This window comes from Corapipo altera, unplaced genomic scaffold (assembly GCF_003945725.1).
Source record: "Corapipo altera isolate COAL_440 unplaced genomic scaffold, ASM394572v1 2b, whole genome shotgun sequence".
NCBI lineage: Eukaryota > Metazoa > Chordata > Aves > Passeriformes > Pipridae > Corapipo > Corapipo altera.
This window is the reverse complement of record NW_020884874.1, coordinates 23,282,063-23,403,958: the sequence shown is the minus strand read 5'-3', so window position 1 is coordinate 23,403,958 and position 121,896 is coordinate 23,282,063. Positions and strand designations below refer to the sequence as shown.

Genomic DNA, 121,896 nt, shown 5'->3' with positions numbered 1-121,896 from the left:
CCAAGATGAGAAATGTTAATATCAAACCAGGAGGCTGCCTTTGGACTGGACAATGTTGCATTAGTAACAATGAAGACACCAGAGTTTACAAATGCATTTCTTTCTCTAAATTTTATACACCTATAATTCCAATTCTCGTAGACCACACATAGTTGAAGCTTACTCAACTTGTTCCAAGAACTCTAGGTCTATATGGAAGTTGCTCTCCAGAACAATTCTTCACCTGGGCAGACAGGTAATTTAAACTGAACAAGCATCTGCCTGGTATTTTGTAAACAGAGAGGTTTTAACAGTACGTATGAAGGAAATGCAAAGATTTTGCTTTTCTATGGACATTTTAGAATGGGATATGATGATTCTAAAGTTTTATTCTATACTGTATCATACTATCATACATGGAATAATTAACTCCACCTACTTGGGAATAAGAAGAGGCGGAAATATGAATCTTTAATTCTTGATTGGTGAAAACATTCCACACAGCCCCATACTGTGTTCCATCAGTAGAATTTACAATTTATCCTTTTCTTATACATGCAGTAAGTTTAATACAATCAGATCTTATGACATGTCACTGTATATTTCACTAGAGCTACTTCTCCCCAGTGAAGTCTCTAGTCATGAAAGAGAGAAACTGAAGGGCAATTAAAACTCTCACTTATTTGGTGCATTCGAAAATAACTGTTACACCTGTTATCATTCTCTTTATGTTTCTGTGCATCTGTCCAGAATTGGTGTGTTAAAGATGTAACTTTAATACTGATATTCGAGAGAGTTAAAGAGGTTTAATCCAAAATTCCTTATTTCACTTGGACAATACAATTGGTCCTATTACACTCACAAATTGTTTACATACAATTTGTTTTCATTGTGATAATTTCCATAGTGCATGATAGCACAAAGCCTTAATTTGTAACACTTTGTGCCATTATTATCAGTCTAGGAGTTGTGACTGCTGAGCCTAAAGCACAGCTAAAACTCAAAACACCAGCATAACTGCTGTGTGAAATTAGAAGTATGAACACTAATGAAAAGAAAGGATTGGGTTAGACTTTCTAGAATCACCATACTCATTTAATTTCAGGTATGGTTTATTTGGTTTCCAACACTGTAATTATTAAAAATGAGATTTATAAAGCAACCTTTTAATTGGACACAAATCTCATGCTATAGATATTGCTTGAATGACAGGGACATGGTTTATTGATGGACTTGGCAGTGCTGGATTAATGATTCTATGATCTACGTTCCTCTTTCTAGCATTTGTATAACTCAAATGCCATGTGGAACAAGTTGTGTATCTCCCGTGCAGTTCCATAGCGATGCTGAGTGCTTAGATGGTCTTCTGTAAGATTTAACCTGACAGGCTATGGGAAGCAGAATTTACCTAGATATTCTGTCCTAAAATTACTTGGAGAGTATTGTTTCCCATTTATTCCCATTTGTTTACCTTCTTCACCACTGACATAATTTGTGTCTAAATTATTGGGTCCTGCATTGATATAAAACACGCATTAGAACATGTATGTTTTTTCATGCTTGGCAGACCTACAGGAAAACAGCAGAAAAGCAGTGGAAGAGGGGATTAAAACAGAGGAGGCAGATTAGATTGTTCACAGCAGTAATCTGTCGCAGCACCAGATACCAGATTCAACCAGACAAGTAAAATAGATGTAGTCACTGTTCCATTAAAGCCAAAAGTCTGGTTAGAGGGAATGGCATGAGTAGTGTGAGTCAGTGTCTGCCCCAATTACTGCCTGTCTCATGCTTGCACCAGTGCAGCAAAGCATGCCAATAGGGATCCTAAGGAAACATAGTTTAGAAGAACAGAATTTGAGCTGAAAATACTCTTTGTAATTGCACATTCTCATTGCACATTTCAGAATGGTTGATTAAAAAAATTATGAATAGCTTTTACTGCCAGCTGTCTTTGCAGAAAAGCAGAGAGATCAGCTGGGGAAGTCAGAACCCCTCCAACATGTACGTTTCTTATGGATGATCGAGGAATAGCCACAGTGGTGCTCTCTCTTTTCTGAAGATGAATTAATGTAATCTTTTGTACACCAATGACATGTTTCTTTGGGAAGACAATAAAATATATTAGAACTTCATCATTAGTAAATTTTATGATTAATAAATTGTATCAGGCGAAGCAAGAAGCACTTTGTCGGACCTTTTATGATTTTGGTTACTCTTAACAGCAACTTTTCTTAAAATTTATCAGTTTTATTAAGCTTGTGCTATAGAAAGTAGAAAACATGCTTAATAGATGAAGGGTCACTACTTGAATGAGACTCACAAGAATTTACCAGTAAAATAAAATTAAAACTTTAGATGTTATAATATAAATCCAGCATAGAATCAAAGTAAAGGTTAGGGTTTTTTCTTTTTTTTTTTTTTTTGTTTTGATCCTAATTCCATATTAGGGATCATTCATAAAGCAAAGTTAAACAAAGAAATGCACAGCTCTCCCTTTAGAAGTTTAAATCCATTATGAAGGCAGCAAAGTAAAAGCTCTGCCTGATCCTCTTCTCTGCATGCCTCCTAGTTTTGCCAAGCAAGTGCACAGTAACTGCTGACTCCAAACAGGCAAAAGTAGGAAGTCCAAGAGACTACCTACCAAGTAGGTAGTCTCTGCAAAGAGATGGCCATTCCTTTGTATCTAACTGACACTGGATATACTTCATTCAACACATTAATACACTCCCATTTTTAAAAAAAGGGTACTTTGTAAAACTCTGGCATGCTTACATCCTGTTTCTTTCATAATGCATCATACTGTGGTCAGAAGTACTGCTATTAGATACCAACCAGAGCAGCTTCCAAGATAAAATACATACTTAAATCTTATTTTGTTTTCAAAATAGCACTCCGGTTTGAAAGCAATTAGTCTAAACTAAAGACAAACAAACAAACAAAATAAAAATCCCCAAAAAAGAAAAGCAGCACACCTGTTGAAGAGATAAATCCTCTCTATAGAAAACAGGCAGCAGTTACATAGGATAAGGACAGCTAGAATTATGCAAAGCTCAGGGATCCTGTTTGACACAATGGCCTGCTTTGAACTCTCCTGTGGTTCACATACCCTCAGGTTTGTCATCCCAGAGTCTTCCAAAAGACAAAGCAAAACCCAATCAAAATGGAGTCTGCATTGCAAAATACCGATCCGTGGCCTTTCCCCCTAAACTAGTGTTGGTTCACTGGATTGTCATTTTGACAAATCTAGTCAAGTTTCACATCCAAAACTGTAATTAGAGAAAATAAACAAAGATCCTGTTGAGAAATAATACATTTAAATTATAGTGGAAGGAACAACTGAAAAACCAGTACTGGCTGATGTGGAATAAGGCTATTTAAAGAAACCCAATCAACAAACAAACAAAAACCCCCCACATATGAAGTGATGCAATTTCCTCCTTGCAGTTTACAAATTGCCTGTTTTGTATGAGATGCTAAAGAAAAATACTGTAAAGAGAAAAAAAAAATCACCTTTGGTTAGTTTGTTGACTTTTAGGAGTTGGCAAGATATAGAAATAAGTGAATCCCTCCATCAAGAGCTAGGTTGCTTTGAGTAAGAATGCAGATCTGGAACCAAAAGTGAGAAGTTGGGGAAACCTGTATCCCAGGAAAAAGAAAAAAGGAAATTCTAGAGCATGCCAACAATATCATGGCACAGGTAGAACACTCCGCTCTCCAGAAGTGCCCAGATGGGGGTATGCCAGCTGGTAGTTACAACTTCCACTCCCAAGCAAATCTCAGAAGTAGCGAATACAGGTACAGGTACATGTGACAGGAAAAAACCCCTTCATTATATATATATATAGTTCTTTTTACACCATGTGCTCCACAGATACTAGACCCTGGTATTGTAAAGGAAATGGACAAAATCATAACAATAATTGATGACATTTAGTCTGTATAAACTTTGAACTTGGGTTAAAAATTTTTAGGAGCAGTTTAGTTGCTAAAATCTTCACAACAAATTAAGTCTTCAAGCTCTGAACTGATTTTTAAGAGTATTTTTTGTTTTAATCATCTTTGCTTCCACTTAAGGCAATCGGGATATAAGTTTATACCCACCCTCCATCCTTTTCCCCACTTCTCCTTTACATGCTCTGCAATCACAAGTCAGGAAAGAATATCTGTCCCTTCTCCATGAACCTACAGTTCCTGTAGCAATTACACAGGTTCATGAAAATCATGCTTGCAGCAATGCATAAAACAGCATATACCAGTGTGCTCTATCTCAAGAGAACAATGCAAGCCATTCCCCAGCAAGTCACACAACTTTTACAACTTAATGGTTTTAAAAAAACCCCTACTGACAAGCCTAAAGTACCTGCCATTACTGTTGCTACATGGGATTTGGTTTCTTTTAAATTGTTCACATGACTTGTTCATGAGGCATGGCAACCAAGAGGCTGGCTGGCTGCATGGAACAGTAATTGAAAGCAATCAGACAGTGGTAAACAGAATAAAAAGAATAATTTTTATTCCACATAAATAATTGTATAATCTCTGTGGAGAATTCCACATACTTACTGAAAGGTCCAATTATGTCCCCATGGAAGTGCTAATTTCATCATTTAAGTTAAAGATCTCCATGGCTCTAGATTCCTCCTCCCATAAGCAGAAAATCTGACATCTTGACACTAAATTAGCTATCACAGAATCAGACATTACTAAGTCAGAGATTGATATTCATATGCTGAATTTTATTATCTTTCTCTTCATGCAGAATTGCACCAGGTAATTTTCTTCTCTCCCTGCCTATTTTGATGACACTAATTTGAATTTGTGGTGCCAGGGAAAGGAATCACTGATGAAATATTTATTTGCATTCAATAGCTGAATGCCTGCAAAAAATTCCAGTGTGATCGTGTAGCATGCTGGCTTGTTTGTGAATGCCATAACACAGGTTATGAACTTGCATTCAGTGGAAAGTGTGGCATTTAAAAAAATATCAGATAAAAATGCATGTGTTATGTTTAAATGTTTATGAGGCAAAATACAAATTTGCAAACACTTCCCCAACTTTTTAATTTGCCTCTACCTGGCCTAAAATACAATACAAAGTACAAGAGTAGTTAGTTGAGTACTTTAACTTAGTAAAAACTCTGAATAAAAAAGGTCTTTGCAAATCTCTCATTCTGGACAATCAAATGAATCAATGTGTAATCCATTAAGAAAAATACTTGAAGGATGAGTGAATTTTGTTGGGGTAGTTTCCTCTCCCACTTCTAGCCTCTCTTACATTTTACTACTGTGAGACTTCAAATATATAAAATCTTGGTTTCAATTATATCTTGCCAGAAACAAATATTAGTTACATTAGAAACTGTAGTTTCTTTTATACTAACAAGAATGATGCCCACATAGAATAAAGACAGAACCTCACAGTATTGAAATAAGCACACTTCTCCCCAAACGCTCATAGGAATAAAGACGTAGGCAGTTAAATTTTGAACATTTGTTTTATTTTAGAATCTGGGTTCGTTTTTCCTTTCTTCCATCCACCTCTCTGTGGAAATTTTTGTGCAAAATGTGCTTTCCAAATAAAGTCCTTTTACTGGGCACTGCCCAGAGCATAGCTGGAAAAAAGGGTAATATGAATAGCCACCCTAAATTTTCTATTATTTTCTATTTTTCATGTACATAACTTCATAATTTACATTGCATTTTTCATGAACAATGTATGCTATGATCATTTTAATGATGTAAAGGTGTCTTAAAAAATTTATGAGAGATTAGTTACCTATAACTAATTCCCTCTACGATGTATTACTTATAGATACCACAGTGTTAACTAATGAATTCCTCCTTTCAACCATCTCCTCCACTCCTTTTCAGTGGTACATTTCCAGCAGCATCTGCCCCATTGTCATCCATGGTTCTATCTCTTCCCATACCACCTCATCACAGTCTACTGAGAGGACCTCTGCAATAAAACTGCCAATTGCTTATAGACAAAGCCAAGAAGACAACCGAGATGAACTTCTATGAACAGAAATTCTAACTCTATCAGAAAGTCTAACGAGGGAATGGGAGTCTCATAGGACGAGTTCTAGAAGAGAAAAAAAAGAGCAAGAGTTCAAATGTAGCAAAGAAAAACTATTTCATAATTTTAAGCATGTCTGAGGTTACCAGCTGTCAAACACTGAAGATAAATGGCATCTAAAATGGCATTAGGTCTAAGTTGTAACACACAGAGAATTAACAATTTTAATTGCATTCCGAAAAGAGTTCAGATTTACTATTTTTAGAGTGAAGGGCGGTCCCCTAGTGACACAAAGTATGAAGTAGTTATCCTTATCAAAATGACCAGCTCACTATACAGATGCTAAACATTTCTCCCTGCAGGATAAATTTTCTTCAGGAATCAAGACACACACAACAGATATTAATCCATGTGCTCCGGTATCCTCCCAGGAGGCCCAAGGACTCACATGACAACACTTTTGTGCCAAATCTCAGAAGAAATTATTTAGTGAGTCTTCAAATGTTATGAAGTGCTTGACAGTCCTACTATAAACAAAGCCACTCAGTTCTGGTTTCTTTACTGTTTTTAAAGCCTGCAGTACACATGGTCACTACTGCGTTTGGTCACATGAACAAAACAACCCTCTTCTGCAGTCTTTTCTACTTTTTGCCAAAGTTCCCAGATATTTGAGTATAATGGCAGGTATGTTGAACTTAGCCACTCAGTGAGTGCCAGTCAGCAAGACTTTTGTTTTGGAGTGATGATGGAGGAACCTACCAAGGTATAGACTGATTTAACGTACTATCTTTGCAAAGTACTTCTGCCAGTTGCTTGCCAAAATCTCAAGAAACTACTTTAAATCTAAGTCTTAACAGACAAAGAGTTTCAGAAAAATGGCTGAAAAAATATGCCAGTATAAAGATTCTGAGATTAGAACCTCCAGTCTGGAGAACTATTAGCATACCAAGACCTGGATCCATTAATGCCATTACCATTGTTCCAGTTGTATTTTACTCAACAAGCAAAGTTTTCTACCTGAACACAGCAAACACTTATGTATATGAGTACTCTTACTGTTGCAATAGGACCATTCACATGAGTGAAGTTACTCAGGCAAGTAAGTGTAAGATAAAGGCCAGATGTGTGTGGTTCCTATTATCAAATGGCTGCTGAGCTTAAGTGCAGTAGTTATGAGTACCTGCATGCCTGTTTTACAAATACAGATTTAGTATCTACACTGAATAAAGTGTTTTTCCCAAGACTGTGCTGATACACTTGATTAACTTCAGCACAGAAGAAATATTTCCTGGTTTTTTACAACAGCTTACAGAGATTTCAGTATGGGTTTGTTCCTGCAAAGCTGTATTCACACCAAGAGATACGGCCTCTATTTTGAGCAGTGCTGTATCTTGATGCTCTACATCTCAACCTCTTAGAAACTCTTCATATTGCAAATTTAAAAGGTGTCTGCATTGAGAAACATGCAGACTGTGGATATTCTTTCACAATCACAAGCAAACATACATTAGGTATTGAATTAATACAATCTAGAAATATCTCTTCATCCTGCCCCACACTATTATCCACAAAATACTTACAATGCTCCATAACAAACATTAGGTTTAATAACGATGAAATTATGTATCACTGGAAAACAGTGGGAGAAATAGGGTTATCACAATGTTTTAAGTGCTGCAAAACCTTTTCTAATAGTTACACTTCCAGGTATTTTGGGTGATGAACAATCACTCAAGGTTGAGCAGAAGCCAGAAAAACCTTCCCAAAGCTCATCAATTCGACAAACAGAAACTTTAACTCTAGAATCACTACAATCTTGCAATCAAATCCATAAATTCATCAAGTTCTCTTAAAATAAATTAATGCTTCATTCCTAATGCCTTAAGAAAGCCATTCTGTAACTACAGTTAATTTTTTTCAATAAATAAGATTTTCATCATCTCAGTAGCCCTTCTTTGCATCTAGTACTGGTAAATAACTTTCATCAACACTTATGAGAATCAAACCCAGGACTGTCAAGTAACAGTGTACTTACTCACTGTACTGACAGAATCTCATCCAATGCACCCTAAATTCTCATTATTTCACTGTACTAGGCAAAGCTTATCAGAATTGCTTCAGCTTCCAGTATCCTAATTTTTATTAAAAAAATACTCTCTTGTTAAAATGCAAGTGAATGACTTTGTGTTTTGTGTTTTCAGTTTCACTCCAGTCTAGTCCTTCAGTTGAAGTCACAGAATTTTCCCCAGTTCCCTGCAGGTCTTGCAATAATTCCCAACTTCATCTCATCCACAAATCACATGTGACTTAGACGGTGACCTCAACCTATGTCACTGAAACATGAAACAGGACGTGTCCTTAGGCTGATCTCTCTTCGTTTCCATCCTGAAAATAATTTAAAATTTACTGCAATCTCTTTTTCCACCAGCTTAAATCCATCTTTCAATTCTCATGTTAATCTATTTCAACCTAAGTATTTTTAGAGCCTTATGTCAAGCACTACTTCAATTTGAGTAAACTAAATTAATTACATTAATTTTCTAAAAAGTGACTGTTCCAAACCACCCAGGATGAGGGGCAGAACTAAAGGGCAAGAAAAAACATACTATATGCTATCATACCCATGTTTGAACTTCCAAGACTTCTGTTCACAATCTGAAGTAAGCTTTTTCTTGTGGTTAAACTAAGAAGTCTGAAGTTGATCACAACTTTCTTTTTTTTAAAAATACATTGCTTGTTATAACAATCAGCCCTTCTCTGGTTGTTACTTGTCAGAATTACAAAAATCCTGACTATATTAAGAAGTGTTAAATCTAAAGAAGCCCATTTTACAGATGGGTTAACTGAGACAAAGAAAAGTTGACAATTGCACCAACTGCTTAGCTGGAGGTCTCCAAATTCCCAGAGATTAGTTTGTTGGGCTCCGACTTGGAATATGGTCCTGAATAGTTAATTTCCATACACTCTTCTTAGGATATTGTAGTCATACTGCTGTCAAAGAGCCTCTGAAGCTCAAAAGGAAAGTACAATCACTTCCTTCTTCTTTATAGCACCTACCAGCTAAAACCCAGATCGGATAATCTTTGCAAATTACCTGAGAATGTCTAAACATGTGCACTATCACTCATACTTAGCATTGTATTCAAATAAAGCAACCTCCCCTCTAGCTATGGGAGCACCACAGATTAAACACAGACACTGAAAATGGGGAGGCAAATCACAACAGGAAGGAAAGCACAAAATCAGTAGACAGCATTTCAAGGCAAACATGGATGTCTGTAGTTCTCTGCAGATACCATGCAGTTACTTACGCAAACTCCCAAGTTTTCTAAAAGGGCCACATCAAGTCAATTTTAATTATTTGATAAATATGACGTATTTAACAAGCACAGATTCCAAGGATGAGAGGATCTGCTCCTCTCCAATTTCAGAATGCTGTCAACTTGTATTTTTTTTGCTTCCCTTTTAGAGCTAGACTTAGTCTCTGCTATAATTTCATCAACTAGGAAAACTTTCTTCTGTGCTACAACTCACATTTTTCCCAGTCTGCATCAAAAAAAAAAAAAAGTATATTTCTTTTCTTGTCATTCTAGTGCTCCTCTCCACCTCTCCTATCTTCCTGTAATCTTCAGGGTTTTTTTCACATCTCTTTCAAGGTTCTAAAGAAATCAGACAACAAGTCTAGCCTTATTCCAATCACTGTCCTGCTCCATTCCCATGTGGGATTTTAAATATTTCTTCTATTTTCTTCTGCAATCATTTCTGCACCCCTTCTCATTCTGTGGAGAATGTGATTTCTTTTTCTCTCCTCTCTTTAAAGTTTGGTTTCAATACTCTTATTTACAGGTTTTCTATTCTGAGATCATTTAGGGCATTACAACATTTATGATCAGAGTGCTCCAATACTCTTGTGTAAGCCAAAGAAAGCTCTGCTGGCAGCATTGATACTCTTTTCACTGACAGTGAAATATCTAATGCAAATTCATATTTTCTCTTCTCTTGTTACTGCAGCTGTGCACTGAAAGGTGGTGATGCAGTAGGAAAAAAGTATTGCTACTTTTCCCAACAAACTTGGTTAAAACTGCAACATTTAAAAAGAGGTACTCTGAGGTGATTGTGAACAGTTGCTGTCAGTATCAGGTTGCACTGGTGGTTTAGAAACTTGGCATCAAAAACCAGGTTTTCCTAATCCAGATACCCCGGCTCAGGCTCCAATTCCATAAACTGCACAACAAAGGACATTTTAAAAGAAAGCAAGAATTATACTTTATAAGCATAGGCACTTTCCAATCTCAATCCAAACATTACCACAAAGCCTTTACAATAACAGAAACCATATTTGTTCTTTAGTAAATCTAACTTCCTCTAAATTTGTGTTCTCATTCATTTTGTACCTAGCTCCTGTTTTACTGCTGACTTGAAAAAGGAGAAAATCAAACACGATTCATTTGGAATACCACACAATTAAATGCTAGCTTTTGGTCCAATGCTAGCACATTTAAAACTACATTTTACATTAAGAACAACATTTGTCAGCAGTATCTATATATTTGTACCTGATGTTTTCTGAATACTTGTAAACAAGGTAGTAATTAAGATTTTTGGAAGGCATTCCTATAGCTCACCATTGAATTTACATGCATTATATTATACATGCACAGACATATGTCTGCACACTCACCACCTCCACCTCCCAAATTCTATCTCAGTAAGTTTCTCTGTTGTTAATTTTTCACAGGTCAATATTATATAGTCTCAAAAACTACAATTACAATCACATACTGGAATATGATCATACTTAAGTCTGTGCTTCTGAAACTTACAAAGGACATCATTAAAAATTCCACCTAAAATTACTTCAACAATTTGAGAACACTGCCTCCAGTAACAGTAAATACAATTCATGCATATTTGAAAAAATCTCCACTATTTCATAAAGGATCACCTGCTCCACAAGACACTTTACAGACTTTTTCAGGAATCCTGAAGTGTAATATGGAACTTTTCCTGGAGAGAAGTACAAAGAACTGCAGAAACATAAAGTAATACAAAAGGCCTTTTAAGTAACAAACATTGAACAGATTTACAAAAATTCTAGCTTACATGAGCAGCAAAACTGAACATGGAATATCTGACAGATATTCCTCTTTCTCCTTTTTTAAGTAAGACTGAGAAGATTAAGAACTCATAATTCAAAAGAGAATGGCCAACAAGCATGTAGGTGGCAATCACATTGAACAAGGGAGCTGCTGACTGCAGTATGGAACAAAATCAGCACTCTCCTTTATTTAACACTGTACTTGTATGTTATGGGAATCAGTTGAGAGAAGCTATGGGTTGATACTTTATCACTCAGAGCAACTGTAAAATGAATCAGTCAACACTTAAAAGCTCACACTATATTTTACAATTTTAAATTCCAGTGCCTAGGACAAATTCCAATTTGGAATAACTACAGCCTAACATTTTCAAATGTGTACACTTTTCGAACAGTTCTACAACACTGGTTTGTACTTTTGGGCTATCTGCTGTATTTAACACTGTCCCAGAGGCTATACTTAATGGAATGGAAATGTTTTGCTATAATTTACTTTTGGCATCAGTTTGGATGATAAATATTCAGTCTGTTACATCAAACATTAGCAGCTTAAAGATGGAATTTCAAACATGGTTTCATGAACTTTTATAAAACTTCTCAACTGAAAAATAAATGATCAGAGCAAAAGTATTTTATGCAAAATAGAACTCAATATGTTAAGTCAAGTATTGTTGTCTGAAGGTTGGTATTCGAATATGTTAAAATTTTACATGATATTTTATACAGTATATCTTCTAAGCATTAATTTATTTTCAGAAAGAATGACCTGATAGTTTCTTTAAGAAATTCTAAAATTTTTGTACTAGCATTTTCATCTCCATTCCCCTCAGGAACACTTACTTTACTTCTTTCGAAGCCGAAGAACGTTGATAGATTTGTAAATTATCATTCAAGAAAACTGCTTATGACTTTTACATTGCTTATTGCTTTTTTACTGATGATTTCCTGATTTCCTAGAGGAATCAAGAGGTTCAGTATAATCATGACCAACAGACAATACTTTACACGCTTTAAGAAATACTTAAATTTTCATTTTCAATCTTCTTAGTTATGTACTTCCATTTCACATCACTGAATCACAAAAAAAAAATCGATTTTCATTTAAAAGCCTCAAATTAAATCATAGCTTTCTTATTTTTATATGTAATAAAAAAATCTTTGGGACTTTTGTATTATTTTATAAATAGAAACAGGAAAACTGAATTTCCTCCTACAAATGCTGGGGACTGATGCTGGTATTAGAAAATAGTAGTATGATCCTCAAGTGGAAGCAACTTCTGATTTTTTTTATAGCAATGTTGAATGGATTTCATAGCAATGTAATAGTGTAAAAGAATAATTATATACATAGAATAATTTGCAGTAATTCAGTTTACTACTGACATGAGGGATCTATCTTGCATGAAGCACTGTACAAAACACAGAGTTATTGCTCAGATCTGTAGAATTACTGTCAAAAAAGTTTCAGATGGTTTTATTCTAAGTTTCCCAAAACAATTAAAATCTAACTCAATGCGCTGTTCAGATTAGCATGCTATACCAGATCAGAAAGTAGCACAAAAAATACCATGTTTTATCTGTTAAATCTCAGTCAACTGAAGTGCTTAAGCATACATTTACAAGTTTCATATTACCCCTTTCAAATCTGCTGACAAAGATTCTACAAGGATACAACCAGCTAAACTTTAATGAGTACTTATGTTTGATTTTCTTTTCCTCTTCTTTTTGCTTTGAATTTAAGACATATTTTAGTCACTGCAAAGCAGTACAGCTATAAAAATGTAAATTTGATCCAGTAGCTTGGAAAGAAAGAGATAAAATGTCATTTAAATTATAACATAAATCAGACATGTTTTATGTTGTACTCAATTATTATGTCATGCCAGTTAAAAGACTACTTATTCTTTCTTTTAAACAGCATGGAGGGATTTTTAACAATCAAGAGCTCTATAATTGCAAGGGCAGATTTCATAAAGACTCAAAATCCAGTTTCCAAGATATTTTAATTAAATCCCAAGTCCAAAAAGTCTCCACAACAAAGCAGACAGGAAAAATATTAGTTGAAAATACGAAACTCTATGACACTAAGACCAGAGACAAACCTATACTGCTTTATTGGCTGAAGAACAAGCTTTTTTTTCAGCCTCTTAAAAAGATGGAACAGTTATGAAGTAAATCTCCCTAAAAGTTCATGTTTAGAATCTCTGCCTCCAGTTTCAGGATCACTGCTGATAAATATTAGTACTTTCCCTTAATTTCCCTTACATATACAAAATTGTAAAGTGTTCACACAGAAGGAGCAAGAACCAATAATGAAGAATACATGTTGCAATCCATGCAGCTATAGGGGATTAGGTTGGAACACCATCAAAATTACTCTTTCTGAAGTAACAAGAGATGTTTTTTCCAGTACATTTTAAAATGAGACGCAAAGGTCCTCAAGTCTCCCTCAACCTTGACTTATGTCTCAGGTAATACAAATACCGAAATAATTCATATACAGAATAAAGTTCTTCCTACTGTGGATCTGTCAGCCTTCTCACATTCTCTCATTTTAGGAGGAAAGCACTAATCTTAGTTACCATTTTAAAGCTATTATACTTATTAAATAATTGTTTGGAATAATAAAATAAGAGTAAGAATTTTAACAGAACATCCTAATTCTCAAGTCTTTTACAGTCAGCATTTTCCCATTCTGATAATCTAAATACTGCAAGTATTCTAACTTTTGCACGGTGTTCGTAGTACTTTCTTCAGTATTTTGCTTACAACAAGCCACTGCATTCATGTTTCTAGCTCCACTGTCTGTAAGATGAAAACAGAGATTCCTACTGTACCTTTAATTGCTAATCTGACAATGAAAAGGGGTTTCATTGTCCTGGGTGATGGAATTGAGAATTTCTGAGTAACTCCCCTACCCTAACAGGTACAGTAATAAGATGTTAGTTTTTTAGGCAAAAGACGAATCTGTTGAATAAAGGCTTCATTCTCTGCCTGTAATTAGTAACTTGAGGGCCTTCTGTAGATTCTGCACAGCAGTGCTCACATCTTCATATTGCAAAGCACTGCCAGCATATTTGCAATACTTTTGAGCTCTGGCAAAGTCCTCTGGAGTCAAGCGGACTTCTCCTGCAAAAACATAAGTATTACAAAGTTACTATAAAGGAAATCTGACTTAGGCTTCCTTTCTTATGATTTTTATGTTAGACTTATACTTGTGGTAATATTATGAAAACCAGGCTAATATTTGTGGTAGTACTACAAAGCCCAAGCTATGTAATTTCTTCTGTTCTCTTTTCTTTCCATTTATATAATGCTGAACTTCTTTACTTCTGGCATTTGAAAAATATGAGCACCTTTCTAACCACTGGTATTTGTATGACCTAGTGTCTTTCAAAAGTCAAGACCTTTGAGAAAGATGTGCTCTTCATCAAAGGCAGCAGAGGAGAGCTTTTAAACAACCTGTAAGAAACAAGGGCAGTGCTCTTTGTGTTTACAGTATAAATACTCTGCTCTCTTCTTCAGGAATAATACATTTGAGTTAGAAACTGTTCCTTCTTAACTGGATAACTTTTCAAAATGTAGAATTCCTCACCAGCATGTTTTCACACAGTTTATATTTCTGTTTTTCCAAATAATTCTTATGTTTCTAATTTTATGTAAGATGACTGGAAACAAGATTGATGTCATTAAATGTGCCCATTTTTGTAATACTGGAGAACACTAGCAAAAAATATTCTCATAATATAGTATAAACCATCTGTTACTTATTAACCAGAATATTTTCTTAACATAAGCTAAAATATTGGGAATTCTGGAACGCTCAAACACATGCGTTCAGTCTTCAAGAAAGCATAGTAAGGACTTATGCCCTAACTGGTAGAAGATTTTATATATGAATAGCATCACTGATGTGTGCATAAAATAAAGCACAGTTATGTTACTGTACCTCCTTCCACCCATAAATTCACTAGGAGTTTTAAGGCTAATCCCATGCCACTCCAATAACCAATGGACAAATTATAAAACCTTTACTAAGGTTCTTTCAGAACAATTTAACTTGTAAATGATGGGTTTTTTTGGACATGGATAACTAATTATATGAAACACTAAAGATTATGTCTATATTTAATAATTTTGAACACAGTATTTTATTAGCAGTGAACAGATTACACAGATTAAGAGAAAATGCATTTTTAAATGCACCATAGATTTTATATAAAAATCGATTAAACAAAGATTTAGCTCTCTGAGTACAACATTTTAAGCAATGACATGAATATAGTTAAACTCATTTTTATGGCACAACTTCAGTTAGCTGGATCCTTTCTTTCAGAAGAGGACTGTTGTTAGCAATACTGTGAGAATGTTTACTAAAGAATCTCAGTTCTTATCGAAAAGTGTCTATTGTATTTGCTTTTCCTTCCCCCAATCTTATTATTTAAGAACAGCTTTTGAACAAATAAAATGAAAAACCTGGGAATATTAAAAACTAGACTGGTCTGCTGGTTTTCAAAACAACCCTACTCCAATAAAAAGCAGAAAGGTAAGTGCTCTTAAACTTAATTTATCAATTTTTAAAACATACTCTAAAACTCTACTTATCTTCCCTTCAATAAATAAATATAAGCATTGAGGGACATAAAAACTTAGTAGGCTCATTATAACTGCAATGTGTATTAGTTTACTGCTGAATAAATGAAGCCACATTACATCTCTTAAAATACCTATACATGTGAGTAAATACACGTGAGGGAGTGCATAAACACACGCACACAGTTCAGTTATTTTGTAGCATGCATAAAGTTACAGAGTAGAAGCAGCTGGGGTCAATCTGTGACCACATTACTGAACATCTTTAAGGAATTATAAAAGACCAGTTCCCCTCAAAGTGGCTTTATGCTATGATGCCAAAAGAAACTACAAAATCATTCTTTAAAAACTGGCCAAGGCATCAGTCCAGTATTCAACTAATTTATTGGAAGTAAGCCTAAATTCACCCGTCTAATCTTATTTTTACAGTACGAGCTCTATTAATGTTTTGCTGGCATAAAGCCTTATTTATTATGAAATCTACTTCAGATGCTATTATGACATAACTTGAGGGAAAAAAGTTAACAGTTTTAAATTTATAAACCAAAGTTTACACAGTAAGAGTGTTGATCTTTTGATGTGCTTAGTAGCCTGAGCTCCTATTGAAATCAGCACCTCACAATGGACAAACAAAATAGAAATAAACCAGTTCTGTGTTCTTAAGTTTTCAAAATAATGTGAAACTTAATTGTAATGACTGCCTTACATCAAAGGTATAAACACAGAAGTGAGTTACCAACTTTAACTTACATATTCTAAGGATTAAGTAGTTTCGCAGGAAAGGACCTGGGGGTCCTGGTGGACACCAATTTGTCCAAGAGTCAACAGTCTGCCCTTGCAGTGAAGAGAGACAACAGCATCCTGCGCTGGATTACGAAGAGTGTTGCCAGCAGGTTGAGGGAGGTGATCCTGTCCCTTGCAGCCCTAGTGAGGCTGCATCTGGAGTGCTGTGTCCAGTTCTGGGCTCCTCAGTGCAACAAAGAGTGACTGACATCCTGGTGGTAAGTCCAGTGAAGGGCCACAAAGATGATTAAGGGAATGAAGCACCTCTCATATGGGAAGTGGCTGAGAGAGCTGGGACCATTCAGCCTAGAGAAGAGAGGGCTCAGGGGAATCTTATTAATGTATATAAATACCTGAAGGGGGACCATACAGAGGATAGAGCCAGGCTCTTTTCACTGGTGCCTAGTGACAAGACCAGAGGTGATGGGCATAAACTGAAACACAGGAGGGTTGTGTCTGAACATCAGGAAACAGTTTTTCTTGTGAGGGTAACCAAGCTCTGGGACAGGCTGCCCAGAGGGGTCGCAAAGTGTCTGTCCTTGGAGAAATGCAAAAGCTGCCTTTTGTATTAAGTGACATTTTTTCTCAAACTTCCTTCAGCGCAGCAAATCGTACTACAGAGAGAGTGCATGGGCAGGGGGAGACACAAAGGACATGGTCCTGAGTAACTGGTTTTACAGGACCCTTCCTTTAGCAGAGGGGTTGAACCACACCACCTCCTGAAGTCCCTTCCAACCTGAAGTATCCTATGATTCTGAGCTCTAAAACAACACCAAGATGGGAAAAGTTTAGTGTATTTATCCTGAAACAAACTTGCTTCTGTGTCTGCAATTACTAGCACAGTAGTTATATTACTGAAACATGAAAGGCATATGGAAGCCAAAGCATGATTCTTTTTATTTAAGAAGAACACAAAGTGAAAATGCTTTGACTAAAACTGCTGAAAATCGTGTTGGGAAAAAAGCAGTTTTAGAATGAAAGTGGTGTGTATTTTACATGATATATCTGCTTCTCCCTAGTGTCCTTTGCTGGACATCTGAAAAATCAGATGTTTTTCCTTTTTATGATGCCCAAATATAAGGCAGTTAATTTAAGAATATTTCAATCACACAAACTGGTGCATAAAAACAGTGATGGCAAAGGTAACAAATGGTTTTTGAAACAAGATGCTCTTTTTCTCCATTAAAGCATTTGAAATATTTGAAAGAATTTCTTTTTAAGATCATAAAAGCACGTTCAATGTCAAATTATTATTTCTACATTATTATACACACAACTAGAATGGACAAATGCTTTTTCTATACTATGACACTTGTGGAAGGGAGCATATGGCAGTGTAAGAAGATCTTATAAAAACTGTTTAGCACAACTATGAATGCATGTAGTGTTAGCATAATCTAGGGGTAATAAATTTTTTAAGAAAACTACACCAGACAAGTGCACACACACACATGCACAAAGCTGCTGTGTAGCTCTACACTCTGTAGTAAAATACATTAACCAGTAATTAACTGCAAAAGTTTTGACACTTCAGAAGTCATGTTAATCTCTGAAACCTGCTCCCACAGGACAGGACAACTATTCAAAGACTCATACTGACTCAAAATCAAAGAATACTGTTCCTTTAACTTAATTTTCTTTTGATAAAATATTCAACTCCTCTCCACCAAAAGTTTTTCTCCCATCATAGCATTAATCAAATTACTTCTCCCATGTTATGGGAAGGAAAGAAAATATATCATTTATTCTAAAGTTTTACATTTGATCTTACTACCAGAAGGAGTCTTGCAGGAATATGTGGAATATCCTGTTTGGCTATGTCTATACTGGCACATTCAACAGTGCCAAAGAACGTGTCTCAGCACTCAAACCTGACTGTCTACAGTGTCAACCTGCTGGAACAGGCTCCAGTATGGTTTTGGCCCAAGCTAACTAGCACTTTCCCAAACAATTCCTGGACATGACTTGTGGTCAGAGCAGGCTACAGACCGTTCAATACGAGCAGTCTTCACAAGCTACCTTGTTTAGAAAGTTTAAAAATTTAATAGTATGGATGTGAGTGGTTCTGTGCCAGCAGTTCTCCATGCCAAATATTTATAGACACGTATAATTTGTTAGTATAGACAGAGACACTGTGTCTAATCATGAAGCAGGCATACTTTGCACTGTGCTAGCTCTATGGATCTATTGGAGGGCAACGTTGACTTCTTCCCATGCAAAGGAAACTTCAGTTCCATGGGAATGGTACCTACCTTAATATGGAGCAAGGATCTAGCCCAAATATATATATTGCAACTAGGAGCTGGGGGGGACTCCTGAGTCCCAGAGTTTAGTACATTTCTTGAGATACAGGCATTTCTCAATCTACTTATGGGTCAGAGAACAAGGCTACTGTGTAACAGAGTACTGTTGGCATCAAGGGGACTCCTCAGCAGCATGAGAAGAATGGTATCTGCTGTTACTCTTACATGTATAGCTGAGGGGAGGATGCTTTGGGTAATGACCAGGCACGCACAATAGGACAGAGATAGCCACAGACAAACGCTTTCCATTGCTCTCAAGCTTTTTAATTCTACACATACAAACAAAACTGTCACTGCATCTCTGCTTACTGACACATGCCCTATGCCCTCCTGAACTCCTACATAACTGAAAACGTATTTTCTAAACTTTTAGAACTGAGGATCTGTATGACCCGTATCACCTCTTCCAGCGCACTTCTGCAAAACTCTCTCATAAGAATGTAACTTTGAGCTGTTCCAAGACCCAAACTTGTAGTGACACAACAGATGTGCACAGGAGGAATGCAGGCATACAAATACTCAGGTTAGGTCAAGTTAAAGATTTATCATGGTGCTTAGCAAGGGTCTTAATCTCTTAATTACACAATATTACTTACTACGCATTCTCACAAACACACTTAATTCCTTTTTATTTATGTATTTATAAAACCAGGTTATCACAGGTAAGCGGTTAGAGGTAGCAATGCACTGATAGCATTCAGATATTGAATAATATAAATATCTATTTCACGGATAGAAAAATTCTCAGAAACCAGTTAATTTGTCCAAATGTACATGAGTGTTCAAATTAGAATTATAGGATGACTCCAGCTTTATTGTCAGTCACTACTTTTTCACTGGTTTCCCTAAGGTTAGCATTTATGTGCACACTTCAAAGCATGGTATATGCAAGTAGACATAAAAATACACATGATATTGGTTATTAGTGATTTTAACATCAAAGGCAGATGGCATCTTAGAAGATAAAAGCCTTGATTAAATGGTACATCAAAATGACATAATTAGCAATACCTTATAAATTATTTCATTTCACATGGGTACTACTTGTAGTCAACAAGCACACATAACAATTATGCTGCACCAAAACCACCACTGGAATGTTGCAATTATTTAATGAAGTGAATATATAACTTACATATTGACCCTGTAGAATAAATTTTAAGTAAAGGGAATGTGTATTAATGACCAAAAATATAATTTAGCAAGGCCATTGGGAATATAGGCTGTGCTAAGTATATCAGAACCTCATCTGAGAAGTAAAAACATAAATAATAAAAAGCCTTACACAATGGTAGCTCATGGGTTCAAAACAGTCAGACAGCACTAACCATACATTGCAACAAAGCTTTCAGAAACTATTAAACTCTTAGCAAAAAAATGCCTAGGTGATGTCAATTCTTTTTAAAATTTTGGAATTAGTAGCATTCAGATAACAATGACAGTATTTCTCAAACTTCTTCCTGCAGTGCAGGGGAGACAAAAAGGACAAAGTATGCCCACGTACAAACAATACAAATGCCACCAGCTTACCTCCAGACTGAGCACTGTAAAGGGAAGGATCGACTAGAGGAATATTCTGAGGAGCAGGTTGAATGGTGTTACTTGTCACTCCTGCAAATCAATGCAAAAAAGATGGACTTGGGTTATTTTTACTCATAGGCTTTAAAGTAAACAAACAAAATGGAACAGGTACACTTAATGATTTTTAAATTCAGCAGTTGATAGCTTACTAATTCTGAAAATGTGTAACAAATAATTTTAAAGCCCTCACTTCATACTATGAAAGTTTTATAAAATTATACAGAAGAATATACAGGCTGTCATCCATTTTATCAGTATAGGATTTTACAGAAATTTAATTTCAAGCATCAAAAAGATAGGAAAACACTACTCCAAGAGACTCCCTAGAGCATTGAGGAAAACCTGCTAAAGAAAAGTGAGTTAACTTTGATGTTTGAAACTTAAATTCTACATTTTAATATCAGAGACAATCTCTATTATTTATTTTTAAAGCCTCATGCCTGTCATCTAACACTTGCAAACTATCTCCTTCCTAATTACTTCAAAAACAATTGATGAAAATAAAAAAGCTAGCTAGATTTAAAAGAGAAATGGTGATTCTAGAAGAAACAGCACTTCATGCTGTGAAACATTCTTGTATGTGTTCCCATTTTAGACACACTCATTTGCCTAGATCCAAAAGTGTGTTTTTGCAATATGTCCAGTTCACAGCAGACTAACATAAAGTTATTTCTACAACATCTGCTATGTAGGAAGATGGTATAATCAGTTTTCTAAATTATCTGTTACTGCATGGAATGATTGATGGGGTTAAAACTACGTAATGCAATGAAATTCATGTATTCCAACAAGGTACATACTCCATAATTTTCAGATATGGTAAAAACAATACACTCTCCCTCCCAGACCCAAAAAACCACCACCTATCTGAAGGATTTTTCTTTGATAAAACTGAAAAAAGAGCATCCTGAACTCCTCATAGGTTGAAGCATTTTTAAAATGAGAAAGTAAAAGGAGGGACTGTGTGACAAAAACATGTTCGATAATATAAAAATGTATCTAAACAATAAATGATCATCAGGATTGAAATCAAACTTTTAATCTTATTAATCAATCATTATATTTTATGGTTATTATAAAAAGGTCCCTTGAGGTAAAAAAGTTGTATTCACCAATCCTTTAAGACAATTTTTTTTTTAATACTGCAACTGGGAAGGAACGTTGGACTTTTACAAACTTGGTTTTGGTCCAAAAATGGCACATAATAATAAGGATGTAGGAGGCAGTATGTTTAGCAGTAGGGATAAAATTCCCATTAATAATATTGTCTCAGGTCAATCACAGTAAAGTACTTGCACAGGAAAAGGAGCACAAACCAAAAGGAAGAAAAGTATGAATGGTACATCAGGCAATTGTGTTGTTGTAGCAATTTCAACATTATGTTGGATTTGCTCCCGCATAAAGAACGACAACCCATCTGCACAGAGAAAGCCAAATATGAAATGAAATAACACAATTTCGTCTATCAAGTGAAAGATACAAACAGCGCTTTATAGTATAGATGTTGCGATGCAACATCATTTTACTGGTTCTAGAGAAGACAAAAAATTCTGTCTGCAGGGATAGTAATTTTTTTAGTCCATAAATCTCTTCTGGCAAAGCGCTCCAAAATATGAATTACACATTTTAAAAAACATAAAAAAGTATACCCTATGGCATTTTTACAATATTATCTTATGAAGATGCTTTTGACACACAATACCTGTGTTAATCTACTTTATAGGTAATGGAAAGTGGCCTAGAGTTCATCTCTCAATAAAGGCATGGATTTTTTACGTGTGATTTGGACATACCTGTGTTATGAGGTACTTCAGCTGGAGTGTTGGCTGGTGCATGGGCACCTGGTGGTATATGTATGCCAGTGTAATTACTAGTTGGTGTGTTGTTAGCTTCATATGTAGATGATGATGCTGGTTGAGTTGTTCCACTATGGACAGAAGATGACCCCGCTTCTTCCTTTTCAACATCTGCTAAGATGACACAAAACAGGAATTACTGCAGCTGTTCTGTACAAACACTTGAAAACTCTGGCTTTCTTTAAAACCTCCTTTTGAATTTTTATTAGTAAAAAAACTGCCACCACAGTGTGGCATAAAAAATCAACCCAAGCCACCTACAATTGATTTGACAAAATAAAAAAGTAACATACCATACAATAAAGATCTAGAAACTCACATACTTTCAAAGATCTCTTCTGTTCAAATTGAAGGATCATTTCATTACTGGTCTGAACATAAGAAATCTTTCTCATTAGAACAATCCCTTATACATTCATGTACTGCATCCACCGTAGTTAAACAAGATGTACAAACATGCAGCAATCTATATTTTAATATATACATGAATCAGAATATGGAAAACTGTATTTGCCCTACAAACTCTTTGTAAAAAACTAGATAATCCTTTTACCCCATATCAAACCACGGATAAATAGCAAAAAACCAGGAACTTCGGGAAAGTAATACCAAACAAGAAAACTAAATGCAGCTTAGCTAAGTCATAACTGTATCTAGAACAGTTACAGTACATAATGTTCTAGAAAAACAATATATCCCATAGAATGTACAAAGAACATACATATTATTTTTCAATCTCATCATGTTCTTAAGGTTCTGGTCTAGTTTATTCAATGTCACTTTAAAGGCTAGTGATCAATTTATTATGCTAATGATCCAGTTAATTTAGAACATGGTTGATTTCTGCTCCTTCATTTGAATTCAGTTCAATTTAAAACAGTTAATTTTCTTTTGCTGTATATGTATTCTCCTGTATCAATAATGTCAGATGGAACAAGTACAGTTTTGGGAATTGCTTATTTAGCAGCCAGTTCTTGAAAGTGAAAAAAAAATATATAGGAGTACAAAACGTATATATGTGTAGAGCTAGAAAAAGATGTTCTTTATGAAATCCATACTGATCTTCAACTACACAAGATTATTATTGTTATTATGTTATTGGAACACTTATACTGCTTAATAATTAAACCACCTACTGTTAAAAATATTACTATTACAAATATAAGAATTTTTTCCCCTGTAAGACCCTCTTCCTCCCAGAAAAAACTTCAGGTGCCACCTTCACTAAACACCTTTTAAGTCACAATACTATTTACTAAAATAAAAGGCTATAAAGCAGAGTAAAATCAACAGTATTGTTGTTAGAACATTATTACTAGACTTTAATAAATACACTGTAGTTTTATTAAACTGTTTCTGACATAGGCAAACAAACATTTGGCAGACCTCTGGAAGACAAAGGGTATCTTAAGGAGCCAGATTTTTCCTTTCCTGTATTTTTTGCTAGTAATTCATACTGCAATATATACGCATGGAAATAAAATTAATGCCTGACAACTGTCAAAAAAGGAGAAGAAAACTGTTTATTTTTGAGCTTCAAAAGTAAACAATGAATGTCTTTTAAATAATATCGCAATGATAAGAATAAGTTCGAATGCTGTATGTTTCAGTGGTTTTGGTGATAACTTTAAAAAATCAGTTTCAGAAAAAAATAAATTTAACAAAAACACAGAGGTTTACTACACATAAGATGAATGAAATAGTTATGTACAACACTCATCATGCTGTCTGAAGGTAAGGCTGCCCAATATTACTTGTAACACTGCTACCAATTATTTATAGCTTTGTCAAATTGTAGCTATAAAGTTGGTTTCTCCAAGCTGGGTGTCTGCATGAAGCTAGGATTTCGGGAAAGTTGTTATAAAAATTACTAAGCCACTTTTAAGAATGAGGCAGTAAGAGTAAACATGCTTCCACTGTACTCAGTATCTCAACTAGGAAAAATTACCTGTAAATTCATGCCCAGACTTAAACCGTTAATGCATTTATTCCTTTATTCCGCCCCCTGAAGCTTCCTGTTGCCCTTATCTGCTTTGCCAGTCCCATTCTGATTTCTCTTTCTGTGCACTAGGACTTCATATCCCTGCAACCTCTTGCCCCATACTTTTGTCTCTCTTGCAGTAATTCCATCTTCTCTCCAAGACATTCTCACTTTCAGCTTCAAGTTTCTCACTGCACAGTTCAGGGTCTCTTGTCACTCCTGTAACAGTGCAATGCTGTAGGCAGCACTGGCCATGGAAAACATGAACTCAAAAAAGTCTGCCAATGTTAAAAACATCCAAAACAAGTGTTACCAATGCTGACTATCCTTAATTACAGTGTCTGCAAAAGGTGAATTCAATAAAGGCAATCTGCTTTTTAATCAGGTATATGTACCAAAAGATTAAGCTCAACTGTTTGATTTGCTCATTATGCAACTGGCCAGTGTTAAACTGTATTAAACGTAAAAGTAGTTTTGTTTAAATTAACTCTTCTTAAGTGTTTAAAGTGCCCAGATATCATCAAAGCATTGTAAGTATTCTTCCTGCAAAGCAAATATTTAAAAACTCTTTATCAAAGATTAAAGTATTAGAAACATTTTAAGATACGCACTCGCAGTATTTGTGAATAGTTTTAACAGTAGTGCCAAATAAAAGGATTTCACACTGCTGAAAAAGAACATTTAAGTCAACAAATGGTTTTTAAATTCTTCAGTTAGAACATCCATAACGTTACTAAAAAAAAAATGTTTTCCAGGGAATGGGAATGAACACTAAAAAAAATTAGAGAATTATTTTCTCATAAAGTAGTAGTAACCTAGAACTCAAAGTTCCTTGCAATTTGCTTAAAGATGCTGAAATACTAGGCTGTGAAACAGCGACACAATTGTTTTACATGTCGTTTCAGCTCCAGATGAGTTTCTTGTCTTGGAACCTCATCAGCCTTTGTGCTTGAATCCCAGCATAATGAATCCATAAGCTCTTCATATTTTCTGCAAAGCAACAGTATACCCACACCATCTGTTTGCATTTTTAAAATTATTATTTATTTATGGAAGGCAAGACTTTGTGAAATAAGACTGATATCCCTGGCCCCATAACCAACTATCCAAAGATAGTTTTGTACAAACAGAGGATTCTCAAGGCTTAATGGGACTTCCTTGTCTACTGTAAGGAAGCACCAATCATGACTTAACTTCAACAGTTTAGTGCACTAAATTTACGACTAAAAAAATTTTTATTTTTAAGGAGTCCAGACTTCTCCAATTCTATGGACTCCTATTTTTAATTAATTCAGAGATTTAAAAGGTATCAACTTTAATTTTAAAACGTTTTCTTTTTCTCATTCTGCTGCATTGTTTCTCTTTTGCTTGAGATGTTGCTATAAGATTCATAATGTAAGATTCTATTGGAACACTGATTTTTTAAAAAAAATATATATACATCCAATTTTTTTCCACAACATTGAGAAATAAACTCCAAAGTGCATCAACTTTTCATACAATGTTCTTTCTACTAGCTGGAACTAATAACGTTTTCTCAAATTCTGTAATATAAATGTAGACTACATATTACATATTGCAGTGTAAGCAATTACATTTCATTTATTTACTATGGCTATACTATAACCATTTAGAACTTTTAAATATTTCCATGTTTTTTCCATTAGTACAAAATCTTGTGGGATGACCTAGGGCAAATGCTAAGTAACCTTTATATGTACTTCAGGACTCGTATTCCAACTGCATTAATAAATTAAGCATGTTATTTTAAGGTTTCCATCGTGGCATCCTTACAAAAGTATCCATGAATCCAACAGCAGAACTGCATAAAGCATGCCTATGTTGCTGTAAAAACATCTCCAAGAGTTACAGTATGGTTTTCAAAAATCACAAAAAAACCCCCAACACTATGGAAAAAAATGGTAATTTGTCAAGCTTCAGAGACCTAGCTTCACTCTGTTTAAACAGACTTTTTCCACTTGCTAGGGAAGGAAGAAAATGAGCAAGCAGAAAGGAATGGGGAAGGTTCAGTCATACATTCAAACAATGCTGCTTTTCTTCTTATGATGCACAAAGTAAGAACTGAAACTCTTTTTTACTGATTCTTCTCATAAAAATTAATTTGGATAAAGGTTTTGTCTTGGTTGTGTAGAACATTATGGACACCTACACTGTGGAGTTAACTGTCAAAATAAATGTCAGAAAAGGTATTTTTCATTTCATTTCTCAGAAAACAAAAGTGTGAGAAATTATCTTTCTACATGAAATACAGTTCAACAACAATACAAAAAGATATTGCCAAATTACAGATCTTGCAGGCTCCCTAACAGTAAGGATGTTAAAATTTTGGTTCACTCAGCATTTGTGTCCCTTTTAAGTTGCATGTAGATATAACTTGGTAATGAGAGCAAGAGTCTTCACCAATTCACCTGTACTGAACTGCAGTGAGTACTAAGGATTTGAGTAAGGCCCTGAATTCTACTTTCACTTCTACAACAGTTTCTTTTGTGGCCTTGAGCAAGTCAGTTATCTTTGCATTTCACATTAATAAAATGAAGAGAGAACCCATTTGTTGCTGCTGAGGAATAATTAGCTTCTACACAAGTTGCACACACAGATTTTTAGCAAAAGTTTTGTAATATTTACTTAGAAATTCTATTTTTGCAGTTGTTTACAATTCACAGTTTGTTTCAGATAATCAGGTGAGCTTTACCACACTATGAGCCAGACCCCTAAAGAGAACTCATTTAAAGCTAAAAATATTTAATTAAGCTATTCATTACATTCAATATACCACAAGACTCTTCTCTCATATGTTCCATTTTTCATTAAATCATCTAACTGGTGTAATTTGACAAAGATGGGATGAAGTTTGCAGTGGGAGTTGCAACTTGCACTTTTAGAGGTGGCTACATAAGTTTTATGAACTTATGTATTAATATAGGTGATTGATATATTTATACTTGTGCGTGCATACGTACAAAGTCTCATAGACTAGGTCAGAAGAAAACTTCAAATGTTTAATGTTTTTAGTTTTTTCATTAGGTATGTGAAGAATGATACATAGAGGTTATTGTCATTGTGCAGAATTAGTCTATTTTAATCTGCATAGTGAAAATATCCATTCCAAAGACATCGTATTTCATAAGAGATTAACCTCTAAAATTCATATTCAATCTGTGCTGACTGAGGAGAAAAACAAAGAGACCTCTTATTAATAAAACTGATCACTATCAAAAGCAATTGGTTAAATGCAAAAAGAACTAAACATCCATAAAGCATTAAGCATAGAAAAACTGCAATAAAAGGAAAAGTAAATGGGTGAAAATATTTTCAAAGTTAGTTTAATAAAATACATACAATTTCTATTTTTATATATTTTAGAAATGAATAATTTTTGCATATCTTTTGCTTTTATCAATCACTGAAAAACATGATCAGTTTTCACACATAATAGTAATACTTTTTTCTGGCTTAGTAGTTTAACCAAAAAAGTTTGCACATGATTTCATCTGACTGCACAAAAACACGCACATATCTGTGAACTTTGCAGATCTCTACTTTAGAAGTAGGGTAACATCTATAAAGATTAGAAATAGAAATATGGCAACTCTGATTTGATTGTTTAGTTACTCTTAGTAAATATACACATAATAAAAAAAGAGGACAGAGCTGTCTTTCTCAGAAGAGATTAGGATGTGATCCTGTAAGAGAGAGTCTGCTTAGTATGTGTTCTGTTACTTTATAGAGAGGCTAGTTCATGTCTGCTCCAAGTGGTGTGTGTCTTTAAAAAGCTCTAAATGAGAAAGTTTTGAGTGTCCCTAACATTTCATACTGAAGATCCAGGCCCTTCAAATTAGGAGCAATTTAGACAGGTCTGAGTGTATTAAATAGAAGACAGTAAAAGTTGTAACTTAGGAGGTTTAAAACAGCCTGTTGTAATAAACATTCATTTTGGTTAAGTGGATGTGCTTGGAAATCCCCACTTTATCTAACAGTTACAGAGGATTCAAGGAATCCTGTACAGGAAGCTCAGGTAGCCAGAGGACCACAGGGAAAAACTGAAGACATGAGGAAAAGGTGGATGAGTGAGAAAGAAGCAGGAAATCCAATAGAAAAACAGCAGACCTGTTTTGAAACCCACAATACTGTACAGGGAGAAAGGGGTTGTCTCACAACCAGGTGTTTGCTTTGAAGCTGAATTCACTTATGATCAGTTCATTTTCAAATCCTATGTAACTTCTGAGAGAGGATAAACTGGCAAAGGGATCATAACTTTACAGAACAGATTTAAAAGAAGGAGCGTGGGTATTAATAAAGAAATACACAGTTCTGGCCCAAAGCTGACAATGCCTTCTTAGAGAGTAGCTGTATTCAAAATAATAATCTCTACTACAAAGAAAAAAAATATTTTATTAAATAAGTCAATCAAACAGTAAAGTCCAATAAAATTAACAGTAGGAGAAGTGGAAAAGAAAAAGCAGAAGGTGGCCCACTGTGAATGGAATATCAAATGGGGAAGCTTTGCTTCCTGTGGGGTGCTCCCTGAAGAACTGTGCATACCATCCATTTTGGTCTTGGCACAGCCCTCTGCTCTTTTGAAAATAAAATAAACACATACCAAAACTCTCTCCTTCCATTCCAATGGGGCCAGGCTGAGGAGTCTCTCCATTCTTTAAGCAGTTATGGATGTATGCTGCCTTCCACCTGGCGTACTTCCTGTGCTGTGCATTCTGGGGAAGGGAAAAGGCCAGACACTTTACACAGACATTTACTTCTGTGAATTTATGCATTCAAAACAGAAATATAAACATGTTTTCCACCTTGAGAGAAGATTAGAAAACTTGACTGCTTTCTCTTCTGTCATTTGACACCCCTTTAAAGACAAACAACATGTGTGAAATTAACAGGTGAAAAAAAAAATAAGATAACAGCTCTAACAGGATCTCAGCATGAAAGGAAAATGTGGAGATCTTCGATTAATGCAGCATGTCAGGAAAAGGAAATAAATATACCAAGACCATCTATTCATACCAGTATGAAATGCAGAGCACTGTGTAGTAATTACCGATGTGACATGATGATGAAAGTTGCCTATCTCCATAAACTTAAAATGACTATTCACTTTAGATTTAAATACCTGAAACTTAAAATGCGACTGATGCTGACCAGTAATATAAAATCTTTTCTAATTACATTATTTTAAAATTTAAAAATTTATTTAAAAGCATAATTACAGAAAGGCTGATGTAGATGCAGATTAATGTGATTTGTTTGGGATATTCTATGACATATAATATTTTGATTTCATATCTTCACAACATAGCTAAAATTCAGATGAAGGACCTTTTCTGCAAATTTTAACAAACTGCTATTGACAACTTTAATAGTACAGTTAATAGAAAAAATAACATATCTTTAAAAATAATTATTATATTGACAGTCAATATATTTTTTTGCCAACTCTCCTTTTCTGAAATGGTGTCAGTATGAAGCAATAGCAGTGAGAAGCAAAGTGGCTGCCTGCCTTTCTGATTCCATTTCCATGGTAACAGTTTGAAATTGAAAAAAATCAACATGATTTTTCATTATTTTCAGTTTCTGGAAAAAAGAAATTGAGGAAAAGCATTTCACCTGGGTTTTCATAAATTCTTCTTTTCAGAAAACATGAGTGATTGAAATAAATGCCAGAACCTTAAAAAATTTAAGATTTTCCATTTAATTTTTTAAAATATACTTTACTGTTCCCGGGTACAACCTTCAACATGTCAAAACATGAACTGAAGATTAGCCACTTTGTATTTCAACAGTTTCAACAGTTTATTTAACCCAGGAATTCTCAATTGTTGCAATAAATCTTAAACTGATTATGTAAATTAACTACTTTGTCAAAAGTTATATGAGAAATGACCAGTTCTGACAGTTTTGATGTAATATATATCAAGGAACAAGGCTGAATATAAACAGAGATGAGAAATTTAGAAGGATGAGTGGAATAAATTGGCCAAATCAACAGTGCAGATTGTGATAGCATGCTTCACATCAACATCACCACCTGCAAGGTACTGGTGAACTCAAATTTCCACACTAACAATCATAGGTAAAGTGGTTTGGAAACTGAGGTAGACTGATGTCTCTTTAGAAGTCCTGGTTGAAATTAAATCCAAAGTTTTTGAGAATTAATAAACTGACATTCAATACTGTACTTCACAAAGCCTATTGCACTGTCATCTAGAACAGGGTAGAGAGACACAATACAAAAGGTATCTCCAGCAAGCTCCCTTGCTCATATTTAATACATTGTATCCACCAGGACCCTTATGAAGCCCAAGAGAACGATACAGTCTTCATTTTTGCAAGTAAGATTTTCTTCAGAAAAAAAGCCTAGCCTTAAGACAGGTTTATTAAAACACATTCACTATACCTCAGAAGCAAAAAGTGCAACCGGAAAATCTGACTTTCTGCTAAATACTTTCTTTTAATAATAATTTCTGGTCAGTCAGTGTTACAGATTAAATTCTTTTATTATTAACAAACACACTAGGAGCCACAAAATGCAGAAATACTCATCCAGAGTACAGTACTTTTAGAAAATATTACTATGCAATATTTAACAGTCTGTACATCTCCCCTCTGCTCCAATACAGCAATTATTTATTGATAAAATGTGAAGATGCTGTTGTATCAGGTGTCTGTGCCCAGGTGCTGGCAACATGGGATGGCAGCAGTGGTGTCTGTGAGGAGAAGCCAGGGCTGCCCCACGTTGGATATAACTAGCTCCAGCAGACCCATTGTGGGACACAGCTGAGACCTTCAGCCAGGCTGGTGGTGCCCCAAGGAGTGCATATTTAAGAACGGGTCAAGCACCCCCCACACCCAAAATGCTGGATGGAGGAAGGAGAAGGGAACAAAGTGTCATGTCTGTCATGCATCCCAACTGCAAAAGTTATCATTCCAGAACTGAGAAGCAAAATTCTGTTGTGTTCAGTTTGTTTGTAATATGCACTGCTGTCCCTTTCTGGAAGACTACCGTATTGAATGAATGTTACTACTAAGGTTAATGAAAAGAACACTACTACCACACAGCTTCCTACTGACCTGATGAAAGCTGTGTCTTGTAAAACACATTTTCCAGAAAATCCTTTTGCCTACTTCTAATACTGAGATACAGAACATTCACTCTTAATTTTTGACACAATCCATTCATACTACCCAATAATCAACAACCGCCAATTAAAAAAATACATATTAAGTACAATACCCATTTTCTGATTCTAGGTGTCAAATATCTGCTTTCTATGCCTTCTGTTGTTGATTTAAAAGCCTTTTAGTAGTTGATAATACATATATATGAAGGCAATTACATGTTGAAAAACAGATGATCTGAATATAGGTGTCATACTATAAAACCAGGTGTCAGGCTGAGCTTACTTCCGGCCAACAAAAGCTTCTGCAAAAGCCTAAGATGGTCACATCATATTTGTCCATCATTCCTTCATGTGAAACTGGATGAAGACACTGTTGAAATGTTATGATGCTATACAGAAGTTTCCTGTATTTCTGGTACACTCTTTCTTATTGTCTTCACTGATTAAATAAAATGAGAGAATTCTGCTTCTTTCCAATTTCAAAGCATATCTGTCCTTTCAGCATCAGCAAAAAAACCCCCTGACACAGAGTAGTAAACATACCACTACTAGCACTCCACATCAACATTAATAAAAATTTCTTCCATCTACAAAGGAGGATTGCTTCAGGACCTCTGAGGAGTCACCAAATCAGTGCACTGACCTGTGTACTGGATTCCTACAGCCTAAGATGATTGTATTTTCAATCCAACTCAATATGCATTCACTCTCTGGCTCTAGAAAATGTTATTTGATACAGTAAAGGACGTCAGGGTGCAGAGTAGCCAGTTTTAAGAGAACACATGAAAGAGCAAACTTACTTGTGCCTCTTGATAAATGAAAATTTTAGATTGGTATAGTCTCAGGCAATAGATGATGCAGAACCTTAAAAGAACTCTTGGCCAAGCATTTCTCTTTAATATTTACACTTACATCCCATAGTATACAAGAAGCGCACCACTATTAAGACCATTTTTTTACCCTCCTTCCAATATTTACAAATGAAAGGAGCCACAACAACTGCATTTTTAACTGATCAAGTACAACTTGCACATTAGGCACACTTATCAGACTGGGGATTTACATACAGGATGTTGAGTCTGTGAATTCCAAACTGGGCACGGAAAAAAGCGAAGGCGGAAAAAGCCACGAACCTTTCATCATTTTTCCCTATAAGCATTCCCACTCGTTCAATGTAATGCTATGTGTCCCACAGTAATAATTAAACTTTGAATTTCTAACTGATACTTCCCATAAAGCATCCTCCAACAGGTAACAGTTGTCTAGTATTTCACATATGATTTATTTGAAATACTTAGTACAATTCTTTTTGACTTACTAACAAGCATAAGACTATACAATCAGAACATATGTTCTTTGAAATTCATATTCACACATTATAAAGGCAACATCTGTGCTAGCAAAAGTAATCACATAATACACTTGTATGCCTAACACTTACCTCTTCAGAGAGCTCCCCAAATACTGTCAGAACATCTATCAGGAGACTTGCAGTATAAAAGGATTTTATCATGTTTCTGTAAAAGAGAAAATATTTCGCTAACTTGGTAATGTCAGTCTTCAGAATCATACTATTACAAGTTGTCATTTTTAGATCATACTGGCTTATTTCAAGCCAAATATCACTACTTTTTTTCTTTTAATCTGATGTTACAGAACCTGCTTCACAACATTTAAATCTAGCAATATATTGATTAGTATCCCAACTAGAGTGAAGAAAATGTTCAGTATGTTTCAAAACTGCTCATGTGTTCTGTACTTAGATTCTAGTTTGGAATGTTCCATGTAGGACATAGGAAGTCCTATATTAGTTTCAAAAAATACATCAACATGCCACAGTAATTGCTGTAAACCAAACCACATAATGGATCATCACAACTATTTCACTATCCCTCAGTAGAAACTATAACATGCTTGATGTAAATAAAGTGCACTATTAGCTTGTGGTTTTCGAAGGTTTGCCAGCAGGTTAACAGCCTCTTAAGGAACATAAGAAGGAGGATACCAGATAATGTGTGAAATTAGAGACATACAGGTAGCAACAAATCAAGTTTTCTAAAAGAGAAAAGAATGCATTAAAACCCAATTCTTGTTTCCATTCAAATTAAAGGGAGTTTGGATATTCACATTCCCTGACCAGTAGCTTAATTCAGATAAGAAAACCAAAGATTTTCACCTACTTATGAAATTGTCCAGCTCTGTCTTCATTGTCTGCGTATAAAAACATTTTCAAAGCATAATTCTCCACATGAGCAGAACCAACAATTTCCTGAGTAATTGCTTCATTATCACCAAATTGCTTTTTCATCTGAAAAGTGTTGGAAAAATACATCAATTACTTTATTAGACCCTAGCAATTCTGCAAACACAAAATGAACCTGCTGACTTAAACAAGGACAATACAATTCAAAAAGAAACAACATACACTTTGTTTTACAAATTTCCAGCTTCTAACATAACAAAATGCTAAAAGCAATGTGTGAAAGAGAAGGCACATTCTTTTGGAGAGAGAAACATTATGAAAAAGTAGCTCTGAATCTTCAAACACAAAATATTTATAGAAACCACAGAAAATCTCTGTCAAAGTTTAAAATAAACACAACTACTGTGAAGGAATAGCTACAGCTGTTTTTCCTTTTAGTATCCAAAAGACCAGGCACTCCGAAGCCTGTGTCAGGATTCAACACAATTCAATCAGTAAAGTAATCCATGCTTTATAAAGGTGCTGTAGATCAGAGTGATCATGTATAAAAAAAGCTCTTATAAAGCTTATTTAACTGCAGTTTATCATATGTGTGTGAGCCCTACCTTGACTGGTCTAGTGACCTATGGATTTACTGGAATTTTCAGTGTAAGCAGTGTATTTCAATTCAAGACCTCAGAGTACAAGAATCTTCAGGTTTCCTAATAAAAATCAGTAAAGCAAACAACCCTCTAACAGTTACAACAACAGGTGGATTTACAGCTTCTGAATAGGCTTACTGTTTGCACACAAGGAAATCTCAGGTTATCCTCAGAGAACAAAAACAGGAACACCGCATGATACTAACCTGCAGCCTTTATTTTGCCAAAAGATTTAAAAACAATCTCTGAATGGTAATTATTTTTCATTGTGCGTGTGAAGAAAATGTAATCATGCAGGCTGCATTTCCATATTTTTTAGACTGCTGCCAACTTTTTAAGACATAGAATGTTGCCAGAAGAGTTACTTGATTTCAATAGTGAAGTATAAGCTTTCCAAATAGAATTTTAAATTTAAAGACTTTTGTCAACAAGTACTCTAAGTGGTTTTTAAAAAGTATTTGTTAAACAAAGTGTAATTTTCTTGTGAGAATAGCATAATTTGTAAATTGAAAGACATGTAACTGAGACGAAACACAGAAGCTAACTCAGGAGAGAAGTTGTTTGCATACACATATATTTCCCAGTCTGTCTATATACCTCACACTCAGAAAATAACTATACTTGAATAACTATACTTGATCTGACGTTCAATGGAGATTATTTTAAACATACAAGTGACACTGTTACCTACAGTTCTAAAAATATTAAAGTTAAGTTATTTACTTTTGAAATTACCCATCACACAGTCCGTGATTCAATAAAGCAGTACTGGTGTTATAAATGCTGATTCAAAATTTGAACCTAAAACCCAAGCCACTTCAGTTTAACTTTACAAAAAAAAAAAAAAAAACACCACCTGAAATATTTAAATGAAACAGTCATGTACTGGGAAAGCAAAACAACACAATGTTATGCAAAAATACTTCTGACGGAAACATGCATTTTGGATACAAAATCACTGTGTTTAATTCACGTTTTTGGAATATTATGACATTTCTTGCAAAGAACAGATCTGGTAATTTCCATTCAACAGAGCTGGTAATTTCCAGCTATTTCTATGCTGTTTTATTCTTTGCTATTGTAAAGATCAGGATTATTTGCAAGCTTCTGTCTTAACCTCTAAAACACCCAACTGCAGTGCCAGTGAAAGCACAGACCTGTAGCGCTTCTCTGTGCCCCCTGGTGGTTAAGGGCACACTGAAAATGGCTGCTGTTACATTACTGCAGAGGTCCAACTTTTCCATAAACCCAAGCTTCCCAGCCCACAAAACTGCTGTACCAGATTTGCTTAGAGGTGCTCTCTCCGTCCTTCCACCACTTAGATACGTGGAAGAACCTTCAATGCCTGTGCATCAGTTGTCTCACAGACAATCTTACCAGCAACTGAAAGATGAAAGCATGGACATTTGCTGCTCTTCCAGTCTTTCCACCTCTGAAACAGAAGGGGTAACTGAATGCTCCAGACAGATTAACTGCTGCAGTACCACATGGGATCCAACAAATTTCAACAATCCTTAGGCAATGAAGAGCAAACTCTTCTGGAGTTTTAATCTCACCTCTCCTGCCACCTCTATCCCTTTTTGAACATGAAACCAGACCCATTGAAGGTGTCAAAATCTGATGAAATAACACACCAAGAAGTCGCTGTACGCTGAATTTTCCATTACTAAAGATCAGTGACAAAACATAGCAAGAAGCACAAGGTGTGAGAAAAAAACCCAAACAGTTCATGTTTCCTTTTTTTCCTGAAGAATCTTAGAATCATAAAATGGTTTGAGTTGGAAGGGACATAAAGGATCATCTAGTTCCAACTGTCCCTGCCATGGGTAGGGATGCCATTCACTAAATGAGGTTGCTCAGGCAGGACCCATACAACCTGGCCTTGAATACTTTCACAGATGAGGCATCCACCTTTCACAACTGAAGGCTGTTGTACTAGTTTTGCACAAACTCTTCAGGCACTGCTGTGGCTAGATTTCAGACAGAATTACTAATAGTAAACATACAAAGAACTGCTGCTTCATTTTTCAACATTATTTTCTGCTTCCAAATGAGCACTTAAACCTTAAAACCCACACACTTCTTCCTCTGAGAATACTGAAAACTACAAGGTATTAGTACAATAATATTGTTCTACAAGGTAGAACATAAACAGCTCCTAGAACTTAAACTGACCATTTGTACAATAACTTTACCTTTTTTAAATCTGTTCTATTTAAGGCTTTTTAATAGGATCAGATCCATTCAAAGAGCATGGCACGGCCATCTCTGACACAGATTAGACTGCGCTTACAAAAATTCATAGTATCAAATTTCCAACCTCTAACAGAGGATACGATCAGAAGTATCTTTATCTTTTACAGTTTAAAAAACTCCCTGGGTACAACGTTTTAGGTCAAAACTTTCAAAAGCATCCAAGGACTAGGCTAGTGAGTCCTAGTGAAAATAACGCTCACACACTTAAAGGAATCAAAGGCAAATACATTAAAAAGGTAATCTAGAACATCTGTATTTATTTCATAATGAATTATGATTTGTCATGAGAATATGTTCGGATAAAGTATTATAATTCATGTTGGCTACACAAAACCTTATGGTAAAATTTCAGTTATGTTTGTGCATGCATACATACACACATACTGCTCTACCTCTTCCTTTACCTTTTCAAATCCTTCTGCCAATTTATTACATACAACTTAAATTCATACAATGTGCCTGCATACAGAACAGTTGCATCAATGACTGATGTTGGAGAAGAGATCTTATTTGCAGAAGCTTAAATAAAAATTAAAGTAATATCATGAATCATTTTAAAGGAGAGCGATAAATTCTACTTACAGCTTCCAACTGATCCATAAGCTTGGATAAAAATTTTCGGCATTCTGGGGTTTTACTATCAATCTTCATCCCTGTTTGCATTGCATACAAACGGCCTTGAAATGATACAAAACACAAAAACAACAAAAGTGATTATCTAAGGCAAAACCCATTAGCAAACAAAGCAATGCCTCTCACACATCTGAAAGACAAACTCATGGTTTAACAGTGTAATGACATCAGTACTAGTGAGCAATGACAGTGAAATCCAGATATGCTTGGTCTTGCAGAGATACTAGGAGACATTTTTGTGAGACTTATGCTTTACTTCCCCCAATGACTACTCCCGCTGATTTCAAATTATCACTATTATGCAATATTAAGTGATTTTGTAAATTATCACTTCCCTTGCTTGCAATGCTCTCAAATAGGAATTTCAAGTCGATTTGAGAGTGTGTGTATATATCTCAAAAATGGAACTTCATGTAGTAGGAACCAGTTAGCTTTAAAACACCACTTTATTAAACGGAATTAAGCATCTATTATCTCCATGTACATAGCATCAAAAAACTCAAGACAAAAACCTGATCTTTAAAGCAGACAAGACAGGCTTTAATAAATTTTATCTGCAAGTAGATTTGTCAGTTTTTAATATGATCTTGAAAATGAACGATGACGAACACCTTCTGATTAAAAATTATCTTTTTACTACCAAAATCTGTGAATTTTAGATTTGCACATGGCAGAACTTTATAGGCTTCATGAAACTGTGGGCAAACCCAAACAACTGTTATTTAATAGGATTAACATGCACAGAGAAGGGAAAATAGACAGAAACATTCAGTAACCAAATACAGAACATCTTCCACAAAAAAGGCATTCCACTAACTCCCACTCTTGACCTCTAAGGCAGTCCTACAGGACACTTTCTGTGCTATGTAGACTTCATCAAGTGACTAAGCTAATGACTGATAGGTACTCTTAAGCCCACCTTATTTATCTTCAAGATGCTGACATTAATATTAAACATTATGAAACCAGCACACATAAAGTTGAAATTAGATTTCAAACAAATTCAAACACAGAAAGAGACAGAGATTTGTATCTAAGGCACTGAAATAAATAAAGTCTACCATCAATTAAAATACCATCATCACATGACAAGGAATTAATACTCAGTCTTCAATTAAATTGATTTTTAAGTAAATCCTTGACTGTAAGCTCCCCTGAACACATTTCATGGTATAATTTAATAATATAAAACTTAAGAATTAATATAAGGGTTGCTAAACCTATAAGCCATCAAGATCAGTAGTTTTCTTTTTGATGGATGGAAGTTTCAGATGTTTTCAGAAGCAAATAAATTAAGTTGAGACCAATAGCAATTAGGGCGACAAATTCAGAATACCCTTGGTCATTACTGGATATAGATTTATCTTATTTACTGAAGTATGCATCTTCAGATCTCTTCCATAACTCATTTACATAAAAAGAACTCTGATCCCATATAAATGGATCTTGCAAATGTCTTTAGTCTTGAGGATGTTTAATAATTAAAAGATGTCCTAATTTTTAACTGTTACTCTTGTGTTACCCATATGTGGCTTTTTTCACACTCTTTGCAAATACTTCCATTTAAATAGTGAAAGCAAGGTAATTTTTTTCCTCACTAATACCCAAAGGGGTGTATTTACAGGACTGTGCCATCTGTAGGCTTTGTAGGCAGCCCTGAAAAGCCAGCCCTTTCACCTCTTAGGATTTCAGAGGCTCAGAAAACCTTTAAGACTCCTTCAGGCACTCCAGTGAACAAATGCAGAAGAGCAAGTCTTGAACATACAGAAAACACAGGTCAGAGAACAATAGTTACAGTAAGAAACATGTTTTTCTTGTCCATATATAACTTTACACTGTGGCTGACATCAAGCAATGTTCCATACCAACACCACTTTCCTGCCAACAGAAGATTCTGGGACCAAAGTGCCCAAGAGTCCTTAGGTCATTCACGACTGAAGGTCTATCATCCAAAGCACAGACTGTCAAGAAAACATGAAGGTGCTCTAGCAACAGCAGTTCTACAGACACTAAGAACAGAGACATCCTACAGGCAATTGATGTCACCTGAGATAAATGTGTTCCATCCATCACAGTAATTACATCTCTGTACCACACAATCGACCATATGAGACAGTTACCACATTTAGCCACCAATTCCCAATTTGGATCAGTGCCCATATAAATTGTATAGGAGATTTCCTGAGAGATCTTATTAACTGGTAAAAGGTCAAAGCACACTTAAGTTACTGTAACAAGAGAGTCTACTGTGATCTTCAGGAACTTTTGAAGTCCAGACTTTTTGCATACTCACTTCTTCACATACACTTGAAAGGAGGACTACTGCATATCAAACCTGTCTAGACAGGTGTCTGATGAGGCAGTCACTGAGATAAAGGCAAAAGCTATTCCTTCTTTCTCAAGTAAGTGGTGATCAAGAAAGAGCAGGATGTCTGTGAAAACTACTGTTGACCGAGTATCACTACCTAGTAGCATTCCATACTAAAAGGTAGTCTTGACTCAGATATCACTGATAAAAGAACCTGATTGTAATGAAGGATAAGGCAACTTGCAGGTCAGAAAATGCAAACCATACCCTTCCAGTCAAAATCTCCACAATCATCAGTTTCAGTTGATGAACTGAAGATACAGAAGAAAAAGTACACTCTCCACAGTCTGAATCTCACCATTGCCAAACAAAATGTTGTTAAGTATGTTTAGGCATACTTACTGCTTTACTCAGCGCTGTTCTAGTCAAAAGTAGGGCTCTGGGATAGAAAACTTCTATCAACAATCACTAAACTTATCAAGCAAACAGCATGTAAAACAGCTGAAAAACTGAAAGAACTAGAGATTTCTAGAGACAGAAACAAAACAGGAAGACAAGGAAATAATTTGGTATTTAAAGACACCACTGAAATAAAAATAATATTTTTAATGTTTCAAAATTTTGCTTTTGAAATTATCTGTATGAAGAGCAATATGTGAGTGAATCTGAAAGCAATAAGCAGTAAGTAATTTCTTTTCAAATTCCTTCCCTTATTACCGACAACAGGAAAAAGTGTCTACTAGTTCTACGCTTTCCATTTTTGAGTATTATTACATTGTATTCCTAAGGCAAACAATTAAATTCCAAATGCAGGTTTTTCCACATCTGCATCTTTTGCCATTCTCTCTGCTCTCTCTAATTTTGAAACGTCCCAAGTGTAGGCTATCTGTAAGACTGTGTTGGTTTTGATACTACTACCTTTGCCAATTAAGGTGTTAGAAGTCTCTAGCATATCTTTTACTTTTGTGTGTACTTCATCACACAAGTATTACTTATAGTAAAGATACATAATAGTAACTGAAAAATACGTTTTCATCTAGTGAAGGAAATCTATTAATGCCCTTTTCCTGTCTAACTTGCAGCAAATGGGCAAACTGACTAAATTTTCAGCAACAATGAGCAAAATGTAACTTTCCAGTGTTAATATCGTCAGTCAAATTTTAAACTGGCAATTAATGGTTAAAGAACTGTCTGCCATGTGTATGTTGACAGGTAATCTCAGTAGCAAATAACTCATAAGCAAGAGGCTAGAAGTTTACTGCCTCCAACTCTCTGCTGAGAAAGTCGACAGTGACAGAGTTCAGTTGCCCCCTCCCCTCCATATCTAAAAGAAAAGAGAGTAATTATTTACATTCCTTTAAATACAGCTGTTTTGGTTCCTGTAATACTGCAAAAGCAGTGGCATGTATTATTACTGTGCTTGCTAAGTCACAAAACTTTTGCTTTAATGGAAGTAGTTCAACTTCTAACAAGTGGAAGTTAATCTCCCGAACAGTATGGACACCACAGAAAGAAATCCTCTTAGTGTTCTGTATTACGAATGCATTATTTTACCTTATAAAATACCATACTTGAGATGCCATTTTACATCAAAATTATTTCATAGAAAAAAAAAGTCCAAAGTGCATGCCCCTGATGACCGCAGTAATATACTGTAAAACTAAACAGCTAGACTTAAAGGGGCCATTTGCTTAGTAACATTTGATAAAAAAAATTCCTTTGTGAAAAGCCAAGCTTCTGGAAATGGGGACGTAAAAAGACAACTACAACCATACATTGTAGCTGCAAAAGTTTTCAAGTTTTTAAGCCTAAATGGAGTATATGAAGAAAGTAGACAATCTGGGAATTAAGGGACCTGTAATTCTCATCTCTCTTCACTATTTGTGATGAAGTTCTGGAATTCTTGTAAACAAACAGATGAATGAAATTATTCCTTCTTTTTGTTTTATGCTTTCACCTTAATAACAGACACAACTATTTTTTGCCCCCTTTATCGAAGTCAGGTAGCAAAAAAGACTTTAATGCAGCCAACAACAGTAGCATATGCATAAAGTAAAGCACTAACAAGGTAAAGGAGTTTACATAGAGCTAATGTCTAAATATTAATGAATATTATAAGTAGAGCTAAAGTCACTTGTAATTTTATACACAAAGAACTGTTTTGCCAATTATTAACTAAAAGAGAGCTTGCTCTCAGTTTGCAGACAGGACATTTATCTTCAAATTCATAAAGACTTGGCAAGTTATCATTCTCACAAAAATGTTTTGCTAAGACAACTACAAAATATACATCTTGACTTGTTGCCCTTAATCTTTGTTCAGTAAATACTAAGTGTGGGTGTGCTGGATGGAATTATACAGTGAGCTTTACAGAAACTTCTTTGCCTTCATTTATGTCACGTTATTTTTCCTTTGCTAACACCCAGTACAATTTCAGAGAAAGTATTTTGTCTTTCGTATGTGCCAGGCATTCATTCTCATACACATTAAGTTACTCGAGATTTATGTTTGGATAACAACTGAAACTCCCCTCACTCCCACTTTAAACTAACTCTGTGCCAAGTAAAAAATACTGGAGAACAAAAGTTCCAGCCAGCAAGCATGCACAAAACGCTGATTCTATGTTCTAAATTCTGTCCTCCTACCCATCTTTCTTTTTCCTGGCCTAACAGGATCAAAAGATTAAATTTTTTTTCCCTGTACATATTTAATTCTCTGGCATTCAAAAGGAAAAATTATTAGCAACTGGAATATTTTCGACATTTGAGAGTAACAAATTGCAATAAAACAGTAACAAATAACACTGCAGTAAACTTTAGCTATATTTTTATTCTGATTAAGAAATGAAAGCTTTTTCAGGCCATAATTTATTACTCATTCATATTCTTCACCTTCCTCTTCCCTTTGTAAAACCACTGACAGAAAAACATTTGTTAACTGCTTGGTACAGGAAGCCAACAGCTGGAATACAAATGTAGGAAGCAAGAGATACTACTGGAAACACATTTTCATATAAAAATGAATTATGCTTGCTTTCATGAACATTAATGTGCCATATTTCAGTCATGCAATTTCTGCATGCAAATCATAAATATATGGTATTTCTACATGGCTAAGCCCAAGTTGTCTGAATCCAAAGACTTTTAAAAATAGATTAAACAGTTCTGACAAACAAACTTTGAAGGGCCTTATACTGCCTTTTCATTATAAGATGCTGAAGAAAACTTAGCAAAAGACAAGATATTAGACTGGCAGCATCAACTGAAAAACCTAAAACATTCCAGAGAAAGCAAATATCATGACCCCTTCGTCCCCTCGGGTTCTTTCACAATATTTTAAGTTTTAGTGAGGAAAATGGACTCACAGCAGTATAATTCAGGGTAATGTAACATGCTAGACAAATTCTGTCAAGTCAAAATGATCTCAAATAAAATGTCTCTTACTTAAAATTCCTGACAGTTACAGTAAGTTACATTACAATTCCATTTTATTTGAATAATAGGAACTTGTAAACAAGATAAATAGGTGAGACAAAATTTCCAATGACAAACAAGTGGTAACTATTAAGGTTAGCTGACAAATAATCTAGTAATATCTATCACAAATCCCAGGAAATTACTCTGTATTTTACACTACCATATTTCAGTCTGGTTTAAGGACTAATTTTGATCTTATAAAATTTGAATAAGACTGGAATTCATAAGCTTCTAAGCTTTTGCACAATATTTAAATTACCAGCATTTTTAGAAGCTTGTCTCTACAGTCTAATAAAGAAAAGGAAATATTTCTAGTTAAATCAGAAAAACTACATTAAATGTAGGATTTATAGCAATTGAGATCTCTAGAATGCAACAGGAGGGCAAGGCAGCTACTCTGGATTAGTTATCGCCAAGTCACAATGATAAAACAGCTTGTAGTGATTAGAGCACAAATCTTCTGTGGAACACCCTCCAGTTTGGCTTAAACTGGAAGAAGAAGCCTATTTCGTGCCCTGGAAATCTTTTGGTTCAAGACTTTGTCAACTAGATCTGGGAACAAAAATTGTCCCTTTTGCTTTTTCTCTCCTGCTTGATCTCACAAAACCAGAAACATTAATACAATACTAAGATCCTTCGGAAGCATTTCTCTGGTGTTTTTGCATGTCAAGAATTTAAAAACTGAAGAATTTTTCACACCTTTTTTAAGATCAAATTTACTGATATCACATGAATGTTTTTTGATGTTTAGCACACTGTAAAGCAAAAGTCATCACAGCTCTGCTTTTTGGAAGTTACTAGAATCATAATTTCTCATGTTGCATCCATTAGATATCCAAACACTGTTGTGTGTTAGGGTGTTATATATCATGAAACATCAGTCCCTTTCTGGCAACTCATTCGCATTCTCTCAATACTTTTGAATCAGAACATCAATGCCCAGTAAGTACAGAAGTCCAAAATAAACTACCAATCATCTTTGCAAAGAGCTTAACAACACTACTGAAAGGCTGAAACAACAGCCATTAAGGAAAATCTTGCTTTAAACTCTAAACTAGAAATTTTTGGAAGACACAGCTACTCTCAAGACTTACAATTGTTAAAAAAATTACTTTGAGTCAAACTGTCTATGCCAGAGATATAATTTCTTCAGTTATTACAGACCAGAGATTTTTTTATCAGAGCCTGCCTCCTTGTGTCTGTAGAATAACATCTCAAAGTAGTCAAACAGTCAGATTCATTTAAGTTTTCAACATAAAAATTTATTTTATTGACTACCAATTAATTATTTGCCTTTTGCTAGACAACCAGTGTAGCGTAGATTTCTGGTATTCCCTTATACCTGCTGAATCAGCTGACCTTTACTGAACCTGAAACAGCTACATACATTAACCATTAAGGGTCTAATCTCTTTTTAAGGAGAATTATTTTGTGAGATCATGTCCTGCACAACTTAAAAAAGTTTTTTTATTTCTTTACAGCCTATGTTCTAAGTAGAACACATTTCACAACCAAGTAAATTTATATTTGCTTCCAGACAGTATCATATTTTTATTGTTTCAATCAATTATGTCCATCTACTAATGACAGAGCTAAGAAAGTAACAGTTTACACACAACATATAAAGGTACTGATCATATGCTGCTTGGAATTTGAATACCTGTAAAGGAGGTTAAGGACAAAGGTTTCGTAAGGAATACACAGGACTACCACCAATAAACCCGTTTTTTTAATTTTTCCAGTGTTTCTAGGAAGTACCACAACAAAAAGTATCTGTGATGTGTTACAGCATGCAAGAACATCGAGATTTTTCTACATTTTATTTCTCATGTGGAAAATTATGTGGCAGTTGAAAACTACAAATAATCCCTGTTGTAGCTATTCATACTGTGTAAAACAGATCAATGTTCATTAAATTACTGTTTCTTTGAATTAATATATGCCAGCACTATCAAAAGAGTGGGAGTCCTGTCTTCACCCCACGTCATGGTGTCCTGTTCCTTGTCCTTGCCTGTGTGGGAGTACAGCTGTTTAAGAAGCAGTGAATTGGCCTGGATGAAAAATAGCTTACTACTGGCTTTCATCATACTAGGGTTGGGAATGAGAGGCCAGAGGACTATGGTATCTTCTTTAGGTGGCACCACTGATTTATGCTAGCTTAATGCTTAAAATGCACTATACCCCAAAAAACATAAGAGATAAAAATGTAAAACAGTGTATGCAAATAAAATCTGTAACTGCCATTTAAATTCAGCTTTAAGAGTGCACTATCCATCACCTCTCATGGCAGTAAGTAGTAACTCCTGACAATTATATTGTTAAGCTATAGAAAGTAATATTTTAGGTTGCAAACATATCTTGTCAGATTTTTGCTTTTGATGTTCAAATTAATTCGCGTCACAGCTCTTATTATCAGAAATATACAAGTGGAATGTAACTAAAATGAACATAAATCAAAACCTAGCAAACATATGTCCATACTGACAACTACTGTGCTATGGAAACATTAAGAATACTAGGACCAAAGCTTTGTTATAGGTATGAGCCACTTACGGCAATATTCCAAAGCTATAAACACGTAACCGATAGTTACACCCAGCAGATGACCAAAAGTCAGATGGTTCTGCCTCACAGAGCTGCTGTGTGTGATAGAACGTGCAGCACTGACTCACCACATGACCTGTCACTGCAGGGCCCCCTCTGGCTGCTGGGCCACACCAGCCTCCCGCTCCCAGGACACACAGTGCCAGGGATGCATCTGCAGATGAGGCTGGTGGAGAAGCACCAGCACAGAGAAAACCACATGTTCCAGCACACACCGAGATTTCCTCACACTATTCCCCCCACACAATACATTATAGAAAATGTATAGAGCTCCTCTGAAACACATTTCAAAGGCTAAACAAAGAGATGTTCACTTTTTTCAGTGAAGCACCTAATGAGAAACACTGCTTTAACTCTACATAAATCTGCATTGCTTTCAAAACGTTATCTGAAAAGTATCCTGAAACTTTTTTGTATACCCAGACCTACATTTTTAAAAACCTATCTTTTCAGTAAAGCTTTTATTATTCATTGAATGCTAGCAGTATATACAGCACATTTTTTGGACAGTAGCAATATTAATAATTAATACTTTGGGATTTCACATAATTGTTCTAAACCCACGATGTTAAAAATTAATGGCTCATAAATCTTGCTTCACAGCCAGAACTAAATGAAGAAAAAAAAAATCCTATGAAACGGATTTTAGTCAATCCAGACAATACTCATCCACCATGGGAGGAAATAAGTGTCACCAGTGGAACACTGGCGAAAATTAACTCTTCTCCTTTGTGTATTTAAAAGAACAAAGGATCTGAGCAAGACCTAACTTGAAAAAGAGGTGTCAGTCACTGTTTTTCACTTTATGTAATACTTTAATTAGAATATAGCCTTCACTGTACTCAGTAATTAATCAGATGTGTTGAAGTATTCAAATGAAAAAATAAAATTTTCAGACTGCTTCGGACAGACAAGGCACACAATTTTACAGAAAATGGTAATTATCCAACACAGGCTTTTTTTCCCTCTACAATAAGACTTACATAAAGTTTCAGAATTGAAAAGACAAAGAAAAATAGAGTCCAGACACTTAATCATTCCTGTTTTAAAACAAAAACAGACTTGTATCTTGTCATCTATACTAAGTGCTAGTGTTTTTCTTGTCTAGCCAGATAGGGTGTTACATCTGATAGAAAAACCCAAAGAAACACACGCACAAAAAAATACCAAACCAAAAAATCAGTGTAACTTGACCTAACTGGTAATTCCTTCTACACAAAGTGTGCCTTGTCTCATGTTTTGCCATTAAATAAAGAGCAAATACTATTGAGAACAACCAATGTTCTAATATGTGGCTATCTCCCTTCTCTGGTTGCAGTTTTCCACATTAGTGCAGTATTCCTGCATAACACATAAAAGTTTATATTATTCTTCTGTCATTGAACTGACAGATTTTTCAGAGCTTTCTGAAGATCCAATTTCATGAATTCATCCTTACAAATTAAACTATATTTATTTTTTAGCTCTTTTTGAAGACAAGCCAAGTAAACCCCTCAGATGATTTCGCATCTCAATAAAGAGAAAAAAACAAACAACACTGTGACTAGATACCCTCCTTCCCCTTAAGGGTAGTGGTCGTCACAGACATAAACAGACATTTCTGGTGATCTCAGGCATTTTCCCAGTGTGGTTTAACTGTAACAGGAATTTAAGACTAACAGCAGGCTCGCATTTCTTAGTTCGCTATGAAAAGGTTTTTAGAAAGGCTCACAGTCTACCCTGACGACCATTAGCTTAGAAGCCATGTCAGCTTAAAAAATTTGCCTATTAATTCTGAAGTTCTACAGTAAGATTTTGCTGTGTTCATTTCAGTGAAACACAGAGAAAAAGAGCCACCCACTCGCCCCTTTTGAGAACCCTGAGAAGGTGACAAAGCCCCACAGAAAATAAAATGAACACTACCGGCAGGACCAAAGACTCTTAAACCCTAAACGCTTACTCAGATACACAGGACAGAAAGGAGGTCTTTTCAGGAGGAGAAAAACTTCGAAAAGGCTCTCGAGTATTATTTTATACCATAATTATTACGGCTATCCCAACACTGACGGAACACTGGAGTTCACACAGGTGTGTCCGAGCATGCACTCGGGCTGCGGGCATACGCCCCCGCCTGCGAAGAACCTTTAACTCCGCAAAAGGACAGAGCCCGCAGGAGGTGGGTCGGGGCAGGACCGCGACCGCCCGGCACCGCCCAGAGGTGGAGCCCTCCCGCCCCACGAACCCTCGCGAACCCGCACATCCCACGGGCCCCCCAGGCGGGCAAGGCAGGGGAGGGGAGGGCAAGGCAAGGGAAGGGAAGGGAAGGGAGGGGCGCTCCGCCCGGCGCGGCGACTGGCGGTCGGGGCAGGGGGCGGTGGCCGAGCCAGGGACCGGCGGGGCGGGGCGGCGCCGCGGCCGCCTCCTCCTCACTCACGTACAGTAGTACGCCACCACGGGCTCGCGCTTGTCCAGCTCCTGCGCGGTCCGCAGATGGTGCTGAATGCTCTTGAGCGGCGGCGGCAGCGGGGGCAGGGCCGGGGCCGCCATGGCGCGCGCAGGCGGCAGAGCACAGCTCTCGCTCCCGGGGCTGGCGCGCGCCGCTTCCGCTTCCGGCTCCGGGCGCCGTGGGCGGGGGCCGGCGGGGGGAGGGGGGAAGGGGGGGCGGAACTGCGCCCCCTGCTGGCCGGGCGGGAGGCACCGCGCCGCGCGGCGCGTGTGTCCGTCTGTCCGCCCATGCGGACCCACACCCTCAAGCGCCACCTGCGTGGCCCCTTAGTGCTTGAAACGCGTCCCACAGCAGCCGTGAGGAAGGGCGTGGAGATCTCGGGGCGGCCGCGGCTTCCTCTGGCCCTGCCTGGCCCCGGCTATGCCCTCGCCCTTCCCATCCCTCGTCTCCCTTCCCAAAGAGCTGTGCAGACCCTCCCTTGGAGGTACCCCGGCAAGTAAAATCTCAGATTGAAAAACCTGCCCCTTGGGCTGCGCCAAGGCTCACCAGGCGTCCGGGGAGCCCTCGTGGGCTGAACTGCACCTTCTCTCCTGGACCTCTGCCCTTCATCCCGCTGGAGAAGCCGTATTGTACCGTGGTCTGGCTAATAGGGCTGGGCTGCTTCCCAGCAGCCGTCAGCAGGCCCACCAGCCCTGGAACGTACATCTTGTAGGATCACTACTTCCCAGATAACTTCTTATTGGAAGGATCTCCAGGGATTTCTGATTTTGCTGAGAGCAGATAAGAACAGCAAAAGTCATGAACTGTTGAAGCAAAATGGTTTCAAATGGATCTCACAAATTATTGCAATATGAATTATTTCGGTGTCTATCAGCTTCTCGTTATGACAGCATAATTAAAATTATTTTTAAATTTCTTCTAGATAGCCCTAATGCCAAACCTCTTCTTGGTTCTCAAGATGACTGTTTGCAAGGCAAGAGAATGTCAATGCACCAGGGCATAAATAAAGATGTGTGTTGGAGGGAAGCATGGGGTAGAAGAGATGGCATTGTCTCATTGCTGGCATGGGAGAGTGCTGAAAAGAGAACAGAAGGGAAATGATGTCTGAACAGAAAAAGAATACCAAGAAGGGAACAGAACAAGAAGTGGTTTCCGGACTGGGATGTTGTGGTGGTATGCTAGAAGCTGGCTGGCCCAGAACAGCTCTATCTTTGATGTAAATGCAATCACATCACAATTACAGCTCTTTGTTAAGTGAGAACTAAAATGGTCATGATCGCTGACTAGAGACAAAACCGACTACAAACACATGAGCTGGGGATTGCTTTGAGTGCTGTCTGTGAAAATGAGGTGGCTCAAGTATGGTGGAGAACAATGAAAAAATTAAAGAAGCTCTTACAGCGTAAACCTGATGTAAGCAACAAAAATGCTTCCTCAGTGTTCTGGGAGACAGGACTTCATGTTCTCTGTGTAAAGAAGTAGAATTGAATCAAAGAATTCCGAAGTGGATTATATAATTCCTTTCATAAAGGCAATAAAACCCCAAACCTTCAGATCATCTCAAATATATGCTAAGCATTTGAGTTAAAATCAGTGTAACACAGAGAAACACATGAAGGCATATCAATCTCAGAGGGAGTAAGGGTGGAAGGAAGCTGATAGAAAACAATGTAAATGATGATTAAAGTGGTGGGAGTTTGGGAGACCAGGCGAAAGAAAAGTTTAGAGACCCTTGAGAGTACAATGAATGCCAGGCAAACAAATGGCAAATATAGGAAAAAGAAGTGTTGACAACCATGGGTAAACGGTTTCTTTACATGAAGATAATATCTCCATCACCTTGTTCCAGAAACTAATGACAGAATCAGTCACAGAAAAACATTTGCACTAAAAGGCAATAATGTACATTTTGTTTCTAAATGAAAAACAGAGGAATTTGACTATTTTAATTTCACAGGAAATGCAGGGAAAAAATTGGTGTTGTATCTCATTTCCAAGAAGGAAACTTTTTAATATGTTCCAGATTTTGACCACCAAGGGAAAGGGCATAGTGCTGGGTAATCCAGCTTCTAAAGCTCCCCTGGGGGTCCTCAGGCAGTCCCCTGCTAGTTCTTATTCTTCAAGGCTCTTGGTGGTTAACAAGGACATCCCCTGAGGGCTTGGGGGTTTTGGCACTCCTCTGACCCTTCTGAAGTGTTTGGAAATCTACACTACAGAAGAAGAACAGAAAGCAATGGAAATATTAAGCACCAGGGAAAATACTGACAAGGTTGTGATTAAGTTATTTTATTACTATACAAATATCTGATTAAATGTGATTTGCATACCATTGATCACAACTGTACCTAGCACATGAAAGTAAATTCTTCTTTTTAGTAGTTCTATCTATTGTATTCTTTTACAAATAAAAAAAGGGTTTTTTACCTGAGATTACAAGTTTCAGTTGCAAAGAATAAGTCCAGATGGATACTGACATATACAGTGAAAAATTAAACATGTATCAACCAAAGCACAAGGCACATTATGCAAACAAGAAATTAGCACAGTGATTTTTATTCCACTTGTAATGCTTGCAAATATCAAATAACTTACAAGTAAGTTTAATGTTGAACAAATCTGATGGTGTTGGCTGAACATTTGTTTAAGACAACATATATCTTATTCTCGTAGGGAAAAAAATAACATTAATGCTTTAATAGAGTGAATGCACTGAAATTTATCATCTTGTTCTTGATCAGCATATTAAAAAAATCACACATCCAATTGTCACCCACTTTGTTTTAAATGGCCCAGATTCAACCAAATCCAAGACACCTAAATCATGCAATTCCATTTATGTAACGAGGACTACTATTGTGAGTGAGGATTGCAACCTTGTTTGGGACTGCATAAGTAGCAGTTGGTGCTAAAACATTTGGTAATAATTTTTCCAGAATTTCCCAAATATTCCTGAAAGGACCCAAATGTCACTGGGACCTCAAGTTTTTATGTTTGAAAAACAAACAGAAAATAGCTAATTGTTATGATTGCTATTCTTATGCATTTTATGCAGGAAACTACCTCCTCCTTTCTTTCCCGTTTTAAAATCTGTTTTATTTCCATTATCTCACTTCAGCAGAAGGAAATCACTTGTAAATTTGATATGTTTATTAGTCCCTAAGAAGAAACTGTTGCACACAAAAATATCTGATACCTATATAAAGTTTGAAACCTAACGTAACCACATACACTTATTGCAGAGAATAGTTTTAGTATGCAGACTTCTTTTTTAGCTGTTATTCTAGCAACTTTAGTCAGAGCAGGAAGTTAGGTGTGACACATACAGGAAAAAATTCTGAGGGCCCAATTCTGCAGTCATACACAAGCAAAACTCTCACTGAAATCAAGTCATTATTGGGTCTAGAGAAGGCTTATCTTCGATATTTTATTTTGACACTTTTAAGCCTCTTATGCAAAATTAAGTCTTTACTCCTTCAAAACGGGATCATACTAAATTATTAAAAATCTTCTACATCTTAAGCCAAAACATAAGGAGGGTAAGGCATTCCAGGTAGCACAAAGAATACCATGTGACTCTCTCACTTATAAAAGGAGATTCCCAGCCAGCATGTGAAACTAGCTGGACCACTACAAAGCAAGCTGGTATTGATGGATATGTTGTCCCCACAGTTCTAACCAGGAGTCTCTGCCCTAGGGAGCTGAGATGCAGGTTGTAACAGTGGCACTGATTGGGAAGCTGTTCAAATGCTTTCTGGTACTCAGAGATTATCCACCATTACCGCTTAATTCTCAAGCCATAAGAACATGTAAGAAATTTGGAATAGTTTTTCTTGGAAGGTCAATAACCTTATTAGCCCCCATCGCATGCATTCAGAAAACTTGTGAATAACAGTACATTTATAAATTACCTCCTCCTCACATACAGACATTCCTCTGGAGGCAAAACTATTGTTTGTGGCAGGTCATGAAAATATGTTACTCTTTTAAATCTTATTGTCTTTAGTCTTGACATGGAAACAAAGATTATTCACATAATGTGGTAGTTTTTAGATAAGGAGTAAATGTCAGATGACTATTCTGCAGCACTAATCGTGAATGTGGTTCTCTTCTGCAACACTACATAGAGGACAGGAGATGTTTTTTGTTGTGGCTTGAAATAATTTTGTTTAAACTACAGGTGGACACGGTGGTAAATGAGTAGGAGTGGTTGACCTCACTGAGTTTTTAAGAAACCTAGCCTTCTACATGAGATCTCAAAAATTTCAGCAACACACAAGATCATTGTAATCACAGTAAATGTATACATTGCAATAAGAAAAATTGTCTTTTCAAAGTGCTCTGGCACCATGCACCGGGTAACGTTAAACTTTTTTTCAAGTGCTCCCACATCACACATGTAGATTGCGTTCACTTTGAAACCAAAGAGCTGAATCTGAAGCCAAAAAGCAACAACTTCAAGGACAATCCTTAAGAAAACAGAGAAGATATAAAACCCTGTGTAGGATGACTTTTGGAGAATATCTTCCTGCTTGATGCTCTTACATGCTGCGTAAAGGTGAAAAAAGGCTCCAGGTACGAGTACAATCACCAGCTGTAGTGCCCAGAATACCTAAAATGTAGCAGAAAGATAGCTGTCAGATCATTTACAACTGCATAGGGACAGTTAAAATGCGCACATATTGGAACATTTTGCAAGTCTGTTTTTAACATATATTAAGTGTTTAAACACTTAGATGACAAGAAAGGCAAAAATCACTGTTATGTTTTGATTTGAAATTTCAGTTGGTTTCTGAAACATTAGGATTGTTGTTATGAAGGACAGAAAGCACAAATCCATATTTAGTCACAGATAAAGGGTTATTTAAAGGAATATACTAATGAAAACAAGATAGGGATAATTAGCCCAGTCAGTTACTACTTCTTATATGGAACACTCATGTTTAAATTTTGCAGTTTATTTTCTTAATATTAGATTTTTGCAATTAAAAAACAAACAAACAAACAAACAAAAAAAGATAATTACCTGAGGAGTTATAGGCCTGAACTGGTTGTAACAGAAAAGATTAACCTCTCTCTTGTCTGGATCACAGCTGAAATGCAAGGCCTCATTTCCATAAACAGCAAAGCCCAAAACGCCAAGGAAAAACATTCGAATTGAGCCAAAAAAAAGAGTGTGGAATTGGCCAATTACCGTTGGTGGCCTGAGCTGCAAATCACAGAGTTATTCACCATAAAAACAAAAATGAACACTGTTATTGTTGGAGGTCTACTTGCTCTTTTTCATTATCCAAAATATTTATTTTATTCTACTTGTTTTAAAAGGAGTTTGCCTATGAAGGCTGCAGTAGCTTTCTAACAAAATAACGGCTTACAACACTTTTATTGTTCCTACTAATTTTATATAAACGTTCATTTGTCTAGCAGATGTCAGTTCATTTGTTTCACTGCCTTTATCTGTATTCCACTGCTGCAGAACGCGCCAGACGGAGCTGAGCGCTTCGACCCAAAGTCTATTCGTTTTGCTGTTGACATCATGTCAGGTGATGGCAAAGCACGGACCGCCGTTCCACCCATCAAACCCGACCATACTTATAACCATACTTATTCCTGCAAATTAAAGTTCAGGTCCCCACAGGGCCATTTACAGCCCCCCTCAAGCCGCCTTCAGCATCCCGCCCGGGCAGCACCGCTGCCCTGTGCTCGGGGGCGGCGGGCGCGGCGCGGCCCCCGCGCGGTTTGGGGCCAGACCCCGGCTCCGGGCGGTGCCGCGGGGAGCCGCCCCCGGGTACTCACACATCCCTCCGAGAAGCTCCGGATGTAGTTGGGGGACATGTCTGGGAAGGTACTCTCCGTGGGCGGCGGCGACCGGAGCCGGAGCCCTCCCTGGCCCCGGCCCTGGCCCCGACCCCGGCTCGCTCCGCCCTTTGCCCCCGGGCGGGCCCCCGCGGTCGGGCCGGCAGGGGCGCAGCAAAAGCGGGGTCGGTCGGCGCCGGACGATAATCCCGGGCCAGCACCGTCAGCAGCGCTGGCCGCCCCCGCCGCCCCCCTGCCGGCTGCGCACCTGCCCCTGCCCCGCTGCCTTACGCCGGCCTTTCACCGCCGCGGTACCGACCATCACCCCGGCCCGTCCCCGGTCCCAGTTAAGAACCCGGCGCATCGCTATCGGGGCTGCCGCCGGCTGGAGGACCCGGCACCCAGCGAGTCGGAACATCCAGAGTTTAATAGCTGCTTTTTAACTAAGTCCAATAAAAAAGAAAGGACGCAACAAGACTTGGAATCCGTTGGTCCACGATTATGAATTCAAAGAACCAGCAATTGAATCAAATATTATTAACCACTCTAAAATTGCTATTAATAACTTAATGGCTATAATTGCAATTGATAATTTGCCAGTTTAGTCAGTATGTGCAGTTGAAAGATCTCTTGAAGAGCTAGGCATGTGAGCCCATACGGATGCTAGATACTCCTGCTGTTAAATAGCCTCAAGGATGTACCTCAACTCAGTGGTCTGAACCCAGTGGGAGTTTTACGAGAAGATGGAGAGAGGAAGAAGAAGACAGGAAACCAGTAAGGGGCAAATGCTAACTTGTCAGTCACTGGAGCGCAATAGTTTATTTGGTATTCTGGGCGCACAAGAAAGTAAAATCCAGATGACAAATCCAAAGAGGGGCATTTATTCTTTTACCTCTATCATGAGAGAACCTCCCTTATAACTGGCTGGGGCGTGACTTCAGGCTGATGTAACAAAAGGCATTGTGCCCTCTGTGATGAATGCTTAGAGGCGTGGAAGCCTAGGCAGAAGGAGGGAAGAAATGGGAATCATGGTTCATTTTATGTATGGATTTAGCTGTTGTGTGTGTACAAGGTACCTCAATGTGACTGTATTAATGACATCATTAAAATAACTGTAGTAAGACATCAGAACATCCTTTGTAAGAGGAATCTGCCCCGTGTCTGCTGAAGTAGCTCAATTGCAAAGAAGTTGAAAAATGCTTCAATAAGTACATGTTATTTACTACAATTTCTAGTTCAGGCAGTTATGAAATGTCTGTTTATCTCATGGAGTACTGTAAAAGGTGCTGTATCAGTAACACCGAGACTGGGTTTCCAAACTTTTAATAATGCAATCTGCTGCTCTGCTCTGCTGCATAGAGTGAATGCTGAGGTTTGCGTATGTGGAATGAACTAAAAGCAATAATGCCTCATAGTGGTATGTAATCTACAATAAAGTACTGTGGTTCTCAGACTGTGTGACTAACCTTCACCAAAATGCAGTAATTGTGATTACAGTGAATTGTTTTTCAATACATAATATATCTGGAGCTTAATTATCATCCAAAAGTAATTTGAATGTTCCCACAATAGTATGCAATGACTAAATTAGCTCAGCACACTGTGCAGATGTCTATTGTCAGTAATATTTCAGTAATTTCATTATTTAAAATGTGAATTGCTATTGAAAACCTGTTGCTGAATATACTTTAAAAAATACTTGTTTTAGTATTTATTATGATCTCTTTAAGCAGAAATGTTTATAAACGCAATAACAGGAAAACTGAAAATTTCCTAGTTTCTAAATGGAGATGGATCTTTCAGTGCTTTTCATTATGCTTGGTATAGTAGTAATTATTTGCACGTTAATTGATGCACATGAACACACAATAGTCATGAAGTTCGGTCAGCATTTGATTCTACTATAGACAGAAACAATATTTAAGAACACATTTTAGGTAAAAAAGCTGCACTATACAAAAGCTACTTTGTATCTTGTTATTTTTAGGTGAGGATTATGTAATTACTTACCTGTCTAGATCATCTAATCTAAGACAATCAAATCATTCTCTGTAGAACTTCAGAAACAGCACTATGGAAACTTGAATTTCTGTCCTGTGATAAAGATGCTAAAAAGTTATCTGGCAATGCCCTGATTTAGTTCTGGGAACACATAAGGAATACAGCTGCACTGAACTAAAAAAAAAAATAATAAATTCTGGAGAGGTCATCAAATAAACCCACTACAAACCCCATGAGCATCTGCACTGAAACCCCACTGAGTGTGATAAATGTGCCCACAATAAAATTGTCACTTTCTTTGAAGTGGCTCAATACCTGCCATGTGAGATCAAGCACAGGAATCCCATTATCTTCACACTAGGAGAAACTAATAGCAATGTTTTTCTTTTGTCATGTGTGTTCAATAATGTGCTTTGCAACACCACATTAGGAGGATAACTTGAGATGGAAGTAGAGTAAGTTGGCACTGTGCAGTCCTTTTGAATGCAGTCTGCTGACAAAACTCAAGCCATTCCATGGGACTTTGTTGACAGAAAATCAGTATTTGTTTTGAATCTATAGAAGCAGCTGTCTGTTAATTGTCTATCACAAACAAATGGGATGGAAGATGTTGATATCACACTTGTTTCCAAGTCAGTCCTAAGCCTGTCTTTCGACTCAAGTTGGCAACTCAGCTATGTGCTCTTTAACCTTTTAATGAGTTGGAGTCCTACTGAATAATCACAGTAAAACAAATGGAATCTAAACGCATGCATAAAGCTGCAGTTGTGCTTGGAGGGATGAGCTGTGTGTTTAACATTAAGCATCCAATTCATTGCTTTAATAGAATTGTTAAATGTAGTGACCCCTATTACCCTTGTGCCATGAAAGAAACAGCACCGTGAAAATGGCACAAAGAATTGAATTGGTATCAATAAAATAAGTTTTTTTCTGCAAAAAGAGAGGTAGCATGCTAAATATCAGAGAACAGCTGTTTCTGACAGCTTTCCAGCTTTGTCTAATGTTGGAAGCACCTGAATGTCCATTTTGCTTTGCAGAGTTCCCTGTGTTGAAGCTTAGGTCCAGTGGAAGCCTCTATCAGTTGCAGACTGGTGCCTGTACTTCAGTTTGGACCTGAGATGGAGGTTGCTTCACCTTCCGCTAGGCCAGGAGTCTTAGGAATCAGGTGACTTCCTCAGATCCTCCTCACTGCTGATTTATATGTGGCACAAAAAATAGGAGGCAGGATGTAAAGTCTGAGAGCTGAGAGGGATGGACTAGTGTCTAGGTTTATTGGACAGGGATATGCAATAGGACAAGGGGACACGGGTTTAAGCTCTGCCAGGGGAAATTTAAGTTGGATATCAGGAGAATTCTATGATTCTATGGCTCAGCCATGCCACGCAATATGGGAAGATGTGTCATAAATACAGTTTCTTCCCCACTTTTTTTAAAAAAATTAATTCAAAGTCAATTTAATCTAAAAAAATTAAGAAATACACATGATGAATCACTAGTATTCTTTTCTACACATGGTTTGGCTAGCCATACAGACTTAACAGGAAGAATTTCTATATTGGTGTTTGTTGGAGCTTTCCAGGCTTGAGAGGCCACAAACTTCTGCTTGTAGCCCTGTGCTCCAGGGATATAGTACTGGTGTTAGACGGAGCCCAGCATTAACCACAGAATGTAGGTATTTCTTCTGTTCCCTGGAGTCTTGAAGAGGAAAGGACTACATGGCACATATCAGACATATTTTATGTTAGTTAGCTTATCCCTGAGCAGCCATAGTTGAACTTAGTGTTTCTCTTTTAAACATATTTAGTTTTCTAGCTTATGCTATTTGTGACATTCTCCACACAAATCCACAATAATTCTTATCTTTAGAATAATTCTTCTCATATCAGCTTCTCCCAGGGAGTGCACTGGCAATGCCTATGAGATGTTTAACTTCCAGTGCTATTTTACTAGTAAAAGAATTGTAGAGGTTTGACGTTTGAATGTCTAACCTTAGAGTTTGAGGTCTGGCCTTAGAGATGTGATCTTAGAAACTGAACAGTTGTCCTCCTTGACTCCAAACATGGAGTATTTCAAACTGAGCTAGAGAGACCTTGTCTCCTTCCCTGCCTTTCTTCGACTCTGCCTACTCTTCCCAGCTGCTTCTTGGACCCACTTCTAGCTACCCACATAGGAACAGTTGCAAACCCTGTTATGTATTCTGAAACCTGGGGAAATGATCTATTTCAGTAGCCTCTTGTCCTTTAAATAGAGCCCCTAACTCAAGAAGCTGAAATGAAAATCTCTGCCAAAAAAACCCTCCATCAAAATAAGAAAGCCTCTATTGAGAGATAACAAGAAAGAAAACAGGAGTTACTTAAGGTTATTGTACATTTGACTGTCTGGAAGAAGTCACTCTCTGTTACAATGCATGCCCACTTTTTCCAGCTGTGTCTGCTGGTCTAATGTGTGATACTACAAAATTTATTGAAAGGCTTGGTTCCCGATGCTCAGTGTTTAAAATCAAATACTATTTCTTCCTTGGTTGTTGCCATGTTTCTTTTTAATGTGTGACTGATGATCAGGCTTTCAAACATGATCACTTCCAGGGCTGCATTTGAACCCAGTTTTCATTTAATGTGCAAGCACACATACTGAATAAAGTCTTCTTACTGCAGGTAGTTTTGGTGGCAGATATGCTTGAATTTTCATGGGACTACACAAAGCTTGTTGTGATGTGCAAATCTGGAATTAGCCCTGGAATTATCAAGTGCCTTGAGCAGCACAAACGTGGGAAAGAAGTATTTTTCTCTGTCAGAACAACTTCTCAGTAGAGGGCGTTTGTGAGGTGTGCGGAGTTCCTCATTCCTACATGAACTGATTATGAGTCCCTGCATTTGGGAATTACTGATGAAGAGTATTTGCCTCTCACGTTTGTGGTTCCTGCCCTATGGTGTTGCATTCCCAGATACACTCCATCTGTGCTGGCTGATTGTGCCTGTGCCTTCTTTCACACTAAGGACACTTACCTGTGGCACTCTCTCCCTTCCTCTTGTGCCAAGTGCTGTGTCACAGCTGCATGATGAGATTGTCTCAGGGCTGTAATCTGAAATAAGATCCAAAGACGGGGGCGTACTAATTTTGTTTGAAAAGAGAATGAAGAACAGTTTATGTGAAGATCTGAATTCCGACTGGTTTATGTCAGGGTCTGTGGATCTTCCCCCCAGTACCTTTTTGCCTCTGTGGGAAATTATATTCATACTGTTTGAGTGTATTCCCTTGTCTTTACACAGACATCTGTTGAACAACACTAGAAGCATAATCTAAATTTTTGTTTTCTCTGAGCTGGAGTCACTCACTCTCTCCAAAGCTTATTTCCTTGCTGTTCAGAGTTCTGAAAAACATAGAGTAGATAAAATCAAGTACCGATAAAAATCAAGAACATAAATTCACACTGAAAATGTTTCTAATTCCTTAACCTTAGGAATTACTGTGGACTAAAGGACAGATAAAATTTATTAGGATAGAAGAAATTCTCCTGGAAGGCAGCACTAGGAGTGGTAATATTGTGCAACAAAAGCAAGCAGTCTCACTTCTCTCCACTCAAACTGCAATAAGCTTCTGCCAATAGAAGCTTTTAAAGTGTTCTTCTCATGATATTCATGCGAAAAGACTCAACTTCCTCTTGTCCCAAATAAATTAATATTAAATATATGTTGAATTTAAACTGTTCTCCCAATGGGAAGCATATTGATTGTTCATATATAAACCCATTTTCAAATAAATTAGCAAAAGGATCATACTCTCAGCGTTAAAATTTAGCTCACAGTGTTAAAGACATATATTAGATCCCGCAATGGGAACCAAAAAGACTGATTCAGAGTGTTAGCAGAGACCTGAATATCGATGATCTTGGAAAATTTCATGTATGCTCAGCAAAGTAGAGGGTCACAGCAATTTAGATAAATATCTAAGCCATCAGTAAGGCTGCCTCGGAGGAAGTGTAGATGCATTTAACAGTGTGTGGAGGAAACTTGATCAGTAACAAGAATCACTTCCAGAGGAGCTCTGTGACAATTCCAATGAGCTGCCTAGTGGTAAAGGTGAAGTCTCTAGCCTGATCTTTTCTGAGGCGAAGCACTGGCTGGGTCTCTAACAAATTATTCAGCATTATATGAATCGGTAATTTACACAACTTTAACACATTTGTATCTTCAGGGATGTGAGAAGAATCACAACGATCAATCAATTGATACAGAGAGGTGTAACTTTTAAGAAACATTAATGCTTTTTGTTTGATAATCTTAGTAAAAATTTATTTAAGAGAAATCTCTGATTTAATTCCTACACTGGACAGCATGCCATGGACAGACTATGTATCACTGCACATGGGACATGCTTTTCTTCTGATATTTGAGTGGACATACTCTCCTCCATACACCTGTCATAAACTCACAGAGCTTCAAGAGAACTCTTTTAATAACATGAATAAGCAAGTTTGCTACAAGCTCATACATCCTCCCTTTTGAGAAAAAGAAATAAAGGAATAAATCTGCAGAGCACGTTAATGGCTAATGCTGTTATTCCTCTGTGTTAGTACTTTGTCTTGAAAACTTCAGTTCAGTAGGTCTGCCCGTCTTCCAGCTATGTACATTCATGGCTTCTGCTGGAAACAGATGGAACTGTTTGGAAAGCCTACACACGTGCAGACACTAGGAAGTAAAAGACATTACCTCACTGAAAAGCGAGAAACACTAGGGACAAATGCTACTCTTCAAAGAGGCAAACAACATTCATTCTCCACTGTGTTATACCATTTGCATAGTAAGTCACAGATAAAAGACAATACCTGTCTCCCTTTCCATGTCGAGACCACTATGAAATGCAACTTCGTGAATCAAACCCTAAAACTTTAAACTCAGCTGATGCCTTTGAGTAAAATCTATGCAGAACCCACAGCTGGATGTCAGGAATAAAATCTCTTTATTTCCAAAAGTCCCTCGCTCCCCGTCACCCTGCGTTTCAATGCGCCCTGGTTTCACCTGGGTAAAATGCTGGAAGACTGGTTTCCGGAGGCGATCCCGCGTTCTGCCCGACGTGGCGGACAGTCCTCCGGAGAGCGCCTCTCGGGGACTGCTTGCAGAGGGCAGCGGCGGGGAGTGAGGCTCCCCTCGCCCCTCCCGCTCCTCCCGTCGTCTCCATCGCGCTCAGGGGCTGGGACCCCGCGGGACGGCGTCGGCTCCGGGATCCGCCTCTCCGTTTCGCGCAAGATCCACCTCGGCGGCTCGGGGCTGGGGCGAGGGCACAGGCGCCTGCAGGAGGAGAGGCGGGGCGGCCCCTCCCGGTACCAGGTATAAACCGGGGCTGCGGAGTAAGGAGGGAGCTTGCTCTGCGCCTCGCCCCCGCCTCCGGCGCCGCCGCCCGCAGCTGCGGGCCGAGCAGCGCCGGCGCCGCTGGACAGCGCTGGCGGCCCCGGGGCCGCTGCGGGCGCGGGGAGGTGGCCGGAGCGAGCATCCGAGGGCTCTCCCGGGGACGAGGGTAGGCAGCCGCTGTCCTGACGGCGTTCGTTGCCCGCGAGGCTCAGGATCTCTTGCCCACCTGCCCATCGGGACAGGCTTGTGCGAAAAGCCGAGGGGCAGAGCATGGGAATTTTTATTTCCCTCCCCCGCCACTGCACCGTTGGACATTCTTCTGCATTTCTGAAGGGAAAAAACTCGTCAAAGAAGGGAAAGGAAGAAAGGCAGTAGGGAAGGGGGGAGAAAGTTGGTTGACTTGCAGAAAAGTAAAGCTTTTCAGTGGCTCCCACTGCACTTTGCTCTAGAGACCCTCAGTCCACCCGAAGCTGGAGGATGGAGCCAGAGCTCTCGCCCGAGCTCACACCAATGCCCCTTGGGGAGAATGGGAGTGCCCACCTGGTGCCCGACACAGCCCTGCTGCCCCCAGAGAAGGGCACGGCCATGTTCATCATCCGTTGTGTGATCCCATCGCTTTACCTCCTCATCATCACTGTCGGCTTGCTGGGCAACATCACGCTTATGAAGATCTTCATTTCCAACAGTGCCATGAGAAGTGTGCCCAACATCTTCATCTCCAGCCTTGCAGCTGGTGATCTGCTGCTGCTAGTGACCTGTGTCCCCGTGGATGCCTCCCGGTATTTCTCTGAGGAGTGGCTCTTTGGGGAGCTGGGCTGCAAGCTCATCCCTGTCATCCAGCTCACCTCCGTTGGTGTCTCTGTCTTCACTCTCACTGCCCTCAGTGCTGACAGGTAGGAAAGCTGGGCTACCAGTTCTCAGCTCTCTGCAGGTTGGGCAAAGGCTGGCCGGAGCTAGCATGAAAGGTGAAGTGCCCCTCTGGATAAGGTGTCCCTGGTTTGCAGTCCCCTCATTCCAGCTTGTGAGGTGCTTGTGCTCCTTCTTTCCTCACTGACGATGGCAAGTCTGGTATGAGCTGGAGTTAAAAGGTATCTGGAAATGGGTGTGCCTGGGCCTTCAGCTTCCAGGGTGTCTGCTGCAAAAACTGGGTTTAGCCCTGTCTTCTGCACCTCTGGGATGGGCCTGTAACAGGCCATATCTTATTCATTTGAGGAAGGTTTTAGATGCCAGATATGACCCTTGCCAAGTCACAGTGTTATGCTAACAGGCAGTGAGCAACTTAAACCAAGTCAAGCACAGAGGTACTTTTAATCAATTTGTTTCTTTCTGATGAGAAAGTGTATGTATGAGTGGGTGTATGTGTATCTGTGCCTTAGTAGAAGAGCAGGTTACCAGAGGTGAATGCCAGAACTAGCTTGGCTTCTGGGAATTCAGAGGCACCAAACTGTTCTGTTGTAATTGTCAGTCTTAAACTTTTGTTCAAACTATTCTTTTTGTCTTCTGAACTTTTAGAAAAGTGGAAAAAAAATACCCCAAAACAAATAGAAAGTAACACTTTCGTCTTCAGTACTTGTCAAATTAGGAAGAAACAAAGAGCTGGATCCCCAATTTTTCCTTCCAATTACTGTGAAGGGGTACTTAAGGAATTCATAACAACTGAGTGCCTGTTGGACTGTGCTTCAGGCTCTGAAAGACAAAATCTTGCAGTGTAATTGCAACCTTGAATTAAATGAAATTGTCTTTCTTCTGTTATCTAAGCAGGGTTTTTTTAAGTCAGAAATGAAAATATTTAATTCTTTCTCCATAGAAATTATCCCATTTTATTTTGTTGAGTTTTAAACTGAGCCACTGCATTATATTGGTGCATAATGTGAAGTCTTGAGTTTAGTGATATATCTTCACAATTATAGTAATGTTTCTTTAAAACTTTTAATCCTTTTTTTAATAGGGTCTTGTAATTTTTTTTTTTTAATTCAGTAAATTGTTTGATTACACCTGAGGATAGTCTTCAGCAGACATAAATTTCAGCTGTATTTGAATCAGGACTGAACACACTTGTCTTTAAAGACTTCATAACTTATGAAAATTGGTTATATTTTTTTAATGATAGCTTGCAAAACATACCTTAAAGTGAACACCTGTAACACTCTGATTAAATCAGTTAAAGATATGTCAAAATCTGTCCTTAAAGAGCCAAGGAAACCCTGCAGTGCTCTTTCTGCTCTATTTCCACTGCTTAAAATTATTATTGTGGTATCTTATTTGAAAAGGGAAGAAGTTGCTTGAAGTGGAGATCGTCTCCCAGTGAAATGTGATGTGAGAGAATGCCAGTGATTTAAGGATTCATTCATTTGCTTTTTATATGGATTTGGAGCACTCATTGTTTGATCTTTCCATATAATTTTGTATCCTTCCTTTAATATCAGTAAAGATTCAAGAAGTAATAATGCTTAATCTGTTTACACTGAAAGCATTTAGAATTGCACATACCAGAAAACAGCTTCAGTTTGTGTACTGAGATCATATAAGCTCATAATAAATACATTCCTTTAGCATTTTGGAGTCTGCAGTATATACCAATGTCAGAAATGGTTTTTACTAGGAATTAAACAACTCTGTTTCTTTAAACTCTGCAATTTTATTTTTGGTTACTGAGAAAAAAAGCATTTATTTTCCAGTCAGAAGATCAACCACTGACTTCAGAGACGAGTCTCCTAGGGGCCCAAGATATCGCTGAGTGAAGCTGGCTAAACTGTCGGTGGAGTTCGAGTTGGAATCGCATCTACTTTTTTTTGTACGACACTTGTGTTGAACTAGAGGGTCCACTGGTGTGGAGGGGTTTGTGTCACACTAATCTGTAGCCTGATCCTAACATGTGTCGTCTTGACTAGATCAGTTATGGGTAATTATGCAGGCAGATCAGGAGTGGTGGCAGCATCCTGCACCCAAGAGGTGCTGAGGTGGTGAGGCCTGGCTGGGTGCAGTGTTTTCTCCAGATAAGTGAATCTAGCATAATATGTTTGTGTGCAGTGATGTCACTACATGGGCTCCATTATAATCCAGTACATATTTGGTCTGATACACAATGTCTTCTCTGTCTCTTTCACAGATAATGCTCAAAGTACATTTTAATATATGGTAATTAAAGCCTTTCCTGCTTTTTATTCCCTGTTGCCATGGGACTGTATGGAATGCCAGACTTTGATTCCACTAAGGAACAGATTTAGGAATATTTAGAATTCTTTGCAACATGCCTGCGTGAAGTAGGATAAGGAAAGTTGTCTTGGTTTCCACAGTCTAATTAGCACTTATTGCTTTTGTGGAAATTCTGCATGATGGTTCACATGTATGTTGATACATTTAACAAAAGCAGCTACAGAAGCTATAAACTCTGAATGACTGTTACCAACAAACTGAAGATTTAAGGAAGAAAAAATAGTACTAATTGCATATATATATTTTATAAAGTTTCTTTATTTCGTATGGATTTTTGTCACAGAAGTCCCTTTCAGCATCAGTAATGCTTTCTGTCTGACAAACATGCACCTTTTAACTGGAAGCTTCATTATCTTGTACTGAGATGGTTTGAGTTTTGTTTTGGGTTTGGATTTTTTTTGTGTATGTGTACAAACATGATATGTAATTTTTAACAATTCTTCCCAGACTTCCCTAGAGCACACTTGGAAACTGAAATTAGGAGCACACAGCATAGGTTGCTGCCCACCCTCATCACAGGAATAGAAGCTGGTTCTTCCCATTCCTGAACTCCTGATGGCCTGACTGACCAGGGAGTGGTGCCCAGATGCAGCCCCACATGTGTTGGGGCAGAGAGGGATGGGAGGTCAGCAGTAGTGGTGGGGATGGTGGCAGCAGAGATGATGCACTGGTGGTGCAGGGTGTTGGTGTGAGAGCAGATTGTGATCTCCCTCTGCTATGGTGTGGGGAAGGCAGCATAGGAGCTGTGCTGCTGAGCCAGACATCCCTTCTCACTGCCATGCAGGAGATGTGTAGGGACAGCACCTGCGCCTCTCATGGCCACTCTTTTCTATTGTGGAGAAACCAGATCACGTCTGGAAATGTTAATATTTCTCTGGTTTATAAAACCAAGGAAAAAAGAGAAGGTGGATTACAGAAAGAGAAAACCTAGTAATTACAGTGGATGACAAATGAAAAAATAGAAGGGGGCTGAAGGACAAAAATATCCAAAACAACAAAATAAAAGGAACTAAGGGCACCATAGGGCAGAACAACCCCAACAGCACTCAACAAACCCTGAAAGTGCCCACAGGGCTGATGTATGAAGGCCAGGGATGCACTTCCTAAAGATGTGATGAGACAAGGAATTAAAAGTCAGGTCTCTGATGAGCTTGTTTCTCCAGGGTTCATGGACTGCAGTTTTGACCAGATCTAAAGGATGTTACTGAGAAAGTCCCAGGACTTGGTGTGGTCTTTGATAAGGAGGATAAAAATAAAGAGGTGAGAAGTGTTGCCAGAGGGACTGCAGCATGACATACATGAAGAAAATGTGTGCCAGTATCTCCTCATTGCAAAAAAGGGCAGAAGCCACAGATGAATCTGACTTGAACCATCCCATGAACTTGTTCACTACTCCAAGGAGTGACTTTCCAATTTATGTCCGTGGTGGACCATGCAGTTAGCTCAGAATGCAAACTGGGCCCGTGAGGTTCCTCACTTTCTTCTCAGAGTAAGAGGTCTTGCTGCTTTTTTCCTGGGAAGGCGTCTAGGTAGGGCAAGGACCTGTTCCTGGTAAGGAATCCAGGTAAGGTAAAGACATAGATGGCAAGAACAGAAAGGTGTTTCCAAGGTGCTTTTCAGAGCTAGAGGTCTGAATGATACATAAACCTTGGTGTGGAGAGGTGGCTGGAAAAGCTCAGGAGTCAGTGAATTAAGAGTGAGTAACTGTGCGCCTTTGGCCATTACTGCATTATTGTGTGGTACCCACAAAATGCCAAGACACTGGAGTAAACTTTGAAGGAATATATGTCAGTCTCTTCAAACAGCTCTAGATTTGTCCCACATAGTCTTTCCTTTTCTCCTTGGCTGTGATTTATGCCTCATTTTTAATGTAATCTGTAACAATAGGATTAAATTTAATTCTGCTACTTTTCCTACATTGAATTTTCTTTCTAATGAAGGATTTAAATGTGTTAGCTCAAATGCAGTCCTGCTACACTCTAATGGAGGCAGCAAAGCTGAACTCACCCTGCTGCAGTTAAAATAGCATCTTCTTTACTTTCTTTCTAAAAAGTGTGACGTAAGGACACCTTTGATGAGACTTGATTAACCAGGTAAGAGTTTGAAAATTTAAATTCATACTTAAATAACTAAATACAGTGCCTGAGAATCTATATATTCTATAGATTTGCATAGCTAAACTATTTGATCCTTCTTTTTTGGTTTGTTTTATTTCTTTGTTTATTTGCTTTAAATGTGTAAGATTGCAATCTGTATTTTTAAAACTGTAAAAAGGCTAAAAAAGGTTTTTGCAAGTTTACTATTTATGTGATGACTTCTGATGACAGTTGATAACAAAATCCATTTTGGCTCAGTTTGCATGTCTATTGTCTCCCTTTTTGGGGGGAACTAAGAAAGTGTTTTGAAGACACTCAGAAGTGTAAAAAGCTGCACTAATAACTCCTTTAGGTTTTTCATTAGTAATAGCACCTTAATAAAAATTTCTTTTTACTCTTTTCAGAACTTACTTACAGTTTCTTTTTTTTGTTATGGAAGATGCTGATTCAGGCTGAAATACTGCGATTGGAGAAATGTGAAATCCTCATTTCTTATTACATGGGGTGGAGCAGGTGAAGCAGGAAAGTGGACATGATTTCCTTTTGAGTTCTAATAGCTGATATTCAGGGATTAAAGAACCTTTACAAGGAAAGTAGTATTAAATGACATCTTGGAAATTAACTGAGGAATAAAGAAAAAAACTCAAAGGTAAAATGAAAGATTATCTGTATAAGAGAGAAACTGTATATAGTAGATGGGAAAAAAATTATATGGACCAAGTAGAAGTATGAATCTTCTTAGAAACACATACACTTGAGGTAAATGTATTGAATGAATGAGTCACTGAAGAACATTAAAATAAATCACAGTCCAGATGTTTCCCTCACTGTAGGCTGTAGCAATATGGTTATAATTACGCAATAACAGGCAAAGCAAAACAAAAATAAGAGTCATTTGGCAAGCTTTGTCTGTCACATTTTTTCAACTCGTATTTTAGTTTATGTGTGCCAACTTGATTTACAAAATAAACCTTGCTAAAACACCTTTGTCAAGTTAAACAGTGAAGCCTGTTCTCACCTATCTCCACTCTAAAATGTTCTTATTGATTTATATTCATTTTATACAGATCGAAAGAATATGATGGCAAATATTTCAGAAGAAACAAAAGAAAACTCCCACAGAACACTGCAGAAAGAATTTTATGTCTGGAGTAGGTTAAGGAGTCAACTATTCTAGGGTAATATTGTCCCAGCCAGGCAAGTCAAATCAGCTGTTGGAGAAATTCCACTTGTGTCCGTCTTTACATAGCTGAAAATTATTTTTCAGTAAATAACATTTTCCTCCCAAGTTAGACAACTGTTTCTCAAAATTCATGCAGACACCTACATCTGTTAAACTCCTGCCTTTGTGCCTGTGTCCTGTGTGTGCTCTTCAACTCATACAGAAGCGGCTTAGATAGAGGATGGCAAAGTGAGAAATGGCTGTGATGTTTATCCTGGTCAGTGATCAATGCAGTGGCTGTGTTGTGCTGGCAACAGCCAGCTTTGCTTTGACTAATGCAAATACCAGTGTCCAGTAGCCTTTGACAGACCGCAACCTAAATCCTGAGAGACAGTTTCAAAAGCATCCCCCTTGTTTCCTGCTTCTTTGATCAATTCAGTAAAAGCCTATGCCAGGGACAGACAAAATAGCTGCTAAGCAGCAAATCCAGCCCAATGCTTACCAAGCATGTAAATCTCCATTCATTTATTTTATCTGTTTGGCTCTTGCCATGACATGGTACACAACTACCTTGTATATTACATTGCGATGGATTAATACAAATGGAACTGTTGGAATCCTCAAGTCTGCATTTGTCATGTCCTTAGAAATTATGTCAAAGATCAAGTGTGCTTTCTTTAGGCAAAAGCTTTTACATGTTTACTGTGATAATAAATTTGTTAGAGAATAAATAATAGATCTCTTTTATATGTGTGCAGAGTGATGGAACTCTCAAATATTCTCCTGAAAAGGGATAGTTTAATTAAGTCCTCATTTTGAATAGTATAATTATAGAAGAACTTCTGTATTTATCATATGAGTTTTGCTGCAGAACCATTCTTCCAGACTATATATTCCTGGTGCTAAATTATTTTTATGTGTTTTTATATGTACTAATGAAACAATGTATATGCAGTCACAATCCCTAGGTCTAGACATGTATCTCCACTATGAAATTCTAAATCTATCCTGAGATTCAGCCAAGTTTGACATTGTAATTACAAATAGCAAGTAAGTTATTACTAGTTCATGAAATCTGTGGAATGTATGAGGAAACCACCTTTGGTGTCCATTACAGAGAAGTGTGTTTTGGCATTAACTTCACACAACTTGTCAGATATCAGAGAAAATAACCAGAGGCAAACAACCCACATGAAGCTTGGTGTAATTACATCTGCTGCATACAGGTTTGTATATTTTTAGCTTTGTGTGAGCATATATACAAACAAAATTGTGGTGTGTGTACAAACATGAAAGAAATGGATTATTCAATATGTTGTCATTGTATCTCATATGATTTTGTTTTTTTCCCTCACATGACTATCCTAAATATGGTTTCATTTTTTTTCCAACTGATTTTCACAGCATTTTTTTTAAAATAGTGACATGTTTATGTTTTAGCTCCAGGTTTGTCTGTTTGTATTTTAAGGATTGCTATATTAACTTTTTCCTCTGATTTTTTTAATCTTCCCTTTTTTTCCATGGTATTTACTTGTTTTTTCCATCTGCGCTGATTTCAGGGTAGACTAAGAATAGAAGCTGCAAATGAAACTGAACTGGAAACTTTTTTAAAAGTGGCAGGGTGGAGCCTTCTAGATGATAATAGTGGAGCAAATAAATGAAGTTACTGCTTTTTGAATTTAGAAATTAGAGATTTGGGGTCTAAATTCTCAAATAGTAAAATCTAAGTCTGTTCTAGATATATTAACAGAGATTTGGTTATTTAATTCTTCCTGGCTTGTAACATTTCTAAAAATCATCTGACCATGTGATGTTCTCTGCAATAGTATGCTATCTGCCATGGCATGGACTATAACTGAGTTCCTCAAGGAAACGGGAGGAAATGTTTTGTAACAGCAGAACTTTTATAAGGATAAACTGGTACTGAACATAGTTTACACTCAGGATTTCAGCTTCCAGGCACTTTAGTGTCTGTGACTGATATTTTTATTGACCTTCTGCTCCATCAGTGATGATTTTGTGATCTTCTTCATTCAAATATATATAGATATTGTTGCTGGGAGACATGTAGTAAGCATACTGTGAATATGCAGATGAGCACACATCTCTGTCTCATCAGTTGAAAAGGTAGGGGTATCAATGGAATTTGGATCAAGCTTATTTGGAGATACGGGTTTCTCTTTTCTCAAAGTCCTTTGACCCTTGAAGTTTCAGAACATAAAGTCTGGAAGGATAAAACAAGATTAGTTCTTTTTTTCCAGGTTTTTTTTTTTTTTTTAAATGGTGAGCAGAGAACGAGTGAACAAAGCCAATAGTAGGTAAGGTGTCCTAGCTCCACATTGCAATGCCTAGTGTCTAGCCTAGGTGCTGACTTTCCCCTCCACCTCTCCACCCCTCCAGAGCAGAATCCAAAATCCAGAATCCCAAATTAGTGTTGGAATGAGGTAAATGCTCCAGAAAGGCAATAAAAACCAAGAGAATACACATGCTAAACTGCCTTGTACTTTAAGAATAGGGTTCTCTCCTCACAAGTGAAATGTTAATTTTGAGCCGCTGTCTAGCAGGCCTGATCAATGACTCTCAGACACTCTGGCCAAATGAATGGCTCTGTTTTGTTCTTGGAGAGGCAGGTACCAGAGCTGCCTTTGCCATGGCAGTTTTGTGAAGGTTAATGATTTTGGTGTGCTCCAGTCATTATTTAAACACAACTTTGAGATCAGGCTCCTCAGCTTTTCTGTGCTTAGCTACAGGATCCTAATGAAGCTTAGATGCAAACTAAGTAGGTACAATCCTGGCATGCACAGCAGGGGAAATGCAACTGCTTGCTTAGTTTTAGAAGTCAAGAAAGAATGTGCACAGCAGGTTGGAATGGGTCAACCATTGTGTGAGGCTTCTGGATAATGTTTTTGGGACCAGGCAGCTGAAAGTGTGTGGGGGTTTTGCCATGCACATAAATATGTTTGCGTATATTTATGTTTTATATATATATATTTATATATATATATAATATATATTTATATACTCACAAACCCATATTCAACAGTACCAAAGCATAGGCCTGAGCGCTGGAAGTCAGCTATTTGTCAAACTGTTGTTAGAGCAGTTCATGGTGTGGTTTTCACCTGGGTCAATCAATATTCTCCTAAACAATTTCTAGGCATGATCCAGTATTAAACACAAGCTCGGAGGCCATTACCAATAGAAGTGTAAACTGCCTAATTTTGTTGGAAGTGATGGTCTCATATTGGGATATTAAAGAGTTGAACTAGTCATGGATGTCCAGCCAATGCCACTTGTCCTCCAGGCCTAAGAATAGACTCTAGCACTATTTAGTTTGCTCATATAAATGTAGCATAAGTCTGTATTAGATTACATTCATGTTTGCTTGTCTTATCTCGTCTTATCTCTCCTCTCTTTTCTCTAAGTAGAAACTTAGAGAAACTGCAACTCTAATGAACACCTATTTGTCCGTCTTAAGATATGTTGATGAGTGACTTGGAATTATCAAACTTAAACATAAATTTACTGGGAATACTGAAATATATGAACTTTTCTGAATAATAGCCACTGAAACAATTTACTAATTTTTCTTTCAGGAGGAGAATTGAAGAAATTACTGATGGTACTTTTAACTATTGCAGTTATAAATAAATGGCTTTAGAGAAGTAGAACTAAAAATCCAGATTGTGGACAATGAGTTAGCATTGCAAGATTTTTATGAGCTTGTAAGAAACATAGTTAGCTAATGTGAGGTGAATAGCAAGAGGAAGAAGTAGCAAGACAAGAAAAAATGAAAATGAAAACCAAAATTTCTTCTCTGATACACTGAGTGGACAGGACAGGTAATATATTTCATGCAGAAACACCTATCATCCTGGGAAACTTCTCTTTTGATTGTTTTCAGGGTGGAGAAATCATCAACCAAAAGTTTAAATCAGACTTTTTTGTTGAAGCATTATTGATAGCTTTTTGGCTCAACAAAGCCTATTTCTGTAGTAGAAAACTTTCTTGCCTTGGGAAAATCTTGGGATTTTCTCCTTATGAAATACAGAACACATGTCATTGACATTCACTTTAAGTGTGTTTACACATGGTCTGCTGGTCTTCATTTCTAATACTGTTCATTACATTGAGAGGTGCTCATTCCTGAGTGAATGCAATTCTCTTCCTTCAAGAGATAAGCACAGAATAAAAATATTGGGACTATCTGTGGAAAAAAAAAGATTAAGATTTTTTTTGCATTGCAAGAATTTGTAAGAATAAAATAGAATAAATGCAAATTTCAGACAGTTTGTCTGTTGCGAAAGAAGTTCCCACAACACAAATGTGGGACATCAAATGATCCCATATTGTTCTCAGCTAGATAAATTGTTCTCCTCTTGATTATTCAACTGGAGTTGAGTCAAATGAACTGCCATACAAGGAAAAGGACTTTGGTCCCATCCAAAATTTCATTCTACTGTAGTGGAATGGACACGGTATTTGTATTTTCAACAAATACTGACCATACAGCTGTGTTTTCTATTCAGATATGTTTTATGTTGTTAGGTTTTTGTGTTTGAAATCACCATGCAGTGACACAATAAAAGATTATCACATGAATGGTTTTGTTAAATGACTCTAGTTTTCAGGAAATGCAGTAGTATGGCTCAGCAACATCACTTAAAAAAACTTATTTATGATAAGGCAAATTATACCAACCCCTCCAGTTTCAGGATTGAAATGCAAATTAAAGAAAATAATATGGATTTACCCTGCCTGAATTGTGTCTCTCCTTGCTTTATGACACTTCATTATTATATTTATTTTCATTGTGATGGCATGTAGAAAACTAGGCTATAAATTAGTGTCCTATTTGTGATAGGTGCTATATAAACAGGAACAAGAAGAAAGTCCTTGATCTGAAGGGTTTTTAAGAAATGACAACAGACAATCCAGAATCAAAATAGCAAGGAGATATTGTGGCAATTCTGGTTGGAAGTGTTGGCTGTTATCTTAGTCCAGTTGCTGCCTAAGTGTTGTCTAGATGCTTCATGTTGGTTTTTTTTTTTTGTTTTGTTTTTAAGGCCATCACAACTAAGTACTCTAGGAAAGGAAGCAGCAATGTAATGGAAAGACAGCTTAGCTGTAAGCATGGAGCAGCTTCTTTTAAAGTCAAGTGTGTGGGAGGGGAATAGCATTGTGGAAGCAGCAGAGACAGGAATAGAGCTTTCCATTCTAGTTTGAAGCTGATAAATACCTTTACGAATGGCTTTGAAAACAAAGGTTAGGAGAATAAAATAGATTGGTGTTTATAAGGTAGCAACATGTTATAATCCTGGAGGAAGAGGATATTCTTTTCATCAATTTTTTGGGGTTGCATAGAAGGGAGGAGATCGCTTTCTATTGAAAAAAACACTATACAAGCAAAACCAATCTGCAGAATGGGCAAGTTTGTGCTTGTGTCTGTTGGCAGAAACCACAGCTCCAAAGAAAGGAAGTGTTTCCTGAATGGTCTCTTTGTCAGCAGTCATAATGATAAAGGATATAGGAAGACAGAATTTACATGAAGGTTTCTAATTAAAACCAAATGTGTATTTATGAATATTTCCTGAACTTCACATAAATCTATAATTTGCTTTTTTTCCATCAGTGAAGTAAAGGAAAAGATGGATTTATTTACTAATTTGACTAATTTGCACCTTTGCTCAATTTACTGGTTTTTTTTTAATTGACAGAAAATATGCTTTTTTTAATTTGAATGATTGGTGGTATGCCTTAGCCTTACATTGGTTTTATACAAAGGAAGAATTCGTATATTCACTTTGGGAACACTTCTCATTTCATTCAGTTTACATTTGATTTTATCTGTAACCTGTCTCTTTCTACTCTATATCTTCACAAAGATATGAACAAGATGACAGATTTTGTACAGCACTTAGTGTCTTTTTCTTCTCGTTGACACTGAGTACTGTGAAAAGCTGAGCTCTAGGAAGAAGGACACTTGTAGTCAGTAAAGTAGCAAGTAGAATAAAAGAAATTTTTTTGTACTAAACTCAGCTGTTTTGTGAAAAGGGGCACTTTGCTCCCATGTCTTCCAACTGGAGTCAGTCATAGCTCAAGGAAAAGCATGATATTTTGCTGAAACAGCCAAAGTAGAAATATATGCCACGTCTTTTTCTAATGTGAAGACTTCTGAAAAGGTCTTCCATTTAGAGATTAACTAGACCAAATGCTAAAACAATTTTTTGTGCTACGGTCATTGTCTTGGGTCATAGGGCTGTGGTCAAAATAGTTTGAAGCAATGGGAAAGAAAAGCTAAAAATAATCTGTAGTACAATATATTATTTTTGTCCAGTGCCCTCCCCATGTCCCAAAGACTCCAAACCAGCTCTTCCCAAGGAATGTAAAGTTTTTTAAAAATGAGCAGATGTAAGGACTTGACGTCACCTCAGTTGAATGAAATGAAATAGAGGGTCTGTCTCTATGTAATGAAATCAAGACGGACAGCAATAGGAAGCAATTATTGAATAATAAGGTCACAGTTTGTGTTGGGTAGTATTCATGCTTTGTGAAGAAGCTTCTGTCCTTCTTATGGCAGTATAAAGGATTTCTTTACACCTTGGTGTCCAGGGAGTTTCTCATTGTGCGTTAGCAGAAATGGTAAACATAAATTAACAAAGACAGTTTGCTGAGTTTCATTTTCTACTGCATGATATGGGTGAAGATACAGTAAAAATCTTTCTGAATTCAGAGAAGATATGCACATAAATAGCCATTATTTTCAATTATTTAGTGATAAAAAAAATTATCACAATTCTGAGACAGAGGACTCCAAGGCACATTTTGACTCAAATATTCTCAGAAGAAAAGGTACCAAGACAGTGCTCTGCTCCAGACATTTTCATGGCATAGCCAGCTGCAGTGCTGATTGCCAGCAAACTCAAAGTTGCTGTGTGGTGGTACGGCTTTAATCCAAAATTCATCAAATATCTGCTCATGGTGTTGAGAGGCTATGAACCACCTGTCAGGACCTGCAAATTAGCCATAAAGGATATCTGGGATCACAGCTCCATTTCCCAGCAGTCCCTTCAGCAACTATGTTATATTTGGGTATAAACTAACCCTTGGTATGTATTTAGACCCCTGCTCATAACCATACATATTTAAATGTCTATATGCATGTATATGTATCTAGATGCTTGGATATGGGGTTTTATCACAAAGTGATAGGCATCTAAGTTTGAGTTCTCAGTCTAATCTCACTGTATAGCTAACAGAGAAAAATAAACACCTCAGGGTGTGATTTAATGCACTTGAAATCTGAATCACTCTTTGAAAGTATATCTCCACTGACTAGAAAGACTGGAAGATGGATGAAGTTATGTACCTGAAGTAAGAATCTCTCCTGACTCCTTTCTTCTTATCAAATTTTCCTTTAGATATTAAAGAAGAATATTTTTTCCAATTCTCAAAACTTTTGCTGTTTCAGAAAAAAACCCCAACCATTTCAAATCACATCGAAAATAAAAACAAAAGAATTGAGAAAGCTAAAAAAACTTATGAGACAAAGCAACCTTCCAAATTACCGCCCCTTAGACAAACTGAAATGTTCTGTTTAAGGTTTAGTTTTTAATAAAAACATTAAAGCATAGCTTACTTACATAAAAAAAATAAAAAATCTAAGGAAAACATTAAGATATCCCCCATAAATTTTTCTCAAAGTATACTTGCCCTTTTAGCATGTACATTTTCTTGTGGAAAATTTCAATTTTTCTCTCTTCCTGCAATGATGTTGTTTAATAAAATAATTCCTGACCAGAGTCTACCTCTGTTTGTTTACTTTACTTTGCTGTAGAGTGATATTTCCATTCTCTGCAATTCCTCCTGTTTTCATTGTAAGGGCTATGAAATTATCAATTCCACAAAGGTTTATATGTAATCATATATTATGAGACAGTTTTCCAAAATGCAGTGTAGAGCAGCAGCTTCCAACTATGGATGTGGAAATGTTTACTTTATGTAAGAGTTTAGTAGTTGCAGGCTGTTGGGAGTAATTTCTGCCTGACTTTATGGAGATGTATATATTCCTCTGAGGAGGACTGGGGTTATCCTAGAGTAGGAAAGCTATGGTGACAGACAGGAAGGAGCCCTGGGCTTCAGGAGCTGAGGAGGGAAGGAAATGCTAAGTGTGCGTGTGCTGGTACAAGAGGGAGGTGGAAATACAGAGGTAGGATGCACATTTGGAGATTTGCTGGGGGGTATTAGGAGAAAGAAAGTGCAAAGTCATGGCTAATTCTGGGCTTTCACCACACTGGCTTGGAATGGGCACCTACAGCCACAGGTTATGGTGCCTCCCTCTGCCACCTCTGATGAATATGTATACAAATAAAGGTAGAGATTTAGAGAACGCAAATTTAAGAAAGATTACAAGCCCCTTGACATTTCAAATAAGAGCAAAACATATTATTTTAATCAAAAGCATGAAGTGATCTTGTGCATCACGTGTTGAATTTGAATACCTTTTAATTTGCATCCGCATTTTGATCAATTTCAGGTACAAAGCAATTGTAAATCCCATGGACATCCAGACCTCCAGTGCAGTGCTATGGACCTGTCTTAAAGCCACTGCCATCTGGGTAATCTCCGTGCTCCTAGCAGTTCCTGAAGCAGTGTTCTCCGAACTGGCTCACATCAATGACACAGATAATGCCACTTTCACAGCGTGCATACCGTACCCCATGACAGATGACATGCACCCAAAGATCCATTCTGTGCTGCTTTTCCTTGTATATTTCCTTGTGCCTCTTGTGATTATTAGTATCTACTACTATCATATTGCAAAGAGTTTAATAAAAAGTGCTCACAACATCCCTGGAGAATACAGTGAGCATTCCAAAAGACAGGTAAGCAATTTGCTTTTTACATCCTGTTGAAAGATTTGTGTTTTGTATGCACTTATAAATGAAAGTAAAGGAATTATAACACCCAAATAGTTTGGATTTTACAGAAGATGAGTTCAGTTTCCACATGAACTAAGACAAGGATTATCTGAAAAATCTCCTAGTTTTCACAATTACTCAGTATTAAGCCCAGTATGTAAATTAATATGAGCAAGGTAAAATATAAATTCAATGCCACCAATCCACATTCTTAACATTAAATGACATTGGTGCATATCCTTGTATGTGCTGTTAATTTAACCATTACTTGTGTTCTTACTAAAGAATGATGTTTTTTGTAGTTAATGTAGACAGACTTCACCTGTCTCTATAGGCAGCCATTTTGGGAAAGAAATCTTTGAGAATTGTCCCTCTTTTATTTGTGCTTGGAAATGAGAAAACTGACATAAGCAGGGAAGATTTATGTAGGAAATCTAAGGTCTTCTCAGACCAAGGAGTGCTGAAAAGATGAACACAGAGCATTAACTGATTATTTTTTGACTTTCTTAGTAGATCTTCCTTGGATATAATCCTGAACTCTCACTTTTCTAATATCCTTTCTGTTATAGATGCTATAACAGTCTTGGTATAGATTCTGTATACCTTTGAGACAAAGCTTTTTAAAATGCTGGACAAAGCCATCTTCCCTGTAAGGCACAGGAAGCAGTAAGACAGCAACATTAGCAGGAACACTTATATGTACAAACACCAGTTTTGCAGTGAAAGTGCCTTGACCACTTTGAAAAAGCATTAGTAGTGATAGAGAAAAATACTTATGCCTATTAAAACAACTTTGAATGATTTTCTCTTCCAGAATTTTATAAAACTACCTCCATACTAACTGAAATCTCCTTGCATATATAGTATGTACATATTCATTTAAAGGAAAGACTACATTCCCTCATGTCCTTTTTGAGCAGTATTTCATTTCTACTCTGGTCTGTTTCTTGTCAAAAGTGCATACATATTAGCACTTCAGGTATTATTTTATTTTCTTGTGAAATATAGAGAGCCTTTTGGCTGAACTCTCTAGATGGAAAAAAAATGTTTAATTTATATCACATTTCTGAACTCACATGTATTTTCAAAGTAAGAACATATTTTTTCATTCTACTTGGTTTTTTTTCTTTTTTTAATCTATGAAGCTCAGAAGAATAGAAAATTCTGGTATACTTACATGTCTTCCAGCAAGAAGAAATAAATTCAGACTATTGCTATCAAATCATGTTTCTTTAGGCCAAGTGTAAAATTCACTCTCTGCCTCTGCACCTTTTAGTTTGCTCTTGCAATATGAGTGCAAATGCTACCTAATTGAAATGTTAGAGTTTTCCCATCTTTTGGGAATTCCCCATTGTTTTTTGTTTAGATAGAGACAAAAAAACTACTTAAAGATTAATTTCACAAATTTTGAAACCCTGTTAGAATAAATTTGCTTAATTTTTTTTTTCCAGAAAATTGAGCAGAGCTAGAAAACTTTCCTGCATTTGCAAAATTTTCATACTTCATGTACATAATAAATCTTTTAGGAAGAATATGAAGAAACTTTCTGCCTCTCTTTGGTGCCTTCTATCTGTCCAGTCTCTCTCTCACTTTGGATTCACTGTGTAGGCTCATATCTTGCCAAATTTTCAGCCATTCTCAGTAGTGTCACTGTAATCCATTATAACTTAGTGCTGAAATTAAGGTACATTTCATGTCATTATTGAAGATTTAATGGAACCTTTCACTTTACCTTGGAATTAAGATGCTTTATACTGTGTAATGCAGTTTTGGTGGTTTCTCTAGGAGAGAGGGGCAAGCTGAGGCACTTCAGGAAAAACAATGGGATATAAATATATCTATCTATCTATCTATCTATGTATATATATATATAGAATGGCTAACACCCTAGTAATGTCTCTACATTTCATTCACAATGTCTCTATTTTTAAAGCCAACAGTTTCTAAATAGCTTTCTAACTAAAACTTAAGTTTCAAGCCAAGCATTGAGATCTCATCAGAAAAGATTACGGTTCATGACATCCTTTGGTGCTTACTTTCAGGCTAAAAGCCAATGTTTCCTTGGGTCATGAATCAGTCTTGCTGTGTATATTGTATAGAAAGAGCAACCTTGTGTAACTGCGAACAGCTAGGATCTGTCAGTGAAAGTAAACTGAAAGTGGGAAAGGAAAGTAAATGAGACGGAACAAGTAATTCAACCCCTGAAGGAAGCATTTTTACTGACCTTACTTATGATAGTTGTTGAAGCTAATATAAAGCAAAATACTACATGTTTTAATTAAGTCTGTTATGTGGAGTAGTTCTATTCGTTGTTGTTCATTTGGGTTCTCTTCATCTTTTTAGATGGAAACTCGGAAACGTCTGGCAAAAATTGTTCTAGTTTTTGTTGGCTTCTTTGCTATCTGCTGGTTTCCTAACCATGTGCTATACATGTACCGATCTTTTCATTACAATAAGATTGATCCATCAACAGGACATATGGTTGTTACCTTAGTGGCCCGAGTGCTAAGCTTCTGCAATTCTTGTGTCAACCCATTTGCATTGTATTTTCTCAGTGAGAGTTTCAGAAGACATTTCAACAACCAGCTTTGCTGCAGGAAGAAAGCTCAGCGAGAGAGATCTGCCAGCTACTTGCGCAACTCTTCTGCCATTCAAATGACTTCCCTGAAAAGCAATACCAGGAACACAGCGACTACCATGACACAACTGAATGGGCACAACTTGAAACAAGAAATGTCATTATGATTTAACATGTGTAATTTTTGACTGTGAAACAAATTTGAACATTTTATTTGCGGTTTGTAACTCACTTTTGGCTCTCGTGATTAGACTGTCTAAGTACTCAAAATAGAGGTTCTCTCAAAGTCTGGCCAGTATCAGATTATCTCACACCTAGTCTGACTCTTAGATAGAAATGAGCAGTACATTTTATTGAGAAACCAAAACTGACTGGTGTTACACTGTACTTTAAAGGACATGCTAGTATGTGTTTAACATGAAGGAAAACAGAGTATCTGATATAATATTGCTTTAAAAAGTTTAGATTTTCTGATTTGAAAAAATATGTATTTTCAACTGAATATTGATCCAGGCTTATGTTTTACTCTAATAGATTTTGCATTATTTTAGCTGTGTGGTATCTACAGACATTGCTTGTTAAGACTGTTAGGCATTTTGGACTCAATTAAAGGGCCATTGCAACACGTAAATTCTAGTTTCAGATAAAAAAATATTCAAGTATCGAGTGCCAGATCTTTACCTCATTGAAATCCACCTTGTTTGTTCACTTTGGTAGACATACGTGATGAGATTTTACTCTTTGAAGCTTCTGCTTGCTGCTGAGGTCAGAAGTTTATCTGCTAAAATTTCATTGTTTTCATGGTTAACATATCAAAAGAAAAATGGGTGCAACACGCAGGTTTTCTAGAACTCAGTGTCTGAAAGCTCGTTTCTCTGACTGTTAAGACTGTAGCACCATTGGTTTAGAGTTTCTACATGCTATATATTTGCTGCTAACTGATGTTGTTGATATCAGTACACAGCTAAGAAGGATGCTAAGTGTACTGGGAGGGTTGAACATTCAAGAAGGTAAAATTCTGAGTGGCTACTTCACAGGGGTTCTGTGGCAAGTCTTCATACAGCTCAGCAAGATCTCAGAGTGCAGAACCCAGATTAAGACCAGACAAAACCAAACTGAAGGATGCCATGCAGGAGCGCACTCAACATACTCTGATCGCTAAGGATCATCCAGACCATGGGCCAGACAAGTCCTAGTCTGAGACAACCCCCAACTAATGAAACATGGGTGGCTGGCATGAGTAGCTGGCATTGGTTGCTCAGTACCAGCTGTTTGCTTTCTGTGTTTTAAGTACATGTCTTATGAGGAGTTGCTGAATGAGCGGGGGTTATGTAGTCTGGAGAAAAGGAGGCTCAGGGGGACCTTATCAGTCTCTACAACTCCGTGAAAGGAGGTTGAAGCCAGGTGGGGGTGAGGGTGAGTCTCTTCTTCCAAGTAATAAGTGACAGGCCGAGAGGAAATAGCTTCAAGCTGTGTCAGGGAATGTTTAGATTAGATATTAGGAAAAATTTTTTCACTGAAAGGGTGATCAGGCATATTAGAATAGGCTACCTAGGTAAGTGTTGGAATCACCATCCCTGGAAGTGTTCAAAAGGAGTGTATATATCAGTTGGGGATATGGTTTAGTGGTGAACATGGTGGTGCTAGGCTAATGGTTGAATGCGATGATCTTAGAGGTCCTTTCCAGTTTTAACTATCTTGTGATTCTATTCTATCTTCTAGATCTACTCCTCATGCACACACTGTTTACCAGTCTCAACAAAGCTCCAGTACTGTTGAAAATCTGACACTTTTTCTTTTCCTGAAGGCCCATGTGCATAAATAGTCAATGTACTTCTGAAAATCCTGTCTGAGCTGCCTAAAAAAATGATTTTCAAACGTTTTTGTTAGTCATTCCAGTGCCATGGGCAGCATACATCTTTGTCATTATTCTTAGGAGGACACTTTCAAGGTACATGGTCAGTGCGGACCTGGGATTAAAACAGCTGAGAATGCTGTGTGAGGCTCTAGTACCAATTACCATCATGTCCAGAACAAATTTGCTAGGAGGATCTACTCCTCTTTTTTTTCAGTTACAGATCTCTACTAGGGATACCCCAGACAAAGCTTGCAAAACTGCCCTTCAAATCTCAAGAAAGCAAGAAGTTCAGCCCTAAAATAATATATTTTTTTAAAAATTTTTTTAATCAGTTCACATGCCAACACAGGTAGTCAGCTAGGCACAAAGACAGAAACATACTTCTGCTGCTCGGGCAAGGCTGTTCATATAAAAGCTTCTGGGAGGAGTCAGAGCTGATTCCCCCCTTACACAGCTGCACGGTGTCAGATGAATAATTATTCCCAAGCCAGGTGAGAGGCTAGCTGGGGCAGGGTTTGTTTTGTGTCTGAGCTTCAGAGAGAAAATGCTCACAGTGTCCTTCTTAGGAGAAGGGGCAGTAATGGCAGATAAGGGCACCTTGTGAAATTATTTTGTTATGGCCAGTTCATGAGCCAAATGTAATTTTAAATGCCTTTTTCTTTGAAATTGGATGGAACTGCGCCAGCACAGATCTCTCTGTCACAACATCGTATCCTCGACTGCTGCAGTGACTTGTCTAAGGTGAATACTAGAAAGTACACCAGAAATTTAGATTGGATTTCAGAATTAGTTTCCAGCCTTATAATTTCAAAAGCTGAAGTGCTTATGCAATGTAGCAACTCACTATTCCTTTTGTCCTTATTTATGCACTTGCACTTATTTAGTCCTGTTTGTAATTGTGGAACCATCGGAAGTTCAAAATTTCTTTCTCAATTCCCCTGTCTTCAAGACTAGTCATACCCCTACCCCAATTTTTAAAGCAGCAAGAAGTTAAACTGATGTAATTTGTACATGATTTAGCTAATTATCTGAGAAAAAAAATCCCCAGTTTTTACCACTCAACAGGGAAAGTAACAGATTGAAGTTCTTACTGTCAACCAGCATGGTCCAGTTGGATGAACCTATAGGGTGATGTAATGTAGTTAAAGTTGTGTGCAGCATTCAAATGAGAAAACTTATGAAGTTCAGTGTAGTTCAGCTCCATACTACCTGCCCTAGCTGATTGCAGTTGCCCTGTGGCTTCAGTGGCTCCTTGGAAGGCTTTACACAAAGGAGCCAATTGATTCGAACTTGTAAATCTATGTGTAATGGTTTAGGAAATTGTCACCTGTCATGGTTTAGGAATGGTATTCCACAATCTAGTGTTCTAAAGTTTTGGATTCCACACTTCTAATCAGTCTCAAATCCTTTTTACTCACAAATATTTCACACCTGCAAAACACAAAAGCTTAATCTTCCTTTGTCAATTCTTAGTGCTGATCGTTGACTGCAATCAAGTTCCCCATTCATTTGTGCTGGTTTTTTTCTGGTTCTCAGCTCCTGATTTTGTTTAGCAACTTTCTACACTGCATAGCATTTCACAGGACTTCTAAATCCATTGTGTTCTTTATTTCCTAAATGCATTTGTCTGATGGGGACATTACCAGATGATACAGGTGCCCTACCGGAAAAATAATAATCTAATTTATAGTAGATTTGATGCTTGTGTTTGATTCATACTCTTCGCTCAGCATCTTAAAGTGCTGTGTGTGTTATGGACAGCATGAGCCAGCTTTCTGGCAGAACTGCAAGCTACATTTCTTTTTGTTGCAAGGGGAAGGTGTTCTAGACTATAACTCCTTCTTGTCAGGAAATCAGCACAATTTTGGTTCATTATTTCCCAGGCCTAATACTTCAAGTCTGTTTTGAGTAAGTAACCTAAACTGTATATAGCTCCTCTCAAATTCTTGTAGCATGGCGTGCCAGAATTAGTTAATCTTTCTGGAGCTTTACTGGGTGTATTGCTAGCCCAATATGCACATTTTGGAAGTGTCTGTTACTGTGTTTCTGTACATATTGTATAAAAGTACAACTGTATGTATAAAGCTATTTTCAGAGAACACTGCTTGCTAACAATTAAATGATTGTAGAACACATTTTATGAAGTATTTTCTTCTAACTGTAATCAAAGAAACAAAGGAAATCCATAAATGAGATCACCTTTTCATATACTACATTTAGATCTATGCTAAAACAGTTAAAATACCACCTGATTATTTCTTTCTGTTATGAAAACTTTCTCATTTCAGAAACATCAGTTCTTTTCTGTCTTCCTCTCCTGAATTTTGAGATGGTTTCTTTCAAAGATATTTTTGCAACAATTGAGAAAACTACCATCCCTTCTCAGTGTTTGAAAAATGAGGGAATAGAGGTAATTACTGCTTCCTCAGTGTAAGACTTTTTTTTCCTCTAGACTAGAGCTAGTACAGAATAAATCTGATAGCATCTTGTCACTCCACCCTGTCAGTCATAAAAGCATTATATACACTGGTGAATTCTGAAATGTCAGTATGGTTAAATTCTTAACTGACCTGAGACACAACATTTAGTATTACACTGTGACATGATAATTATCTTCAACAAAACCACTTCAGTTACGATATGGAACAAATCTTTGCAACACACCTGCCCCATAAATATTTGTCTTAGCTCAGTCAAATAGGTTTACAGAAATTATGTCCCAGGAGTTAGTCAGGCTGTGAAGTCTAGGCTCGAAGGGGGAAGGTCATAAGACCAGTGTCGTTGTTTGAGACCCTTAAAATCCAATTCTCGAGTCCAAGCCCCCCTGCCAAATCTCACCCCAGTGTGAGATGGGTTCTCCAGACACTACACAAGACTCAATATGGGGGGAAAGGGAATTATATTACAATTACTGTAGAAATAAATATTACAATACATCATATACATAATCTTAACTATCTCTCCTATGATAAATCAGTATTTACAATGGATCAATCTCTTCTCCCTCCAATGAAAGTTCAGAAGGGAAGAAGGAAGAGATCCTTTCCACTCTCAGAACAGCAGTGTCTCTCCTCTTCCATGCAGCAGGTGTAGCTGGACTGTTGTAGCTGGATCTCCTTCCATTACACACAAGGGGAGGGTCTCCTCTCACCCCCTCTCTCTCCTGTGGACTGCAATATCAGGGACAAGCTCACGTCACCACGTCATATCACGAAGTGCAAGGGGTCTTCGTGACGGTCCCTTTCCTCAGGGGATTCACCCCTGAGTCAGAACGTCTTGGGCAGCTTTCAGTTGAAAGCCTTTGCCTCAACCATTCTATCAGAGCTCCTGTGCTCTGTCTCAGCTACTGCCAGCTTGGCAGCAGCAGCGGCGGTGGGGGGGCAAGGTCACCCCCTCCACATTCTGTCTGGCCATCCTGGTCCAGCTCCGGGATGTCTTGAGCTTCTTAGCTCCTCTCTCCGGTGCATGCTGCAGTCCAAGACTCCTCTCAAATAGGAGTTCATCTCCTCCTCCTCTCTAGGAGGTCTCAGAGGGGTTTGGGGGGTTTGTTTCCGTTCTTACCCCAAACTCTCTCTCTCTGTAGAGCTTAGTCCTGCTCTGTCTCTCTCCGTTAGAGATCTCTGTGTCTTCCTGCTTGGCTGCAGGCTGTCTCTGCTGTATCTTATCTCTTTCTGGCTCTCTGCCACGGTTCTCCATCCACTGATGCTCTGCCACTGCTTTTAGTATCTCCTGCTGCCCACTCACAGTGGAGAAAGACTCTCAGCTTCTCAGTCACAGACTCCGGTCCAGTTTAATACTGTTTCCGAGTTTCTATGACTCCAGCCAGGGGCTCGGGGGCCATGGCCCCCCAAAGGGGCTCTTGCCCCTTCTCCTTGTGGCTTTACAACATGGCCACTTCCCAACAACTACAGCATCCTTCTTTTCTGGTCTGGTTGTGATATGTTTATATTTTGCAGGAGTGCTGATTGGTTCAACCCCAAGGGACACCACCCCCTCGGGGGTTACCATTTTTTTAACTCCAGGGGGAAAACTTTTTTTCCCCCACCACAACCAGGCTCACTAAAGATGAGCCTAGGGGTGGCATACCTGGGATGGAGGCAAAACCATTAGCCCATTTGAAGTGCATCTACAACAGTGCACTCAGTATGGCCAGCAAGCAGGAGGAGCTGGAAGCCACTGTACAGCAGGAAAGTTATGATGTAGTCACTATCACAGAAACACGGTGGGATGACTAGAGTCACAACTAGAGTGCTACAATGGATAGCTATAAGCTCTTTAGACATTGTACAAGTGGCTGGCAAAAGTCTCATGCTTTCTGATCCTTGTACTCATGGGTGACTTCAACTTGCCAGTTGTCTGCTGGAAATACAGTGCAGCAGAGAGGAAGCAGTCTAGGAGGTTTCTGGAGTGTGTGGAAGACAAATTCCTAAAAAAACTGGCAAATAAACATTCCAGAGGAGGTGCTCTAGTAGACCTGTTTTTTCTGAACAATGAAAGACTGGTGGGTGATGTGGTCAGTGGCTGTCTTGGACAGAGTGACCAGGAAATGGTAGAGTTTTCAGTCCTGCATGAAGAAAGGAAGAGCACCAGCAGAACTTCCACCTTGAACCTCCAGCAAGCAGACTTTGGCCTACTTAGGACATTGATTGACAAAGTTCCTTGAGAGTCAGGGGACTTTCCTGAAGGGCAAAGGACTCCAGGAGTGCTGGCTGTGCTTTAAAAAGGAATTGTTAAATATTCAGGAGTAAGCTGTCCCCACGTGTGTAGAAAGACAAGTCATCAGGAAAAAAGACTGGCCTGATTAAACAGAGAACTTATGCTGGAATTTAGGGAAAAAAGGAGAATCTATCGTCTCTGGAAGGAGGGTCAGGTAACTTGTGAGGACTACAACAATGATGCAAGGTCATGTAGGGAGAAGATGAGAAGGGCCAAAGCCCAACTAGAATTTGATTTTACTGCTACAGTTAAAGACAACAAAAAAAGTTTCTATAAATACATTGGCAGCAAAAGTAGGGTCGAGGAGTGTCTCCATCATTTGTTAAATGCAGAGAGTAGTGCAGTGTCAGGGAATGAGGAAAAGGTAGAGGTACTTACTACCTTCTTTGCCTCAATCTTCAATATCAAGACCAGTTTCCTCAGGATACCCAGCTCCTAGAGCTGGAAGTTGGTGATGGGGAGATGAGTGAAGCCCCCATAACCCAGGAGGAGATGGTTACTGACCTGCTATGCTAATTAGACACTCAGAAGTCTAAGGGCCCTTATGGTATCCACCCCTGAGTAATGAGAGAACTGGTGAAAGAACTTGCCAAACCGGTATTTGACTGGAAATTAGCAAAAGTAATGCCCATCTACAAGAAAGGTCAGAAGGATGATCTGGGGAACTATAGGCCTGTTAGCCTAACCTTGGTTCTGGGAAAGGTTATAGAAGAGTTCATCCTGAGTGCCATTACACAGCATATGCAGGACAACCAGGGGATCAAGCCCAGCCAACATGGATTTATGAAAGACAAGTCCTGTTTGACCAACTTTGTCCTTCTATGACAAAGTGACCCTCTTAGTAGATGAGGAAAAGACTGTGGATGTCATCAATCTAAACTTCAGTAAAGTGTTTGACACTGTCTCCAACAGTATCATCCTAGAAAAACTGGCTGCTCATGGCTTGGATGGGTGGACTCTCCAATGGCTAAAAAACTGAACCCAGAGACTTATGGTGAGTGGAGCTAAATCTAGTTGGCAGCCAGTTGCTAGCGGTGTTCCCCAAGGCTCAGTTTTGGGGCTGGTCCTGTTTAACATCTTTATTGATGACGTAGACATGGGAATTGAGTGCATCCTAAGTAAATTTGCAGATGATACTAAGTTGGGTGGGAGTGTTGATCTGCTTGATTGTTGGAAGGCTTTGCAGAAAGACTTGGACAGACTCTATTAAGGGCTTAGCACAACTGCATGAGGCGTAATAAGGCGAAGTAGTAGGGTCCTGTAGTTGGGTCCCAGCAATCCCATGCAGCACTACAGGTGCTACAGTCACTGTAGGAGTGACTTGAGAACTGTTCAGGAGAAAGGGACGTGGGAGTGCTGGTTGACAGCCAGCTGAACATGAGCCAGCAGTGTGTACAGGTGACCAAAATGACCAATGGCATCTTAGCCAATATCAAGAATAGTGTAGCCAGCAGGACTAGGGAAACGATCATCCCAACCTGCATTTGGCATTGGTGAGGCCACACCCTGAGTGCTGCATTCAGTTTTGGGTCCCTCCTTTAAAAAGGACATTGAGGTGCTGGAGTGTGTCTAGAGAAGGGCAATGTGGTGGGTTGACCTTGGCTTGACACTAGATGCCCACCCAGCCACTCTATCACTCCCCTTCCCAGCTGGATAGGGGAGAGAGTAAGATGGAAACAACCTGTGGGTTGGGATAAGGCAGTTTGTTAAAGCCAAAGCAAAACAAAAGCTTGCGCGGGCAAAAATGAAGCAAAAGATAATAAGATTTATTCTCTTCTTCCCATGAGCAGCAGTGGTCGGCCACTCCCAAGAAGCAGGGTTTTGGTATGCATAACGGTTCCTCAGCAGGCAACCATTGCAGACAATGAATGCCTGCCTTCCTACTCCTTACCTTAGTTCTTATATCTGAGCTGATGTCATATGGTCCGGAATATCCCTTTGGTCAGTTTGGGTCAGTTGGCCTACTTTTGTCCCCTCCCAGGATCTTGCCCTCATTTGAGGAAGGAATGTTACAGTGCTGATGCTGTGCTCAGCAGTAGCCAAAACACTGGTGTGTTATCAACACCCTTCTAGCTACCAATGCAAAGCACAGCACTGTGAGGGCTACTGTGGAGAAATGAACTCCAGCTCAGCTAGACCCAATAAAGGCAACAAGGTTCATGAAAGGTCTAGAAAATATATCTTACGAAGAATGGTTGAGGGAGCTGGGTTTGTTTAGTCTTAAGAAGAGGAAGCTCAGAGGGAACCTCATCACTCTCTACAACTACTCGAAAGGAGATTCTAGTGAGATAGGGACCAGTCTCTTCTACCACACCTGCAGTGAGAGGACTAGATGAAATGGCCTTAAGCTGAGACAGAGGAGATTCAGATTAGATATTAGAAAAAACCTTTTTCACTGTTAAGGTGGTCAGGCATTGGAATAGGTTGCCCAGGGTGAGTCATAATCTCTGGAGGTGTTTAAGAAGCTTCTGGATCTGGCACTGAGTGATATGTGTAGTATTTTAGGTTACATTGGTAGTGCTGGGTGGATGGTTGGATCCAATGATCTTAAAGTCTCATCCAACCTTGATGTTTCTATGATTCTAAATACAAGCAAAGAGAGAGTAAATTTAGAAGTAGAAGAGAAAAATGATTTCTCATAATTTAAATGGCCTCATGTTAAGTTGAAAATTTCCAGTACATTTCTTTCTTCATTTATTTCTGAAATAAGAGCCTGTTGTACAATAGTCAGCCTTTCAATGACATCACAGTTCGACCTCACAGAATTACTGGATGCTTTTGAAAATCTACCTGCATGTTTGAGGTACTTGTAACACAGGATGCTCAGTGTAACCTGCTACAGGCTTCTTCCCTCTTTGAGTCTTCTCATTCCTCTGCCTGCTACTGGGGTCCCATTTGCTGTGCAGGAAATAGGAGAAAGAAGAACGAGAAAATAGGTTATAGGAGAAAGAAGAATGAGCAAAAGGATAGACAAAAAAGATATGTCTTCAAAAGGTCTCTACGGACTCAGATTTCCAGCATGACTGCATTTCAGCAAACACAGTCTGAAAGCATAAAACTTCTAGTAGGCTAGAGGTCTCTTGGGATCTACAAGACATCTGAAATGTCTTGTGCATGCTATGGCTCAAGAGGTGTAGCTTTCTGAAGAGATGAAATGTTTTATATTTCAAGTTATGGAAATATAAAACAAACATAGAACTAAGTACAGTTCACAAGTGCATTCAGGCACTTCTGGGATTGGTCCTGGTCAGTGCAGTGAAGGGGTAAGTTTGACTGAAGAACTTGACTGCATGCTTTACATTAAAGCACGTTCTGCAGCTACTTAACTGACAGGTTGGCATGAAAAGTATATTGCTCAGACAGATCTGCTTTTGATTTCTGATTTGATTTAGACAAGTCTAATACACTTTTGACATGTTGCTTTTATTTCTAGTTGTTTCTGACTTATTTCTGACTCCCTATTCTACTCTGTCTTGGTGGCTATCACGAATGCCAAAAAATTCATTTTGCTTTCAATGACTAAATGACTTTCATGGCCTAAGTCAGTAGGCAATGGTAATATACTGGAGCCAAAAATATTGTCATTGCCTTTGTTTGTTTGTTTATTTCTTTATTTCTTGATACTATACACTTTTAGGAGGTATAGTTGAGAATGTTAGGTGTTTGATGTAAATAAAGCTTGGATTTTGTATTACAACATGATGTACACAGAAAATTTCTATAGCATTGATTTTGAACAGAAAAGGTATAATATATGGCTGTTTTTAAGTAATCTGGTGAACTGTTTTTAATCTGTCAAGAGGTGGATTTTGTTACTTCATTCTTTAAATAAATTGAGTCATTTGTGAGTAAGAAGTCTTACATCATTGGTGGCTCAGTGCTCTATTGATTCACCTTGTAGTGGATGTTTGACTCAGAAAAAATACTCTTGAGTGAACAAAAGGAGATATTAATGCTGTCTTTCTCGAGGGGAGGATGGTACCACAGCTTAGCTGGTTTTAACTCTTCAACGGTTCTCAGTGCTTCATGAACCATTCTGTATTACTGCTGCCCATGGACTGCATTTCTTATGCATCTTCAACAGTCTAACTCCAGCTGACCCACTGTGTAGAGTGTGAATGCAACTTGCTGCCTTAGCTTCCATAAAGCTGGAGGGTCCCATCTACATGGCATCTGAGACAAGATGTCTCTGCTGACATTAGCAATTTTGCAAGACCTTGCTCTATAGCAGACAACCCCTCCTGCATTTATACCATGTACTGCTTACCTGCCTGTCAAATAAGATCCTTCTAATTTCAGTCCTCTCAAATTCTTCTCATTGCAAGACCAAGGCATGTAGCAGCCTCACAGTAGCTGGGAACTGGAAAAGCAGAGTAGAAATAGGATGAAAAGATGTTTCAGCTATATCCTATTCCTATTCCTTCTTGTCCTGTCCCCCTTCTTGTCCAGCTCCACCACAGGTGAATACCTTTGGAAAGCTATCTGTGCTTGATCTATGTTCCATCTGAACTATTAACAAAAATGTCATATATATTTTAGGTATAAAAGACAAGGGTAGAGCCCCTTATGTCTTCTCTCCATGCATTGTGACTGTCACTCTTCTCACGACAAACCCCAGATGAAAACTCTGAACACAACCCAAGATTTGTCTCCTTTTGCTGAAAGTCTTTGCAGCACCTGGCCTAGACAACTCACTGTTGCCTGTGTACCATGACTTTTGTGGTCGGAGTACCACTATTCCCAGTAACATGTACTGTCTCTTGGCCTTTTTACAATGCTCTGCAGAGCAGTGCATAGCCCTTTGCCCAGGCTGAGCTGAGATTTGAATTCCACTCTTAAGTTATACATAGTTTTGAACTGTATGCATTTTAAGAACTGTGAAAGTCTGGAGTTATACTTAGAACTTAGGGTTCTAAGACAGTGAAATAGAATCAATATTATCTAAAACCACTGCTGGTTCTAAAATTGCAAAGTACCCTTACTTTTAAGCATCCCAATGTCTGAAACTAAATGTTACCAAGCCCTCACCAGCTTTGCTTGTTTGAGAGCAGAGTAACTTAATATCTGTAACAGCACACAGAATCAGAAAAGCATAGCATAGCTTTTGGTAGGGTTGTGAATCTACAGCAGTGTTTCCAATCTGATTCTGTGGCTGCAGAGAATGAAGCTGTCAGCAGCAGGGGAAGTATCTATCTGGAGGGGAGAATGCCAGAACGGACAATATTACAGCTTTTACTGCACACAAGCCTCATTTATGTGCTTCTCCCATGCCTAGACACTGTTTACTTTCATTTCCTCTGCAGACAAAAGCAGATATATTCAAGATGTTTCATTATTACCATTTTCCTATAGATTCATTGAAGAAAACCCAGGGCCTGTAGATTCATTGAAGAAAACCCAGGGCCTGTAGTGTATTTCCACTCAGAGAAGGAATGGTAGTGTTCCAAACCACCTTTGTACCCCCAGGAGCTGTATGGGCTCCCGTGCCTCAGTTTAACATTATAACTTCTTCAGCCAGGTCATAGGCAGCCTTACCAGAGGGGTTGCGTTACTGTGTCTGTTGGTCACCAATGCAAGTGAGCTAATTGGGAACATCAAGTTTGGAGGCAGACTGGGCTGGGGTGATCATGCATTGCAGTCCTGAGGGGTATGGGTGAAGTAAGGTGTAAGGTTAGATCCCTGAAACTTAGGAAAGCAGACTTTCAGCTCTTCAGGAAGATAGTCGATGGAATCCCCTGGGATACTGCCTTCAGGGACAAAGGGGTGGAACAGACCTGGCAGATTTTTAAGGAAGTCTTCCAGAGAGCACAAGGTTTAGCAATCCCCAGGAGCAAGAAATCAGGCAAGGAAGGCAAGAGATCAGCATGGCTGAGTGGGGAATTGCTAGTCAAACTAAAGGGAAAGCAGCAAATACACAGACAGTGGAAAAAAGGACAGGTAACCCAGGAAGAGTATAGAGATGAAGTTAGCTTGTGAGGAAGTGAAGCTGGAACTTTACCTGGAAAGGGACACAAAGAGTAACAGGAAAGGCTTCTACAAGTATGGTCAAAGAAGGTGTACCCCTGCTGATGAACAACACTGAAAAAACTGGTAACGATGGAAAAAACTGAAGCACTCAATAACTTTTTTTCTCAGTCTTCAATGGCAAACTCCTTGCCCACACATCTCAAGTGGATGGACAGCAGGATGGGGACTGGGGGAGCCAAGTACCTCCCATTTTAAGTAAAGATCAGGTTCAAGACCACTTGAGGAACCTTAATGTACCTAAGTTTATCAGACCCAATGAAATGCATCCCAGAGTTCAGAGGGAATTTTCTAATGTAGTTGCCAAGCCACTTTCCGTGATATTTGAAAAGTCCTGTCAGTCAGGTGAAGTCCCAGGTGACTGGAAAAAGAGGGCCTACAAGAAAGATGGAGAGAAAGTATCTACAAGAGTATGTAGTGACTGGACAAGGGGGAATGGCTTCAAACTGAAAGAAAGTAGGTTTAGGTTGGATATTAGAACTTTACCGTGAGGGTGGTGAGGCACTGGAACAGGTTGCCCAGATATGTTGTGAATGTCCCATCGCTGTAATTGTTCAAGACCAGAATGGATGGATCTCTGAGAAACTTGGTCTAGTGAAAGGTGTCCCTCCCTGTGGCAGGGTGATTGGAATGAGACAATCTTTAATGTCCCTTCCATAACTGTATGATCTATAGCCAGGTTTTTCTAGTAACCTGGCTCAGCTGCTGGACCAGAGTGCTGACAAAGCAGAAAAAGCTAAAATCACTGGTGCATCTCTCTTGTCTTTTGAGTGAGACATCATTGGTATCATGACTTCTAGGACCATGAACCACTCCCATAGGACTTCTCTTTATGCATGGCACAGAGAAGGAACTAAAGATAGCAAGGATAAGTGTAAATACAGTATTTCGTAATTTTGGAGATCTTTTCTTTGTTGCTTAAATAATGACCTTTTACTGTGGTTTTCTTGAATGTTCTGTGTGGTGTTTACAGAGAAAAGTGGGTTTGTGGGTTTAGCCTTTATTGAAACGAAGTGTTTGCATCACACTGGCAGCTTGTATCACAAGAAGTCAGGCTGCATTTCCCAGCACACTGACCAATACTAACAACAGCTCGAGAATACATTTCAATTAAACATCAAAGCTTCAAATCAGCTTATACCTGGACAGGATTTAGCAGTGCCTGACCAGAAAAGCAGCTAATAAAGATGTATTTCTGCATAATATTATTAAAAGCCAAGCAGATGCAAATTCCCAGTTTGGCTCTTTTGCCCACAAGTGCAATACAGGACAGAAACTACGTGCAGAGAGGAGGAAATGGTCTTTTACACAGTATGTACAGGAGGGCCAGTGTGCCTGTGAGATTCCCAAATGGGCAAGTACGTGCTAGGAAGATAACCATCTTCTCAGCTCCTTTTCAAAGATGAAAAGATGTTTTATGATTATTTTATAATGACAGTAGCAGCCTGGTTTGGGTTAAAAAAGGAGCACATTACTAAGGAGTTTTCTACCTTTCAGCAGTGTGTAATCAAGCATTGAATAGAAGAAAGACATTGGGGTGCTGGTGTGTGTCCAGAGAAGGGCAATGGGGCTGTTGAAGGGTCTGGAGCACAAATCTTATGAGAGGTGGCTGAGGGAGCTGTATCTGTTTCCCTCAGGGGGAAACTTATCACTCTCTACAGATACCTGAAAAGAGGTTGTAGCCAGGTGGGGGTCAGTCTCTTCTCTCTGGTAACAAGTGACAGGATGAGAGGAAATGACCTCAAGTTGTGCCAGAGAGAGTTTACACTGAATATTAGGGGATAAAAAAATCAGAGAAAGGGTTATAAAGCATTGAAACAGACTGCCCAGGAAAGTGGTGGAGTCATCGTACCTGTAAGTGTTCAAAAAACATGTGGCTGCCACACTTGAGGACATGGTTTAATGGTGATCATGGTAGTGGTGATACAGTGATTGTTGGATTTGATGATATTAGATGTCTTTTCTAGCCTTAAAAATTCTATGATTCCATGACTGTATCCTGCAGATCAATGATTGCTTACATGGGAGGTCATAGAGTCCTTCCTCCTCTTTGGGAATGCTCATCAGCTTTCTGTGGCAGTGCTTGGATTGTAGATGTAAGTGTGATCTGAGAAGTTAGTGGTGATGTACAGTATCAGCATTCAGTGACATTCAGATGCCAACAAGCAGAGCTGTTGACAATTCCCATGACATTGTCAGGTCTGCAATCAGACTCTGTAACTGGAGAAAATAGGCACAATATTTTTAAGGCTCTTGTATATAATAGAATGAGAAGAAGTAAGAGGAGCTTTCCATTACAAAAAAAGAAAAGTTTTTCTAGGTCTTAACAAAACACTTACTTAGTATTTGGCATCTTACTGCCATTTAGCTAACCTGCCAAAGCTGATCATCATGCTGACCATTCAGAAAATTGTTTTTAAAATATAGGTTTCTCTCTTACAGAAACCATTTTGAAAACCCAAAATGATTTTTTTAAAAAATAGCTTGAGTTTTAGGAGTTAACCTAAGTCCACATCAAATTACCTTGTAGGAAATGCTAATCAGGTAAGCAACTAATTACCACCTAATCATTAACATTTGCCATTAAACATTAAAAGATAAGGAATCACAGCTATTTTTCACTTGAAATTTGACCAAAACTTAGTAAAGCATGAGTCAAGAAGCACCAATTCTTCAGGCCAACTGCTTTTGACCCTTCTGCCCTTCATTGTCTTGTACCTTATATTGTGCCTTACATAGAGAGAGCATGAAAATACTTTCTGCTTTAAGTTTTGGTCATGTAACTAGCAGGTAATCTCAGCTACAAGCCCTTAAAAGTGTCAGGAATTCTCTAGAAGATAAAAGATGGAGGTAAGACAGTAGTCTGGATCTCTGGTTTTGGTCTTTTTCAAAAAATTTTTTATGCTAATGGATTGACATATAGCTTAGAGATGTTTGTTAAGACCTCATTTTAAGTCTGGAATAACTAGAAATCATGAGTTCAGAAACATTATTTTGGGCTTACATTGGTGTGAGTACAAAACAGGAAACCTTACTCTATTTTCTAAGAAGGTTTTTCTGTACTAAGGAATTAGGTGATACTGATATTTCAGATTCTCTTACTTTCTCTTTATCTTTCCAATAGAAACTCTCAAGCCCTGAAATTTAACATGAATTTATGCATGTTTATTCTTGGTGTAAGGCCATAGTAAATATATAGTAAAATATTCTTATACTACTTTAAATTTTTCTCAAATACATACAAACCAGTCATACAGTTCTTATTTATATCCATAGGAAATGCATATAAATATAGAGAGGACAATAGTTCCTCAAAGTGCTTGTGGGTTATAAATTAGACAATGTGGGACCAAATATCCATTGCACTACCTCAGCAGTTGCCTCAGTTGCAGAATAATTGGATTCTAATTAAATTTTACTTTTGGAGAAAAGCTGCTAAAAATTAAATCTTAAGAGCTTTGTGTTTCAAGCTGAGAACATGTTGGCAAATGTTCCTTGTAATAAGCCTGTTAAAAATCCATTTATTCATCTCATTTAGCCTCTGTAATTCCCACAGAAGCACAAAACCAATAAAGAACAACTGAAGACTCAGGTGTCCCATGTGATGGCTTCCATTAGGATTGTTAGAAAAATTGAAATTCTTCCCAAGAAAAGAAATTGTACAAAAAAATCTCAAGAAGTTCCCCTTGAAAATGTCACATTTTAGGTAAAAAAAAAAAAATTAAATCTCTTAAGAAAAATTACAGTACTACTTGAATCTAAGCAGAAATCAAATCAGATTTTTTACTTAATGCCAGACATTTTCTGGTTTTGAGGAGAGGAACACAAACTGCCCAATTCAAACTCTGGCATAAGTCTTAAATCTAGGGAACTGTTTGACAGTCCCCATGAAGAAGTGATATGTGCAAAAGGTCAAGTTTTAAAGGATCTGTCCTATATACTGAGAATTTTTACCAGAGAATCACTTTTATATTAACTACATTACATTTGGCTTTTATTTAATGTGAAAGATATCATTATGACCAAGCACAACACAGTAATTTGATGGAAAGACAGAAAGTAAAAGTGGTTATTCCATCAGTCTGTCCACTGAAAATAAAGATGTTTTCTGATACAGTTTAATATCAGACACTGCACAAGTGAAGCCATGGCACATCAGAACACTTCAGTGTTTTCCCAGAGCTTGCACAATGGCAGAACCAAGAGAAAGTTCTAGTGTAAAAGCATTTTCTCTTTTTACTGCATACCCTGCAGGCAGAGCCCTTGGGTACACCCTTCAGTCATGTCAAACAGATTAAAACTTTCCTTTTTTGTAGCTGTCTTTCACAAAATCCTGTTTGATCAATGGGTGCGTGCAGTACTCATAAAGAATAAGAGAAAATGTCAAGTCTATGACTTTTTAGTTCTCCTGTGTTTTCTAAAATGTGGCAAATAAAGCCACATAACATACTACAAGTGAGCAGAAAATACTATAGGTCGTGTAATCAACTGAAGAATGCTGATTTTGCAGTGCATCTGTTTTGCACTTTCATTGCTAAGTGGCAAATAAGTTTCAAAGGATACAAAAACCTCACAAACCATACATACATAGCAGGGAACCAGAATAAATCACATACCTGCTACTGCTGAGTAGACACTCCCATAGGCCTGCTGAGGGCTTCCATACCCTTCAGAGAGTGTGTTGCCTTATGGCATTTGTCTAAAGTGGAGATGGCTAACAGCACAGCACTCATCAAGAAAATGGACTTGATAAAACCCCACAAAACCAGACCACTATTAGTCTGTTGATAAATCAACTATGGTATTATATTAATTTCATGTTAATGAAGCTAAAGTAAAAGTTAACATTGTGCTTCATCGCGCTGTAATCATTCATTCAAATATAGACTAGACATCTAACACAGATGCGTAATTTACCTTCTACAGAGTGTGCTGCAGTGTATATGTCTATGCTCTCATCCAGAGTAATGCACAGCCTGAATGCCTGGATGTTTATACAGTCTTGCAACTAGAAGGAAGCTTTTTGCTATCCAGTCATAAACGAACCCACTCTGTTTTTCTGTATACACTCCTTCCTCATCGTAATCATCAGAACTACTGCAAAGAAGGTGGTCGAAATCCTTCCTGCTTTTCAGGACTCATTAACAGAAGAACGCCATTATCTGCAAAAATGGTGTTTGCCAGAAGAGAAAGGCATAACCTTTGTAAGACCAGTGCTGAAAGCAGAAGTGGCTGAGTATCTCAGAGAACACTGTACCACTACCATAGTGCATGCTTCACTGACTGCCCTAAAAAAACCTCTCCCTTCCATGTCTGGAAAAGACAGCTTGATCAGTCCTGCAGACTTTCTTGTGCAACTGAATAGCTGCTCAGCATGCCCAACAAGTTGGACATTATACATGTTCTTATGAGAGCACTATGGTGGCATGCTCGTCCAGGAGGAGGAATTCCTCTGGCATCGGATGAGGAAATAATGAAAAAAGACAATAAGAAGGTAGCAGAGAAGAAGCTCCTAAGGTCTCCCAAAATAGGAGACATTAGTCTGAAAACCTGACTTGGTTTCACCCTGGGACTTATAGTCCAGGGGAAAACATACTTCAGAGACTTCACTGTATTTTCTTAGGGTGTGGGCGACTAGAACAAGTCAATGTCATAGATGTATCTGCACATCTTCCTCCTAGGGGAGCCCTTTCTAAAGAAAGATGCATGGGTAAACTGTCACATAAACAGAAAGGAAGAATCGGGTAATATGTCCCTCATCAGGGATTTTGAACAGAGTTGGAGCTTCTTTTGCTTCCTTTCAGCAGGCGTTTCTAATTGTGTATTGCAATGTAATGTACACACAAGGATTTTCCATTCTGTCAGGCATTCTTATTGTTCCCACCATGAGAAACATCTGGACAATTTCATATGCTGCAGTTTGTGCTGTAGCAGTTAAGAGAGCTATTTTTTCTCTTCTTATTTAAATTTGGTGAGTTTTTCAACTCCACAAGGGAAAGAAAAAACCTCAAAGCTGGAAATGAATCTTTTATACAGTAATATCATGATAGAAATGTCTTAAAAAAAAAGGAAGAATATTATATTCTCAGTCTGTTTTTACACCCCCAGGCTACGGTGATAAATAACACTTTGCTTTTCCTCTCCTTCCCCATTCCTGTGGCAGTTAGTGTTGCTCTTTCTGGAAAAACTCCATGGTGTAAATAATAAGACAAACCCACTTTTGCTATGGTGGGAGTTGAAGGTAGAACACTAACTTGAAAAATCAATGGTCCTCATAATATTATAGTTTTATGGATGGGGAAACAAGATATCTGAGACCAGCCTTTAAGTCTTAGGAGGTAATATATGAGACTTCACAAACTATACAGAACTAACTTAACCTACAAGAAGTTTATGGTACTTAGGAAGGAAAATTACTTAAGCTGTTTGCAGATTACAGTCTGTGATGTACTGGAGGATGTAGCAAGTACCAAAGTCATGTGCTGATATGAAGCTGGGATAGAGGTAGGACAGGAAAATGCCTAAAAATACAGACATGTTCTTGCAGGACCAGTATGCCTTTCAGGAAGAAATAATACAATAACATTAAGGCTGGTCTCTAAAACTTACCACATATATGGAGTTCTAGTAAAAAGGAAACTTCTCTTTTTAGTGATTATCTTAAAAAAGAATGGTAGGTCTTTGTGGTAGGACCCTTACTGTGATTTGGAGGAGCACTTTAATAGAGGTATGACAGAGAGAGTGGGAAGTAGCTGAAAAAGTAAGTAAAAGGACCATAAACCACCATTATTTATTTTTAAAAGTAAATCCTGACATCCTGTATTGACAGAAGAGGCCTTACATCTATTTTAAAAGCCTTACTGAAATAGGACATTGTTACTTTACTCTGAGCAGATATTGGAAATTTCAAGGGCAGATCACGTCTGGAAAAATTCTCAAACTATTGTGTAAAGCAAAAGCTATCTCAGTACCTTCTTTCCAGTTTTTACATTCAAACACTGCCTTGTACTGAGAAGCAGCAGACTTCTAGTGTGTGAATGTGCCTTTTGTGCTGACTGAGCCAGCTTGACCTTACTTCAAAAAAACAACCTTAGGAGCATTAGGAACCACAGTACATTCCCATCACGAACACCAGCTGAGCAGTCCAGCCATGAGGACAATTTGTACTCAGGGTACTCAGGTATGCAAGATATGAAGGCTGCAATGTGCTGGTGCTTTGGTCCCTCCTGGGACTGTGTGGGCAGGCAGAGTAGACCCTACACTCCCTACAAACCTTGTCTATAACTTCTCTTATGCACAGACTGGAACTGCTGATGGATATGCTACACCTCCACTAAATCCCTTATACATACACCTGATAGTCACAGGCTGTAACTCTACATGAGTTACATTGCAGGAAAACAGTCATAGCCCATGACAAGAGTCCAAATACTCCCTCAACACATTGACACACACAAGTACTGATAAGAATTAATACTCAATGGATTGTCCTGGTGAAAATGATGATGAGCTGCAAGTCTAATCAGAACTGTTAATTTAAATATTTATGTGTTGGGTCTGTGTGCTTTTATAACTGCACTCTCTAGTCATATATACAGTCTCAGGCACGTTTAGGTGTGTTATAGTGTGCGTTCCTGCTGAGATGTTCCACTGGTCCAGCATGACAAACATGGACACGATAATTACAAAGCATTGTAGAATGGTTTGGGTGGGAAGGAACCTTAAACAGTTCCAATCCCTGCCAGGGGCAGGGACCCTCTCATTAGATCAGGTTTCTCAAAACCCTGTCCAACCTGTTCTTGAACACCTCCAGGTATGGAGAGTACACAACCTCTCTGGGTAACCTGTTCTAGTGCCATACCACTGACACAGTAAATAATTTCTCCCTAATATCTAATATAAACCTACCTTCCTTCAGTTTAAAGCCATTCCACCCTTAACCTATTGCTACATGCCCTTGTAGCAAGTCCCTCTCCAGCTCTCTTGTAGGTACCCTTTAAGTATTGGAAAGCTGCTATAAGGTGTCTCCAGAGCCTTCTCTTCTCCAGGCTGAAGAACTCCAACTCTCAACCTCCCTTCATAGGAGAAGTACTCCAGCCCTCTGGTCAGCTTTCTGGACCTCCTCTGGACTTGTTCCAGCAGGTCCACATCCTTAAGCTGGGGGACCCAGAGCTGGATGCAGTACTCCTGGTGGGATCCCACAAGAGCAGAATAGAGGAACAGAATTACCTTCCTCAACCTGCTGTCCATGTTTTTTTGATGCAGCCCAGGATGCTTTCTGTGCTGCCAGTGCACATTGCTGGCTCATGTCCAGCATCTCCTCCATCAGCCATCCCAAGCCCTTCTTGACTGGGTTGCTCTTGATCAGTTCATCTGTATTAATACTGGGGATTGCCATGACCCAGGTGCAGGACCTCGCACTTGGCCTTGTTGAACTTCATGAGGTTTGCAGACGCCCACCTCCCAGGGTCCCTCTGGATTGCATCCTTTTCCTCCAGCATGTTGAGTACATGATGCAGCTGGGTGTTGTTGGCACATTTGCTGTGGGTGCACTCAAGCCCACTGTCCATGTTTTATACAAGGATTTTAAACAGCGCTGGAGTGGTCTTTTCCTGGCCATGATGTGTTTTAAGATGTCTTTCATTTATTTTCTTTTCTTTCTCTGACTTATCTATTTGTCTTGTAAATATGTGTGCATGCAGTACCTTTGAAGGTTCCTACTCTTTCTTACCGTTTTAAGCATTAGCAGAATGGAAACAGTGCTAAAAAAATAAGGTCATATTACCTATTTATGAAGTCTGAGTGTAAAGTTAGGCAAATATTTTCATCACATCCTACTCAAAGTATCTGCTTCATAACTCTTATTCTTTGTAAATGCTAAAACATAAATCACTTGCTTTTTGTATACTCTATGACCCTCAGTGATTTACCACTCAGGAAATAACAGTGCGAGGATTGAGAGCCTGAATTTTACTCATCTTACAGTTTATTTCTATAAGAACATTTTGTAAACTTAGACTTACTCTCTCCTATATTGAGCTAACAAGTAGATGTATCATTAAATTATATAAACATTTTTTAATGAAATATTTTAATTTTTTTTTATTTTCTTGGCATGATAAATGCAACCTTACTCAGAACAAAAAAATGCTCTTCTGAACTATACATCTTCAATTGAAAGTATCTTTGATAAACTGACAAAAAGTGTGTTCCTTGATTCTTCATTCCCTATCTATAAAACTACTTCATAGTAAAAGTATTTCATAGCTGTTAAGAAGGGTAAGAATGATATGCAGAAAGGTGGTTATTATGTAAAAAAAAAAAGGTGAAAAATCAAAAGCCTAATCCCAAGTTTGCATATTTTAGCCTTAGTCCTCTTCCCTAATGACAATATTCATTACCTAGAACATGTAATACATAATATTTTCTCAGGTGGATCTTGTATTTCCAAAAACTCTCAGCAGTTCCCTTGTTCCCAGACTTCATGCTCATTCAGCTTTCGGCATATCTGTAATGACTGAAGAGGGTTGATTAGTACGTACTGTGGTACCTTTTCTAATTAAGGCTTTCTCTCCAAGGGTGTGAATTGTTGACACAGCTGAATGAGATTTGAGGTTACTTAATCCCCTAATGACTGGCCCTGCACATTTTTTGCCAGTTCACTTCTCCAGAATAATATTTCATAATATTCAACCTCAAATCTCTTTTTTTTTTTTTAATTTTTCAACACAGTATTTTAAACAGAGTTGTTACTTTTTACTAGTTCTTGGCAGATATTCTGCCTCTGCAGAAAATGTAATCTGTTTTGATGCAGGATTTCCAAAATATTCCTGTACTCAGAACTGACCAAATATATATATTTCTCTCAAGTGATTAATCCTCTAGCTGTTTTCTTAAAGCCAATTCTTTTGTTATGCTTATGGTTTTTCATCAATAAGCACAGAGAAGATTTTTCTTGGGAGGAAAATGAAGCTGAAGAGTCAACCCTGCAGAAAGAGAAATATTCTCTTCATTGGGCAGAGGAGTGCTCTTTTGGTGTGTCTACAACAATGTAATGGACCATAAGTAGCAGTGGCTCAGTCCATCACTTGTAAAGTGAAGTGGCTGCAACTCTCTAAGACATACAGTAGACTTTTATTTGAGAGGAATGTTCCCCAAATGCCATACTTGGGGTTTTAAAAGTCAGAAAATCATCACAGTGGGCACTAATGAGGTTAGTAGACAAGGAGTTGAAATATATACAGTGAGTTTCAACATCTAAATGTTATTCACTAATATACCCTACCAATCCACCACATTCTCTGGGGATCCACAATGAGTTTAAGTCTCCTAATTCTCCAGTTAGCCTTGAGATTAACATGCTTCCATCCTACCTTCCACCATTTAGTTTACCTTTTCTAAAGCATGTGTTCTACTAAACCTGTCAGGGAAGCCAATAATCCTAACAGAGCAGTTTTCAGACACTGTAGTGAATGGTGGATCCACTGTACTGAATGCTGGAAAAAGAGGGCAATCTGCTTGTGGCCATCTTGGCTTTTGAGTAAATGACAAGAGTGAATAGGATAGGAAGGAGAGAAGTGATTCCTTTGCTTGCCAGCATTACCTAGAATTAAGTAGGTGTTAGAAGATAAACCATCTGTGAAGAATAGGGAGGTACCAAGAAGCTCTTATAGAGTAACAGGGATGTGAGAGGACACACAGGAAAGGCTGGGGCAGGTAGATGAAATCAAGCAGTGACTTGGTTAGCCTGAAGATAAAGCAGCAAGGGGAACAGGCAGAAGTGACCTTGGAAGCAGGACACTGGTTTAGGGGAAGTTGAATCTACTCAATACATGTGTCAGTAAGCTGCTGTATGCCTTTTGGCCATGCAGAAGCTCTCATAGCCTCCAGGAAGGAAGCTGCACTGAGATAGTGGCTCTGTGATAAAACTGCAGTACCTGTGGGAGTTCTGGCAGCTGCTGTTAACAGCTTGATGTATTTTCAATTTACTGTATATTGTTTTCTGTGAAAAAGGTCTATCTGGGAAGCAAGGAGTAAGGTTGCTTATTTCTAGGTGATATTGCTTGACTCTCACAGCACTCTCTGGAGGCTTCCTCTCCTGAAAGCAACTGGAAAGGGAGAAAACCTGCAGAGTGTGCCCAAATCACCTGATACCTTAATTACAAAAAAGTAATTGTGTTGATTGTGGGGTGGGGGTGGTGGATATTGTGGGGATTGGATGAATACCAGACAGTCCAAATCCTCCAGGATCCATGTTCTAGGGAACAACCAGGTATTTTCTGCAACAGTTTCCATGACATAGAGAGAAAGTATGCCTAAGACTGCCTTTTGGAGAGGCAGGCTCAAAAAACAAATTGGGACAGAAGCCTTGTGTGCCTTTGCTGAAAGCTCCAGATGCTGGTTCACTGGCAGCTGCTGACTATCACTGCAAGTTGCAAAGTCACTAATTATTGATAATTATTTGCAGAACAAATTGGTTGTCCTTCTACATATGTCTGCCTACAAACACCTGCCAGACAACTAGCTAATTGCTAGCCAGTGATCTTTGGACAGTGCGTTTCATGTTCTCGTCTACATTTCAGCTCATTTTTTTGAGGCAGTACAAATTAACAAAAGCTGCTTCAAGTGAAAAACTAGTTTAAAGCTGCTCTAGGTAATGTCCCTGTCACTACCAGCTGCAGTGAAAGAAAGATCTGGCACAAAAAGGCAGTATAGTTGTGTTCTCCCAATTCTTCACTCGTATAGCCTTCATACTGACTCAGATCAGCGCACAGCATCAGGAAGCCATAAATGATACTTTACAGTTTGTAGATATCCTTCTTTGAATAAACATTTTTTGTGTGCAAGAGGAAAAATTCGTGTTAAACATAAGCGCAAAAAAGGATTATTACTAAAAAAATAACGTCTACTAGCAATTACACAGCAACAGTTGTTTCCTGTTGCTTAAGCTAAGAGTATGATATTTTTAAGGTTCAGCAAAATTCAGTTGACTAACTAAATAACAGGTTATACAAATGATGATATAATACTGTGATAATGAATTTTTCTGGCTACCAAGTTTCTAAGTGTCAACAGAAGACTGGTTTTTGTGCGTCCAGTTTGTTGCAATCATTCATTCTAAAGCTGGTGGTATCATCTGTGACCATGACAACCTCATAAAATCAATACATTGCTACAAAATTATCTAAAAACTTACCTTAATTGTCAATGTATTGATGCTGATAACTCATACTTCATTATTTCAGTTCTGAAATTTTCATACTTCAGACAAATGTTCAAATTAAAAATAAAAACATAGTATCAAATGTTATAGAACCAATTTGAAGAGAGATAGCTGCTTGACATAATTCAGGTCACTTATTTACTTACCTGCAAGGTGTACTAATGATTTTGCAAGGAAAACTTTCTGCTTTCATGGGAGATGGACTTCATTTCTATTAACAGAAAAAAACACATTTTGTTGCTCTATTTCACTCTAGATATTTTATTTATTTATTTATTTATTTATTTATTTATTTATTTATTTATGTATGTATGTACCATGGTGGACACTTAGTTGTGACCTAAGACAAAACCTCCTGTTGCTAATGATGACCACTGAAAAGTACAGAATAACATATATGTAACATGAGTAATTCTTACCAGAATATCAGCCCAGCGCATGTGCTTGGTTTCCTACCATTCTTTACCGCAGTCTGCTAACTCCTGTGACAGATACAAGAATGTTCTTCCGTTCCTAGGATTACTTGATGTTTTTTAGGCGCCGCACCATGGAAATGCCTTTTTCAATGCCCAAGGAACCAGAAACACAAGGAAGAGAGTTTAGATGTTCTTTCCTAACCAAACTACTTTCAATAATGACAGGAAGATGAGCTAAGTAATTTTCAGTAATGAGATAAGAAAGAGCTAAATTAATGGATATGCAGTTATAGAAAAGAGAGGATGCTTATAAATGAAACACTTTTCATTTAGGTCTGAATACATAGATCCACTTTGATAAGTTAACAAAATGTATTGCCTTTTCAGCACAGCATTAGTTCTTAATAATATTGAAGGTATTTGATTTCTTTGACTGGGAAGAAAACCAGTCCTAGTCACAGTCATTGTAAATACTAATCCCTTTGTCTGTTTTATTTTCCACATGTAACACAACAATATTTCTATTAATTTCTATGCATTGCTAACATAAGACAGGACAGTCTTCTAGAAGGTAATTATTTTATGCTCAAAGAAGGTTGCTGTAATCCCTTTCTTAGTCACCTTATTCATCACATGGACACTGGTTTTGGATAGTGTGATTTACAACTATTGAATTATCATAGCAAAGAGTGAACAGAAAAAAAAAGAAAGAAAGAGGAGAAATAGCAGCAAAATGAAATAGAGAACCATCCTAGTGAAAAGAAAATAAAATCAGTTTTAAAATTCTGTTTTATCTATTCATCATGGGTCCTTCACAGATAATAGACTTGTATAATTTTATGGGAATTCAGGTATAACGTTAAATCACAAGGAAGAATGATTTGCTTAAACACATTTAATAAGCTTCTTTAACTTTCAGAATGATTTGTATTGTCAGGAAATCTCCAATGAAGACTTCTCTGAGGCTGAAATAATACTGTATATCTCTTGGGGTGAAAGAAGAGATATACAGGTGAAACCTGAAATAACATGAATTCAGAAGAACTTTAAAGGCTCTCTATAACAAGTTTAACAACTGATGTTTTGTCTCTGATAAAGAGATACGTGTTCTAGCTTGAAATAAATGGATAATTCCAGTCATTGTGATTTCATAATCTGCCTTACCAATGATTACCACTGACCTGGCCTATTTCTTCTGTATATTAAGAGGACAGTAACTTATTTTGTTCTCTGAATTAACCAGAATAGCTGGTTCCTGTCCTAAAACACTGACTTACACGATCTTTTCCAGAATTGTCTTCCATTCATTTTTTCTCCCTAATAAAGCATCAAGTCAGAGAAATGTCATTAAAACCCCCTCTGAACCCTTTTTCACTCCTTAGGAAATTACTGTCAACCTTATACTCATTACAGTGTTGGCTTAGACTCCTATCTTCTTGAATTTAACTGAAAAAAAAGAAAATTAAAAAACATAATCATGTTTTTAATACAGTTTGATTTTTATACTGGAAGATCCCAAAGTGGTTTTCACTTTGATTTTCTGTAAGTCACTCTTAAGAGTACCTCCTAGGACCATTATCTAAGCCACTAAACATTTTTACATGCCATGGAAAATGTGCCATCCCGTGCCACTGCCTCAGGTAGGTCTCCCAGAGGAGATATACCTTAGCAAGTTAAAAAGGCTTTAAGCTGAAAACACCTTACTGCACTAAAAAGGAGTGTCCTGTTAAATTCCTCAGGGCTTCTTTCACTGTAATAGCAGATAGATCCTGTAAAACCTTATGTCCCCTTGTACAAACCTGCTATTGGCTATTTGCCCAATGAATAATATAGCATGAAATGGGATTCTAAGGAGCTACATGTTCAGGAGAAAAGAATACTAAGGCACAAGAAGTTTTCTGAATTAACCATTATTTTCTATCTCTTGGACAGTAAAGGGAAGTCATCCTGCATTTTACAGTCATTGTCATCTCATGTTAAATATAAGTAATATCTGTGAGGATGCAAACAGTAACTGCACAGGGAAACACTGCATCCCGTGGTGTTCATGACCAAGGCCAGCCAGTTTTCAGTTGACTCTCTGATGCCACACATATAACACCCCCCAAACGAGGTGGAAAATTAAGGTCTTTATATTTCTACTGAAATTATATTAAAATTAATTAAAAATTATATTAAAATAAATTATAAATATTCCTACCTGCTTGCCATAGGAAAGAAAGCAAATGATTTACCACATTTTTAAGGGATATGGCTTATCTTCTCTTGTTCTCAAGTTTTATTATCTTCTAAAAAGCAAACTTTTCTCCTATGACCATGTTAAATATGAAGAAAGAACAAATCATCTGGATGTTTTGCATCATTTCTACTCTGCTCTCAAAGACTATAACTTTCTGAGACACTTTAGCTAGAATATGACACGGACACCAGACAAAATAGAATTACACATAACTTTCCTTACTTCAATAGATTCAGCATTTGTGTCTCTATGAAAAAAACTGGGTATTTTTATCTCACTCAGAGTCAGTACCTCCAGCAGCAAAACACCTTCTAATATTTTTTAGAGAAGATGTTTGCATGGAGTTTGAGAAACTGAATAAGTGGAACTTCCTACAAAATAAAACTCTAAATAATATCTAATGCTGACTCAGACTGAAAGTCTGAACACTGGATTACCCTTAATTACATTAATCAATGTGTTCAATTACCATCTCCATTAATGACAAAATCTTGACTTATCTGCTTGAATAATTGCTAGCTGTGATCAGTCATCTGACCGAGCTTTTGAAGAAGAATGTCCTTTTACATGAAGCTAAAGTGCAAATTCTCTCTTATTTATGCTTGGGCTAAGTTCAGCTCATGAACATGTGCTCTCTGGTTTCTTTCTGAGAATTTGGCCTTAGGCATAAACACTTTAGCAATGTTTTCTAATACTGTAGGGCTTGCAGGTGTTATGAGTCTAAGTCTAGCAGTGGAAAATAATTCCAATACCTCTCATGGTTGATTTAGTCATCAGCTTTTCTCATTTTGAGTTGAAGTTGTCACTATCTTCTGATGCCTAGGCCTGGAATAATAAGCAGCTTAACAAGATACTTGGGAGGTCCTATAAAGAAAGATTTTAAACATTTTGAACATTTTGGAATGCACTATTAGATCTCAAATTATGTTTAGATTTGGTTCATTTCTCCCTATTATTAAAATGTGCCATGTAGTAAAACAGCCTTTCCTGAGAGAACAGGATCCTTGCAGCATCCTGTCTGCTTTCTTCTGCATCATGGCCTCTAAGAAATAACTTTTCTCTTCCCTTCTGACAAAACTTGCAGCTATAAATGCTAGCATTATTACCTGCTAATACCAGGAAGAGTGCTAATGTTTTACCTTGGGAATACCTTGGCTTATTTCACTAGCCCTAGGGAAGGAAGGAGGAGGGAAAAGGAGTGCCATGGAAGTGGTCTCCTGTCACTCCGAAGGCCATGTTTCATTAAGGTGGGGAATTTAAACTCTTCCTTTCTGCTTTGAAGAGCAAATAAATTGCCTTAAGTTACACTAGCAACAACACTCCAATATGTGTGGCTACATGAAGAGAAAACGCCGAGTGTTCTATGGCCTCCAGTTCCAGATTTTGTCATGTCTCTGCCTGCTGAGAAGAGGAGCAAGTCATATATCCTCAAGATAAATAGATGTCTTTGCATATTCACAAGGATCCTGGCAGTGAGCATCATTTAGACTCTCATGATGCAGCCTTTTCATTCTAGACTGATGTAGAGCTCTGTAGCAAAATTATATCCCTGTATTTCCAATAGCACGACAAACCACCACATTTTTGCAATTATAGTATCTGTAGTGTTGGGGTTTTTTTCTATAAACACAGTTGGTTCAGGAGATGTAGACATTTTGCAAGTGTTATTCCCTAATCCATGATTTAAGCACTTTAGTTAGATTATATCAATATTAGGTACATCAGACAGTAACACAAAATGTTGGCTCATAGAAGCAATAGCCTATTTCTATTTTTTGCTCAATTTTAGGGTGAAAATCTAAAACATCAGAAGGTATTCTTTGATATATGACTCATCTTCTTCTAGTATTGAAATATGAAAATAAAAGCAATGTAAAATTTTCTTTATTTCTTGCACATATTCAAATACCTTAATTCTTTTCTTCTGTTTTCTATCTTTAAAGAAAAGAAAAAGAAGAAAACAAAGTCTGAGGTGTTCTTTTTGTTGCACCATTACAATAAATTATTGTTAAATACGGTGTCCTGAGTTCTGTTTGATTCTTCTTCTTGTTTTGTTAACTTGATGAAATAACCTTTGTTACATTTCAACACAGCATCTTGATAAAGAATAGTATTTGTTATAAGAATAGCCACATGTGTTTTTTGTTATTATCACCTCACATAAAACCATGATTCTCTGCAATTTTAAGACAATGTTCTCAGCAAGAGACTGAAATATCACAAAGAATGATCTCCTGGTGAGAAGAAGCAAAAAACAGATTTCTCTCAGCAAAATGTAAATTCATTTCATGGGGTTTTGCTCAGCACAGCAAAGGGAACCATAGCAACATCAGCAAGCATATACATTCAAAAGCTGTTATTAACTGATACGGCTGAGACAAAAATTAAAGAGCAAAATCAATAGTGTTCAAAGTTTGCAAGCAAAGATGTGATGATCCTTCAAATTTTGCATTTGGATTTGGTGTTCATACAAAATCATGTATAAAGGTCACAGATACGTAAATTTTAAATCTCTCAGTTGCATTTCTACTGATATAACAAACCTTAGTAACTGCAAGGGTGCCTTGTGAATTGCAAAGCTTTGTGCAGCATGTAGGGTGTTTAGTGCTAACTTTCCGAGTTCCTAGAGGTTCAACGAATTAGAAAGATAATCTACTGTGCTGGTTGCTAATGCATACATTACACTGATAAACAGTCTTGATCTTTTCCTCTAGACAGCCTGTCATGACACCAACATCAAATGCTGTTTTACTTCTCCTGCAGACCAGACATTATTTTGCTTGGGGAATCACAGTCTACTTAGGAATAATAACAGAAAAAAACAGACTGGATTCAATCCATAAAGAAGTGATGGGCGAGAATACTGTTAATGGCAGCACTGTAGCAAAAAACCCCAGAAACCAAAATAAATCCCCCAGAGTATATCTGTTTTACAATATATAACATAAATTTGAATTGAGATAATGAGTTTGGTTGATAAAGACTCCGTAAAACACAAAGCCTTTGAGTAAGCAGTTTGATTTGTACTTTATGACCTTCAGATTTAAATCTGGCATTTATGCACAAGATAATTAGATAAGAGATGACCCAAAGCTCTCAAACCTTGTCATTGATAAGAAATAACAGGTGAATGGAGTATCCAGAACAGGAATTTACATTGAAGATTTTCAAGGAGCAGTTTTCAGTGCAGCATGACTTGATACACTCATCAGTAACCAAGAATCAGATTAAAAAAAATAATAATACCTATGTACACATTAGACAAAGACAACACTGAGTCACAAGTGATGAAGGCTAGATAGTAGTACTTACAAGGTTCGTTAATAATTAAAAAAAAGAAGATGTATGAATGTTACCAGATCCAAGTACAGAAGTTGCTGCCACACCCCTCTTGGCAAGAAGCATTTTCCAAAGTTAACTAAGAATAGAATCACAATGTTATGTTGTAGCAAAAAGGTCTGGTGTTATCCTTACTTATAGAGGAAACAAACTAGCAAATACATGGCTTTATCTCTGTAAATGGCTTTTTTTCCTACAGAGGGAACACACTGAACCCCATGGCTATCCACATTTTTAGAAGGATGGTGGAAAATTGCACATAGAGAGGTGCTAAGACTGGAAGCGATGAAAGGTCTGTAATACATGGCTTTTTTAAAAGAATAGAAGGATTCGCTTTGTTTAGTATATTGAAGGGAAGTGTGAGAGGTAAAGTGATTCTGTTGTAAAAGTATCTTCAGGAAGAGAAAATACTGGGTTTAATAAAATTTTTCCAGCTCACTAAAAAAATTAAAATGTGATGAAGCTAAATGTTCTGGACTTAAAGCTGAATAATTTCGATGAGAAATTAAGCGCACTTTTACAAAAGCCATAATTATTCCATTATCGAAATCACCAAGATAAGCAGTAAATATTAACAAAACCAATATTTTTACTATCACACTTATTATTAGGATCTTCAAATGAAGTTTGAATTATTTCTGGGAATACGTGTTGGCCAAATTCAAATTACTGAGTTTAATATGAGAATAAATGAGAGAAAATCAAGATAGGCTAGAAGTCAAAGAAATTGCTAGTTCTTCCTAGCTTTCAGGATTTTCATCAGCATTTCCAGATGTACCTTTTTAAACCAGGATTTTGTGTATATAGTAGCAATATATGGAGCAGACCTAAGAGATGTGTGTGTAAATTAGTAGAAGTGGAAAGAGGAAATATGTTTCTGCACATCTCCTGCAATACTTTCCTCTCTCCTTTCCTCTCTTCCACCAAAACCGTCATGGTCATTTCCTAACGGTAAGCTTACATAGAGAAGTATTTATCTTAGAAGGCTAAGAAAGCTTGATGGAGGTAGTGCTTGGCAAAATGCTTTTATGTCTGAACTGCCAATTCCGACGGATTAGTGGGAATGGGGGAGACCTCCAGGCTTTAGGCTGCTAGCCCATTACCTGCGAGGTGAATGCCCTTCCCCCCGCCCCAGCACGTGGCCCTGCGACCCCGCAAGGAGCACACAGACCACCAGGGAGGGACTGACGAAAGAGGAAGTTTATTGTGGGGTAGGGGTTTATAAGGCTTTCAGGAGGGTCAAAAGGGGACCAATCACAAGTTCAGGGTCACATAGAAAAAACCATCAGGTGAAGGGTCAACAGCCAATAGAAAGGGATTAACAAAGGCCAATGGGAAACATCTCAGGACACCTTCCCAGGACACCTTGTGTGGGAGCACAGGGGATGTTGGGAAGAAGACCAGTGACTCTGCAAAAAGGTAAAAGCCATTTTAAAACCTGTTTAAACCACCTTAAAAACTTCGGTTTCTGTAACATTTGAACTGCTCTCATTTTCTTCACTAGTCCATCTCTGACAGGACTTCTTCCATCCTGCATATGGCAAATCCATTGCCACAGCCAATAGCAGTAGTTCAACTGCTATTCAGTGCAGTTCAACCAAAAAATCCATAAAGCATATTGAAGGATATGGGGCAAAACTTTCACATATCCAGTCACAAACAGTTGTCATATTTAATATAATCTGGAGAGCGGTAATACACCCCACTGTTCTTAATTTCTGCTCCAAAATGCAGTAAAATGTGATTTCTACTGCCAAAACCTGAGCAGATGGATAGTCAGAACAGCACTGTGGCTGACATCAGGACTTTGCTTATAGTACTGGTATTCTGTGACTGTGGCTTGCTAAGCAAAATATTTGCAATGCAGAGTTAGCCTTTACACTCTCATGCTTTTAGATCAGCCTTTGTAAGTCTTTAAAAAAACCCCCAAAAGCATCAAACCAAACCAAAGTAAAATTGCAGTATTCTAAGCTTCTGATTTTCAAAATCACAGCCTAAGACTAGAAAACAGTCCTAATCAAGCAAATACTTCTTCATGCAGAAGGTTATCTAATTCCTTCAATTACTGAATGTTTTGTACAAAGGCAAAGGCAGTCATTTTGCAATGAGCAAATCTCAGGAGACTGGGAGTAGCCAAGAATACCTGGAATGTTTGTGTGGTTGTGAAGAAAACTCCTTATTAATTTAATATACTCAGAAGCAGCAGATACTATGGAATATTAATGCTCAGGATGCCTGAGGGCATGCTTGCAGTACAAATGGAGAGCAAAGCAGAGAGTCCCTAATTTATCATTGAACACAAGCTCACACAGTGTGACAGAAACCCCTGACAGGTGTGGGAGGTCAGACCCACAGAAAAGGTGCTTTCTTGAGGCAAGGCATGGTAGTTCAGAGGCTGTCTTGGGTGAACACAGCTTCCAGGGTCAGCTTTGGTGGATTGAGTTAATGGTAGCAAGAGTCTGAGAGGTCTCTTGGCATGAAACTCTTCTGGGAAATTCTACCTCAGCAGTGTACTACATATTGAAGCATTAGCTTCAGTAATATACCATTCACAATCTTGATAATTATGCTGAAATTTCCCTCCTAAATGCCTATGCATGTAAAATGGATTGTGATCCAGCTTCTACATAAGAATGCCTTGTTATCACATGCTATGTAATACGTGCTTTCTTTTTAGATCAGTACCAACAGTACTTTTTTGCAAGCTACTTTTCCTTGCTCACCTTATTTTTCTTCCTGATTTACCCATAACAGAGCTATTCCCAAGCTGTTTGAAGTCAGCAGAAGCACTGCAGACTTCAAAGGAACCTGAATGTGTTTTCAAGAACAGATCAGAATGTGCCTTCTGTGCTGAAGGTTCAATTAACCCAGTGGATGTGAAGTGCAAGCGGAGACAGCACTAGGCTCTGCCTACCCCAGAGGAAAGCATAGTTCTTCCAAGCAGAGAATATCATTGGTGCAGATTACCTGGAGATGTGTGCTTAGGATGATACTGAGTGGTCTAAAAAGACAGAAACCATTTAATTTGTGACTGGTGATTAGGAAGGAAGAGTTTACAAAATTGGAAATGTTATATGTCTTGTTCTTAACACATCTTTGCACTGAAAATGTACCCTGAATTAAATCTGATTTGGTCTGATTTCAGTCAATCTGCTAGTGTTAGTGTTCCTGTTCCAGAGTCCCACACTTCCCCCCATACAGCCTGATTGATTTTAAAGCAGACATAATGCATTTCTCTTTCTCACTCTCCCTGACCAATTCTGTAAGCCAACTTGACTTAGTCGTGATGTCTCAAACAATACAAAATTTTTACTAAGCAGAGGTTCTGATTGCTGCATCTGAATGGCAGGAATCATTGCCAAACCAGTATTCTTTTTTCTTTTTTTTTTTTTTTAATTACTGTACAAAGAATGATGGCCACTTATATCTATGTGTTTTATGATTTGATGGAGTATCCAGATACATCAGCTGCTTTTTTCTTGTGCGAGGGAAAATGCTCCATTAGTCTCTTTTGCAAAAGACATCCAGATTAATTGTCCCTGCAAGGCTAAAATTCATAAACTAGTGGCTTTTGAAAATTGTCAACAAAATCAACTACAAATATTCACATTTTTCTGTGCTTATTGTCTTATCAATTATAAGTGATATAATTGACTTTGTGTTTTTTGCATTCCAACTGCCTTATCACTTGCCATTTATCCTGCCTTAAGCAGTAGAATACATTTGCTGCTTAGATTTACAAATGGCTTATGAAGCAAGACCCCATTAAATCTGTGTACCTAGTGGTTTCCACTTTCATTCTTATAATGCCTCCATTTCATGATGAAAAAGCACAGACATTGCTGATGGAATGACTGTTCAAATTACAGGTACCTGAAGATAAATAAAATCTTTATCCAAAAGGGAGAAAATTCCCCCTTTAAGTATGCATAGGAACTTCTTCTGAAAGGATGACTTAGGCCAAGTTAGTGATTATTTATGCTGTGAACAGAATTATGATCTAAATAATACATACAGAAGCCCAACAATTTACTTGAGCAATTAGCCTGAGGCTAATGTGCTTCCTTGACTGGTGATGTGACTCTGTGAGCTCTGTGTTTTAAATAATATTATCCATATAATTAATATAGATTGAGGAGATGTTCAGAATTATAATGAATATGGTAACTCTTCAGCTAAACAGATAATTATATCAGGAGGAAAGAATTAGCCAAATTGTGTTGGGTTTTGGCAGACACTAACATTGGATAACTATATTCAGCTTCATTTGTCCCCAGCTGATACAGGCAATCCAGTCTCCAGAGAAAACAGATGTACATGATTCAGTCTGTCACCTGGTTCACCATCTTCTCATGTGTTGTGTTCTTTTAATAGCAACAAGCTGCTACTGGTGGAAATTTGGCACAGAGACTCATGAGCAAAGCATATATGCATTTATCTGAACATACAACAAAGATTTGGAATTATTGCAATATTTTTAAAAGTTCCTTTTTTTCTCCCTTACGTTATGTGCATTTTAATAAATCAAAGCTCTCTGAAGCCAAAGCATTAAGTTTCAGTGGAAACTTGTTATTCTGGATTCAACTACTAGAGTTTTAGCCTCTTGGAAACAGATAAAATTACTATAAGTGTTCTTAATTTTGAAATATTTTGATGCCAATAGTCTGCCTGATGTCTCTCACTTTGGTCTTGGCAGTTTCAAAGTTCACTGCACAGTGATTTAGTCCTTACTTGTGTGCCAAGTTACTAAATACCAGTGATAATGTTAATAAAAATTATTATCTAAAACTATGCCAAAAATATTCCTCATTTGGCAAAGAGAATGTGCATACAGGTTGTGAAAATATGAAGGTCTCTCCCAACATTAAAAAATCCCCAGAAACAGGGATTTTATAGGTGCAAGTGCATATGTGTGTATAAACACATGCATGTTTGTATGTCATATGTGGACTCTTTAGATATAAAATATAATATATAAATACATTAATATACCCATATACAATATTATGAACAAAGCATGAGGCCCTTAATATTGACTGCTTCCTTCTTATTTCTATTATTTCCTTACTTTATTCAGAATCACCTATGAAGATACTTTTTCTACAGAACCTTATCAAATCTATTATATTCTCTTACTGCCACTACATGACCTCTTCAGGTTCTCATGTGTATCAAAAAAGATGTTTATTGTGGGGTGCAAATATAGGCTTGGAAAAAATATTTGTGTACCATTTACCTAAGTCTTCCCCTGTTTCTACTTTCACACCTTGTTTGGTAAATTAAAGTTTTTTTTTCCTGTAAGCACTTTCCTGTAATCTCTTGTAATGACTCTCATCTTTCCTCATAGAGTGAGATGAAGTGTCTTGCAAGTTCCTTACTCCAGAGACTTGCTTTTTTTGGTGGATTCATTGCACTCATTTCAGTAGTGCCTAACCAAAAAATATAGAGACACTATGACTAAAAATAAAAACAAAATCAAAATAATTTTGTATTTGATGTGTGCAAAGAATCATTCACCGTTGGCAGCTGTTAATAACAACTGTATAAGATAAACTGTAAGCATGAGCCCCTTTTATGGCATCCTTTGTTTATCAGGTTTCTATCAGAGTGATGTATATTTACTTTTTGAAGGATAAACAATGTGAAATCTATTTTTTCTTGAAGACTCTTCATCTTATTAAAATTATGCAAATTGAAAAAAGAGTTTTAAATTTTTTCATACTCAAGGAATATTAGGCAGGAATATAATTCAGAACAATAAATAGATTTCTATTAAACTTTTTTACAATTAAAATCAAGTTATCAAAACTTTCTGTATTTATTGCACAATCATAGAAACATTAATGTTGGAAAAGACCTCTGAGAAGACTGAGTCCAACCTTTGACCAAGCACCACCATGGCAAATGGACCGCAGCACTAAGTGCCATGTCCGTTTGTTTCTTGCGCATTTCTAGGGATGGTGACTCACAATCTCCTTGGGCAGCCTATTCCAATGCTTAACCATTTGCTTTCAGCAAAGCAATTCTTCCTTATATCCAACTTGAACCTTTTCTGGCACAACTTGAGTCTTTGTCATCTTTTCCTGTTGCTAGTTGCCTGGGAGAAGAGGCTGATCCACACCTTGCTACAGCCTCCTTTGTGGTAGTTGTAGAGAGTGATAAGGTCTCCCCTGAGCCTCCTTTTCTCCAGACCAAACAACCCCAACTCCCTCAGATGCTTCTCACAGGACTTACTTTCCAGACCCTTCACAAGCTCTGTTCCCTTCTCTCGACACACTCCAGCACCTCAATGTCTTTCTTGTAGTCAAGGTCCCAGAACTGAACACAATACTCAAGGTGTGGCCTCACCAGCATTGAGTACAGAGGGAAAATCACTTCCTTGGTCCTACTGGCCACACCATTTTTGATACAGGCTAGGGTGCCATTAGCCTCCTTTGCTACCTGGGCACACTGCTGGCTTGTGTTCAGCTGCTGTCAACCAGCACCCCGAGGTCCTTTTCCACTTTGCCCCCAGCCTGTAGCACTGCATAGGGTTGTTGTGACCCCTGGGCAGGGACCAGATCTCTGCCTTGTTGAACTTCATACCATTGGCCTTGGCATATTGTTCCAGTCTGTCCAGATTCCTCTACAGAGCCTTTCTGTCCTCCAGCAGATCAACACTCCTGCCCAACTTGGTGCTGCCTGCAAACTGACTGAGGCTGCACTTGATCTCTGCATCCAAATCGGTGATAAAGATATTAAACAGGACTCGCCACAGTAATAAGCCTACTGACCACCCATCAGCTGGATGTAACTCTATCCACCACCACTCTCTGGGCCCAGCCATCTGGATATTTGATTGACTCTGTCAGAGATCAGAAGATTTGTAACACTTAAGTTTCTCTTAGTGGGTTTTATGTCCCTAAACCTGAACATATTTGAACATAGCTCTAGTCTCTTTGAACAGCTGATGGCATGGTGGGGTTCGCAACAATAACTGCCCTTTGACTTCTCTCCTGTATGGCACTAACTCTCCCATTGAACAGAGGAGCTGAGGACTTCAAACAACTGAACGTATTTGGTAGTTTGGTTCATTTAACCTTCATACTGTCAGTTGTCTGGAGTTTTTTACTGTTTTTTACTGACATTACTATTGTAATGTCTTAAACCATGAGATCCATGAAAAATTTCTACTGATTTTAATGACCTTTGAATCAAACACCCAGAGTTCTACTGGCTTTTAATTTGATTGATTACCATTGTTTCAGAACATTTTCAGCGAACAAAACCAAACCCACAAACACACAGGAAAGTCCCAGTAAAGTTCTCCAATAGGACATGAAATTTATGTATAGTCTACCAGTTTAACTACTCCGTGACTCAAGGAATGACATGCATGGTGAGTTTATAAAATTAAACGTGTCACAAAGAGGCCAAATGGGAGGTTTAATTAGTAAGCCAAATAATTGTAATCCCTGCACATTGCTCTGTTTGTGCAAAGTATTTGTGTCATCTTTCCATTACATAATTACATTAAAGAGAATTATTAGCTTAATGAACCCCTGAATTATCTCATTGACTTCCAAAGGCTTCCACCACTGATGTTATCCAAACACCCTCAGAGTTGAATGTTAAATAAATAATGCAAAAACCTAGAAAATTTTTGCTGTTGCATCAGTAAAATCCTTTAGTGACTAAGGTGTTCTACAGAAAAACACTAAAGCTTGTTAATGAAGTAAACTCAGACAGCTGCTGGGATTGACCTGCAGTCTAGCTCAAAATCCACAATATTCTTTTGGACTGATTGTATGGCCCTTCATACATGTTAAGAGTGAAGTACCCCAGATAGGATGAGTTTAGGACCAACACAACCTTTGAAGATGAAGGCTCAGTGTAATTACAGTGTAATCAGTATAAGGGATAGATAATATCTCTTAAGCAGAGAGAAAATTGTCTATATATATTCTTTATTTATATGTTTTTTATTCCTTTTTATTCTTTTTAAACTGAAATTATTTTCAATTTGTTTTAAAAAAGTTAATCTACAATAGACAAAAATTCAGTATTATGTCAGCCTATGATTTGTAATTAAGTAGAAAAATTTCAGTGCCTCCCCTTCTTTTCTCACATGTATATTGCAATCGCATCACATCCTTCCCTCATTTTCATGTCAAAATAGTAGGGTAAATGAAGCAAAAGAAACTCATCATGTCTTGCTTGTCAAGCATGACTAGTAGGACGTTCTATAGTCTATATGAATTATCTGTCATTTTGGTCTGGCCAGAAAATTAATTTACAACTGTTTTTAAAATCTTTAGTGATCATCGAAGTAAGTTAATGTTCAGAACTATTGAAGTACAACACATAGAAAAAACAACCTACACTTCTTATTCTCTTATGCACTAGTTGCAGTCTTATCTCTGGTAGTCCTAGCAAGAAGGAAAAATAATGAGTTTAGCTCATACTGACTGCTCAGGTTTTGAATAATAAACTTGGAACATCTTTTGTCAGTCTTTCAGTAGCACTAGAGAATCAAAATCTGAAACCTGAAAGAATTGTCTGCCTTGAGTCTCTGTCCCACTGACCTGAGTCTCTGTCCATTACACTGTGCTAATATCAGATTCATTAGCCTGTGCTTGGTTCCGCTGCTCCCAAAGCTGAGAATTTGTACTGCTTGGCAACCTTTAGATGCCAAAATTGCACTGTTATTCATGTGACTTGGCCCTGGAGTGGGAACTGTTCTGGCGTGCACAAACTGCAGGAGATAAGGGCCACAGACAGTTGTCTTACACCACATCACTCACTGTCCCTAAGTCATATCTACATCTACTTTACTTGGTGACTGTTAATGGGAAAAGTGAGTGTTTCATCTCAAACCCTCACTTGATGTAAAGCAGTGCCACCAATGTGAGAAGAGTGATAGCATTGTAGGCTGCCCATGCTGTGTTCTGCTCCTTGGAGTGTATTTTTTTCTACATTAAATGTTAGAGAAATGCACCAAAAGTATTACTATACTCTACATTACCAAAAGAATGTTTTATTCATGTGTTAATGATGCCCCAGATAATTTAATTTAATGTATCCTTAACTTGCTATTTAATACAAATAACATAACTATCATAAAGAAGCACACAAAATTTTATGCAAAGAGCATTCTAGCTGTCTGTTCCTAGTATCCACATGAAAAGCTGTTACTATGATATATCTTCTTGGCTAAATATCGTTATACGTTTAAGACACACTTGATTGTATTAAAAAAAAACGCAAGGAAATATATTTGCTAAATTTAGCCTAATCACAAAGCTTTTTTGCAAAATGGTTGCTTTCAGAATATACAGAGAATTTGGGCTGTTTAGCATTTCAAGAAGAAAGAATAGTCTCTAGAAATTTTTTCTTCCTTTGTTGTTTTCATTTGTAGGCCTATTGTTTATCTTGAAAACATTGTTCTGGTTGTACAGGAAATTATTAATTTCCTCTGTCTGTTTCCACTTCTCATATGCTTGTTCTGTGATTTTCAGGCTCTGTTGCTTCCTTTTAGTTGCTCTACCATTTGCAGGGGAGAGGGGAAAAATGCTGCCCCTTTTTATTGTATTCTCCTCTTGCATTCTCCTTACTGTGTTAAATTTGTGCCACTCCTGTCACACCTTTCATGATATTTCCTCTCAGAATTTCATTGATATGAATTTTAAGAATATTTTCAATAGTTTTTCTTAAAACAGATTTATTACAATTTTATAATTCCACTAGTGAAGAAACAGATTTAACAAACAGGATCTGATCTTCAAACATATTTTCTAATGAAAGGATTAGACTGAGGGCAACATTCTCTGAGGAAGGCCTGTAACATTATCCTTCACTTGCATATTACTACCAATACTATCGCAAAAGAAAGGGAAAGGAAGAGGTAGTTTAATATATTTCCACTTCCAAATTCCCAGTTTCTGCTATAGAGATGTTAAAGAGCTGATCTTCAGAAAAGTGATGGGAATGGGGGATAAATTCTGTCAGGAATCCTAAATGAAGGTACCAATGTGCAGAGCACTCAGTGAAACTGAGCAGACATGGAAAGGCCTCTGGTTGGATTTTAAATGACTACACATGAGAAAATGTGTCAAGACATCAAGGATGATGTCAGAGTGTCTGTTTTCAGTTCAGTCGTGTCAACAGTCTTTCATAATGTGCCTCTGAGTAGTTTGTGTATTGCTTTATACTGCAGTTATCTGAACTACAGCTCTTTATTTATCAAGAAACCTTTTCAAGAAGCAGAAAGAAATTACCTTTCACTTTGTATCTGTTGGCAGAGAAAAAACAATAAGTACATATGGGAAGCTTTGCTTTTCTGGATATTGCAAGGCAGGAGGCATATTAGGGATATGGGCTCAAAGAAGCCAACCCTGAAAGATCCACATTCCAAGGAAAAACAAGAATCTGTTTCAGAGAAATTCAAAAGGACATGCCAATATAGATAATTAGGGCAAATGTGTTAACACCAATTTCATAAAAAGGAGTAAAGAGGGAATAAATATGTGACATTTGCACACGTTACAGTCTAAAACTTGAGGAAATTAAAAAAATTCCCTCAAAACCTGTTCCAGCTCTACTTTCAAAGTTCAGAAATCACAAATGAAATGTAATTTCTGTAAGTTTTCTAAACGCCGTTGAGATCAGTCTTGGGTGTGGGCAATGTCAGAAGTATTGCTCTTAATTTGAGTATATGGAGGTGCCCCCTCACAAAGAGCTTTATACCCCTTGGTCACCTTTCTAAATGTTTCCCTCCTGTTCCTGCTATGCCTCAGCCTCTCTATGTACTCAAAGATGTTCCAGCTCTGAGATTTTTTCTTGTCATGCTTGGACTCTCTGGCGAATGATATTAATGTTCACCAAAGGCATCATAAAACATAGTGGGAATTATGAAACTTTGGTAGCTACGAGAAATAGTAATGTATCTTAAACCATCATAAGATAGCATAAAATGTCCAAGCTAGTCAAAAATTTTCCTTCAACAAAAGGTGGTATTTAATTTATGTAATACTTATGAAATATTTATTAGTGTGTGTGTATGTTTGTTTGTTTTTCATATTTCTACTGTTCTATCATCCTTTTTTTTTTTTTTTTAATGGACCTGAGGGAAAGTCTACATGTTATAGCTTTTTTTTTTTTTTTTTCCTGCAGGACATGCTGTTCTGTTATGATGAAATACAAACCTTCTCATCTGTAGTGATATCAGCTTATCTTGTAAGGACCTAGGCTCACATTCAAGGCTGGTTTGTAACAAAAGATAGTTAAATTGTTGTGGTCACCCAAAGCACCCCTACTGTGTCTGTTTCCCTTAAAATAATCTCCTGGGGAAAAACATCTATGAGTTTGAGCAGAGGTTTGATGGCAAAGTGAAAAAATAAAGCAAACCCAAAACCAAAACCCAGAAAATTTCAGTTTACAACTCATAAAAAAACCCCCAACTTTAATGCCCAGTCTTAAGAAGGGCAGAGCTATTTCTGAATGGTCTGCTTACTGGATTGCCAGTGACAAACAGTGCTGCTCCACAACAACGTAAGTCGTAATGCAGCACTTTGCCACAGCAGCTATCAGTACTCCAATAGATGGAAATATTGAGTCATCTTACTATTTTCCTAATGCATTTCTAGAACCGTCATCAGGTTGGTCGATAATGAGTATGATTGCTTTCTTCCAGTGGGTCCCCTGTCAGGTCTTATGACACCTCTGCTTTCATGGTACCAGAGAATAGGAAGTATCAGGAGCAAGATACTTCCATCTTCTTGTACCAAGGCTGACATTTTCTTATCCTGTCCTGTATGTGTGGAGCTGGAAGAATGCAGAAACTTATAGATCTCCTTGTCTTCCAGTCAAAATGCTTTTTAAGTCCATTTGTAACTCGCACATTTACCTTGGCTTCCCTGTAACTGCTGTCAAATGGAGTTTCAGATTATTATTTACCTTCTGTGTTACAATTAGCATATTTCTAATAGCTTCAAAATGGGAAACTAAAGCTGAACAGCTGAGCCTAATCAACAGTTCATGTCACACATTACAGGAAATGATACTTGTTGCTTTTGGAAGAGTTAAGAGCCAATAGAATAAC

The 121,896-nt window shown here is 37.8% G+C and overlaps 3 protein-coding genes across 6 annotated transcripts; 1 reads left to right on the top strand and 2 right to left on the bottom strand.

The window, feature by feature from the left end:
* Nucleotides 1-13,080: 13,080 nt before the first annotated feature.
* Nucleotides 13,081-48,025, bottom strand: VTA1 (vesicle trafficking 1). Of its 4 annotated transcripts, none has more exons than XM_027633449.1 (8): nucleotides 47,880-48,025; nucleotides 37,024-37,118; nucleotides 33,522-33,649; nucleotides 32,783-32,858; nucleotides 28,815-28,926; nucleotides 22,150-22,326; nucleotides 20,306-20,386; nucleotides 13,081-14,225 (listed from the first exon to the last, which is right to left on the bottom strand). In XM_027633449.1, the coding sequence occupies exons 1-8, from the start codon at nucleotides 47,986-47,988 to the stop codon at nucleotides 14,080-14,082; spliced, it is 924 nt and encodes a 307-aa protein (XP_027489250.1). In that variant the 5' UTR covers nucleotides 47,989-48,025; the 3' UTR covers nucleotides 13,081-14,079. The 4 variants fall into 4 exon arrangements, with proteins under 4 accessions (XP_027489250.1, XP_027489258.1, XP_027489271.1 ...); XM_027633457.1 differs by having other exon boundaries at nucleotides 22,150-22,323; XM_027633470.1 differs by lacking the exon at nucleotides 47,880-48,025 and adding an exon at nucleotides 47,402-47,589.
* Nucleotides 48,026-50,139: 2,114 nt separating this feature from the next.
* On the bottom strand, nucleotides 50,140-53,798 carry GJE1 (gap junction protein epsilon 1). The gene is made up of 3 exons (XM_027634229.1): nucleotides 53,681-53,798; nucleotides 52,911-53,093; nucleotides 50,140-52,496 (listed from the first exon to the last, which is right to left on the bottom strand). Exons 1-3 carry the CDS (start codon nucleotides 53,717-53,719, stop codon nucleotides 52,101-52,103), a joined length of 618 nt encoding a protein of 205 aa, XP_027490030.1. The 5' UTR covers nucleotides 53,720-53,798; the 3' UTR covers nucleotides 50,140-52,100.
* Nucleotides 53,799-61,284: 7,486 nt separating this feature from the next.
* Nucleotides 61,285-82,989, top strand: NMBR (neuromedin B receptor). The gene is made up of 3 exons (XM_027634230.1): nucleotides 61,285-61,922; nucleotides 76,040-76,388; nucleotides 78,768-82,989. Exons 1-3 carry the CDS (start codon nucleotides 61,507-61,509, stop codon nucleotides 79,167-79,169), a joined length of 1,167 nt encoding a protein of 388 aa, XP_027490031.1. The 5' UTR covers nucleotides 61,285-61,506; the 3' UTR covers nucleotides 79,170-82,989.
* Nucleotides 82,990-121,896: the final 38,907 nt, after the last annotated feature.

Bases quoted from the DNA above. Each gene is read 5' to 3' on its own strand.
- GJE1 (XM_027634229.1), bottom strand. From the start codon at position 53,719: ATGTCCCCCAACTACATCCGGAGCTTCTCGGAGGGATGT. The intron at 53,094-53,680 runs GTGAGTACCCGG...TGTGATTTGCAG, and splicing joins GGAGCTTCTCGGAGGGATGT to CTCAGGCCACCAACGGTAAT. The intron at 52,497-52,910 runs GTAATTATCTTT...GCTACATTTTAG, and splicing joins TCAGGCCTATAACTCCTCAG to GTATTCTGGGCACTACAGCT.
- VTA1 (XM_027633449.1), bottom strand. From the start codon at position 47,988: ATGGCGGCCCCGGCCCTGCCCCCGCTGCCGCCGCCGCTCAAGAGCATT. The intron at 28,927-32,782 runs GTAAGTGTTAGG...TCCCTTCCCCAG, and splicing joins TTGGGGAGCTCTCTGAAGAG to AATGCACAGCACAGGAAGTA. The intron at 14,226-20,305 runs GTAAGCTGGTGG...ATGTTTTTGCAG, and splicing joins TTACAGTGCTCAGTCTGGAG to GAGAAGTCCGCTTGACTCCA.
- NMBR (XM_027634230.1), top strand. From the start codon at position 61,507: ATGGAGCCAGAGCTCTCGCCCGAGCTCACACCAATGCCCCTTGGGGAG. The intron at 61,923-76,039 runs GTAGGAAAGCTG...GATCAATTTCAG, and splicing joins ACTGCCCTCAGTGCTGACAG to GTACAAAGCAATTGTAAATC. The intron at 76,389-78,767 runs GTAAGCAATTTG...TCATCTTTTTAG, and splicing joins GTGAGCATTCCAAAAGACAG to ATGGAAACTCGGAAACGTCT.